At 35.4% G+C, this 144,179-nt stretch overlaps 2 protein-coding genes across 11 annotated transcripts; both read left to right on the top strand.

Moving 5' to 3' along the window:
* The first annotated feature begins 24,831 nt into the window (after positions 1 to 24,831).
* On the top strand, positions 24,832 to 60,049 carry Fmr1 (fragile X messenger ribonucleoprotein 1). Of its 10 annotated transcripts, none has more exons than XM_026379898.2 (17): positions 24,945 to 24,980; positions 34,655 to 34,707; positions 37,090 to 37,193; positions 37,680 to 37,773; positions 40,199 to 40,270; positions 40,531 to 40,679; positions 41,728 to 41,821; positions 41,907 to 42,023; positions 44,228 to 44,398; positions 44,488 to 44,566; positions 48,024 to 48,133; positions 48,997 to 49,131; positions 52,534 to 52,620; positions 55,189 to 55,384; positions 56,892 to 57,074; positions 57,545 to 57,627; positions 59,707 to 60,049. In XM_026379898.2, exons 5-17 carry the CDS (start codon positions 40,256 to 40,258, stop codon positions 59,866 to 59,868), a joined length of 1,581 nt encoding a protein of 526 aa, XP_026235683.1. In that variant the 5' UTR covers positions 24,945 to 24,980; positions 34,655 to 34,707; positions 37,090 to 37,193; positions 37,680 to 37,773; positions 40,199 to 40,255; the 3' UTR covers positions 59,869 to 60,049. The 10 variants fall into 10 exon arrangements, with proteins under 10 accessions (XP_026235681.1, XP_026235678.1, XP_026235680.1 ...); XM_026379897.2 differs by having other exon boundaries at positions 37,061 to 37,193; XM_026379896.2 differs by lacking the exon at positions 37,090 to 37,193 and having other exon boundaries at positions 24,832 to 24,980; positions 56,967 to 57,074; positions 59,758 to 60,049.
* Positions 60,050 to 88,578: 28,529 nt separating this feature from the next.
* Fmr1nb (FMR1 neighbor) lies at positions 88,579 to 142,320 on the top strand. The gene is made up of 6 exons (XM_077794012.1): positions 88,579 to 88,897; positions 103,012 to 103,131; positions 107,291 to 107,431; positions 109,422 to 109,518; positions 121,281 to 121,426; positions 142,091 to 142,320. The coding sequence occupies exons 1-6, from the start codon at positions 88,579 to 88,581 to the stop codon at positions 142,318 to 142,320; spliced, it is 1,053 nt and encodes a 350-aa protein (XP_077650138.1).
* Positions 142,321 to 144,179: the final 1,859 nt, after the last annotated feature.

Raw genomic sequence — 144,179 nt, 5'->3', positions numbered from 1 at the left:
ACAATAACAACAAAAGAGCATCTGGAAATTAAATTACATTATAGCAAAAAAACACATAGAATCAATAGAAGAATTAAAATATAAATTTGAGGAAAATCTCCTAGAAAAGGAGCAAAAAAGATGAAGAAACAATAGGAAGAAAAGATAAGAAAATCAGAGAAATAATCCAAAAAATACAACTCTCAAATAATGGCACTACAACTGAGAAAAGAGAGAAAGCAGTAGAAGTACATTAGGTCCATCGCTGTGTAACAAATTTTTCAAAAGCTTAGTGGCTTGAACAACAATAATCACTTATTATTTCTTCTGATCTATGTAGACAATGGAGAGGCTTTGTCTGTACTACACAGTGTCTAAGGCCTCAGCTGGAAGGTTCCACAATCATCTCAAGATGTATAGGGGTTGATGCTGTCTGTCCTCTGAAGATCTTGTGGGATCAATCAAGATACTCCCATGTGGCCCTATGTGGCCTGGATCTTCTCACAGTGTGGCAGCTGGATTCCAAGAATGAGGAGAGAGTGTGTGTTGGGAGGTGGGTGGGGGAGAGAGAGAGACAGAGAGAGAGAGAGAGAGAGAGATCCATGCAGAATGAATATTTTCTTTTATGACCTAACCTTGGAAAGGGCAAACTGTTAAAACTGTTACTTCTGTCCCATTGTATTGGTTGAGGCAATTGCAAAAGTCCATCCATGCTCAAGTGATGGACATAGAAACTACTTTTCCAAGGAGGGATGTCAAAACCACATTGTAAGAAGAGAGTAAGGGATGGGATTAATGGCATGGTCATCTTTAGAAAATACAATCTGCCACAGAAGAAAATTTTCAAAGAAATGTTAATACAAAAGAAAATTTTCCAGAGCTGAAGGTTGTAAGTTTCCAAGTTAAAAGGGGAATTAAGTGCTCAATCCAATAGATGAAAATATAACTACAAAAAGTCACCTCATTGAGAAATTTTAGAATATTGAGGCCAAGTGAAGATCTCACAAGCTTCTATTAGTTTCCTTGACTGTCCACATCTTTTCTTCTTGGAACTTTCTACTGCCCCACCAGGGAGATAATTCTTCATCATACAACTTTGCTTCTCCTACCTCAGAAGTATATGTTCCCTTTGATCTGATCAATGTACCCCATACTCCTAAGCACCCAGGTTAGTTCACAAAATTTCACAAATAAAAAAAAAGCCTGGCTCCTTTTCAGGGATCGATATAAACATCAGTTATAAAAGTCTTCTTTTGAGATTATAAGCACCAACAATAAGGTAAGCCTGGAGTTGTTAGAGGCTATCATGTCAGTCATGTGCAAGAGAATTGTTTGAGAATGGAGCCAACATTAAATAGATCCAAAAGATGACAAAGAAAGACAATTGGAATGATACTGTTTGAATGCTTAGAACTAGCTCCAACCTTGGCTACCCAAGTTTATATGCGCCAACAGATTCCCCTTTTCCTTAAGTTCATTTGAGGAATATTTCTGTCACCTAAAACCAAGCATCCTATTTCAATAATTCATTGTACACATACTTTAGAGAATAAGCATGAGAGAGAAATCTACCAGAATATGTTAACTTTTTCAAAGGCAGATTCCAATAGTAGCAAGCATTCCTAGATCCCTTAACTAATTCAAGTAAACAACTATAAAGTCTTCTGCCCCGAGTCTTCTGCCCCCTCGGAGTATATTTTCACGATTAAAAGAGAAAATAATTTTCAAACTTTTGTTAAAGGGTTTATGTGAAATTAGAATAGTGTGAGTTTCCACTTTTTTTCTCCTTAGAAATTGAATGCACAAGGTCCTGGGTTCAATCCCTAAGACCAAAAGAAAAGAAATTGAAATTGAATACAAATACCCAGTGTATGTAGATGCATCATTACATAAGGAAGGAAAGGAGGGAGGGAGGAAGAGAAAAAGGAAAGAATGGCTAGGACTTGAATGTTTTGTTAATTATAAACAATTCCAATTTTCAGATATGAAAATATAAGGCAGAAGATTTTTATGTAATTATGATTCTACCAAGTGTGACTCCCAAATAGATGATTTCTATGCTTGGTATAAACAAACAGTAACTCAGTGATGTGTATTCTCCCACTAAAGTACTTCATAACATGATTGCCAAAAATCAGTTCACTTTACCTTTGCAGTTTAATGTTATAGTGTTTCCAGAAAAAATAATCTAACAAACCGTACATTACTTGGCATGGCTTAAACCTGTTTAAATTGATTTAACACAATCCAAACACTTGATCTAATTTGGCTTTCTTTATCTATATTATTCACCATTGAGGATAGAGAGTCAACTAGGAGTTTTGGTCACTTTAAATACCAAACAATATTCCAATCACCAAACTATGCTTCTTTGGACTTGACTTTTGAAGACATTAAAATACATAAAACTATTGGTTCCTATCATCATTTGTTATATAAAAAGGAAAATCATTTTAAAGCATATTTTCCCTTTTATCTATAGGAACTAGGGAATTGTTTTGTTTTAGGTGCTGCTTAAATGCTTTTTGTATTTTACCACACTCAATTGTTACAAAATCTTCTGTGGTAACTACTCTTATTATTTGCATTTCAGAAAGGCAAAAAAGAGAGGAACAGAGTTAAGTAACTTGCCAGAGGCCTCACTACTAACAAGTAGGAGAACCAGAATATGACCCTCTGGCAGCATAAGTCTTAAAAATTTTCAGTTTATTGTATCTGAGAGCCACATTTATTTAACATAAAGGCTAGAAATACCAGCTACCTAATTAAATAAAAACTTCTAATTAGCAAACATCTATTTAGATAAAACCATTTTGAGAATATAAAAATACAAAGAGATTTCTCTGTTATAATATCCAATCCATGAGAATAAGAACACATCTGGCTCCAATTACAAGCTAATATCTATTAAAATCATTTGTATTTTTGTTTTCAAAAAGCAATCACATTAACTCTGTCCACAATCAGCTAAGAGTGAATTATGTTAATTCAGGCATATTGGCTTATCACAACATATAACAAAAACAACTTTTCCTGTTTATTTTTATTTTATCAAAGTAATGAATGTAAATGGTAATAAGCCAGAAGGCACAGAAAATCCTATATCAAAAGGCCACAGATTGTGGCTCACTTCACCCTTCCTCAACCCTGAATGCACTACCAAAAAACAATATTTTTTTCATGTTTGGTTCTCTTTTTGACCTCTCTGAAAGTATGGATAATATGTTTACACCCATATTTCTTGATTTGCATCTGTTGGTGCCCTAATAGCCCTGATGTGAAAGATAATTCACATGATCTTTCTTTCATCTGCCTGATTTTTTATCTTTGTTATTTTTAGTCCCCTCTAGTTACCTAGGCAACTTTAAATACTGTACTTAAACTTCTATTTCTAGTTCTATCAACTTCTGATAGTATCTCTTGGACACAATGTAAATACCAGCAATACTGACAACATAGAAGGGTAGGGGATGTGAACAAGGCCAGTTTCTTAGGTATGTGACCTGTGCAGTTACAGAGCCCTGCACTTGGAAGGGTTGTGCAGATTAATGCTGTGTTGCTGTCTTCACAGCCACATGGTTCATAACAGCAAAAACTAAAAATTGATAAAAAAGTCCAAGAAGAGGTCAATACAGAAAAATTTTCACAAGTAATAAGCGAATATAATCTACAAAGGAACTAATTTTAAAATTCAGTTTCAACTTTCTTTGGGGGCCAACTCAGAACTGATGTTTTAAATGTTCCATTACTTCCTCCCTTCTCACAAAATTGGGATAATTGCCAGTTCACATATAGCTATTAACTCAGGTTTATTGATTATGTTATTCAAGTCTTCTATTTATCAGGCAGGAATTGTATTCAGCTGCTTGAAAGAGAACAAACAAAACAGTTGCCTAAACAAGATAGAGGTTTATTTTTTTTCTCTCACACACAAAAAAAGCAATCATACTCCTGGGCATTTGCTCATGAGAAAAAAACAAAACAAAACAAAATCTTGTGTGTACCCATATATTCTTCACAAATGTTTATCCTATGTTTATTCATAATCTCCCCAAACAGAAAACAACACAGTGTTCCTCAAATAGTGAATGAAATATATAAACTGTGATACACACACATACATGTAATACACTACTACTCAGCAATACAAATTAACAAACTGCTGATACATGCAACCATTTGGACCAAGCTAAAATGTACTTTGCTAAGTGCAAAAAAAGCTACATATTGTATATTCCAGTAATATGACACTCTGGAAAAGGCAAAACTGTGGGGAAAGAAAACAGATTAGTGGTTGCCAGGGAATGGGTGTGAGAGAAAGGGATTGTGGTTGTGTGAGAAAGGGATTGTGGTTGTGCTACTGTGACCATTCAAAACTCAATAAAACATATATAAAAAAAACCGAAAAAATAAATTATGTAAACTATACCTCATTTTAAAAAAAAGATAAAGTAACCCAATTTTGCACTCTGTGCTTGCCTGCCTCATGAGCAACACAGTGATAAAGCACAAAGCCCATTACTTTTAAGTAACCTGGTGAATAGAGGCTATACATCGCCTCAAATGTGGATGGAATACAGTTTTGCCAGAATGATAAGAGGTCAATCAAAAGTTGACATTCCTACTCAGCCTTGGATGGGACCCAGGCCATTAATATATTCTTCAGGAATTTCACTGCTTCAGAAAAACCCTTTTCTTGAGGCTGGTAATACTAGCAGTTCACATCTTGCATGTCCAATCAGCACCTGTTTTTCAGTGGCAGTCTGACTTGGGGGCAGGGCTCAGTCAAGTCTGTCTCCCAGAGTTCATTTTCTGAAAAGGTTTTTATGTTGTTTTTCTTTTTCCTAATTATAAATCTCTGTGCTTGTGAGCTGGGCAGTACAGCTTTGCCTCCACCAGTTTTTATCTGACTTCTTTAGTCTTTCTGACTCATGACATCCTTCATTGCAGCTGGCTCTAGCTGTGCATGCAGGAGGAGCCTATTGTAACCTGGTAGGAGGAGGAAGGCAGGGGTTCTTGCATGCCTTGCTGAGTTTATTCCTCTCCTGTGTGCCCAGTGCCAGACTACTACTGCATTATCAATACAATAGATTTACCTCCTGTCCAATACTCTCCAGGTACCACTCTCCCATCTTTTACAATCTACATTTCCCCAAATTTTATCAAACTTTTATTAAAGAGGCAGTCCAAATTCTCCATATCCTGGCTCAGATACTACAGCCTAAAGCCAATATTTTAAATTATTCTAACAGGAAGAAAATAAAAGAAAAGTAAACTATTCCTTCCCCAAGACTATGATCTTGGAGAGGAACTACTCTGTAACAAATATCTGAACTTTTAGACAGCACTCCCATCCACAATCTCAGTTGCATCTCATTCCAGCAAGGTCATCTTCTCCCTTAAATAAAATTATGCCCGAATTAAAATAAATTAAGTATTTAATCTTCTCAAGTTATAAAATAAAGGAGCATTTTAATTCTTTAGTTAAATTGCCTCAAAGCCATTTCAGTTCATTATAATGGGGAAGCCTAGATCATTCTGGAAATGCTGAAACTTAGAGATTAATTTCTCAGGCCCATTAAAAGTCCAAACATTGTCTGATCTACCTGCCAGAACACTGCATACATTTATTTATCTTTTGATCAAAATTTCAGGCAAAAATTATATTTATATCATTAGCCAGTAGAAATTTCATATCTAATTTACATTTTTGGAGGGGTCCTAGTATATGAAGAAAATCATTTCTGAAATCGTTTTCTCTATCATAAATAAACAAAAATCACTTATATAAATTAAAGAGCTCAAAGATTTAAGCTACTTTTAAGGGGGAAATTTTAAGACATATTTAAAAATTTGCTCTTAACCAAAATCTTTAACTTGAAGCCAATTTCTTCCTTAGTCACGTTTTCAGGGAAAGTTTTTTTTTAAGGTTTTTAAATTTTATTAGTATTACTATTATACTTTCCTGCATTTAAAACTCTGGCTATCTATTTAAATCCCTAGGTTTTGTGATCTCGTGTTTCACACCACTTCTACAAGGAGAGTCAGCTCTGTAAAATTTAAAGCATTTTCATCTCTGCTGTCACCACTTCTCACTTCTTAAAGCCCTAGCCACTGTCAAATCTCTCTGAAAGGGAAACAAGGAAAACTACCCCATTTATAATAGCCTCAAAAAAATACGTGGGAATCAACTTAATGAAAGAGGTGAAAGACCTCTACAATGCACACTACAGAACACTAAAGAAAGAAATTAAAGAGGACCTTAGAAGATGAAAGGTCTCCCTTGTTCTTGGATAGGCAGAATTAATACTGTCAAAGTGACCATACTACCAAAGGGCTATCCAGATTTATGCAATTCCAATCAAAATCCCAATGACATTCCTCATAGAAATAGAAAAAGAAGTCATGAAATTCATCTGGAAAAATAAAAGACCCAGAATACTAAAGCAATCCTTAGCAAGAAGAGTGATGCAGGTGGCATCACTATACCAGACCTTAAACTACACTACAGAACAACAGTAATAAAACCAGCATGGTATTGGCACCAAAATAGACTTGTGGACCAATGTTACATAATAGAAGACACACAGACAAATCCACATATCTATGGTTATCTTATATTAGACAAACATGCCAAAATATACATTGAAGCAAAGACAGCCTCTTCAACAAATGGTGCTGGGAAAACTGGAAAAAATGAAATTAAACCCCTATCTCTCTCCATGCACAAAACTCAACTCAAAGTGGATCAAGGACCTAGGAATTAAACCAGAGACACTGCGCCTAATAGAAGAAAAAGTAGGCCCAAATCTCCATCATGTCAGATTAGGCCCTGACTTCCTTAATAAGTGCAAGAATTAAAATCAAGAATCAATAAATGGGATAGATTCAAACTAAAAAGCTTCTTCTCAGCAAAACAAACAATCAGTGAGGTTAAACAGAGCATCTACATTTTTGGAGCAAATTTTTACCACATGCACATCAGATAGAGCACTATTCTCTAGGATATATAAAGAACTCAAAAATTTTAACACCCCAAAAAAATAATAACCTAATCAATAAATGGACCAAGGAACTGAACAGACACTTCTCTTAGAAGAAGATATACAATAAATCAAGAAATATATGAAAAATGTTCAACATCTCTAGCAATTGGAGAAATGCAAATGAAAACTACTCTAAGATTCATCTCACTCCAGTCAGAATGGCAACTATTAAGAACACAAACAACAATAAGTGTTGGCGAGGATGTGGGTGGAGGGGAAGGCATACTCATACATTGCTGGTAGGACTGCAAATTGGTGCAGCCAATATGGAAAGCAGTATGGAGATTCCTTGGAAAAATGAGAATGGAACTACCATTTGACCCAGCTATCTCACTCCTTGTTATATACCAAAAGGACTTAAAAACTGCATACTACAGGGACACAGCCACATCAATGTTTATAGCAGCATAATTCACAATAGCTAAACTGTGGAACCAACCTAGATGCCCATCAGTTGATGAATGGATAATGAAAATGTGGTATATATACATAATGGAATACTATTCAGCATTAAAATAAAATAAAATCATGGCATTTGTAGGTAAATGGATGGAGTTGGTAAATATAATGCTAAGTGAAGTTAGCCAATCCCCAAAAACCAAATTCTCTGATATAAGGGGGCTGATTCATAATGGGGTTGTGGGGGGAGCATGTGAGAATTAGATGAATTCTAGATAGAGCAAAGTGGAGGGAAAGGAAGGGAGGGGGTATGGGAGTAGGAAAGATGGTAGAATGAGATGGACCTCATTACCCTAAATACATATATGAAGACACAAATGGTGTGACTCTATGTTGTGTAGGCCAGAGAAATGAAAATTGTGCTCTATAAGTGTAATATGAATTATAATGCATTCTGCTGTCATACATAACAAATTAGAATAAAAAATCACTTAAAAAGTTAGCAAATGCTCATTTGTTGGGGTCCTGAGGTAGTACTCACGACCTCCCTAATTTCCTTTCTACCATATTTGGTATCAGGCTATGAGGCATTTATTTGAGGTAGCTCTTTGGGGTTCTAAATCTTTTTTTTTTTTTTTTTTAGTTGTTGATGGATCTGTGTTTTATTTATTTATATGTGATGCTGAGAATTGAACCTAGTGCCTCACACATGCTAGGCAAGTGCTCTACCACTGAGCCACAAACCCAGCCCAGGCTTCCAACTCTTTTGCTTTTAAAAAATAGAAATAATAAAATATGAAATAGATTTTTAAAAGAGGACAAGGAAATAAGATACTACCATGTTTCTAGAACTGAGAAAACTAGAAATATTTGCTAAAGAGCACTAATGGTAATTACAGCATGGAAGCAGATGCTGGGGATGCAGATACCAGTAGTATTTTCCATGCAGAAAAAGAGTCTGAGTTGTTTCTACATACATCACTACCCTTCTAATTCTCAGACTTACATCATTGCCTGGACTATTTGGATAGTATAGGTATTTTTCTTTAAGGCAGTGTTCACAAATATAGCCAATTGTTGGTTCTTACATTAGCATCAATGATGGCCGAAGGCAGTCAGTGTCATAAGTAGTACCTTGTACCCCAACTTTTTGATGTTCTGGAAAGCCCATCTCTCCTCAATGACTCTTCTCACCAACCAACTAGGCACTTGGTAAGCTCCTTCAATCTACAGACTCAGGTATGTATTCCTCTGAGATTGATTTTCTTCTGTTATTTCTTTACTATTGACTCTCCTTCATCTCTTCCTTTCTCTCCTCCTGGATTTCCCATCAATTTGAACACTATGTTTCCTATATCTGTCTTTCAAACATCCTTTCTTTTCTCTCCTGACTGCCATCTCCATCTTTTGTGCTTTGTGTTATGTTACAAAGAGTAATAGTTCTGTTCATAAGTTTATTCATTATAGTTTGGAAGTTATATAGTTTCACATTTCTCATTTATGCTACTCTTAGATTTCTTCAAATGGTCTTGTTATTTTCTATTCAAGATGTCCTGTACTTCTAGAAGGTCAGTTTACCTGGATGTGTAGGATCTTCTTTTCTCTGGCTGTGGGGTCCCTGAGCTGGAATTAATTTTGTTACAACAGTTTATCCTTTGGGGTTCAGTTCTGGATTTTAGAAATCCCTAAATTAAGGCATATCTATAGGGTGAGTCAGGTGAAAAAGATTCCCTGCAGGTTAACAATATGGAAACAGTTGGTTCCTTGTGAGCAGTCACTAAACATTTATCCCTTTTGTTATAACCACCAAACTTTTCCAGGTGTATGAACACAGTGTTCTCTCACTCAATCAAGGGCTCCTGGATGTTGATTTACAGGTATTCCTGTAGCCCATGGAGGAGAAAATCCTATACAAGTCCAAGGTTTCCTATGTATCCAACAGTTGGAGGCCCCATCATCTGCTTCACTCAATAGAGAGAAAATGAAATTGGAATGCATACATCCAAAGTTCTTCTCTTTACTTCAAAACTTTGTAATGCACTAATATTAACAATTTTTAAAATTCTAATCCACAAGTTGACTTAATTTTAAAACTCTTCCTGATTTCCCTCCAGGTTTATTACAAGCATTTTCAGAAACTTATTTTGATGGAGAAATTGATGATGATTATGATGGTGATTATTTCCTACTGGGGAATGAAGCCAGAGGGACGTTACCACTGAGCCACATCCCTATTCATTTTTTTTTTATTTTGGGACAAGGTTTTTCTAAGTTTATTTAGGGCCTTGATGAATTGCAAAGGCTGGTCTCAAACTTTTGATCTTCCTGCCTCAGCCTCCCCAGTTACTGGAATTACAGGTGTGTACCACTGCACCTGGCTAAGAAGTTTCTGATTTTAAAAAGCTACAAGACTTGCATCATTTTTAGTGTTTATATAGTCTTTTTATTAGAAGACTTAACTGTCAGTGGTCATATTAACACTAGTTCCAAATCTTAATTTTGAAGATTTTTTCTGAATAATCAATTAAACTGTTTCTATGTATAATAATGGACTGATCCAAATGTACTTTGTTATTTTCTTATTCATAAGACAAGGTCACCATTTACTTGAAGAAATTAACATTATCAAACACATATATTTAAAGTCAAATTGACTTTCATTTCCTTTTTTACAATATTATACTTTGGTCAGCATTTATAAGTCATGTTTCAGTACTAAAAGAACCCAACAAGTAGATATAAGTTGTACATCAAGACTTTGCAAAATATATTTTTGTATAAACTGTAATTCTCAGGGTATACCAACCTAGATGTAAAAAGGGAGTCACAATATTAGTCCAATATTAGTATTTCTCTGACCATGTCCCTGTATACTTCCAAGGAAATATTAGTCTCTCTTTTCTTAAAAATAATCCTGATAGTCTCCTGAAAATTCTTCATTTGTTCTACTAGAACCAGTCTTCTAAGCTCCTGTGACATTTTCTACTTCCATTTTTCTCTACTGACTTCTCCTATTTCTAATACTTCAACCAGAAATACCACAGCAAATGTTTCTGCCCTGTAATTAGATCATTGGTACTACTAGTGTCCACCAATACCTGTGTAGATGCTCAGACCTGTTGCTGAAAGTATGCCATGAACAAATCAAAGATGCACACTCAACAGGTGGTGTTATCTCCATTGCTTGCAGAAGATCTTAGGCCAAGTACAAGGTGACTTATATCCTAAGTATTTTAGATTTATGATTTTTTTGTTTTCTTATATCTAGAACTTCAGCATAGGTGCTGAATCCAGAACAAAATCTAAATGATTAATATTACATTATAACTAGAATCAGTCCTCCTTTTCCATTCTGGCCTCTATACTTGAACCCATTTGTTTAATCTCTCTACTCTAAATACTATTTCCTAAAAGGCTCCTCCTTCCTTATGAAAAATAGATTTATGGTAGTTCTTTCTCCCATCAGACTCTTGGATATGCCTAACTTCCAGCTACAAAAATACATTAGGCTCATACCAGAACACTTGAATCTCTCATTCATTCTACTTTTAGTTGCCATGCTTTATTTGCAGTAGTGGAGACAGAACCCAGGACCTTTCACATGTTAGGCAAGCACTCTACCATTGAACTACATACATCCCTAGCCTCATCACTGTTATTTAAATATAAAAACTTATGTTGTCATATAATAAATTATTTCCTTAAACATTTCCTTAATTTTTAGTATATTTTATATTTTGGTATGGTTTTCAATGGACAAAAAAATGATACAAAAAGAACATAGAGTTCCTATATAACTCTCACCTACTTTCCCCTAATGTTAATATTTCTCATTTTAATTTTCACAATTTAAAACATACCTATTAACTAAACTAGAGGTTTTATTCAGACTTCACTACTTTCCAACTTACCTTCCTTTTTCTCTTACAAGATTCAATCCAGAATACCACATTGTATTTTTGTCATCATGTCTTTTTAGTTTCTTCTAATCTGCTATTATTTCTTGATATTTCCATGATGCCTTAATTTTTAAATGGTTGAAATATTTTTATACCAGTTATAAGAAAGGGTCTGAGGCCTACTCTGGCTAGGTACTATGAGTTATAGAAAACATTTCTCTGCATTAATATTGAAAAGTCTTATTTGTCAATATCAAGGAGAGCAAGAAAGCTTTACAATGTTGTGTCAACATATGATAGTCACAGATTATACTACTGAAATTAGACTTTCTTCCCTCAAAACTGGCAACATTTTCATAGAGACCAAGAGCAAATCACTCTAAGCTCAACCCACACCCTCTGCTCTATTGAGGAATTCACCATTGCGAGTCACTGGATATGTAGAATGTAGTACTCACAGCTAACTGCATATCCAACATTTTTCTTACCTTCTTCCCAAAGAAATTCAGTTCATTTAGGACAGCAACATGTCTGGCTATCATCTTCAGTCTTTCTTGCCATTATGTGTGGCCATGTAACATTATTCTAACTAATGAAATGTAAACAAAAGTCTACTAGATGGGCTTCTATTAGAGACAATTATTTTCTTCATTTACAAAACAGGAGCAGCTGGCATGTGCTTTTTGCACCCTGTTCTTCCCCAGTTTTCCTGCATAAAATGTAACCTCAAGGCCTGGAGAAGGAACAATCAACTTGGGAATATGAGAACAGCAAGGAGTATGAGTTAGAAGAAGAAGGAGTATCCATACCAGCTCCTCATTTCCTGTCTCCAGAGTTTTTGTTATGTGAGAATAATAAATAGTATGAACTCTTTATGTAAGTAAATATTTGTCAGGTTTAAGTGGAATGTAATCAAATGTAACAATATTGACAAACAGAGTCACACTTTCAGTGCATCGTGACCCAGCATAAGCAGTAAACAGCCTTAATAACCACTTTAAATAATCTCTGAGAGACCAAGAAGGATGAGAAAAATATACTTATTGTGTGCAGACACAACACTCCTAATGAGGAACACACTTTTATCCCCATTATGTGGATACGGAAACTGAAGCCCAGAAACATCAAGCTACTGGCAAATTTGAATTTACAATCAAAAACCCTTCCACATCTCATGTGCCATGTGGATAACAAATAGCAATAAGCAAACCTCTAGTCCTTGGGATTTCAACAACTGTTTAGACTAATCTCTGCTTTAGTTCTTTGATTAGATGGGCCTCAGAATGAGTCTTCCATTCTAGCCAAGCTTACTTCTGATTTTCCTAGTATTAGTCTGATTTCTTGGTTTTGTACCTCAGATTCCATATAGATTAGGTATTTCATCAGTCAGAAATGCATATGGGCTGCAGGTTACAGGAAAGGCAGCTTAGGAAGGCTTACTCAAACAAAAGTTTATTTTTTCACCCAAGAAGTCTGCTGGTAAGTGGCTGTTGGCAAAACTTCAGTGATGCTATGGTAATTCTCTTGGCCCCATCCTCAAAATTTCCCTACCTTTGGGCATCATTTCCATGATGAAAACAAGCATAAAAGGGGAAAAGGTACCATAAGCCAAGTTTGACTCATATATCAAAGAAAAAAAGCAAAAACTTTCCAGAAACTTTGCAGTCGATTTTTATTTACATCTTATTTGAAAAAAAAAAAGTTATTCGACCATTCTTACTGCAGAGTTGGTTTGAAACATGCACATTTACATTTTCTAGTCTCTTAGGTAAAAGAAAATGAGGCTGGGTGTCGGAGTTGACTCAGGCAACTCAGTGTCTGCTACTGACTACATGCTTACCTGTCCTCAATGAATAAAGGGAAAATAATAAATTATCTTATAATTAAATAGATACACACACACTTTTAAGATTAATACTTTTACTCTTTGGTAAAATGAAACTTGTTGGGGCTATGAACATGAGCCCTGGCACTCAACCCTAAGCTACAAAGAAAATTCCAACTCACATGTCAAATATCAAGCTCTGACACGTGGAGAGCTTTTAAGTTGTTTCTCCCATGATCATAACAAGAAAAACATTGAAAAAAAAATCAATGTATCTTTTTAGACCCAGAGATTTTAGTTCACAGGACAAACCACCAGCCCAAAATCTAGAGACAGCTGAAAACAGAAAATCAGAACACAAATCAGATTACCTGAAGCAAAAGCTGCTGGAGCCAATTAGTGGTAGAAAAACCTAAACATTAGTTTTGATGACTTGTGTGAGGTTGTGGACTAAGTTAAAAATTCTTGGTGGGGGGGCCTGGGTGATAGGGCTACATTTTCATGGGTTTTGTCTCCAGGAACCCCACCAGGTTTTCACAGTGAAGACTGGAGAAAATCTCTCATTCTGGTTCCCAGAGGAGGAGGGGAAGAAACCATGTAAGACAGAAACCCAAGGATAGCAAAGGCAACAAAAATAAGGACACTAAATGAAACTGAAGCATCTGGTGCCCACAGATGCTACAAACATTAAACACAGTCCAGCTCCTATCCAGATTAACATACAACCTCAAAGTAAAAGCTTAATCACCTCAGTTCCTATTACCCAATATATCATGCTTGACTTTCAAGAAAAAATTGCATGATAAAAAGCAAGAAAAAAATAAAGTCTGAAGAGACAAAGCAAGCATAGACTCCAGATTAATATGACACTGCTTTTGAAAGTATTGAACAGGGAATTTAAAATAACTATAATTAATATGTTAGGGATTCTAATGGAAAAAATAGACAACCTGCCAGAAAAAAATGGGTAATGTTAGCAGAGAGAGGGACTCTCCAAGAAAGAATCAAAAAGAAATGATATAAGGCTGGGGTTGTGACTCAATGGTAGGGTGCTTGCCTAGTATGTGTGGGGCAGTGGGTTCAATCCTCAGTACCACATAAGAATAAGTAAATAAGTAAGTAAATAATAAATAAATAAATACATAAATAAATAAATAATGGTATAAAAAGTAAGGATACAAAGAAACACACACTGTAAAAAATGAAGAATTTCTTTGATGGGCTCATTAGTAGAGTGTATATGGCTAACAATATAAACTTCCCAAACTGAAATTCAAAAATTAAACATAATGGGGGAAAAAAACAAAATATCCAATACCCATGGCACATTTAAAAAGGATATATACAATATGCACAATAAAAATGCCAGAAGGCAAAAAAGGAGCAGTAGAAATCCTTGAAGTAATTAAGTCTTAGAATTTTCCAAAATTAACGACAGACACCAAACCATAGACCGACCCATGAAGTTCAGAAGATAAATACCAAAAAAAAGTAAAAAGGTCCACACCTAGTGACATCATGTTTAAACTGAAGAAATATGAAGACAGCAACTTGAAAGAAGCCAGAAGAGAGGAGAAATTTATTAATAGAGGGACAAAGATAGCTCATCAGAAACTGAGTAAGCAAGAGGAGGCTGGAATGAAATACTTAAAGTGATACTTGAAGAAAGAAAAAAATCCCTAAAATTCTCTATCTTGTGAAATTGTCTTTCAAAAGTAAGAAAGTACTGTCTCAAAAAAAAGAAAGAAAGAAAGAAAAAGAAAGTACTGTCGCAGGTGAAAGTAAGAGAATTTATTATCAGTAGATCTGCCTCAAAAGAAGAGTTAAAAGAAATTCTTCAGAGAGAAGGGAAATGACAGATAAAAATCTCAAATCTACCTAAATAAAGGAATAATTTTCAATAAGGAATGAGTGAACATTAAAAACTCTTAATTTTCTTTACCTAATAGATATAGAGTAACTATACCAAACTAATGGCAACAGTGTATTTGGATGATTATATTATATGAGGAGGTGAAATGACTGACAGCAAAGTTACGAGAGACAGGAGGTATGAATTGGAAATACTCTGTAATATAGTATTTGTTCTAACAATGATATCATTTCAAGGTGGAATTAAATTAGATACAAATATATATTGCAAAATCTAGAGAAACCTCTATTATCTAGACACATACATAGAAAATAGAATAATTTAAAATATTCAATTAAAAGCAGAAAAGGCAATAAAGGAAACAAAGAAGTAAGATAAATAAAAAGTTACATACATGGTAGATATTGATCTAACTTTATTTATTATTACTATAAATGAGAATGGTCTAAATACATGAATTAAAAGATAGGGACTATAAGAATGGCTTAAAAAGGAAGAGCCACAAATTCATTCCTTTTTTTATATTTATTTTTTGGTATCCGGGATTAAACCCAGAGGCTCTTAACCACCCAGCCACAATCCCAGCCTTTTTTGTATTTTTTCACAGTTTGAGGCAGGCTCCCACTAAGTTGATTATTGCCTCACTATGTTGCTGAGACTGGCTTTGAATTTGTGACCTGTCTGCTTCAGCCTCAGGAGCCACTGGGATTACAGGTGTGTGCCACCACACCTGGCTCAAATTCATTCTTATGTTTGAAGAGTTCAATACCCCTCTGTTAGTAAATGATAGATCTAGCTACAGAAAATATATAACTAAAAAGGACCAATAAAATAAAAATAGAAAATGAATAAAGATATGATTGAACTGAACAGCCTCCATCAATTGACTCAATCTAACTGAATTAGTTCATCCAGCAATGACAGAATACACATTTTTCCCAAATTCATATAAAATATTCACTAACACAGACCATATTTTTTTTTCATAAAATACAACTTAAAAATTAGAAAAATAGCGTAGCAACTCAGGAGGCTGAGACAGGAAGATCGTGAGTTCAAAGCCAGCCTCAGCAAAAGCAAGGTGCTAAGCAACTCAGTGAGACACTGTCTCTAAATAAAATATAAAATAGGGCTGGGAATGTGGCTCAGTGGCTGTGTGCCTCTAAGTTCCATCCCTGGTACCCCCTTCCAACCAAATTAACAGAATGGTAATCAAACAGTATATTTTCAGAGACTACAAAGAAATTAAGTGAGAAATTTAAAAACATAGAAATATAACTGAAAACTCTCCCCAAACAGTTGGAGATTAAACAGAAAACTAAATAATAGATGGGCCAAAAGAGAAGTTTTGAGATATATTAAACATATTTTTGAACTAAACGGAAAAAATACAAAATTTGTGGAATGCAGCAAAAGCAGTGGTTAGAAGAAGATTTATGTATCAGTGATTGGAATTTAAGTTTAAAAACACTATACTGGACCCTCACCCGCTGCCAAAATGTCTGAAGCTGTGCCTGCAGGTTCCAGTGCTGCCACTGGCAGTAACTGGAGAATTCAGCAGACACAAACTCAAGTAGATGAGGTTGTTGACATAATGAGAGTCAACATGGACAACGTGTTAGAAAAAGACTGGAAGCTTTGAGACAAGTGCTGCCATGCCGCAGTCTGGCTGGGCACAAATAACCGAGCTGCCAAAAAGCCTTGTAGGTTCAAACAGCAACTCTTTATTCCCCAACTCTCACCGGCACTCTACACACACTTCCTAGGAACACACTGCCTCCACAGGGCTCCGGAGCCAATTCTCTCAGAACCCTGGGAGAACTCAACTGGAACTCCAAAGTAGCAGGCACCCTAGGCAGCAAGATCCGCCCTAATCCCAGCAGGATCTGCCCTAATCCTGGAGCCGCCCTAATCCCCCCCCCCCAGCAGGGTCACCTTTCAACCATTCCCTCTGGCAAAAATGCCAGGCGTCATTTTGACTAAACTGTGGCTCTCAACATCACTGTGGCTCTCAACACTGCCAAGTTTAAGAGAAAATATTGGTGGAAGAATTGCAAGATGTGGGCAATAGGAATCAGCATTTTGGTCATCATCATATTATTATCATCATCATCATCATCATCATCATCATCATCATATCATCATAATATGGAGCATCTCTTACTGAAGAACTAGCGAAACTGAAACCTGCTGTCCAGGAAACCTCTTCAAGACTTTTGACTTAGAACCTGCTATATTATCCAGCTTACCTACTGTTATTTTCAAAATGATTATTTTTGTTAGTTCATATAAAGTTTGGTTTCTAGGCTATGTGTTTTTTAATATGCACTCCAAACCAGAGGGCTAGCCCTCCCATGTTTTGCACAGTGCCTGTACAGATTTACCTATGAACAATAGAGGATAACTGGACAACAGAGTACTATAATCTAGACGTAATGTTGTCACTAATTCATTACCATTGATTCTAGTTAAGGGAATCCATTCCAAGTTCACTATCCTGGTCATTTGATATTATCTTCAGAGCCACATTTTAAACTTTTGGGTAATCAGATGTCCAACTTGTACCTTCCAGGAAGAACACTACTGCTTAATACTGACCTGTGACAATAACAGGCTGTGCCTTATTTTGATACTTTTCTGGTTCCCTGTAAGCCCTCTTCTTTTTGTAAGCACTACTGACTCATCATAATATGAAGCATTTAAAATAAGATGCCTGTTTAAAAAATGCCCTTTGTTAGGAAAAAGAACCAAAATACCACTTACATCAACATCAAACCCCAAAATATTTAGGCACAAATATCACTAAGCATTTTTTATGTCTATATGAGAAAAACTATAAAATTTTGATGGAAGAAATAAAATATCTAAACAAATTGAGAAATATACCATGCTCACAAATAAGACTCAGTATTGCTAAGGTATTGCTTCTTTGCAATTTGATCTATAGATTCAATGCAATCCCGATCAAAATTACAGGAAATTATTTAGTACATATTGACCAATTAGGTTGTGTTTTTTTAAAAAATATTTTTAGTTGTATAAGTACCGTGCACTAACCGATTGTGACTCTTCAACAAATGGTGCTGGGAAAACTGGAAATCCATATGCAACAAAATGAAATTAAACCCCTATCTCTTACCATGCACAAAACTCAACTCAAAGTGGATCAAGGACCTAGGAATTAAACCAGAGACTCTGCATCTAATAGAAGACAAAGTAGGCCCTAATCTTCATCATGAGGGATTAGGACCCAACTTCCTTAACAAGACTCCTATGGCACAAAAATTAAAACCAAGAATCAATAAATGGGATGGATTCCAACTAAAAAGTTTCTTCTCAGCAAAAGAAACAAACTGTGAGGCGAATAGAGAGCCTACATCTTGGGAGCAAATCTTTGCCCCTCACACATCAGATAGAGCACTAATCTCTAGGGTAAGAGAAAAAAAAAGCTAAACACCAAAAAATCAAATAACCCAATCAATAAATGGGCCAAGGACATGAATAGACACTTCTCAGAAGAGGATATTCAATGAATCAACAAATATATATAAAAAAATGTTCACCATCTCTAGCAATTAGAGAAATGCAAATCAAAACCATTCTAAGATTTCATCTCACTCCAGTCAGAATGGCAGCTATTATGAAGACAAACAACTATAAATGTTGGCAAGGATGTGAGGAAAAAGGTACATTCACACGATGCTAGTGGGACTGCAAACTGGTGCAGCCAATATGGAAAGCAGTATGGAGATTCCTGGGAAAGCTGGGAATGGAACCACCATTTGACCCAGCTATCCCTCTCCTCAGTCTATACCCAAAGGACTTAAAAACAGCATACTACATGGACTCAGCCGCATCAATGTTTATAGCAGCACAATTCACAATAGCTAAACTGTGGAACCAATCTAAACACCCTTCAGTAGATGAATGGATTTTAAAAATGTGGCATATATACACAATGGAATTTTACTCAGCAATAAAAGAGAATAAAATCATGTAATTTGCAGGTAAATGGATGCAGTTGGAGAAGACAATGCTAAGTGAAGTTAGCCAATCCCCCCCACAAAAAAAGGAACAAATGGTGAATTTTTTCTCTGATATAAGGAGACTGACTCATAGTGGGATAGGGAGAGGGAGCATGGGAGGAATAGACGAACTCTAGATAGGGCAGAGGGGTGTAAGGGGAAGGGAGGGGGCAGGGAATTAGCAATGATGGTGGAATGTGATGGATATCATTATCCAAACTACACATATGAAGACATGAATTCATGTGAACATACGTTATATACGGAGATATGAAAAATTGTGTACTATATGTGTAATAAGAATTGTGATGCACTCCGCTGACATGTATTTAAAAATAAAAGCAATTACAAAAATTAAATTGAATTTCTGAAATTTTAAAATAAAAACATTTTTAATTTTAGATGGACACAATGCCTTATTTTATTTGTTTATTTCTTTATGTGGTGCTGAGGATTGAACCCTGTGCCTCACATGTGCTAGGCAAATGCAGTATCACTGAGCCACAACCCCAGCCTTTCACTGTAGTTTATATAGAAAGTCATACATCTCAGAAGAGCCAACACATATTTTAAAGAACAAAGATAAAAGACAGACAATATCTGACTTCAAGATTTACTATAAAAGTTATAGTAATCAAGACAGTATGGTACTAATGAAAGAACAAATAGGTCAATGAAACAAAACAGGCTAACATTAGACATATATATATATATATATATATATATATATATATATATCCAACTGATAATTGTCAAAAAAGCAGACAATTCAATCAAGAAACTATGGCTTTCTAATAATTGGCGCTGGTAATCTTGGACATATATTTATAAACAAACAAACAAAAATCTAGACACAGACTTTATACATCTCACAAAAATTACTCAAAATAAATCATAGGCCTAAATGTAAAACACAAAACAATAAAACTTCTAGAAGTTAACAAAGAAATTCTAGGTGAAAATAGGTTTGATAATGACTTTTTGGGGACAATATCAAAAGTATTTAACTTTTTAATTAATTTTTTTAAAAAATCAATTTAATTTTTAATTTTTTACTCTGTAAAAGATACTGTTAATTAAGAGAAAAAAAACAATACAATGACTAAGAGAAAACACTTGCAAAACAAATATCTGGTAAAGATCTGGTATCTAAAACATAAAAATAATTATTAAAACTCATAAAGAAGACAACCTAATTTAAAAATGGGCAGAAGATCTGAGCACATACCTTATCAAAGAAGATATGCAGATGGAAATAAGCACATAAAATGATACCCAATGTCATATGCATTAGCAAATGATAAATTAAAGCAACAATCAGATTCTACTACATACCAGTTAGAATGGCCAAAATCCAAAACACTGAAATACCAAAATCTGGTAAGGATGTAGAGCAATAGGAAGTCTCATTCATTGCTGGTGGGAATGCAAAATGATGCAGCCACTTTGGAAGAGCATTTGACATTTAAAAAAAATCCAAATTTAGTTTTGCTATATGACCCAACAGTCACTTTGGTTGGTATTTACCTTAGTGATTTGAAAGCCAATGCTCCCCCCAACACACACACACACACACACACACACACACACACATGAAATGCACAAGAAAGACTACAGCAGGTTTACTTATAATCAAACTGGAAGCAGCCAAGATGTCCTTCAATAGGAGAGTGAAAAACCAAACTATTATATCCATACAGTAGAATATTATTTCACAATAAAAAGAAATAAACTATCAACCCATAAGAAGACATAGAGGAATATCAAATTAATATTGATAAATAAAAATAAAACACAATGAAAACTACATTCTACATAATTCCCACTATGGCACATTCTGAGAAAAGTAAAACTATGCTGACAACAAAAAAGTGATTGCCAATGGTTAGGAGGTAGTGTAGATTAACATGTGAAGCACAGGGAATTTTTTATGTAGTGGAATGGACACATTAGGCAAAATTCACAGACCAGAACAGAACAAATAGTTAACTTTAATGTAAACTATACACTTTAGTTAATCATGGTGTATCAGTTGTACTAAATGTATCACACTAATACAAGATTTTAGTAATAGGGGAAACTGCATGGGACAAGGTGTGAGAAGAGTAGGAACTGTGCTACCTGCTCACATTTCCTGTAAATCTAAAAGTTCTCATTGCATTTTGACTAATATCTCATTCAAAGGAGAAGTCAAGGTGAGGTGAAATTGTCAGAGAAAGTGTCATGGAAGAAGGAAGACAGCAGAGTCCTGAAGGGTACATAGGATTTCCCGAGTTGGAAAGGGCAGAAGGCATTTCAGCTGGGATTGAGGCATGAAAAAAGACTCAGAGGGCTCAAGTTGCAAAGGAGCAGGAAATAACACAGAATTAATCAATGCAAAGACAACAGGCAGCAATTTAATGGAAGGCAGTGGCCAAGGCAGGGATAGAAGCACTGAAGCATCTTTCTAATATTAGATAATACAGGCACAGGAGCAGACTTGACCTTGGCTAAGTCCTCAATACCTATTCATCAACTCACTCATTCACCCATTCAATAATATTTAGTAAACATCTAATATGTTCCAGACATCATGGTAGGCACTGGGGATCAGCTGTAAATGAAATAAATGAAAATCTCTGTTCTCACTGAGCTTACATTCTACTGAGGGGAGATAGATAGAAACTATCCAGTATTTTCAAGAAACAGCAAAGAAAACACTGTGGCTGGAATGGAGTGAAGGAGGAAAGTAGAAGGTGAGACAGAGGAGATAACAGAAGCCAGAGCTTCTGCATAGCACATTGAGGCTGGAATAAATAATTAATGACTGTGGCTTTTGCCTGAGAAATTGAGGGAGTCCTTGGGAGGTTTTGAGTGAGGAGTGACTTGCTTGATACCTGAAGAGGGTCATTCTCTTTTTTTATGTTGGGAGTTGACAGAGAAATGACAAGAGTGGCTACACTGAGACCAGTAAAAAGTTGTAGCCATTTTCCAGGTAAGAGAGAATAGCGACTCAGATCACAGGTTTAACAGTGCAGGCGATAAGAAATCAATTCTAGACTCTGAAAGGATTTGGCATTGGATTAGGTGTCTGAGATAAAGAGAGTCAAGATGACTTAATTTTAAACAGTCTGAGCAACTAATGCAAAGGCAGGTGTTGCCAGTAACAAAGTGGGAAGACTTTGGGCTATAAAGCAGGTTCATGAGCAAGGATGAACCCAATGTCTGAATTCAGATGGTCTATCTTGAAAAGGGGGAAGTAAAAAGTTAGTGATCAGAGCAAGACTGAGAAATGGAGTGAAGAAGGAAAGATTAAGTCAAAGTGTGTGAACGTAGTTGAGATTAGCTTTTATTCATTCATTGAACATATACTGAAATCAAATATTTTTTAGTATGCCTAGAGCCCAAAGACAAGACAATTTCCTTGCCTGAAGGGAATGGAGAGTCCAACGAAAGAAACAGAAATGTAGATAAATGAGTCTAGTACTTTATGCGTCATAATAGAGGCATTCAACATCTGAGTCCCTGCTATATAGGCAGTACAATGAGGAAACAGGAGGTATACACAGTGTTCTTTAAAAGCACAAATAAATGTTTGCAAAGGTCCATAAATTAATTCACAAGGATTTTCACTATAATATGATATCAGAGAGTTGGCAATAATCTAGATACTGTATCACTAGGAATACATATCAGTAAAATCTATGGCATGTACAAAAGCAATTATAAATAACAAACCAATTTGTACCCACAGCAATGTGGATATAGCTCAGAAACAGTGTTAGTGGAAACAGTTTCCATAAATGCAGAAGATGTATACAAAACACGATTTGTCCAAAATTATCAAAAAGCTATAGCAAACATGTTGCAGATTATGTCTAGAAGACAATGGGGATTGAGAATGATGAGGAAAAATAATGTCAATAAAAAAATATAAACAAAAGGAGCCAGGTAGGAACTGATGATGATAATATGCTGAGAATTGAAGAGCAAAGTTAACTCAACTCTGCACGGGAGGTAAAATAACTACCAAATAGGAATTCAGCTGATAACCTTAAGGGGAAGGGTATTTATGGGGCCTGCAAGCATGTCCAGGCACATGAAGGCATGAAATTGCATCTTAGGTTAAGGAACAGTTGTAAAGAGCCCACATGTTTCAAAGCCCTGGGCAAATTGCACAACATCTTACGGAAGGTATAATCTTTCCAATATGTCCCCTTTTACTACGTTGGAGTTAAAGATAACACTCTGCTAGCTTTCAGACTGTGGTGAGATTCTATTTCAGCCCTATTAGAGTTTTCATATATTGTGACTACCCAATGACCCTAGTACAATGGGGCATTTCTGTTTCCTGTAGCCTCAAGGATTGTGGCCCTTGATCTACTGCTTTAAAGCTGGAGTTCCACCAGCAAGGACATTGTTGTTCTTTCTGTGAGTCAGGTGGGAAAGGAACTGGAGGACCAACATGCCTCTCATTTTAGGACACCTGCCTGAGGCAGTTCACTCCACACACACCCCTACCCCCCCCCCCCCCAGTGCTGCCAGTTAACTCTTACCTCTCACATTCCCACAGGAATCATTCCCTTCTCTAGCAACACCCCTCCTGCTCCCCAGACTGGATCAGGTCCCACTATAATAGGTATACCTATTCTTCATAGCCCTTATCGCAGTTGTAAATCTATATTTATTTTGTGATAATTTGATTTATGTCTATCTACACCTCTAGATTCCAAGTTCAATGCTGGCAGTCATTTTGGTTACCAATGTCTCACTAGCCCTTACCACAGTGCTTGCCACATGGTTTGCACTTAATAAACTTCTTAGTTGAATGCAAGTCTTGTAGACAAAGGGAATATGGGTCAATGTGGATATGAGCTCAGTGAAGAGGCAGGAATGGGAAAGTTATGGTTGGCGCTACTGTAGAGGGTAAAGGCGGAGAACTGCAAGAAAAAGGTCCAACTGCCCCTGTAGTCTGGCCAGATGAGTGCTACATACATGCACACCCTTGGTGCAAGGTAGGCATTGAAAAGGGCAGAAACGCACTGTAAAGGAACTAGTAAGCACAAAACACATTCTTTTTGCATCAAGGTCAAGAAAAATATAAAAATGAATTGAGGAAAGAGGAGTATGTGGTCCGGTGCCACTCAGAAGGTACAGAATGTACCCACAAGATAGCCCAAGATCTCTTAGTGGGGAAGGATGTTATTCTCTGCCCTGTACCTCAAATCTAATTCATCACCTTTCTTGTCCCACCTCCAATTCAATCAGGCTCTGCGCTACTTTGGGAGAAAAAAAAAAAAGTGAACCAAATCAAAGCCCCGTCTAATCCTTGCCTGGCCCCAGGATGCAGTTGATCTCCATAGGAGGCCCTTTCCCATGGCCCCCTTGGAGCTCTACACAAATCGGCGCTCTGGCCCTCCCCAGTAGAGGGAGGCTAGGCCGCGAGACCTGTCACCGCCCTTCGCGCCTTCCCGCCCTCCACCGAGCCCGCGCACGTCCAACCCGCGCGCCCTACGCCGGACCCGGTCCCAGCTGGTTCCCAGCAGCGCGCACGCGCGCCCTCCCCAGCCCGTGAGGAAGAAGAGGGCGGGGCCGAGGGGGCCGAACCCGCGGGGGGAGGGGCGGCATAAATCACGTGACGCGGTTTCACTGTTTACACGAGGAGCGGGCCGAGCGTTCGGCCTCAGTCAGGCGCTCGTCTCCGTTTCGGTTTCACTTCCGGTGAAGGGCCGCCTTAGAGCGGGCGGCGAGCCGACGGCGAGCGCGGGCGGCGGCGGTGACGGCGGCGCCGCTGCCGGGGGGCGTGCGGCAGCGCGGCGGCGGCGGCGGCGGCGGCTGGGCCTTGAGCGCCCGCTGCCCACCTCTCGGGGGCGGGCTCCCGGCGCGAACAAGGCTGAAGAGAAGATGGAGGAGCTGGTGGTGGAGGTGCGGGGCTCCAATGGCGCTTTCTACAAGGTACTTGGCTCCAGGGCAGGCCCCGTCTTCGTCCTGCCTTCCCTCCCTTTTCTTCTCGGTGTCTCCAGGAAGGCAGGCCTGGGGCCCTCTTTCGGAGCGCTGCTCCCGGTGTCCAGGGCGCGCTCGGCGGGATGTTGTTTGCGAGGGAAGGACTAGACTTAGGGCCTGTAGGAAGCCCCTGGAGCTCCGCTCGGTCTCCGATTAGAGGCCCTGGAGCCTACCGGGATGAGAAAGAAGCCAGGAGAAGAGGGAGCCCTTCTGAGGCCAAGCCCCGCCAGGGAAAGAAATGGGCGAGGGCCGGCGGCAGGTACAAACGAGATCCCGGCGGGAAGGGCCAGAGCAGGTTCTAAGTGACAGGAAACGCTTATTCCTTCTTTCCCAAATGTACTCTGTCGGTGGTATCCGGGCCTGACGTGTGGGTAGTTGTGGAGGAGCTGGGGGCGCTCCATCGGGGCTGCCTCCTGCCTCGCCAAGAGGGTTTCAGGTCTCCTTTGGATCCAGTGTTCTGGCCCAGCATTGGGACTTGGGAGAGCGCCCCTGTTCTGGAAGAGGGGTGTGGAGAAAGAGTAGTAAGAAGCAGTAGTCAGCACCATATCACAATGGCAACTGTTTTTTGGTGGCCTGTTTTTGTGAATTTCAGAGAAAATTTTAGACCTAAAAGTTTCAGGAAGACCTTAAGATATCTGAGCGATGCATTAAAGAAGTTGGCCATCGGGAATATTCCTGGACCCCCTCCCTTTCTATAAATAGGGATAAATTCAGGAATCCAGATGCTTCAGCGCCTAAAAACATTAGCAACTTTGCTACTTAAAAGAATTCTTTGTATTTAAGTCCTCAAAGACCTGAATATATGCCACGAAACTTCAGGAAATTAACTAGGAGTGCATAACTACTAGGGAATTTTACTAGGGGATGTTTGGAAATATTTTTTTGTTCTTAAGAACTTGATTTTTATTCTCTTTGATTCTGTAGAGTTGCGGTGGCCTGTATTAGTTGTGGTTTTAAATAGGCATTTGTAAGTTTACTGCATTTTTTTAGTTTATTGAATATCAGCTAATATCTTTAATTTTAAAATATTTGGATGTAGCCATAGTGCGTGCATTTGTACCTTCTTCCTGTAGATCTAGTAATCTATAAATTCTCATCTCCTCTTGAATGTAACTTCTGTAAGTAATATCCAACCTTACTACACTTTGTTGGCAACAGAAGATGCACGTGGAAGGAATCATGAAAAATAGCTATTTCCATTGTGAAACACAATTTACAAACGTATAGAAAAATGTTTCCAGTAGAGCATGTTTGGCTATAGGACAATATGTGACTTCAGTATATATTTTGTGCTTGTCAATTTTATGGGGACGTTGGAGAAAAATATATTTCATGAAAAAGTAAAGTATGCAAACAGTTCCATACTTTCAGCAAAAAGGTAAGACCTTCTCGAAAAAAATAAAATAAAATAAAAGGCAAAAAAAAAACCCTCCACATTTATGCCCTTAAACTTACCAATACAGAATTGTTTCATTTGACTCTGCAGTCAAAATTTTCATTTCAATTTACTAGAGTGACTTTGTGTAGAACCATTCTGGGTCCTAGATTGGTAGTTTTGGTCACTAGAGATTTGGCATTAACTATAATTTATGAGCAGGGACTAAAAGTTAAGCGGTATTCTAATCTATGATAGTTTAGATGCCAATCTTACTAAAAGGTGAAGCTGGTTTGCCTTAGAAGACAAGTAACACACCTTACTGGCTGTGGTGATTTTGCTTGCAAAGTGACTGACTTGGAATATAAGAAATATCCTTTTTGCTTTTTATCTCCCACATTCTTAAAGCAAGTTACTTAATTTGAAGGTGGATGAAAAAGAATGGTTGACCTTTGATTCCATGACAGAAAATTTAATTCTCCAACAAATGTATGTAGAAAAAGTGCTGTTGTGTTTTATTTAATTAAGGTTGATTTTTAAGAAAACCCCCAAAGATCTGTATTGATGGAAGAATATTTTCTATAATGAAAAAGTTTTAAATAGTCATCTGACTTAGAAAATTGCTGTAGATTGAGTTGCCTTTCTGGTAATGTGGACAGGAAAGATGGGAAGTAAAGAACAATTTTTAAAAATGAACTACTATTGAGAAATATTACAGTTATGGAGTAAAATGGGAACTTTGTTCAACAAATTGATAGAATAGCCTTCAAAAACTAAATAAGTCAAACAGCTTCATAATAAATGAATTCAGACTCTGACAAAAGACAAAAGTACCATATTCCAAAGTAGAGTGCTGTCTCTCCTGAGCACATTGTTGAAGTTTGCAGTATAAACTAGATAAAATAAATGCTAGGAATGATTTCTTTCTGAAAAACTGGCTAAAGCTCAAAATTCAGAATTAACAAAAATCAAGAAGCCTAAACCCTAAGATTGACACAGCTCTGTTCACTTTTCATTTTTGCCTTTGGTATTTATTATGAAAAATTTAAAAGTTAGACTTAGTAACAACCAGCGTGACTACTTTAATGCTTACATATTTCTTTTAACTTAGAAAGTGTTGGTCACAAGTACTACTTATAGAGCCCTGTGGGTATTTTATTTAAGATATGAAGAAACATTGCCTTGTACCTCATAAAATCTTTACAAAGCATTTCCTAATCGAATAATAATGTTAAAATACAGTCTTTACTCTAGGGCCATCTGCTCCAAATATGGTTTTCTTTGGATTAAGAGTTTTGATGTGTTCAGAGTGAATCCATTTTAGATGTAGGATGCATGTCATTCCAGTATGAAGGCACTGCATGTATACTTAAGAAATATTTCTAAGTTTTATGCATTAGTATGAAAATTACTAAAGATGGATGAATTGAAAGTATAGTGGCTAGTGTCTATTCATTAAAGTAATATGGTGTCGTTATGCTAATTTGTAATTGTAATTACAGATTGTACTTTAATATATCTTATTTTTTAAGTTTGGTATCTAAAGACATACTTTAATTTCCTGAGAATTATTACTATATCTAGCAACTAAGAAATATAAAATGTACAGTCAAGAGGAAATGTTTAAAGACATTGGTGGCCTTACATGTTTTAGCTACATTGCCTGCTATAAATCAGTTTTATTACAAATGAACTTGTATAAAGTTTATAAATTTACACACTTCCATAAAATGCAGATAAATGTGCATTCATGTTTTCTCTGAGTTCTTCCCAGCTAACTTTGCATACATGTGTAATTCTGCACTTTGAGGAAGTGAATTATTAAGTCAACCACATTTTATCCTTAAAAATCCACATACTCTTTTTAGTGTTTGTATTCATGGATTCATCATCTTTCCCCCTTTGAATGGCACATTTTCCAATTTCATACTCTTTTTTTTTTTTTTTTTAAAGAGAGAGTGAGAGAGGAGAGAGAGAGAGAGAGAGAATTTTTAATATTTATTTTTTAGTTCTCGGCGGACACAACATCTTTGTTGGTATGTGGTGCTGAGGATCGAACCCGGGCCGCACGCATGCCAGGCGAGCGCGCTACCGCTGAGCCACATCTCCAGCCCCCAATTTCATACTCTTAATAACCTCAAAATTATTAATTAAATGCAAAATTCCATGGTCTAGGACTTGAAGTTCTCATTCCTGCTCAACATGGGAATCTGTTTCCTGAGATGATTAGCATCATAATTATGATAATAGGTAACAGGTGCTGAGTGTTTGCAAAGCACCAGACACTGTACTAGGTACTTTACCTCTTTCCATTTATTAATTCCTTCCCCAGAATCACTTTTATATAATGGTGTATATAGAAGTTAGATAAGTAATTTACTAATAAGTGTCAGAGTTCTTCAGGCTCAGACTTGGGATTTGAAATCGGTCATTTGACTTCTTGAAGAAATTTAGCTTAAAGAAATTAATTGGATTTGATATCCTGCCCAGTTTTCAATTTCATTGTAATTTTTGTATTTGTTACTGTAACAGTACCTTAGCATCCTATAACTACAATTGTATGGTTATGTTGCCATTTTCTACTGTGATACAAGATATTAGAAAATGTTCCATTTATATATCAGCTCTCTTTATTAACTCTGGCATATTTACATATTATATTGTAATTCTTCATTTGAATGCCTATTAAGGAAAGATAAAGTTAGAATTCTTTGGCCCTGCCAGGACATTTGCTTTTGTTACTTACACTGGGAGCTCATAAAACTGAAGTATGCAAAAATTAAAACACAGAGAAAATTACTAATTCATTTAATACTGTTTTATCTATATCTGTGTTATCTTTTGATCAGGACAAATAAGAAAGAATCATTTTTCTCAGAATTATGGGAATTGCCCATATGAAGTCTAATATTCTGGGTGTGTGCTATGGTTGGAAGGAATGTTGATGAGGATTATTGTATTTTTCCCTTTCTGTTAAGTTTCTTTACATTGTTACTGCCCATACACAAAGGGATACAAAGTGACAACTCACTTTATATTTGAAGCCTTGGGTTGGAGTCCTATTTTGTCCCATTTAATGCGTTCCTGTCGTCTCCAACTCTAGGAGGGATATTTTACAATCTTGTTTTCTCTAAAAACAATTTTTTAAGACTGCATGTGCTGTCATCAGTAGAAACCTACTGATATGTAGTACTTGTGTTTAGTGGTGGGATTTACCTGGAAACTTCTCTATACATTAATCTTTCTTGTGACCAGTGACTCCTATTTGTAAGATAGTTTACTAAGTTAAGGGGTATGAGGTATAATAGGAGAACAAAGAGTTTACCCAAATACAGATGGGTTTTCTCACTCTCATTCTTCAGTCCCAGTAATGTAATGTTTGAGTTGGATAGCTCTAGTCATTACGCACTTTTATAAGTATGGTTTTGTGATTACCTCTTTGGCTCAGTTGTCAGTAAATCAGGGATCCCAGGATCAGTGATTTAAATTTTCTACTTATTCCTCTGGTCAAAAACCTGTATCAGTTTTTAAATGTATTTTATCACCTTTTTCAAATCCCAAAGATTTTCATTAACTTTTTTTCCTCCAAAATCTAAATATAAACTTTTAGTGTTCAGTGTCTTTGTGGAAATATCCTTTTCCTTTTCTATCCAAATTTTAAAATCCTTCTTTTTCAGACTTACTTACTTTCCCATATCACCAATCATGGTTTATGCTATGATTGAGTGACTAAGTCATATCTTCTAAGGAAAACTGTTGAGTGACTATGACATCTGTGGTCATAGACCTCAGTCTTTGGTCATAGACAGGGACTCCTGGTTTTGCAGCCCCATTAAAGCCTTTTTTAAAATGTGTACTTTTGTTGAAAGGTTACTTTTGCAAATCCAAAACATTTATGGTTCTGCATCTTTGATGAAATATGCCTCTTTTCCTGTTATCATTTATTGTCACCTATGTGTATGATGTTATTACTCATAACAACTTTAGGCTGGTCCAGTTCTTAACTTGCAAATGAGGAATCTGCTCATTATTGGAGATCACTTATTGGAGATTACTACAGCTATAATGTGGTAGAGCTAATATTTTGAACCTAGGTTAGATTCAGAGCTAATATTTTGAACCTAGGTTAACTGTGTTCAGTAACCCCAGTTACAACCCTAGCTTTCATACAATATAGTCAAACTCCCTTTGTGCTTTCATTTAATACTATTTTATCTATATCTGTGTTATCTTTTGATCAGGACAAATAAGAAAGAATCATTTTTCTCATGAAATCTGCCACATTTTGGAAGCCTCACGGGAATCTTCCTTAGCTTGTCTTCTCTACAAACTTTGCCTGATAGGTAGTGACCACAGCGAAATGTAGTTTTCAAGTTGGTAGGTGGGATGATAGTACTCTGGAGGCAGCTAGAGAACAAGACTATGAGTGTGGATGCTGGAGCGGGTATGAGAGGGCAGGGACAAAAGGAGAGTTGTTGGAGAAAGTATGAGGAAATGTAGAAAGATATGGAACTCTTGGAGTGATGCTTTAGTGAAACATTTTACACTCACAGGATATACTTGTCCTTGGTGTGTGTGTGTGTGTGTGTGTGTGCGCGCGCGCTTGCACACACACACAGGCTAGAGACTACTGATCAGTTTCTTTTATTCTACTTATTAAAGCAGCAACCAGAAGGTATTATATGCCTTCTGTATTCATTTAATATGCAAACATTGACTAGAAATGACTGATTTTGAAACAATCATGCAAATATCTATATACAGATAAGCCTCATTAACTCAAAGGCAGCAGGCCTGTTGGCTGTGATGATTACTCAAACCATTTCTGACACTCTACATCCGGAATTGCATTCAGAGTCTATGAAAGCTTTTTTTCTTTCTTTCTTTTTTAATAGTCAATACTTGCGATCTTCCTCCTTTGAGGGAATATTTGATTTTAGGAAATTGGCAGTGTGGTGAATAAGTATGATTAAACTGGGCAATAAATTTTAGGCAAATAAGGAAAAATAAGCAAAGAGCAATGTACTAATAAATCTAAATCTGACTAAAGGACTTCTTTGATGGGTCTGAAAAATCAACAGCATTAAATGTTTTAAGTCATTGCTATCCACTATAGCACCCATTGAGCCTTATGTTGCTGTTGAGCACTTGAAATGTGGCAAGAGTGAATGGGAGAATGATTTAAATTTTAATTAATTTTAATGTAAATAACACATAACCTGTAACTATAATGATAGCACAGATTTAGACAAGGGCAGCAGTACTTGGAAGTCACTTGACTTACTGAGAATAGTGCTTCACCCAGCTATAACAAGATTCTGTTTTCTGACAACAGGATTTACCATTTTTAGCATATAATTTACAGTAAAGAACAAATGTTAATCACTGCCAGAACATGCAAACATTATAGAACTTTAGACAAGGATGGAGACAGAAGCAGTGGCCCTTTGTAGGAAATAAGGGATCACTCATCTAACAGGAATCTTAACTTTATTTATTTTATTGGTGCTTGGGACTGAACCCAGGACTCTTTACCACTGAGCTACATCCCCAGACCTTTTCATTTTATTTTGAGACAAGGGCTCTCTAAGTTCACAAGGCTGGCCTTGAACTCATGATCCTCCTGCCTCTTCTGAGAAGCTGGGATTATAAGCATGTGCCATGATGCCCAGCTGAGTCTTAACTTTAGTCAGTGGTCTAACACCATCTTCCAAATGTAGATTGTTAATTTAGTGTTAGCTGTCATGTAAAGACAAGGGAGAAATGGGGGATGGAGGATCTCCCCCTTTCTCCATAATTTTTATAACATACTTTATAAAATGTTAGAGCCTGAGTGACCAACTCCTGTATCTCTAACTCAGTATCAAGCCACGTTGTTGCTGAAGTAATAATAGGCAAACAACCTTTTAGAGCACTGGGTCATGTACCATTATGAAAAATCTGGTGTATTCCAAAATATCATGCCCATAGTTTTCAAAATAGATAATGTTGGTAGTTTAATTATAGTTGAGAAAAAATAAGCAAGATCAACCAGGCTCAATGCTGCATGCCTGTAATCCTAGAGGCCCAGAAGGCTGACGCAGGAGGATCTTGAGTTCAAAGCCAGCCTTGGCAACTTAGTGAGCCCTAAACAACTCAGGGAGACCCTGTTTCTAAATAAAATATTTTTTAAAAGATGTGACTCTGTAGTTAAGTGTCCCTGGGTTCAATCCCTGGTACCAGAAGAAAAAAAAAAGGCAAGATCAGAATGATGGCAAGAAAATGAGTGTGTCTTCCCCTTTAAACCAGTAACTAAAAGGATATATACCACACCTAACCTAAAAATAATTTAATAATTTACCCACCTTAGGTATTGTAGAACACAGAGATGCCATGGTAGTCCACCCTTATCTTTCTTACAAGGAAACTTTCTTTTAAACATAACTTTATTTTTATTCATCCTGTAATTATTGCCAAAGTTTAGTGTCTCTGTTTATAAATTGCTTCCATATCAGTATTTTCCATGGTCTTGACTCAGCTTCCATAGTTTTTTCTTAGTAACTGTTAGTTAATGTTTGACTCACATGCTTTAATTTGATATTAAGGGGAGTTTCATATTTTAAAGAATCCTTTTGCATCAGACTTTTGAAGACATGTTTGTTTATCAAGACATTTATAGGATGCCCAGTATATGCTAGAAATTGTGCCAGTTACTGAGAGTACAGACATTGAAGAATGGTGTTAATCCAAACTAATCTTCTTTCGAATAACCAATATGGATATCTAATATCTCAAATCACAAGGATTTACTGTTTTTCCCTAAGAATTTCAAAGCATTAGCCCTTACATTTAGGTATCTGATGTATTTTAGTTGATTTTTCTATGGTGTGAGGTAAAGTTCAAAGTTTATTGTTTTGCATGGATATCCAATTTCTCAACACCACTTATTGAAAACACTTATTCTTTCCCCATTGAGTTTTCTTGACTTCCTTGTTGATAAAGAATTTATTTCTATCACACTTAAAGCTGTTTCTCATAGTCTGAGCTTTTGTTCTTTCTGCCTCTTTGACCTGGTAGAATGCTTCTGCATCCTACATTCTCTTGGTTAGCTAATTCTTCCCTTATTCTTTGAGGTTTAGTAGAAACCTGACCTCTTTCAATAAGTTTCCCTTATCAGTCTACCACCACCAACACCACACACAATTTTTCCCAGGGCTGGCAGTGCAACTTCTTAGGCAGTTATCTGCCTAGTACCTAGTAAGTAATCATTGAGTTAATACTAGGCACTCTGGAAAATAACTAAATAAAATAAGACCTGGTGGCATGGTGGCATATGCCTGCAATCCCAGCAACTCTGCGAGGCTGAGGCAGGAGGATAGTAAGTTGGAGGCCAGCCTCAGCAACTTAGCAAGACCTTGTCAAAAAAAAAAAAAAAAAAAAAAAAAAAAACGGAAGAAGAAGAAAGGGGATGTATTCATTGGTAAAGCACCCTAGGTTCAATCCATAGTGTAAGTAAATAAGACCCCAAAACACCCAATATTACTGTTAGTGAGAAAATGAACAATAATATAGTGGAGTAAGCTTATAGTAGGGATAAGCACAGAATGCTGAGAAAGCAGAGGATAGGGATTTAACCTAGTCTTCTAGGTTTTCATAGAAAGGGGCATCTGTATTGAAACCTGAAAAATCAATAGAAGATAACTAGGTGAAAAGAGGCGAAGGTCAATAGGAAGGAAATAGCATTTGTTCATAAACTGCAACACATCTATGCTGGCTGACATATGGCTCTGGAACAAGTTTCTTTTTAAAAAAATATTTATTTTTTAGTTGTAGTTGGACTCAATATCTTTATTTCACTTATTTATTTTTATATGATGCTGAGGATCGAACCCAGGGTCTCACACGTGCGGGGCGAGCACTCTACTGCTGAGCCACAACCCCAGCCCCTGGAACAAGTTTCTTAATTTTGAATAATACTATTCCAAAGTGTACTTCCAACTTTATACTCACCACCACATTGTAATTTTCATTGTACTTAACTCTTATGAGATTCTGACCTCTGTGGAGCAATTTTTCTTGTTTAGTGTTTGAACTGTTTCTATTCCTAGAGTACACCGTATAGTAGGTGGCCATATAGACGTGATAAATGGATGAATAAACCTCAAAAACAAACTTGTTCCTCAATGCTCCATTTTATTCTTCAGCATAGAATGTTTGGTATCTCTAAAATTTAACTAAAAATGGTCTTGAGTTAATTGTGTTTTTTTTACAGGCATTTGTAAAGGATGTTCATGAGGATTCAATAACAGTTTCATTTGAAAACAAGTAAGTGTCTTAATATAATTTTAATGTTCAGATCATGTAATATTTTATGATGATTTCTCTGTTTGCTTTTTATCTTTAAAATTCAAGTCTAGTCTGAATGATTTTCATATTACTGACCAAGAAGTTCCTGAACAACTGTTAAATCAGTGGAATGACTGTTCTTGTTAATGACTTAGGAGCTCCCTATCGTATAATCTTGATGCTTGATTTAGTCCCTTTGACTGTGAAAAAGAAACCAGAATCTTCTGTATTAGTAAATAGGAATATTTGTAATTTTTGTGAAAGATGAAAATGAAGGGATTTATGGATATTGGCCACAAAATCATCTGGATTTTGTAACATTAAATCTAAAACTAATGTTTTTAGTTGTCTAGTATATTTTATCAGAAACAGTCATATTTACCATTACCTTCATATATTTATAATCAATAATAATAAGATCTTTTCTACATTCTTTAGTTAAATCAGAAAATAAAGATATTTATCTGGAAATATTAGTTGTATTAAAGTATAGATGTTAACATTTTATTGGGGGAGACAAGTCTTTTGACACATTTTTTGAATACTAACAAAGGCTATTTTCATAGTAATTGTTCAATATATTAAAGTACCTATAAACTAAAGTGTAAGTGGGGTCACAATTTTGGGATTTTGCTGAATACTGATAAATGACCAACAGTTAGTAGTTTGGGTTTTTATGTACTAAGAGAAGTAATGGTATATCAAAAGCAGGCTACAAATATGTAGAGACAGAAAATTGATTAGTGCCTGCTTAGTACTTCTCTGAAATGATGAAAATGTTCTAAAATTACTAGTAATGATTGTGCATATGTGTGAACATACTGTAAGCCACTAAATTGTACACTGAAATTGGTGGATTATATGGTTTATGACTCTTTTCTCAATAAATCTGCTAAAATGTAGTACATGACCCAGATGTACTGAGCAATAAATAAAAACATGCTCTAGAAAATTAAGTGTAAGTCTGCATTTAGTGTCTAGCAACTCTTATAATTAGATTGTAAGTTGGTTCTTTAGCTAGCAGCAGGACAAAGTAGTAGTATCCTTAGATGCCTGAGACACATTTAGAGAGATGGAGGTAAAAGGGTTGAGAATATCCAAACCTGTGCCCTGGTAATCTCAGTCCACAATACAAGTTTGAATAATAGAATGTCTTTTTCTTTGCATACCTAAACCCCAAAGTTTCAGCATTTGCCACTTTTCTTTTTTGAGTATCTGGTTGTATAGTAGGCGACAATATTATCATACCTCTAATGGAGGAATGTTTGATAACTTGGAGAGTAATTTTTCTTGCAGTTATACTCTTATCCCTTTACTAGGTTAACACTGTTTGCCATAATAGGAGAGTTAGTTTCTCTGTAGTTTACAGTATTAAGCAAATACTCATCACCTCCATTTATGTCAAAAATGTGTCTAGTTTATACATTAATTTATCAGATCAGTTCTCTTTGATTTTTCAACCAGATTTCTACTGTAAATATAAAATTATTCTGTTCCCCTCCTAATTATTTATCTCCTGTATCACATCTGCTTAAAAGTATCTCTTCAAGCTGTGTCTGTAGTCCTGAGAATTTGAAGTAGAGCATCCGTTTTTCCTTGTCTTCTTGGAGAATGTTTGAACAGTGTTTCAAAGAACTTTAATTGAGATTTATTCTTCCTTTCCTGTCAGTCATAAAGAAACACTGCTTTACTATTATACCAGATTGTTTTAGGTGCTTTGTTTTTACCTTCCATATTTCACATTTTTAAATAACGAATTTGAATTTTTATCTCTATACACTTAAGAATTTAAATAATTTTCCTTCACTGGAATCAAGAAAAATATATTTTGCATTATTACATGCATTACAAATTTACTAATGGTTTTGTAACATGTTAAAGCCTCTAATTTTCAGTTAGTATAAAAAGGCTTTTCTCAAGTAAAGACTGTTTTCTAGAAAGTTTCTATAGTTTTCAAGTGTGTGTAATAAGTCAGGGGGAGGGTTCTGCTAATTTCAGTGCTATTCAGATGTCTACAAATTCTGACTTAATCACTTGCCCTCTTATATCCTTTAAAAAAAAATCAGCACTTTCCTCAATAGGATTTTACTAAGAAAGCCCCTTAACATAACGTAGACTTTAGACATAGAACAAATTGTAATATTTGCTGATAAGACACCCCAGAAAGAACCCAGAAGTGACTGCTCCAGAAGTTGAATTCTCCAGTGTTTTACAAATTTTCTTTTAATAATTTATAATTTTTTGGGGTATGAAAGAATAAGTTGGTATCTTTCAAAGTTTTCCTTATCATTTTAAATTACAAAAAATAGACAACTTAATTGAACTCCTATAGGCTATCTCCATCGGGTTTCTGTGGTTTAGGAGACCCCCACCAACCCAGTGCATGCTGATACGTCATTCTGATCAGCAGCCAGCTACCCATGGAATTGACGGCCTCGTGGGATCTAAAATTTAAAGGGGGAAAAGTGAGTTGTGAATTGCTAATGTGCTGACTGCCCCATTTTGCTTGGGAATTAGAGGGCAGTTTCTTTGATTATTGGAATGTGGTTAAAATTCCTTTGCAAGTACAAGTATGTTGATGATATTACTAACAGTTATTGATACTAACATTTAATTTAAGCATCAAAGGAAATTTCTGTCCTTAATATTTAAAACTAGTAGAAGTTGAAATTATTGAAGAAAGACTTTTTTTGAAAATAAAAATTGTTGATTTATTGTGTTTAGAGAAATATTCCAAGTGGAAGTACAAGGCTGCTATGCTGCATGCAGACTTTGTTGAAATGTGTCTATATTGCCATTATACTCAGCAAAAACTGGCCATTTTAAAAGCATTTGCTTCTTTAAACTAGAAATCAAGGGTTACACTTAATCAAAAATTAATGGCAGTGAGGTCACTGTTAGATTTACACACCAAAAGCATGTTAAATAATTACATGTTTGTTTATTTTCAGCTGGCAGCCAGAGAGACAGATTCCATTCCATGATGTGAGATTCCCACCACCTGTAGGTTATAATAAAGATATAAATGAAAGTGATGAAGTTGAGGTGAGTTCCCCCTGCCATAACATTAAGTATGGAAGGAATTGTGTATTTAATTTGCCTTCGCTTTTTATATATCTATCTCTACCTTGCTTTATGCACTATTTAAGCTGCCTTGAGTTTCATAACTGAGGTAGATATGTGCTTTTGACTGGCCCTTCTTAATAATGATTTGAAATAATATAAAATTATACAATGCTTAAGGTTGTCTATTTCAGTAGAACTCAGGGAATGTCTTTTTTTTTTAAGTACTGGGGATTGAACTCAAGGCTTCATACATGCTAGGTCAGTGCTCTAGCACTGAGCCAACATCTCTAGCCCCTCTCAGGGAATGTCTTTAAAAGTCACTGCCCCAAGTTCTTTTGCCCATTAGTACTTTTCCCTTTCCTTCCATATGTGAATTTTTATTTAAATAATGTTTATTTAAAACTGTATCCCTGTTTTAAGCAAAATGTATTAGGAAAATTTATTTCTGTAGCAGTGAATTTTCCTGATGTATTTTTTAAAACCTACAGCTCTCAGTTGATACATATGGATAAAATCTTTTTCATAGAGTATACTGTGAACAACCTGGTCATCTGCCATTGAGCTGTTTGACTAAAAGTTGCTATGGAGATTTAGCACATGATCAGAATCATTGTGTTTATGATTCTCTGTTCATTAGAAATTGGTTTTGTATTTAAGGCACTTATAATCTCCTTTGTGTTAATTTGTGTAGTAGCATCCATTTCCTTCCTACCCTTTCATATTTCATTGTGAGCTACTTCTCTTTTTTTCTGCAAAACACTTAGCATAATGCCTTATTAGTAACTGTAACTTCATTTGTATTTAAAATATGAAGAAAGCAACTAAGTGCACATATGTAGAGGTAAGGCAAAATGGTACTAGGTCCTTGTACTTGAATTCTTATTTTCTACTCTAGGTACCAAAGGTGCAACAAAAACAGGACAGAGTCTCTGCCTTTGTTAAGGTCACATTCTAGTGAGGATAGCTATTATCATGGCAAGTGAAAGTCATGAAGGAAAAAAAAGCCGAGATGAAAGGTAATATAGGTGCAGGACTGCTACTTTAGAGAGTAATTAGGGAAGGTCTCAATGTCCAGGCCTGGTTCGTTTTCTATAATTTAAAAATATAAATAAAGTATTATTTATTTACCAAACATGTTCTGAATACTTGCTAGGTATAAGCAATGGGGCTTGATTTTGCAAGGGATCATAATAGGGAACAGAAATGTTATCTATATTTCAAGACTTTTCACTGTCTACTTACCCAAAAGATTACAAGCTCTCTGAAAACAAGGGCCAAGTCTTTTGGTCTGTCTGTATCAGTAGTACTCATAATAGTGTTTGCTGAAGGGGTAAAGTGGACCTTTTTGTTTTTCTCTGTAGTCACATGACATGTGGAAGTCATTGAGATGCTGTTGCTAGGATAACCTCACTGTATTACGTAACAGTTCAGGTTATTTCTTTGGCTAGAGCAGAGTCTAGAGAGCAGTGGAGGCCAGAAGGAAAGGTACGTTAAGTTATATAACCATTAACTCTAGTTGTAAAAGGGAGACAAGTTTGAGCCTTGACCTGCTTGTCAACCTTAGATTCGATACCTCTCTCTCCTCTTGGGGCCTTTCTTCTCTACCCCTCTTGTCCTCCCTGCTTCTACTTTCTGCTTCTGAGTATTTCTATCTCTCAACATATATATTGTATTGTTTCTTTTCCTATTAACCATGATTTGCTAGTGTCTTCACCAAAGGTTCCATGCTGCACATCGTAAGTGAACTTTGAAGTGGTCACCAGAGAGATCGGTTAGAAGAACTGGTCCACAGTGTGTGAGAGAGCAGGAATGTGATATCCAGAAGATTGCCAGCGTGGATTTGTCCTTTTTAGTGGAGAGGAGGCAGGAGTCCCAACAGTAACCAAGGATCTGTCCATTTAGTCCTCAGAAAACAAGGAGGACAGGGTGGTATCCCTAGTGGGCTGAGTGGTTGGTCAGTTAGTGATCTTACCCGTTAGTGACCAGGCAGTAGGCCATAGTCAGTAACGTCTGATTAGTTTAGTTGCTTATCTGAATAAAACAAAAGCAAGTTTGTACATTTTAGATACATTTTTGTAGTTCAATAGGTAGCTAAGGAAAGTGCCCACATTTATGAACAATAAGACTTTCTTAAGCATGCATGTTCAGAGTACTGAGTATTACTGAAGTAGAACAAAGAACTAGGTGAACTGCTTTTAACAGGGAGCTCCCAGGCAATCTCAGGTAGTTTCTGATTATGTATCTTTGTCTAGCTCAGGGTAGAGACAAGGATACAATTTGTTTGAAAGCATATGGCATATGATTTAATGACAGGCATTTTAAGAAAATTTCCTCAATGTCTGATAATGTATAGATTTTTATATTATGTTAATCATAAATATTCTGTGTTGCAATTTTTGTGTAGGTTTATTCCAGAGCAAATGAAAAAGAGCCTTGCTGTTGGTGGTTAGCTAAAGTGAGGATGATAAAGGGTGAGGTAGGAAAATGCTAATTTAATTTTTTTCTTATACTTCTCTAAGCCCAGACACTACATTTCAGTTTGAATTTGTATTTGAATTAATACCAAATTTGAGTCACTTTTCTATAATGTTTTCTCTATATGTTCAGTATATTTAAGTTTATTGATTTTTTTCTATAAAGAATTTATTTTGAAAATACTTCAATAGGTATAAGTTTTCGCTCTTGATTTAAAAAAAATTAAAACTATGAGCAGGAATGATTTTATGTATTTCTCAGTTTTATGTGATAGAATATGCAGCATGTGATGCTACATACAATGAAATTGTCACGATTGAGCGTCTACGATCGGTTAATCCAAACAAACCTGCTACAAAAGATACTTTCCATAAGATCAAACTTGACGTGCCAGAAGACTTAAGACAAATGTAAGTTTATACACAAGAAATGGTGAGAACATGCAGATGATATGCAGTGAATTTAAAATAATATAAATTTTAAAATAGTACAAGTCAATTTTTAATTTCAGTAAGCTTTGGCAAAAAATGGTTTGGTCTGAAAAGTAATTAGAAAATAACTTTTTTTGTTTTCTCTAGTTATATAATCACAGCCAGACTTGGTGCTTGTTTAAACTTAGTTGGCTAGAAAAATAACTAATGTACATAACATATATTTGTTTTGTAAAATAAACTAACATTTTTGTAAGTTTCAAGATTTCAGAACTGATAAAAACAAATATTACGATTTTGACAAATCAAATTCTAGACTATGAAAGTTTCTCCAGATTTTTCCCCTTTAGCTAAAATATTTTTAAATAAATATGCACTAAGCAGGGTTAAAAAATATTGAAGATATGTTTATAATATTTGATATGGAGTAATGGCTAAAGACTTCAGTTAAGAGATTACTTTTTAAAAATTTTATCAAGGGCATATAGTAAGTTTGATTTGGACATACTGCAACTCAGATAAATTGCAGATCAGAATACATAGAAACCCTTTTTTATTCTAGAGGTTGTATTTATACGTAAATTTTCTGCCTTCTCATTCATACTTCTTTTTTTATTTCCTTCAAATTTAAAGGAAAACCAAAACAAAATTGGATACCCAGTAGCTATCCCCATAAGTTTTTAAATATTGACTCAAGGAATCTACTGACTTATATGTAACCAAAATTGGAAAGCCTACAGAGAAGAGTGGTTCCCCTAAATATGTTTCCTTTGGTAATCTAAACCCACAAGTAATTCCTTTAGAACATAAATCTTTCTTTTTTTTTCTTTTTTTTTTTTTATAAAATCAAGTGCTTGATTTGACTGTTTCAAGATATACAACAAAGGAACTAATCTTTTAAATGGATATAATGTATTTTGCATAAATAAAATTTAATATGAATCCATGATTCTCCTAAGTATAAATCTGAATATATTTTTGTCAGTAGTTAGTAATCACTCAACAATGGGTTTCTTTTTATTTCTAGGTGTGCCAAAGAATCGGCACATAAGGACTTTAAAAAGGCAGTTGGTGCCTTCTCTGTAACTTATGATCCAGAAAATTATCAGCTTGTCATTTTGGTGAGTGTTTCCAAGTTGTCTATTTTTGGTTTATTTCACTTGGGGAATTTGCTTTGATAATAACGTTGTTAACTTAATCATTTAGTCCATCAATGAAGTCACTTCAAAGCGAGCACATATGTTGATTGACATGCACTTTCGAAGTCTGCGCACTAAGTTGTCTCTGATACTGAGAAATGAAGAAGCTAGTAAGCAGCTGGAGGTATGTCAGTTTTCCTCGCACTACTCGTAAGGCTACCTTGAGTAAAATGTATAATTCCAAAACTTGAATATGGGCAGCTTGTCATTCATTTAGTATTTCTTAATAATTTATTTTAGCTTAGAAAGCTAAATTGTATGAGTCATAATCATAGTAAAGTTTTCTTGCCTGATGTTTCAAAATTAAGCAGTTCATATATTTGATGGGACTTCTGGTCAATGCACTTTTACTGTAAGTTTGTCAAAGCTGCTAATAAAATGAGGTAATGCTTCTTCCATATAACATGTTATCATTAAAGTACTAGAAATTATTAAAATATCTAATCATATTCCTTTCATTATGTATGTTTATCTCTGTTTAAAAGGGTATAGAACTTCTTCATTCTAATTGGTTGTCATTCTTTAAAACTCCTGTCTTCAGATTCCTGCCAGAGGCTATTTCCCTTACTTACTATTTCGTCTCTTAAGGTGCATTTTATCTACTTTTATTAATTCTCCTATAATTTCCATCATCATACATTTATTTTCATTGATAACAGTCTAGTATTTCCATCCATTACCATAGAAACTAAATGGATTATGGTTCAATGTGCCAACTCAAGTAGATTACTGTCAAAATCCAGATTTCCTTATCATTATTCATTTCATCAGGGGGAAAGCATCAGTTGAAATATATATATATATATATATATATATATATATATATATATATATATATATATATATATATATATAAAAGAAGTTCCAAACTGAAGTTTTGGAGAGAAGGTAGTCAAGACTATATTCTTGTAAAACCCTACAAAATTTGATAGACATTCTAACTTGATGTGTGATTACTGAACTGTTAGCAAGAGAGGAAAATTTTACTTTGTTTTCCTTATGACCATGGAGGTCTGTTTGATTGGTTGTTTTTTGTTTTGTTTTGTTTTTCTCATTCTTTCTCGATATCCCTGTGTTCACAATTTTGTGGTTTCTTTAGTGATTGTCTTATAATTTATAGGCCAGAGCAGCCTTCTTACTTTTATTGTGAGTATTATAAAATATACGCATATGCCTCTTCTTAAATGCTCTATTACCATATCTTTGGCTTACCATTTATCAGTGAATCATCAGTGAAAAGAAGGAACCAGGTTAATGAACCCGTACTCAAAAAGCATGACTTCTTGGAAAGTCCTAGAAATATTTAATGAATTTTACTACTCTAATCTAAAAAAAAAAAAATGGAAATTGTACTTATAAAACTATTTACATTTAGATATATTCATTCAATTATCAGGTGTGTTGAATAATGAGAACTAGTGTGCATGCCTATCTTCCTTCACTACTAATATTAAAGAGATTCACATATTCCTATAAGAAATTCCCATTTTCAACATGAGCCACTAATACGTTTGGTTTGCATTACTGGCATGATAGAACTAAACATTAAAATTTTATATACTATTTAAAAGACAGTGATTATCCACAAGTTTGGGGTATCAGTGGAATTTAGTTTTGTCATTACTGAATATATTTGAAAGAGCTCATTATACTTGTGGATCCAGATCACAAGGTCTTACAGACTCTGCTGTAATTTTAGGTTTCAGATGCATATGTGAGATAAGTTTTAAATCTTTGGCATGCTGTAATCAATTTAACTTCTATGACAGTAAGTCTTAAAATTCCTTTTCTTAGGTTTGGAGAAAACGGAATATATTCTTTTGATGCCATCATTTAAAGAGAGGGATGTTTAGAACACAGTACCTAGTGATTCTAAGTCCTAAATATGTACTATTTCCAGGAAGAAAAATAATATCCTTAAATAAAAATAAAATGTTCTATAAAGATGAAATTTTCAGTGTTTTTGCCTAAATAATATTGAGTCTGTCAGATCCAGTGAGCTGGTGTTTATTTGGGAACATTTGATCTGCTTGTTAATTGCTGAATTGTTGATATTGGTTAACTAAGGCAGCCTTGCAAATAGGTTTTCAAAAGTTACCTTGGAAAATTGTCGACAAACTCTTTCCTTTAATATCAAATGGCATAGACCTTCAGTAATAACCTAAAAAGTACTTATGCTGTGGGAGATCTTTTCTAAAATTAGTTTTCAACTGAAACTAATTTATAGGCCCCTAATATACAGGGTCAAGATAATTTACATGGCTGACCTAAATACAGTTGTCTTAATAGTTGATAAACCATATTCATCAGATGTGTATTTCTCTTCAGAGTTCAAGGCAGCTTGCCTCAAGGTTTCATGAACAGTTTATTGTACGAGAAGATCTGATGGGTCTAGCTATTGGTACTCATGGTGCTAATATTCAGCAAGCTAGAAAAGTACCTGGGGTCACTGCTATTGATCTAGATGAAGATACCTGCACGTTTCATATTTATGGAGAGGTAAATATTTTACTAACTAGCCCCCTGCCCCAAATCAGTGTTGCTGCTGGTTTATCATTTTGTCTTGAAACTTTCTCCCTTTTTATTAGGATCAGGATGCAGTGAAAAAGGCTAGAAGCTTTCTTGAATTTGCTGAAGATGTCATACAAGTTCCAAGAAACTTAGTAGGTGAGTCAGAAATAACCATTAACATGCACCACAAAAATAAAATTCAGGTAAACAATTTTTATACCAATAGAATCCAATTTTTCCTCACCCAGGAGTATCACTTAATTGAATTGCAATCTTTGAAATATAGTCTAGTCTGTTGGTACCATATTGAGAAAGGGTTTACTGGGTATGATACTCAGATTATATTATCAGAATGTATGCAAAGGAGATTGCTTTGGTAGTTAAAACCCAGACTTCCCACTGTATAGTGTCTCTATCTTAAAATTGACTGTTTTTTTTTAAATGAATGATAGTTGGTATCTTTATAATTCATAGTAGATAGGTATTTGATTTCCCTAAGAGGGCTATAAAATATAGCATTAATTTTAATTATCTCAACTTGACAATCTGAATGCAAGTTACTTAAATCTAGTATGTTTTTAAGCCAGAAGTAAATAAATGTCTCTGGGACTTTCTGCAAAGTTCCTGGTAACTTCTTATTTTAACTTTTGAGTACTGTTCGATGACCATCACCATCATGAGTGTCAGCTAATATCTAAGAACATTTCACCAACCCTCCCAAATGCTGCAGGTATTTTTAGTATAACATATCAAAAACAGGTGTAATTTTATCAAGGAAATTAAATTTAATTTTAATTTGTAAGTAAGATTGAGACCTATTGCCTTGCCTGTACCTGTTTAATCTTTTAACCTTGAAATCATGATTGCTGTAGGAGGTAATGCAACTTCTTGGGAAAGTTTAAAAAATAAAACAAGGATGACTTATGCATTTTGTGGACATAGTTTCAGAACTATATAACTTGCTTTTTATCAGCATAGAGTTGTAAACATCTTTAATGTCATTAAAAAACATTAGTAATGGTATTTTTCTCCCACAGAAAATCAGCTTAAAAATAAAGTACAAATACTAGTGAAATAATGCAGAATTAATAGCTCAGTTGTATACTACAGACAAATTAAAGAACATGAATGTGTAATGTTATTGAGGTAATTCACATACCAGTTGTGTAGAAAATGTATGTATAGCACAGGGTGAAGTGAATATCTCAGGATGGTAAGATTATAAATGATATTTATTTTCTTCTTTATAGCTTTTCAAGCAAGCACTTACAATTTTAAATAAGAAATATTATTGTAAATTTGGCAAATCTTATGAAAATGTAGTATTAGTTTTTTAAAAAAAATATCAAATTGATGATGCTTATATGTCTCATAAAACATTGTTTTAGAGAAGGCATGATGGTAGGGGAAGGTGCTTGGGCATAGGGGTTGGCTCTGGATTTTAGTCTTTAGCTTCCTTGAGTCTTCTCTCCTCACCTATCTAATAAGTATAAAATATCCACCTTACAGAATTATGTATATGTGTACATATAAAGTACCTAGTGCAGTTCTGGGCATAATAGTGGACTCAATTCAATTTCCTTTACCTTATTCAAAACAACCTCATTTCAGTAAAGCAGAATTATAGTCAATTGTCTGTTGGGATTCAAAATAATTGTTTAATATTGAATTGCATAATTTCTTATTAAATAAATGTAGATTTCTACCTATAGTCTTAACTGGAAAGAAGAGGATCTCTGAAAGTATCTTTTACCAGAAAGCCTTGTGAAGTAAATCATCCTGTTTTTTGTTGTGTTGTGTTTCTATTTAGTAAAGTGAGAGTATTCTGTTTTTGAGAGGGCTTCTACAAAACTGGCAATTTTGGGGACTTTAAGAAATCATTTTTACATAAGATTAGGCAAGGCAATCTTTAGGGGAGATGTCATAATCAATATTACAAGAGTTTTGTTAGGTCTCACAATATGATTTATTATCTATTTTTCCCAAACTCTCTTTAGTGTGTATAATGATTTCCTTTTCTTAAAATTTTCTTGTTCTTCCCTGGCTTTGACAATGAATTTGTTTAATTATTCAGCTGTGTTAAACTTGTATAATACTTAGGATAGTCAAGATATTATCTTAATAGAAACATGCTAAAATCTCATTTTTCTTTTTTGCTAACTCATTTAGACTTTTATTAAAACCAGCATTGATTCATGAAAATATAGCTATTATAAATAAAAAGAAACTGTGGGCTGGGTAGAGTGGCACAACCTGTTATCCAAGTGATTCTGAAGGCTGGGGCAGGAGGATTGCAAATTCAAGGCCAGATTCAACAACTTAACAAGACCCTGTCTCAAAATTAAAAAAAAAAAAATGAGAAGAATTAAAAAGAAGTAGTGGTAGGTAGAGCATTCCTGGGTTCAATTCCCAGTACCCAAACAAACTATGGGAAACTCCATCCAGGTAGCTTCACTGTCCCTTCTCTTCTCCTTTTTATTTGAATAGGACCAGAAATAATTGTCAAAAGATCCTAGGTCATGTGTTCTAATTTAATGGCATCTGTTGTTTCCTGACCACTGAGTAGACCAAAGGCTCTGATGCAGCTACACACAGCAAAAATGTCAAAGTTGTGTTCTAATTACAAGAGCCACAGGATCCTTCTGTGAGGAGATCTTTACTGAGTTCTTATCTAGGATTGGCTCGAAGTAAATTTTGGCTTACATGTTTTTCCTCAGTTCTGCCTCAAAAAAGCTAGTGGGGCAAGCATATGATGGATACCTTGCTGAGCTCTTGAAATAAGATACAACTCACACACAGATTTCTAGAATTAGTAGTTATTATATTTGTAATGTCTTGCTTTATACTAATGTGTGATGATGGCTCTGAAAGCAGTTATGTCCCAGTGATGTATGTGGCTGGAATTTCTAAAACGAGGGAAAGAATCCAGTGCCTATTTATTACTAGTACTTGAACTCTGGTTTTTTAGTGAAGAGTACTTCACAGGTTTTAAGCTTTTGCTTTTTCATTATGATTTTCATTGTGCTACCTTGATCTTTTATTCTATGATTTTTGAGTACTACACAGGAATAATATTTTAACAGACTGGCGTGAGAGATTGTATTCCTTTTAGATCTATGTATACCTGCATAAGCCACTTTTAAACTTAGAGTATCTTTTATAAAATTCTAAAAATGAGAATGAATGGATAAAGAGGAAGATTTAAATCACATGTAGATAAGAATCAAAATTGTCAGTTGAGCATGGATATTTACAATTATTCTTTCCTTAATTTCTTTTGTAGAACTTTGCAGAATAATAAAGCACCACACTACCAGCAAGTTTAAATTGTACATAACCTCCTACGTATGCAAAGTAATAGACTATCTTTGGACTTCCTTAGAAGTTTGAATTACCCAATCAGTTCATAAGTATTAATCAACTGTAGCACCTGTCCAAAGGCATTTAAGTTATGATGACCTAATCAAGGAGAAAACTAATTTAACTGTCACAACAGGGGCCTCTATTTGAATCTTACAATTCTGTGTGTATGTGTATGTGTAAACACATACATACACAAATACGTGAGATAATTTACAGGAGAATGTGAGTGAATTATTCATTTCTTACTTAGGTAAAGTAATAGGAAAAAATGGAAAACTGATTCAGGAGATTGTGGACAAGTCAGGAGTTGTGAGGGTGAGAATTGAGGCCGAAAATGAGAAAAATGTCCCACAGGAAGAGGTATGTTATATTTCATGTTTCTGGTTTGTCTAATAAAAGTAAAAGTCTTCTATTTTTTACCTGACATACTAACTTAGACCTCTCTGTCACATATGTATATGTGACTGTAGATATTTTGATCATCCAACATGCCTGATATAACTAACGGTATAGTTGTACATGATGGCCTCTATCTGTTGTCTAATGCTTTGACTTCAGATTAGTCATCTTAACCTATGTAAATCTTATTTTCTAATCTTTAAAATGGTTAGTTACAAATTTTTTAATATGAAACATACATCACTGGGTTTGGCATTAATGACAACTTAATGAGATAATGTGTGAAAATGCTTTGTGAAGCATTTTCAAATGTTAATGTTGCTAACAAAAACGTGTTCCACCTTTGACATTTTTTTTTTAGTTTCAGGATTATGTGTGCTTATGGTTTTTTTATCTTTAAATTTTACATAACTTTTTTTTTTATAACTTTCACTTTTATTTTCCTGAATATATGCCTTTTGGTAGCAACATTTGAAGTGTTTGTATGGGGTGAGGGAAATGAGGTTATGCCCTTCTGTGCAGTAATACTCTTTAAGATACTGTCACCTCCAAATGTCAAATTTCACACATCTACCCACTTTTTGTGAAAGGTTCTTTTAGTTAAATCCTTTGCAGTTTTTTAGTGCATGATGTTAATATACCAAAGTACTCTATAAGTTACATTCTTAAAAAAATAATCATTTCTAATGTATGAAATATGATATGTCAAGAGCTTTGTAATGTTTTGAACAACCAATAAAAAAATAATCATTTATGCAGTCATGGAGTTAACAAGTCTTAAAAATGGTTCTTTTTATCTTTTGTGTTTTGTGCTTGTTTTTAAGGAAATTTTGCCACCAAATTCCCTACCTTCCAATAATTCAAGGGTTGGACCTAATCCCTCTGAAGAAAAAAAACATTTAGATATAAAGGAAAACAGCACCCATTTTACTCAACCAAACAGTACAAAAGTCCAGAGGGTAAGAATTATTTTGTCAATTTGGAAAACATTAAAAGTAATTTTTTTGATTCAGATGTCACTGTTGGTGTTTTGAATATTTTTTTTTCCTGGTTAGACTGGTGAACTACTCATGTTCTATTTTTTTAGATCTGCTAGTGAACTGATGAGATACTACAAACCGAAGTAATACATACTTTCTGTTTATTCAGAACGACAACTCTTAACACCATAAACATAACAGGATTGCATTTTTCTTGTGAGGCTGTACTTTATTTTTTCCATGCTCTATCTCCTTTAAGTTTGCAGGCCTTGTAGCTCAAAATGTGCCTTCGGTTAAGCTATTTTTAAAGATAAAAAAACCAGTTAGAAACTCATTTTCACTATTTGAACTAAGCTATCAGTTTAGAAATGGGTTTTAGAAGTCCTACAATTAAGTCCTACATCCAATCTTCTGTATATCATTTGTTAAAAGAGTTTTTATAATATCACTTGCAATCCTTACACTTCTTTAGGTATTTAGTGGTTTGATCAGTTGTAATAGGGAATTCCAGAAACCTGAACTCAAGTTTTGGCAAGTAGGAAGACACTCATTGAAAAATATATTTTAGGTTTATATTTTAATGTTTATTCCCCTTGTTAAAAAAAGACTATAAATGATCATTCTTAGTTGGGGGCTGGTGAAGGAGTATTTGTGGAAATGTGTATTAATTTTCCTGCAGACAAAGCTCAAGGCTTTCATGCCAATTACTTATCCAGTGTCATCTGTCACCACTCTTCTCCCTTGTACTCTAGAGAAGCTTGAGCCATACTGAAGTACTTGGAATTCTTTGAACATTATCATATTCTGTTGCTTCTAGATATGTGCAGTAGAAAACTTTGTGTTTATGCTTCCCAGAGCACTCATTCTCCTCCATTTCCAACCTCACTTTGACCTTACTCATTTCTTTGCTTACATACTTGCTTCAGGTTCCCCTTCCCTGAATGCATCAAGAACCTTTTCCTTTGTGCTTCATTGTGTTAAACCATAGCATAGAACTTTTATATGTTCACTTGTTGATCTCCTCAACCACACTGTATAGATCCTTAAGGGCAGCACCCCCTACCTGGCCTAGGAGAGCTGTTTTTGGAAAAGATGTTATAACTCAGAAGAGATTAAAATCAAGTGTCATTTTGCACAAAACTGTAATTTCAAGTGGGTTGGATATTCCTCTCTGCTGGGAAGCCTAGTTCTCATACTAGAATAGGTAATCACTTTTTCCTGGTATCTCTATTAAAGGCCACCATTCTACTTTATTTTTTCTTTTAATTTACTCAGGTCCTCTGGATAGGTACTTAAATTAGAGTAGCCTTTGGTTAGTAAAACAATTTGGACCTGGTGTAAGAGAAAATATTTTTAAATGATTTTCTTCAAGGTCAATCTAACCAAATCTGTAACACAGAATTTTAAAGCTGGTTTTGGTGATTGTTTGGGAAGGGTGTAGCATTCTCTTAAATGGGATTTTAGAAAACACAATTAATAGCTGTGTAACAAAGTTAGGTGGCAAAAAAAAAAAAAATACGAGTTAAAATGATGTATTTGAGAAAGGAATTCTGATTTATAGACCTGATGATTCCATACTTTACATGTTACATGTGCAAAAACAAATCAGTATGAAGTCTAGGAGTTTTTATTGGCTTCTTTTTAGGTGGCCAGTGCTACTCAGAAGGCAGTTCCTTGCCTATTAGATGAATGTCAGTCTGAAAGTGGTGTTTTTCTGATTCTTCAGTTTTGTTCTTCATCAACAGCCATGCTCATGTACAGGGGAAAAAACCCTGTGCCAGCCCATTCATACCTTTTAGATGCTGTATACTGAATGCAAGCAGGTAAAACCATCCCAACAGTAGCAACACTTATCAAATGAATGCTCTTATGAAAGACCAATGCTTTGCTCAAGGGAGAGCTTCTTGGCTTCTCATACCTTTTATCTTTGCCTAGAGAGTTATGTTATATCCACAGCAAAGCTACCATCATAGTTTTCCTTTAATCGTTTATAAATATCAGTAACCATATGTATTCAATAGCAAAATATTGAAATATTCTCAATTTTGAATGTATGTCATAATTGCCTGCTTTTTACAAATCTCCCCTAGGCTTCCCTATTGCTTGTGATGAGAAAGAGTTTATTTTCTCATTTATAGTGATGAGTCAGAAGTATAAATATTTAGATTATGCTTTTTAAAAATCTGTTTTCTTTTATTATAGAATATATAATATTACAATCTAACAGTCAATTATATAAAGTATGCAAAAATTATAACTTTCACTAGTAATTGAGGGAAGTCAATAGAAGGAATCATAATTTTTTACCCATCCAATCAACCAAGAAAGGAAAGCAAAAGGAGAATACAGTGAAACATTCTTTCTCACATTGTTGATGACAGTTTCAATACATGTAACAGTGCAAGAACATTTTATTAATATTTTTCATATATAAAAATGTTCATGTACTTTATTCTCATTGTATGACCCCTGGAAATAGTCTATAAATCTAATACAAAATGAGGAAAATGTACATTTAGAAGGTTGATTATATCAATCATTTTTATAATTTTAAACAATTGAAAGCAACAAAAATTTCCAGATACACAGGGGTATTAAATCCTTCATTATAACATCTATATTAGCAAGGAGTAATTTGCAGACCAAAACTGATTATTTTGAAAACAATCAAGCCACAGAAAATGTTTTATATAGTAATAAATGGAAAGATGGCATATAAATGACATGTAAACTGTAGTTTTAACTATGCCACAACTAAGGAACCGCTAATGATTTTATTTAATAAATATCAAAGTGGTATCCATAGAGAGAAAAGCAAATTTTCCCTGTAATTCATCCTTCTAAAATTTTCAGAATATGTTATTGAAATATATATGGTCTTGTTATTTGGGTCATGAATGTGCCTGTATCTTTTTTGTCTCTCAATTTGTCAGTGCATTTTTCAATATCCTAATTCTTTTTGTTCCTGTTTTGATTGTACTCTGTTTATTCAACAAAGTTTAGGTTTGTTTTTTTTTTTACTTTTGAAATCCTGGTATCTAGTTTTGAATTATTTTCTTAAAGAATTTGATTTAGTAAAACTTGTAGTAAATGAATTAGAGCATTTGTCTATACTTCTCATGTTAAAGCTTGCATAAATTTGAATTATATCAGTGTTTTTTGCCAACATTTAATAATTGCTATATTGATCTGTCCTTATTCAAAATAGATGTGTAAAATACATCAACTACTTTTGTTTTTATATATTGATTTGTCTTTTCAACAAACATTTATGTACCTATTGTTCACCAGACCCTGTGGTAGGAATTTAGTAATTACTTGTATTTTTTCAGAGCATTCATCACTAATTTTATACATTCATTGCTATAATTTATTTTTCAGGGTATGGTACCATTTGTTTTTGTGGGAACAAAGGATAGCATAGCTAATGCCACTGTTCTCTTGGATTATCACCTGAACTACTTAAAGGTGAGAATAGAAAAAATATTTTATTTTTCTGGAAAATACTTTTATTTGTATTAAACATCAACTCTATTATACATTGCTAATATGCTGTGAGAACAGGAAAAATTTAACTTTCAATCCTTTTGCACTAAAATTTAAAAACTATAGTAAATCTTTTAGCAGTTCAGAATCATTCTAGCCTGTGCATAATAATGTATGGCCTTGTAAAAGAAAATAGAGAAAATACTTAATTTGTTTAACTTGAATATATTCCTTCTAAAAACACAACTTACTTTTTTATTGTAAATTTCAGAACCTAATATTCCATTCTCAATAAATTCCTGTATTTCTGCTTATTCTCTTAAACCCTTACACTCAATTTTGGTATTCTTATACCTAGCCATTTAATCCAATTGATTCGTTCTAGCTTTTGTGGATTTTTTCCACACTAAATTTTGTGTCTAACACTCACCTTTGTTGTCCCTTTTATGTCATTTATCAAGGAAATTCCAGCATTTCATGAACTACTGTGTTTAAATGTTTGCCCTTCATATTTTCTCTTTATTCTGTTTTTCAAAATACAAACTATTTGTGTCTTCTTGTAATTGCTCATTTTAGTTAGTGTTTGTACAGTTCTACCTCTAGATTGCAAGCTGGGAGGTAGGAACCAAGCGGCTACAAGGTATAGTGAAAAGAGCACTGGATTGACAATATAGCTATTTGCTTCTAGTCTCTCTTTAACTAAGAACTAGCTATATGACTTTAGGCAAGTTATTTCCCTAAACTAAATGCTTTTTGAAATTCCTTTTGGCCTATAATATATCCTGTAATATAATGAAATGTACTCTTACCTCGTTTTTATAATTTCTTCTTTGTACTTCTATTTATCAAAATTATAACACAGCTGGTATTAAATAGTCTTTAAAAAGTAATCCAGCTTTCCATTTTTTATGGCACTATCCTAATAAGATTTATTTTGCTGACTTAAATAAAAAGAGAGCAATTATATGTAAATCAGAGTGAAAGGAAGAAATAGTGCAGTAGCTGGGCATTTTGTTCATTCTTAGTGATGATCAGTTAATAATTTAAAATGGGAAGGTTTCATCCAGCAAGGTTTGCATGGGTAGGATACCTTTTTGATTTGCTTTTTGTTGTTGCTGTTATTGTTGTTAACAGTGTGTTTTGTGTGTGATCTGTTGTATGTGTTTTTCTTCATTTCTTAGCTTAAATGATTGTGAAGACCTGGACAGTTAGGATTGCACTGTATCAAATCCTTTGTTCTTTTGACTAATGTTCTCTCTCAGATCTTTTGATTTATTCTTCACAATTGAATAACTTGTTGGTTATCAGCAGCTGTCCTGTTTCCATTCTTTCTATCACCAGATCTTCCTTTGATTGGGCCTGGCATCTCTCACCAAAAGGTGACTGTTTTGCCTCAGTGGTATTACCCTGGAATACCATTCTGTTATGAAAGATCCGTATATCCATTCCAGGAGCTATTATTGTACCTTTGGAGGCAGCCACTCACTCAGCTGCATTCTCTCCTTTATTCTTGTGTGGTTTAGAGCACAGGTGATCCTTAACTGACCTTTCTTTTCCAGATGCCACACCATATTTCAGGAACTTAAGCTTTTCAGGGTTTTTTCCAGTGACTTTTTATATAGACAGTCTCTACAATGACTTCTACTTGACTGAAACACCCAGTACTTACTGTAGTTATGGTTCTGATTCCCTGTAGCCAGTAAATGAGATATTTATGGGTAGATTGGAAGGACAAGGGTTTAAAATTAGGTTTTTGTCTGGATTTGACAGACTATAGCTTATTGGAAGTACTGTTTATAAGGGTCTGTCAGTAGACCCCAGCTGTATGTTTTAATCATCTGAATATATACTGTTTGTTGTATTTGTTGTAGTAGAGTTGTAGACTTTAAGGGGTTTTCAAGGAATAATGTAGGACTGAACTGTTATTGTTCAGCTATTAAAGTGTTTTCCCCTTTTATATAAGGAACATCAGCATTTTTAGTTCATGGAAAATAATTGTTCCTAACTATATAATCACATCCAAAAATAGTATATGTTCTTTTAAAGCAAAAGATGCCCCAAACTCAGTGATTTGTAAATTGAGATCTTAACTGGCAAATCTATTTTAATTAAGATAATTTACAGTGTGTGATTTTTTTTAGATTAGATGGCTATACTTTAAAATGTCATTTATCTGTATTTATATAGTTTAATATTGCTTTATTCAATATCCTATCATCAAGAAGTCCCAAAAAATAGCATATTTGTGCCTTAGCCATAGAATAATTGGATAATTGTGCCAAATCAAATAAACATAAATTTTATTCAGTATAGTTTTAATTCTGAGTTTTTATTATATTTCTAATTCTGGATATCAATAACCTGTTATCTATAGTAATTTTCTTTTTTAAGGAGACCAATTTCCTGATAATTTGTGTAACAGTGTTTACTATAAATTTAGAACTGAAATTTAAATATTTCCAGTATATTTTTTATCTGATAAAAAGGAGAAAGATATTATTAAGAAAAATGTCAAATTATTTTTACTGTTATCTTGTATATTTTAAATAGGAAGTAGACCAGTTGCGTTTGGAGAGATTACAAATTGATGAGCAGTTGCGACAGATTGGAGCTAGTTCTAGACCACCACCAAATCGTACAGATAAGGAAAAAGGCTATGTGACTGAGGATGGTCAAGGAATGGGTCGAGGTAGTAGACCTTACAGAAATAGGGGGCACGGCAGACGCGGTCCTGGATATACTTCAGGTACAAACTAAGCATTTTACTCAGTAACTTTATCTGTTCCTAGACCTAATAGCTGCTAATCTCTAATATCATTAGAACCCCATTATAACAACTTCTCACTACATGGTTTCCAATTCACAGTGGGTCAAATTGTGTTTCAAGAGACATAGAGTAAAACCTAATAATGACACACATAGTTCAACAGGGCAGTTCTGAGTTCTGTCCATGTTCTGATTGGGGATAAATCCACTCAAGCCCTTGTGTGTTGATGACTTAAGACCTCTCCTGATTTTATTACTGTATAGCCAAAACTTTTTTCATTTGTGTACTGTGGCTCATTTTTTGTCAGGCATGTGCTGGTCATACTTGCTGGATGGACTATGTAAATCAGGGGTCTGCATCCTGTGACTCATAAGGTGATTTTGAGTGGCATGGCCAATGTCAGCCCTAGGCACAGTCAAGAAGTAGGCGAAGTTTCTCTTTGCCTTCCCAGTTCTTCTGTCCGTGCTTCTATCTTCTTTCCCAGTACCTTTCAGTGAACCCGGTCCCCACCTACCAGTGCCTACTGTCTTTCTTGCTCAACTGTGTATCTACTATGTTACTTGCTAATGATGGTGTAAGGTATAATCCATCTCACAAATATTTGCATTTCAAAAAGGAACTCTTTAAGATGGAAAAGCCTTCAAGATCCACAGGAATGAAGCTATAATGGTGAAGCTATAATTGGTCATTAGCTCCAACGGAGGAAGGGGGGGGGGTAGTAGAGTTGATATTCTGGAGTCCGGGAGAGATACCTACTCCTAAGGCCAACCTTGAACCTAACCCCTAACCCCTCTCCCAACACTCCGTTCTTTTTACCAGTGAATTTCACTTCACCATGGAGCTCTTTTCCCACACTCCTGTTCCCTCCACTATTAACCCCTCAGGCATACTGAGGTTTTCAAAGTATTCCTTTATTAATGATCAGTTAATTCAGTGGGAGTGGGAGGGAGGGTTGTGGGCCAAGTATCAGACAAACACATCCCCCTAAGAGACCCTTCCCTGAGATAGATGTCATGGTGGCCTTCATTGCTGCCCTTTCAGAGGTGACCAAAATGTGTACATTCTCCTCTGTTCCCAGGCCAAATCTTATAACAAGCTCTCTTTATAGATTTTTTGTTTATTAAGGTATTGCACTGAACTGTTGTAGACAACTTTTTCTCCAGAGAGCAGATGTTTAAAGGAGAACAGCTGTTTACAGATATGGCATACTCAGGTTTGAATTTAGATAGCTAATAAAATATCTTTTTTAAAAAAATTAAAACCCAAACAGTAACTGTTTATAACCAAAATTACATCTCAAATATTTCAAAGCCCAACATTTCAGATTTTCAATTATTTGTTTTACAAAATGGAAGGTGTTGATACTCTGGTGGGCTTCTAAATTGGGAAGAGTATTGGATTACCCCTGAATCGTCTCTGGAAGCTTCTGTTAACCTTTTTTTTTTTTTAAGTCGGACAATGGTATATAACTTTTAACTCTCGATAGGAACTAATTCTGAAGCATCAAATGCTTCTGAAACAGAATCTGACCACAGAGACGAACTCAGTGATTGGTCATTAGCTCCAACAGAGGAAGAGAGGGAGAACTTTCTGCGCAGAGGAGACGGACGGCGGCGTGGAGGGGGAGGAAGAGGACAGGGAGGAAGAGGACGAGGCGGAGGCTTCAAAGGTACAGAGGTTTTCATTATTGAGAAATAATGGTGAACTGTAACAGCCGGCTGAACTTCCATGAAACAGCTTGGAGATGCAATGAAGTACTGTCAAAATCCTGTCTCCTTTTTTGTGCTGACCATCATAGGAGAGTATCAGCCTTTCCTTTGTATATTAACACAATATTAGTTTTGGTTTATGTAGAATATATGAAAAAACACAGATAAGTAGCTAATTAGTTATCTTCATTAAGTACTCTGAAGAAAAAGCATTTGATTCTTAACTGAGATTGACCTGTTTATGCTGTATATAATACCTTCTGTTTCTTGGTAACAGAATAGATTATTAACAATTATGTAACTGGAATCACTAGGCTATCAATTACATTTTAGTTTCTGTGGTTGGTCTACATAGAGGAGGTGGTATTAGAACTTCCAGTAAGCACTTGAGAATCAGTAACTGTTAAACCTTTTGAAAATCCTCCTGTAGGAAACGACGATCACTCCCGAACAGATAATCGCCCACGTAATCCAAGAGAGGCAAAAGGAAGAACAGCTGATGGATCCCTTCAGGTAAAACTTATGTGACTCTTTCCATAAATTATTTGAATACAGTAATTTCAGTTTTGAGTTTTACTTTCTTTTTAAACATGTTCAAAGATTTCAAATTTGGGAGCATGTGAAGTATTTTTCCTTCAATATTACAGTTGTAGGCAGTCTTAGTCCTCTGTGACAAGTATACAATTAAGAGGATTTCTCTAGAGAAGATGGAGTGAGCATTAGGAAGATTTGGTCAACCACTTTAGGATTTTAATACCATTGAGAACCCCCCTCAAATCCCTAAGAAAAGGAACATTCTGAAATGTATTAAGAGATAATAAGTGAGTACTGTAGGCCCCTTGTCCCCTGAATTTCAAGACTAGGGTATTCTCCTTGAGTAGGAAGTATGGGGAAGCTCTCTCTGCTTGCCACTAACAGTTATTATAGATAGAGCTTATGATGTTCAGGTAGTCTCCAGGCAAAATTAACCATTTGTTTTAAGATAGTCTATTCTGAGGATCTCTTCTCAAATGGTCATTATCAGTGGTAAACCCAGTTTTCAAATAATTTTAAAATTACCTCAAGCACATTGGGCATCTTTGCTAAATGCCTCCTGTGTGTGTTTTATCTCATTCAGTCTTACAGCTCACTGAGATAAGTAGTTTTATTATTTGGGAAACTGAAGTCATAGTCCTTTGCCCATATTCACATAGCTAGCATGTTGTGGAGTGATATTCCAACCCTGGTGGCAGATTTAAGAGTTCCCTCTATTGATTGGTTTAGAATCAGCACCCATTATTAGAGATAAATGTTAAGAACTTTATGGTAAAATATTTCTTATAGTTCATATTACCTCTAAGTAAATTTTAACTATTGGTATTTTCCTAAGGAATAGCATAGAAAAGGCCTTGGACCTAGATTAAAAACTTTGGCAAAATATTACCATAATGTCCTTTTCAAAGATACCAGGTATTTCTCTACTAGTTTTGTGCTTCTTAAACTGAGAAGTTTCATGAACTTGACGATATAAACATATTGGTTAAAAGTATGCATATTTATAATTATAATGGAATACTGAATAAAAATGTTTTCTGTGTGAAAATGCAAATGAATACAAAGCACTGAACCTTTGACAACCAAACATTTAAAACACAGGGCTAAAATTTTAACATACTTTGCAATTGCAGTCATCCATTTGGACACATTTTTAGCTTATACACTTGAAGCACATAAATATTTGTTTTAGGTACACTGGTCAATATCTTTCTTCTATACAGCATCAGGACTTCTGTTAGTAGTTTTCAGAATTAGCACAATATTTTGTAACTTTTAGAATGTTATTCTAAAATTACATTAGTCCTTATACTGTTCTAGGATGCTAGTCCTTCCACAATGTTAGATTTCCTTCTAACATTCAGTTCTTCACAGTTCATGTTGTAGGATCATCTGAATTGCCTTATTGAAGCACATGCTACTAGAAAGCAGTAGTCATATGCAATGGGAATTTCAGTGCAGAGAAATTTAATCATACCTATGATAGATATAAAGGTGTAAACTGAAGGCTGTCTAATAAGTGAATTAGCTGAGTTCTTATCCTGGTAAATCCTGAATAGGAAGACATTGTTTTGTGTGTCTCCTCCTGGGTTCCACAGTCTTTGGAGAATAGCCTGTTGTTCTTTTTTAACTCCAGCATTAACATAGTATGAGGTATGTTTTACACACACACATACATGTGCACACATACACACACAGTGCTGTATACTCTCTGTATAGCATTGTATCTCTCTTCTGGTGTTCAGTAATACTAATTCATTTTAATTAAATGTTTCTCACTGTTTATTCTGTTTAGAAGGAGACATGGTAGGATTGTGAGTTTTTCTCTAACTTTGGATGCAGTGAGATGACCAGTATGCTCCAGTTAAAGAAGAGTGTTTTCAAATCATAAACCAAATAAAGAACCTGCCTTATCTTATTTCTTGCAGTTCTTCTATGCTTATCTCCATTTCCCTTTTGAACATGTGGAATTTACACTTCAGACTTATTTTTCTTGTCAGGCCATTTAAAGATTACAATAGGATATGGTCTATATATAACAACTATAACTTGTTTTAGATCAGAGTTGACTGCAATAATGAAAGGAGTGTCCACACTAAAACATTACAGAATACCTCCAGCGAAGGTAATCGGCTGCGCACGGGTAAAGATCGAAACCAGAAGAAGGAAAAGCCAGACAGCGTGGATGGTCAACAACCACTTGTGAATGGAGTACCCTAAACTGCATAATTCTGAAGTTATATTTCCTATACCGTTTCCGTAATTCTTATTCCATATTAGAAAACTTTGTTAGGCCAAAGACAAATAGTAGGCAAGATGGCACAGGGCATGAAATGAACACAAATTCTGCTGAGAATTTTATTTTATTTTTTGTATTGGCCATAAGCAACAATTTTTCAGATTTGCACAAAAAGGATCTTAAAATTTGAAACATTGCTTTTAAGTATACTTAGCACTTCAGGGCAGGATTTTAGTTTTATTTTTTAAAGTACTAAGCAATGATAATATTTATTAATTTGGACCATTTTCCTGCATTGGGTGATAACTCACCAGTTCATTTCAGTCTTTCTGAATAAATAGCATTTATGGTAATCATACTGGACTTCTGTTTTCAATCTCATTTAGGAGTCTATGAAATGCTATGTCATTTCATGTCCTGTGTCAGTTTATGTTTTGGTCCACTTTTCCAGTATTTTTGTGGACCCTGAAATATGTGTGATGTGACATTTGTCATTTTCATTAGCAAAAAAAAAAAAGTTGTATGATCTGTGCCTTTTTTATATCTTGGCAGGTAGGAATATTATATTTGGATGCAGAGTTCAGGGAAGATAAGTTGGAAACACTAAATGTTAAAGATGTAGCAAACCCTGTCAAACATTAGTACTTTATAGAAGAATGCATGCTTTCCATATTTTTTTCCTTACATAAACATCAGGTTAGGCAGTATAAAGAATAGGACTTGTTTTTGTTTTTGTTTTGTTGCACTGAAGTTTGACAAATAGTGTTATTGAAAGGGATGTGTAATTTTTCTGTATAGACAGGAGAAGAAATAACTATCTTTTCATTTGAGAGAGGCTAAAATGTTTTCAGCTAGGAACAAATCTTCCTGGTCGAAAGTTAGTAGGATATGCCTGCTCTTTGGCCTGATGACCAATTTTAACTCAGAACTTTTTTTATTTTGTCCTCCCTAAGTTTTGTGAAGTTTTTCACATTTTAAGTTCAGGCTTATTTGGGGGAGATAGGAAGGTCATTTTCATGTACACACAATAATCCTGCAAAGTACAGGTACTTTGTCTAAGAAACATTGGAAGCAGGTTAAATGTTTTGTAAACTTTGAGATATAAGGTCTGATGTATAAGCAGAATTGAAAAGCAGACTAGGATTGGTTAGCAAATAATACATTTTTTTCCTTTTTTGGATGTGTTGGATTTTGTTTTTGTTTTTGAGTCTTTCTTTTTTAAATGAATGAAATTTACTGAGGAAAAATATGTGAAGGACCTTCACTCTAAGATGTTATATTTTTCTTAAAAAATAACTCCGAGTAGGGGTACCACTGAATCTGTACAGAGCCGTACAAACCGAAGTTCTGCCTCTGATGTATTTTGTGAGTTTGTTTCTTTGAGTTTTCATTTTTGTTACTTTTCCTTGCATACAAATAAGCATATAAAAATGGCGACAAACTGCACATGATTTCACAAATATTAAAGTCTTTTAAAAAGTATTGCCAAACATTAATGTTGATTTCTAGTTATTTATTCTGGGAATGTATAGTATTTGCAAACAGAAATTGGTACCTTGCACACATCATCTGTAAGCTGTTTGGTTTAAAATACTGTAGATAATTAACCAAGGTAGAATGACCTTGTAATGTAACTGCTCTTGGGCAATATTCTCTGTACATATTAGCGACAACAGATTGGATTTTATGTTGACATTTGTTTGGTTATAGTGCAATATATTTTGTATGCAAGCAGTTTCAATAAAGTTTGATCTTCCTCTGCTAAATTGATGTTGATGCAATCCTTACAAATGATTGCTTTTAAAATTTTAAGATAGGAAAAGAAATCTATAGAAAGTGTTCTGTTACAAAATGTAACTGTTGCCATTGGAAATTTCACATGTCATAGGAAGTTAGCCGTTATCTACCAACTTTCAAGAACTTACTATTGTTTAATAAAGTGAAAAAAATCAGCAAAATGGTACAAAACACAATGTACCATTACAATATGCACTAAGTCTCTTTTTTACAAAGGCTGAATTCAGCAAGGCGCTAACTTGCTTAAATGTGAATTACTAACTTCTAAAACTGTAATTTGATTCACATGTTTTCAAATGGAGTTGGAGTTGATTCATATTACAATATTTGTGTGCTAAATGTGTATGTTTTTCAGTTTGAAGTCATGATGTTTTTAAAATCTTATTAAAGTTTCAAAACTCTGAAGATTGTTTATCTAGATGTAAATTTTTATTAAAAAGTTGCACTTATGAAAAAGCAAAAATATAGTCTGACAGATGTTTGCTCTGGTTTTAAATTTCTATAAACCTAAAACAATATTTATGTCGGGGATATTTATCATGTAAAGCAAATGTGTGATTGCAATTCATCTTTTAGGCGTCCTTAAAAGGCAAAAATGAAGATACTTGAAAATTCTCCATGTTCTCAGTTATAAAATTTAAATACATCTTATAGGATGCTACTAAACAATATTAAATACATACTCCTACCTGTGCACCCATAATGATATCCTCCCTTTAGAAACGATTATTTCAGTATAGTTTAAAATATTTTGATATCAATGTCTTAGTAATAGAATTTAGGTAGGTTATATCTAGGAATTAGCTATTGTGGTCACTTCAAGAAACTCCAGCAAGGTTACAGCCTTAAAAGAGGTACAATTGAGAGTTGACAGTATCACCATTCCATCTGCTATTGGAATCCAGAGTGATGCTAGACAAATATCCTATATTGATGTTTTTGTTTATTTCTGGGGGAGGGGGTATGCCCCTTTGTTTTCTGCTTTTCAAATTTCCTCTGTGGTACTTTTCTGGTTTTCTGATGTTGATTTTGCCTCCCAGGGCACAGTCCGTCTCTAAAGGAGTAGGTAGAAATGCCTTAAGTAACTTGTTTCATAGTAGCTTTCAGCCCTACAAAGGAAAAGCTTATTGGCAGCCACTGGCTTGACACTCAACTTGGCTGACTTAGAAGCACTTCTGTCATCTGATCATGATCTTAGAGCTCCTGGTGGTTTTGACTGTAGTGGCTTTTAGAGTCCATACACTGATTCTAATTTCTATTGAACCAGTTTGTCACATGGCCATAAATGGTATTTCCCGTGTAAACCTCAGATTCTTCTGATAACCAGTTATTCTGAAATATTCATTACCAGATGCTAGTCTTGATTGCTCAGAAGGCACAACTGTTGCCAGGATTTAAATCTTGAGCATCTTTTTCTCAGTGTATTTTTCTCTAGCTTTTTTTCTCTCAGAATTTTTCACAAAGAAACCAAGAAAATCCTTTTTTAAAATATTTTTTTAGTTGTATATGAACACAATACTTCTTTTATTTAGGAGGTGCTGAGGATCAAGCCAAGTGCCCCACACATGAAAGACAAGCACTCTACGACTGAGCCACAACCCCAGACCCCACCATATCCCATCCCACCTGTCCGCTCTTATTTTAATGCTAAGGAGTTTTATGTTACTGGGAAGGCATGAAAAGACTTTGAAAATTGTACTTGCTAAATGATTAAAGACAGCTTCAAATTTGAGTCCTTAAACTTAAGTCTTCCAATTTCTGTGTACCGTACACTTGATTACAGGGATAGATTGAAATTGGAAGGAGGGAAGATGTAACTGTCAACAGAAGATGGTTACAAGGAATCCTGGGAATTGGGGTTTATTACCATTATTCTGTATCATGCAAAACATGGATGGTTTATGTTGAAAGAACTCATTTGTTCAAATACAAAGTTATTTTGATAAATATTAAGGCATCTTAGTCATATTTCCATGGAGATCAAGACCTGTAAGATATTGTATGAAAGAATAGTGTACTAATAGTGCTTAAGGAATCTGTCCTTAAAACTTGCCAGTGTAGCACAGATAGCTGCATGACAGGAATGAGAGAAATGAGGAGGTGAATTCCACATTTCTACATCAGGATAAGTCATTTCATCTCTACAGATTTTAGTTTCTTCTTGGATTAAGGAAAATTAGTGCTGGGGGTACTAACTCCAAAATTGTTCACACGTTAACAAAGTGTATGGCTAAAGCTACAAAGAGTAAGTGCTACAAAGCACCGCCTACCTGATTTCATTTGGTTCTCTTTAAGTATTTATTAAACTTGCACTATATGTGCAGGTACTACAGAAGCTTCTTAGAGATACAAGGATAATAGTACAAGAGCTTGGTGAGTCCATGAGCAGTTTCAGTACATAGTACCAAGATGTACATGGTGAGGTGACCCCACATAGGGACATGACCTAAATTGGGGCCTGGCATGGAGTCAGATGAAGTAAAACCTTACCTAAGATTTATACAAAAGGAGTGAGCCTGGGAGCATTGAACTAGGCATGGAAAAATCCAGTGTATCCAGGAAGCATCCAAAAGTTCAGTGTGACTAACAAACTTTGAATTTGAGGAAGAGTGAAGATAGATTGTCAAGGAGGACGTACGGTACCTAGTTAAAGATGTTGGGCTTTAGCGAGTCTTTGAAGAGCTTTACACAATCAGGTTTAATTAACAAGTGTGGAGAACCCAACAGGAGCCCCTACCTAACTGCCCAGTAACCAGCTAGCAGAAGGAGGGTGTACACAAATTGAACTCTGTCTTGGCTAGCTGGAGATTTCAGTGCCTTGGAGTGCAAATCCTGCTTCCCACAGGGTCACAGGTACTAGCAGCTAGGGTTCCCCAAAAAAACTCTGTTAACGTTTGGCATCTAAACTCAGACTACTGAGTATGTAAACTTTTATTTGAGTCTCCATGTGCAGTGCTGTTAGACTTGCTCTTTGGAAAGATAGATGCACAGGGAAGAAATAGTACAGCCCCAAGGTGCAATCAGCAGTGCCCAGGCATTGGCATGGGTGAATGGTATCCTTGTGCCTCTTTCCCTTCTCTAATGATATCCTCATTGAAATCTTTTATATGTTTCTCTTTGATGTGCCCTAATTCAGCATCTAAAATCACTGGTGAACATGCTATCACAGTGCTTATTTATAACCATAAGTTCCAAGGGCCTTGGAAAGTTCGTTGTATAAGGAAGGCACTTTGAGACAGTGTGATCCTTTGACACTCCACTCACCCTGTGAGCTCTAAGGAGAAAGAAGTTGGGAGAAAAGAGCCCTTGGCCCTCAAGTGCCATTGGAAAAATTGATGCAACCTAACCTTTAGATTGGAAATGTGTGTGTCATACAGTGTCACCTATGACCCTTTGGAGAAAATTGAGGCACAACCTGTGGGGCTTCTGTACACTAATGGAATTGGAGTCCCAGCAATGGTCATTAGAGTCCATTGAGGCTTGAATTACTTATATGATAAACAGGTTACCCCCAAGAAATAAGTGAAGCTGAATGGCAAGCATTTTGGGTTTCATGCAGGATTATCTTTTTTGCCAAATTAGCTCGGTTGACCACTGGAAAGGGAGCAAATATGGCAGCACTGTCTTGCATTAGATGTCCCAGGAAATCTCATTCACAGCCACTAAGAGGAGACTTGCTGGGATGCTGAATGCACAGAAGAACAATGCTACTGAAGTCAGAACTGCTTTGTGATACCTTGGCATTTTAATATGATTGTATGAAAATCCTGAGTATCTATAATAACTGCCATCAAGTGACTTTAAATCAGAGAATGCTGGAAAAGTCGATAGGATCTTATAAAGACATCCCTCACTTTTCTCCCTCTGCCATCCTTTGGAGCTGATTTATACTTTCCCCCAAAAGTAACAGTGAGATATGGGGCCCTGTGAATGTGGCTCTCACATCTCAGCAAAAATGAAAAGGCAGGGGAGGAGCACCATTTTAGTTTTCCTTCTGAGATTTTCTCAGTACATTATGGTTCTGGGTCTTTTAAAGGGATTATTAAATACAAAGGTAGTAAAAATAGAGAGGCTGATAAACAACCCAAGTAACTCAGGAGATTCTAGGGAGAGTACATGGGTTCAGCAGATAAAAATGGCTGATTTTTAGGGCAGGAATTAATGAATCCCTGAAAGATCAAGAGTAGATTTAAGGAGATCCTGGTGGGAGAGTTTCTTTTGGAGGGGGATGCCATTAACTCTCCCCACTGCTTCACCATACAATTTTTGGATTATTCTTCTGTGTGGAATGTCATTGTTATTTTGATAGGTATTGCATACTAGTCCAAAATAAGGCTGGGGTAGGGAGAGGGGATTCCATCAAAATAGAAGATAGATGGGTGGACTAGATGAAGGAGATTGAGGGAGAGGGGAAAATGATGGAATTAGTGAAGACTGTGGAATGAATCCGACCTAACTTTCCTACATACATATATGAATGTTCCACAGTGAATCTCACCTTTATTATATCTACAAGACAAAACCTATAAAAGAAAAAGGGCAAGATAGCAGAAAGATCAGTAGAATAGAGGGAAGGGAACAGGAGGGGTGAGGTTAGAGAAAGGGGAAGTACTAGGGACTGACTTAGAGCAAATTATTTTCCATCCGTTTATAATTTTGTCAAAATGAACCCTAATGTTGACTGAAAAGAACCAATAAAAGTGAGCAAAAGACATGAATCGATATTTCTCAAAAGAAGGTATACAAATGGCCAACACTCATGAAAAAAAATGCTTATCATCCCTAAATATCAGGGAAATGCAAATCAGAACTACCAGGAGATTTCACCTAACCTCAGTTAGAATGGCTGTTTTCAAAAAGATATCAAGTGTTTGCAAGGACTATTTGGAGAAAAGGGAGCCCTTAGAAACAATGAGACTAAATGAGTACAGTCATTATGGAGTTTCCTCAGAGATCTCAGCCCATAGATGGCTGACTCAATTCCTCAAGGCTTGAAGTAAGGAAGAACATCATGGCAGAAGAGTGTGTTTTAGGAAAGCAGCTCAGAAAATAATGACCAAGAACCAGAAAAACTAAGTTAAGCTCACAAAATATATACCCCAAAGGCACTCAAAGACCCACCTCCTCTAGCCACACCCTACCTGCCTTTGTTTACCACTTAGTTAATTACCATTTTGGATTAATTCACTGATTGGATTAAGACTTTCATAACCCAATCATTTCACCTATAAATGTACTTGCATTGTCTCACACATGAGCTTTTTGTGGGGGGTCGGGGCAACAGCTGGGGGAGGTGATTACTGGCAATACCAAATTTTGCCTGAAATACAGGCCTGACAAACCAACATTGCAGAACATAGAGTATGCCTAAGTGACTAGGAGAAAATCAAAGATGGAGAGGGATTTACACAGGGGAATACTGGTCGTGGAAACCCACTCAGCTCCCCCAAACCCAGTCTGGCCACTTGCAGGACCTGCTGGGAGAGATTCACCTGGCCAGCAATTTGAAATCCAGAGGCCAGAGAGATTGAGTTAAGAGACTGAACCTAAGAGACCAGGAAATGGGGAGAGGGAGTCCACAGGGGACATGAATTGGCTCCTCTGCCACAAAAGTATAACACAGGGGAGATCCCTAGGGTGCAGTTTTCTAGTATGGACTGGAAACTGCTGGGCCCTGAATGTGTGCTGATTTAAAATCTTCATACCAATCACCACTCAACAAACAACCTTTTAAAGCCTAAACCCCAAGTTTAAGAGCTCCACCTAAGGGATTTACTCTTACACTCCAGTAACCCCAACCTGAGGGTAGACCAGGCATCACACTCCAGCCCACTGCACCTAGCACTGCTGAGAAGGGAAGCCAAGAATATTTTGAACTCCACCAGAAACCACTCTTAACTTTTCATCAAGATCTTTTTGTTTTTAATTTTAGTTTTATTTGTTTTTAATTTTTCTTTCCTCTGATTAATTTTTCCCTAAATGTTTCATGCACATTTATACATTCATATTTATTTTTCTCTCATTTCTAGCATTTTTGAAGCCAGCTATTTTTCATGGATCATTATTTTGAAAACATAGATGTTTGGTTAGTATATTTCAGTTTTGTATTTTTTAAAAAATTTACTTTATATAGTTTTTCTCTCATTTATCTGTTTCCCTTGATTGTCTTTCTCTCTTCTACTAACAGCCCATCTCTATTCTCTCTTTCACCCTTCGTTTAATATTTTACTTCTACTTACTCTCCTCCTACCTCATACTTATCATATCCTATATCACTTCTGTTCTCTCCCTGTCCATCTTTTAAAATTGTAAGCCCTTTTATAAACTTACTGTTATTACTGTGGGCAATAACTGAACACATTATTTCTGTTTATTGGACAATTAACATTGTAGATGTCATAGTAGGAACTATTTGTTTTAATTCTATATATTGTTTGCATTGGTTGTTATTATTTGCCGGCCCCTAAATGGTAAGGTACAGGAAACTTTCAGGGACACTATCAGTCCACAAGGTAGAAACTCTACTGCCTCAGATCCATACTATTGGATGGGTAGACACACAAAAACATGAAAAATCAAGGGAGCAAAATGCCCCAAACAGATTAAGATAATTCAATAACAAATTTCATGTGGAAGAAATCTCAGAAGGAGTTTAGAATAGTCATAGTTAAACTGAGATAAGGAGTGAAATCAGAGAGAAAATACAGGAAGTGAAAGATCAATAAAGAGAGATTTTGAAAAAAAAAATCAAGTAGAAAGCCTCACAATGAAGGAATCAATAAACCAAATTAAAAATTCAATAGAAATCATCACCAGCAGAATAGACCATTTGGCAGAGAGTTTTAGGCAATGAAGACAAAATATATAATAAAATAAAGTTGACCATGGAGAAAAGATGTTAAGAGACCATGAACAGAACTTCCAAGAAATATGGGATAACATAAAGAGAACAAATATAAGATGTATCAGGATATATGAAGGCTTGGAGATAGAACCCAAAGGAATACATGACCTTTTCAATAAAATAATATCAAAAAATTTCCCAAACCTTAAGAATGAAATGGAGAATCAAATACAGGATCCTAACTATACAAAGTTATAACAAGGGGCTGGGGTTTTGGCTCAGCGGTAGAGCACTCCCCTAGCACGTGCAAGACCCTAGGTTCGATCCTTAGCACCACATAAAAATAAAGATAAAATTATTTTTTTAAAAAGTTATGACAAATCCACACCAAGCCACATTATTATGGAAATGCCTACTATACAGAAAAATGTTAGAATTTTAAAGGCTTCCAGAAAAAAAAAAATGACAGGTCATTTTTACAGGGAAACCAATCTGGATCTCAGCTGATTTCTCATTACAGACCCTAAAAGCTAGGAGGTTTTGGAATAATACATACCAAGATCCGAAAGAAAATGGAAGCCAGCCAAGAATAATATACTCAGAACAATCAAAGTTCAAAATTGGTGATGAAATAAAAATCTTCCATGGTAAACAAAAGTTAAAAAATTTGCAACTAGAAAGCCTGCACTAAAAAACAATAAAATATTTCAAGAAAAAGAAATGAAAATAAAATTGAAAAATTACACTAGAAGAATAGTTAATCAAAGGGAAAACTAATTCAAAATAAAAACTAGAAATAAGTAAAAATCACAGGGAATAAAAATAACATCTTAATAATAACATTGAATGTAAATGGCCTAAACTCATCATTCAAAAGACATAGAGTGGCAGATTGGATTAAAAAAACAAGTCTCAGCCAGTTGTGGTGGCACACACTTGTGATCCCAGCATCTGTTGTGGCTGATACAGTAGGATTGTGAGTGCAAAGGCAGCCTTAGCAAAAAGCAAGGTGCTAAGCAACTCAGTGAGACCCTGTCTCTAAGTAAAATACAAAATTGGTTTGGGGATGTGGCTCAGTGGTTGAGTGCCCCTGAGTTCAATCCCCGGTACCAAAAAACAAACAAACAAACAAAAAAAAAAAACAAAAACAAGACCCAACATATACTGTCTCAAAGAGACTCATCTCATCCACAGACTGAAGGTGAAAGGATTGAAAAAACATATCATTCACATGGATCTCAGGAAACAAGCAGAGGTTTCTATCTTCACATCAGATTAGGTGGACTTCAAGCCAAAGTTAATGCAAAGATACCAAGAAGATCATTTCATACTGCTTAAGGGAATTATACATCAACAAGACATAAAAAACATAAATATTTATGCCCCAAACAATGGAGCATCGATATACATTGAACAAACCCTTTTTGATGTCAAGAATCAAATAGACCATAACACAATAATACTGGGTAACTTTAACCCACCTCTCTAATCACTAGATAAAGTCCACCAAATTAAAAACTAAATAAAGAAGCTATAGAACTTACAAGTACAAAATTAATAATTTAGACTTAACAGGCATATATAGAATAGTTCATCCATCAATGATTGGATACACTTTCTTCTCAGCAGCACATGGATTCTATTCTAAAATTGACCATAGTTAGGCCACCAAAAAAACTCTTAGTAAATTCAAAAACAAAGAAACAATAACTTTCATTTTATGAGATCATAATGGAATGAAATTAGAAATCAAAAATGAAGTTAAAAATAGAAGCTACTGGGCTGGGGATGTGGCTCAAGCGGTAGTGCGCTCGCCTGGCATGCGTGCGGCCCGGGTTCAATCCTCAGCACCACATACAAAGATGTTGTGTCTGCCAAAAAACCTAAAAAATAAATATTAAAATTCTCTCTCTCTCTCTCTCTCTCTCTCTCTCTCTCTCTCTCTCTCTCTCTTTAAAAAAACAGAAGCTACTCTAACACCTTGAGACTAAATAATATGCTATTAAATGACCAATGGATATCAGAAGAAATCAGGGGTGATTTAAAAAAAATACTTAGAGGGCTGGGGTTGTGGCTCAGTGATAAAGTGCTTGCCTTGCATGCATGAGTCACTGGGTTCAATCCTCAGCACCACATAAAAATAAATAAATAAATAAACAAACAAATCTATTGTGTCCATCTAAAACTAAAAAAAAGTAAAATAAAAATTAAAAAAATACTAGGAAGTAAATGAGAATAGCAATAAAACATAACAAAATATCTGGGACACTATGAATAAAACATACTAAATCTATGGGACACTTTCTTAGGAAAATTCATTGCATTGAGCTCATTCATTAAAAGAATAGAAAGTCACCAAATAAATAATCTAATATTACATCTCAAAGTCCTAGAAAAAGAATAACAAGACAACATCAAAAGCAATGGAAGACAGGAAATAATTAAAATCAGAGCTGAAATCAATGAAATTGAAACAAAAAAAATCAATGAAACAAAAACTTTATTCTTTGAAAAATAAATAAAATGGGTAAACCCTTAGATAAGCCAACAGAGAAAGAGAGAGAAAACTCAAAATTAATAAAACTCAAAATTAATAAAGGAAAATATGATGGTTGTTACTAAAATACAAACAATATTCAGAGAATATTTCAAAAATTTACAGTTCAATAAAATAGAAAATTCTGAAGACATTAACAAATTTCTAGAGACATATTACCTACCAAAATTTAATCAGGAGGACTTAGAAAATTTAAACAGATCAATTTCAAACAATGAAATTGAAGACACCAACAAAGAAAAGCTCAGGACCAGACAGATTCTCAGCCAAGTTCAAACAGACCTTCAAAGAAGAACTAACACCAAACCTTCTCAAATTATTACATGAAATAGAAAAGAAGAGAACCCTTCCATACTCATTCTATGAAGCTAGTATCACCCTGATACTAAAATGAGACAAAGACCCATAATGGAAAGAAAACCTCAGACCAATATCCTTAATGAACATACCTGCAAAAATTCTTAGTAAAACAAATAAATCACATACAAAAACATATTTAAAAGACAGTGCACCATGACCAAGTGGAGTTTATCCCAAGGATGCAAGATTGTTTCACCTTATGGAAGTCAATAAATGTAATTCATCATATCAATAGACTTAAAGATAAGAATCCCTTGATTATCTCAATAGATGCAGAAAAAGTATTTGACAAAATACAGCATCCATTCATGTTCAAAACACTAGAAAAACCTAGGGATTGTAGGAATATATCTCAATATTGTACAAGACACGGATGTCCTCTTTCACCACTTCTATTCAACATAGCCCTTGAAATTCAAGCCAGAGCAATTAGGCAAAAGAAAGCAAGTAAAGGGATATGAATAGGAAACAAGAGCTCACACTATCCATATTTGCCAATGATTCTATATTTAGAAGATCCAAAAAACTCCACCAGAAAACTTCTAGAACTCATAAATGAATTCAGCACAGTAGCAGGATAAAACTTTAACACCCAGGAAAAGCTGATGGCCTCTCTCTTTGGTCAGGTCATTAGGCCATCCAGGATGAGACTATTGAAGTCATATGCATATGGTGCTCCCTAAGTAAGCAGACAAAACTCATCCATAAACTCAATTAATAAGACACATGTATATTTATCTTCTAGAAAGGACTACATCCTGAGAAAACCAAAGAATCTGGAATGAGTAAGTCAGTTGAGCCTGCAAGCTATCCTATCCATAGTGTCCTAGTGAATTCATGTTCAGACCCACCACAATAACAAAAGCACCATTAAGAGCTGTCATTTAAAATACAAACAAACTACTGACACCCCCAGATCCTTCACTCTTGGGTAATTTCACAAGCATTTAATTCAAGGTGAACACAAATCAGGAATGATTCATGCTTGCAGATTCATTTATAGGTCCACTTCTTCTACATAGGAGCATGTAGTGGTTTCTGACTGCTTTGAATACACTATTAGGTTATTGTTCACTTCCCTTATCAAATAGTACACATGGATATAAAACTTTATCTTTTTCAGGTATGGTGACTCATGCTTGTAATCCCAGAGACTTGGGAGGCTGAAGCAAGAGGATGACAAGTTCAAAGCCAGCCTCAGCAATTTAGTGAGGACCTAAGCAACTTAGCAAGAACCTATGCAAAAATTCTTAATAAAACAAATTTTAATTTTAATTTTAATCTCAAAATTTAAAAAAAAAATATAAAGAGATGGGGTTGAGGCTCAGTGATTAAGTGCACCTGGGTTCAAACCTCACTACCAAAAAAGCAAAAAAAACTTTATCTTTGTCATGTGTTGCAATTTCCTTACATGATACAATATGAAAACTGAAGCTATTTATGGCCACTATCAAACAGCAATTAGTAATGGGTGTATCAGAATGGAATTCATTGGCAGTCCCAAGCTCCTTTCGATTTTCATTCAGCAAGTGCAACTTAGTACTAGAATGACCAGCTCAAGGAACAACCATGTTGGCCACTTCCACAACAGGCACTATAAGTGTTACTATCACAACTCTCCTTAGCTTTGTACACAACCATCTTCTATTCTGAGACAAAATCACCTATTAAAGGAGTTCCGCTCATAATAATAGCTGTGCTCAAATATTGGCTGGGAGCAGCCTGCAGGAAGCAGGACCTTGGTGCAAATACTGTGATGGATCCAGAAGAGTAGCAGCTGGGGCTATCAGTAAGCATGCTCTCTTCAACAGGAGATCAGAGTGGCACACTTTTATGGCCACCACAATATATAATAATAACTTCCCTCATTTTTTGAATGCACACTGACAATAGTGAGTAGTTTTCTGCATGGATCACAGAAATGTGGATGACCATAAATTTGGGAGGCTTTCTTGTTTTTGGTCATGGGATAGCAAGTGGTCTTCCCTCCAGGCAGACAATTCTGATGCTGGGTTTGCCACACACCTCTGGAGATGCTTCTGTTGTGTCTGTGCTCCTTTAATAAGTCATCATTGCACTGCAGCTATATTCCTTTATTTCAAGAAGTAGCATTTGGTAAAGAGATTGTTACAATTTGAGAGGAGCTAACAAACTTAAACTGGATGGTCATGAACAGATCCAACCCAGGGAATCAAGAAGAGGGTCATAGAACAAATAACTTCTCTGTCTTCCTGTTCCAGATTGAACAAACTGTACCTGTCTGAGGCAGTGACCCATAAGTGTCAACTATCACAAAAGTAGATAGGTCAACCTCAACTTGATTTGGCAATGGGGAATGTCTTAGTCCATTCTGCTATAACAGAATGTCTGATGTATTATACAGCCTCAGGATAACAGGTTAATTTTGTTCACAGTTCTGTTGAGGCTCTTCTGTCTTTCACAATGTGGCAGATGACATCACATAGTACAGATTTATGTGGAGTGTTAGCATCCATGCAGAAAAGAGCAAACACATGGGGTGGCCTTGCTTTATAACAATCCACTCTCAAAGTAACTAATCTCAGTCTCAAGAGGCCTAATCTCTTCTGCAAGATAGGCATTAATCCCTTCCAAGGCTAATTATCTCCCACTAGGCCCCACCTCTTAAGGTTTTCACCACTTTCCAACACCATTATATTGGCAACCAGACTTCCAGTACATGGCTCTTTGGGTACAAACTATATCTAAATCATAGCAAATGATCTCATCAGAATGCTGTTATCTTAAACAACGTCTCAAATGCTCCTACAGGCAGAGGCCTAATGTCTGTTGGCCTGGGCCTTGGCCTTTTCTGTTCACATATCTATTTCTTGAAATATCCGTGTCAAGTGGATGCAAAAGACTCAAAGCAAGTAGCGTTTATTCTTCCCCCAACCATTTCAAAAACTAGTTTTTCTGTGCAGTTAAAACACTCCCTTGTGTCCCCTCCCTCCCCCTTCATAGAGTTACCCACCTGCCAAGAATAACCATAAAACTAAATCTTTGATAATCAAAGAACCACTGGGCACAGATTGTATTGTCATCCACTGGCACCATCAGTCAGACCTCATGGAGTGTTAGGACACAATTTATTTTTATTTTACATGGATTATTCTTCATCAAGAGGTGTCCCTGAGGCTTATCTGAGGAGATTAACAATGAGATAGTTAGGGGTCTTAGTACCAAAGATATGGTTGGTGCCCTACCTCAGATTGTGTTGGATATCTGCATAACTGTGGATCACAGTAGTCCCCCTCTTCACCCATGGGGGATATATTCCAAGACCTTCCTCTAGGATGCCTAAGGCAAAAGATACCACCAAACTCTATATATACTATAAATGCATTTTTTGAGAAAATTTAACTTATAAATTATGTATAGTACAAGATTAACAACAATAACTACTAAAAAGAGAAAAAATATATAATATGCTATATATAAGATGCTATAATAAAAGTTCTATGTCTCTCTGTCTCTGACTCTCTCTCTGAAAATATCTTAATTCCTTATTGCACTATAATATTTTCAGGCTGTAGTTGGTCATGGGTGACTGGAACCATGGAAAGTGAAAAAGTGGGTACATGGGAGGGGTAAGTCTATTTTCTGACAGATAACGTGTACTATGGCCAATGTACTTCTGGATGAATACCTCACCACAAGCAGAGCTATCCATCAGCAACCGTTGGAGCTAACCATAGAGCTCTAAACCACCCACAACCTAAACTTTGGAGTCTATTTTCTCATAACTTAGCCTAGGCTCCATGACTAGAAATTTCAGTGAACTCTATAGGTTTTTATGATGAATTCTATTCCATTATTTAGGGCATTACTTATTTTACAACATCTTCTTTGGCATAGTCATGAACTCCGGAAACACCACAGAAAAATCCAATTAATTTCTACCTTCAATGATTAGATTCATCTCTCTGCAAGATAATGAAAGAACAGGGAAGCATATGCCTCATCTTACTAACACTTTGACTTGGAAATAGCCCTAATTAAATACAGTCTTACCCTCATTCTACATGTGATACTGATGTTTTCTTTCATTCACCTTCCAAAGATAGATTGAAGAGAGGAAGACTAGAGGCAGAGAGACCAAGCTTTTTGAATTAGAAACCAGTACAAAGGTAGTGATAATGGAGAAGGGTGAGATTCTTTGATATTTAGGAGATAAGATTAGTGGAACTTTGTGATTATTACATGAAAGGAAGAGGGAAGAAACTAGGATTCTGATTTACAGATTTTTGGTGTAATTGTTTTGTTTTGGAAGAATGGAGATGTATTCATTCAACTAATGTTCACTGAACCTATAGCAGCAGCCAGGCAGTATTTGATGGTGTGGATAAAGAAGAAAAAACATTAGTAGACAAAAATCAATATAAAATTATAGATCATTACAAAGACAAATAGATATCATGTGTCTCTTCATGATATCTCATGTACTGGTGTACTGAGAAGGGCACAATATCACTTCTGTGGTTTTCCTTCTTAAAGGTGAATCAGCTGAACCTAATCATGTACAAACATCAGACAAGCCAAAATTGATGACCGTTTTACAAACTAAATTTGTTGAATTCTTCACAATTGTCAGGGTCATAAAATACAAAGAAATACTGAGGAATTGTTTTAGATAGAAGGATATTAAAAAGACATGACAATTAAATGCAACATGATTCTGGATCAGATCTTGAACCAGAAAATGCTGTTGCATTTTGTTACAATGGAAATTGTTGGAACAATTGGCTAAATATTAGGACTATAGATTATATGGCACAACAATGCTAATTTCTTGATTTTGATAATTGCACTGTGGTTATTTAAGAAAATGTTTTTAGGAACTACACATTAAAGTACAAATGTTTCCTTATTTATTATGGTTTCATTTATGATTTTTCCACATTTCCATGATGTAAAAGTAATATACATTCAGTAGGAACTATACTTTGAGGGCTGTGGTTGTGGCTTAGTGGTAGAACACATGCCTAGCATGTCTGAGGCACTGGGTTCAATTCTCAGCAGTGCATATAGATAAATAAATAAAAATAAAGGTTAGTTAATGTGCTCAATAAAAAATCTATTAGTAGTAATGCTGGTGATAGACATTTCTAGAGCTTGTTGCTTGTCCTGGTTCTCCTTTCTTTCCAGGCACATGTTTCCCTTGAGAGAATAACAGTCCTATACTTTACTTTGGCTAACAAAGTGGAAGCAGAAATGATAACATTTCCTTTCTGACTGCAGCATTGAAGAGTTACTATGATTTGGTTCTCCACTCTCTTCCCCAGAAGTAACAATTTGAAATCTCATGATAGCAGTGTCATAAGATGGTGATAAGCCTCTGTCAGTCCAAGACTCAGTGACAACAATGAACAGAGGTTTCCTCCCAACTGCTGTTCACATGTGGCATGAGAAAGCAAGAAAACTTTGATGTTTAAGGCAAATCTTTGGCATTTTACCAAGAATTTTTAAAATCATCTTTAGCCACACTTATAACTCTTCATAAATCATGAAGAATTTGGGACTTTTCTAGACACCTTGGCATCTTGTACTAGACTCCAAATAGGAGAAAATAGGCATTATTCAACTCTCTCACCTTGTTCATGGGGTGACAACAATTGGATGCAAGGTTTGGAAATATAATCATTTAACAGAAGAATCTCAATTCAATGAAAAAAAAAAGCCACCAAGCAGATGTGTGATTACTTCAAGACATCCTGTATTAAGGCTCCCAAACAGTGAGTAGATGTTGGTAAACATTGAATATATCTTTCTCTTTCTCTAAATTAACCCCAAATTCTATTATTCATATATGAAGTACAATAGGATTAATGATATTAAAACCAAATCTTGTGGGAAAGTATAAGAGGTGAGGTCAGGGATGATTTCCTGAAGAAGTGATACTTGAGTCTTGAATGAAGAAGAAGAATTAGCTGGGGACAAAGAAATAGGAAGCGTGTGCAAAGGCAGAAGATAGGATCACATATCTGGGGAAGTTTGGCATGATCCTAACATCTGTGTGATGTGGACACCAAAAGCTGAAGTGCAGAACACGTGAGCTTTCAAAAATCGGGGAAAGGAATGTGGTTTGTCAGGGAACTTAGCAGCTGTGGAAGGTCATTAAGCAAGAGAGTGACATGATCATGTTTACATATTTTTGAGTATATAATAGTTACAGTGTGGTGAATGGGTTGGAGTGGGCAAGTTCACAGGTAAAGATGAATTAAGAGACTATATAAGGGGGCTAGAGATAATAAAGCAGGAGGCATCCATCATAGTGGTAGAGAGATTGGAGATATCATATATAAGTCAGGGTTCTCCAGAGGAACAATTTAGTCATTAATACATAACAGATATAGATTTATTTTAAGGAATTTTCCTATTTGATCAAAGGGGCTGGGAAGTTCAAATTTCATAGGGCAGGCTGGAAACTCAGGTAGAAGTTGAAGTTGTACTCTTGAGGTAGACATTGTCCTTACTTAATGCTCTAAGCTATTTCAGCAAATTAGATAAGGCTGACCCAGAGTTTGGAGGAAATATCCTTTTACTTAAAGTCAACTGATTGTAGCTGTTAGCCCCATCTACCAAATAGCTTCAAGCAACACCTGGAATAGTGTTTTATTGAATAGCTTGGCTGAGTGCCTCACCAAATTGATACATAAAACTAATCAGTACAGGTAATTTCAGAGATAGAATAGAGAGATTTTTTGATGGAATGATGGGAATTTTAGAATATAGAGGAATCAAGGAAGATTCAGATTTCTACTTGAGAAGCTGAATAAAAGTGCCAATGATTGGGATAGAAAAGTGGAGAATGTGCAAGTTTCTGATGGATAATCAGTCAACTTTGGATAGAAGAAATTTTAAGAGCTTGCAAATTATCTAAGTGGAGATGCTTAAGTGGAAGTCAGTAGAGAGATTTAAACTGTCAATAAATCATCAAGATATAATGGTGAGTCAGCCATTTGGGGAGACAGTGTAGAGTAAGGAAGGAAAGAGAGGAAGGCCTAGAAGAGGGTCCTCAACAACTACAACACTTAGTAGAAGAGGAGGAATCAACACAGTCAATGAAAAGCAACAAGCAGAAAAGCTAGAAGGCAGAGATCTCAAAACATCAGACAGAGATGCTGATTGATGAAGGAGGAGGCAGATTTTGAATCATTATTTATCCTGCAGACTTCAAGGAGCCAGCAGTTATTTAAGTAGGAACAATCATTGGTTAGGAGAGCATTTAGAAACAACTTTTAGCCAAGGAAAGTAATGAAGGTCTGATATAGGGCTGTTAATGTAGGAATAGAAGAATGGGCCTGAGGAGAATTTTGAGGCAAAATCAATATGCTTCTAATAGGATATGAGTGTTAAGAATCCAAGATGACTCAGAAGTCTTGAATTGAAGGCATCAGAGGAAGGAAGAGGATATCCATAGGGAAAAAGAAATCAGGAAAACAATGATTTAGAAAGAGAAGATTAAAGTTCAAGTTTCAACATAGTTTTAGGTGTGGCAGAATATCTATTCCTTTTTTCCAAACATACCATAGCTGTCATACCCTTTCATTATTCTTGGTATCTCTTTAGCCTCCTCCATGAAAATACCCTTTCCTACCTTGGTTGTCTGGTCATTTTCTACTCAATCTTCAAGTCTCAAATTAAATCACACTTCTCAGTAGGTTTTACTAATAACCCCAGGCTAAATTATTCCCTCTAATCCATGTTCCTACAGCACTGTATTCATACCTGTTTTTAAGAGCGTTCCTCGCATTACATTATAATTTTATTTTAGTGTCTGTCACTCCCACTAGGCAGATGTTCACAGATTGCAAGGTCTGTAGCTTATTTCATCAGATTCTTCTAGAAGCAAGAACATTGAACTTGCTCAGTTGGTTGGTTGCAGCTTGGAGCTCAGGAATAGAGCAAGGCTATATAAATGGGGAGTAAATTTTCATTGACAATAGGTGATCTCTTGAGAAATGGAAATAAATACATAACCCAGTGGTGGAAGTTTTTTTTTTTTTGGTTGACATAGAGACCACAAAGAATAGGAGGCAATAGGTTAAATCTTAGGGAATATATTTAATTAGAAAATTGATCAAGTATTAGGAGGACAAGATAATTGTATGTTGTGCATTTAGTTTCTAATAAATGTATTTATTGGGTGAATGCCATAGGCCAGTCATATTTACACACTTAAAATACAACTATACATGAGACAGATGAGATCTCTTATCTCACAAATCTTTCAGGATTCACTCAGTTGAAGAGGGAAGTTATGGGTTGAGGATATAGCTCAGTGACAGAACACTTGCCTAACGTGCACAAGGCCTCAGTTCAATCCCCAGAACAAAAAAAGAATAAAAATTTAAACAATTAGAGAAGTTAAATATTTCAAATGCAGTAAACAGTTTGAGAAAGACAAATATTTTAGTAGCTTTGATATTTGAAAATTGGAAGGCAGTTGAAAGGCATGTAGCCAGTTTGATTCCAAGAATAATGGCCAATATTTGTGATGGAAAAAATGTTAAATTCAGGTGCTAATGTATGGAAGTAGGTAATAGAGATTTTGGAATTAAGTAGGTGATTGGGATTAAAAAAGGGGGGCAGAAGCAGGAGGAGGTAGAATAATCAGATAATATAAGCTCCAAAAGAGGGGAGAATGACCACTGCACTGACACTCTGGTCTGAGAAGCAGAAGGTGGAACAATATCCATCCAAGGGGCTTCTAGTACAGTGATTAACCCAAGAGTGTTTATCAGTATGAAGTTAAATTTCAACTAATTCAAGGGGAAGGGAAGAGGAGACAGGGAAAAGTGTGAGGATTTAGGTTAGTTTCTTCATATTAGGATGAATATTTTAAAGAGGCAAGGTGGAAGGAGCTAATGAATGACTGTCAGAAGTGGAATGTGCTTGAGTGACAGTTGCCCTGAACTAAGTAGGTGTGACCTTATTGAAGGTGATAGTGGCTGTTATGGTTTGGACAATGAAAGAAAGTTCAGAGGAGAAATTATTGGGTTATGAGAGTCTTAACCCAATCAGTGAATTTATCCCCTGATATAAATCAACTGAGTGGTAACTGGAGGCAGGTGGGAATTGGGGATGTGGCTACGGGGTATATACTTTGTATCTGACAAGTTGAGTCTCTGTCTGCTTTCTGATCATCATGTGAGCAGCTTCCCTCTGCCACACAGTTCCACCATGATGTTCTGCCTTACCTTGAGCCCTGAGGAATGGAGCCTGCTGTCTATGGACTGAGACCTCTGAAACCCTGGGCCCTTAAATAAACTTTTCTTACTCTACATTTGTTCGGTCAGATCTTTTAGTTACAGTGGAAAAAAAGCTGACCCAAACAGTGACTTTCCAAACATCTTCCCTAATTTATTCAGGTATGCCTTCATATATTGTACAAGGTAGAAGGCTAAAAGCTACATTTTATAGATTCTCCTGCAGACATGGTTAGGGGTGTGATTTACATACAACCAGTCAGATGAAATTTCAATATATTTGAAGGGAAGGCAATTCTACATAGGAAAGTGAAGCAGCATGCAAAGTATCAATTTTGCTGGTGAGGGTCTGGAGCCAACAGTTCTGGCAGCAGGTCCTAATCCCCTGATCTCAGCTCAAGTACTCTTTTCCTAGGACCAATAGTTTTGGAATTGACTTTTTGATTCCCTAACTTCTTAACAATAGCAAATGTAACAGTTTCTTTCACTGGATCCCAAACATACCCCATAACAGATAGGTTAGTGTGGATCACTTTTGAAATTCCTCTTTCCTCTAAATTACAAAATTATTTTCAGTAATATTAATTAAATCTTATCAATAAAAATAATGGGCCAGGAAAGAAATGCCTCAAATGTAAAAATTCTCTCTATTGAACTATATATGTAAAATCATACCAGAAAAATAAATGACACAATAAATGATAGAGTATAAAGGCAGCAGGGAGCAAGAGGTTAATACATTAATAAATTTCATAAAAAAGGGACAGACATCTATATGGTGGTCTCTTTCAGGAATGGATAATCACATTTATTGAATAAAAGGTAAATAAGAAGAATAGCAGTATAATAAGAAAATCTTATTTTGATTTTAAAGGTTTTCAAATTCAGTGAAACATTTCATGTATGAAATATTAGTTCATATATGAACTAACATTTACACTTACTAAACAACCACCTTATACCTCACAGTTGACACTCTGCTTCACTATTGAAAAAATTTTATTACATTTTTAAAAAAATTAGAGTGTTATAGTTTTACATAGTAGTTGGATTCATTTTGACTGTCATACATGCATGGAATTTTATTTACTTCGTTTTTGTCCTTGCCTCCCAACCCTGCCCCACTTTTCCTGCCCTCCACTCTTCCCTTATTCTCCTTCCTCTACTCTACTGTTCTTCCTTTTGCTTTTTTTTAAAGGGGGGGGGGAGAGAGAGAGAGAGAGAGAGAGAGAGAGAGAGAGAGAGAGAGAGAGAGAATTTTTTAATATTTATTTTTTAGTTTTCAGCGGACACAACATCTTTGTATGTGATGTTGAGGATCGAACCCAGGCCGCACGCATGCCAGGCGAGCGCGTTACTGCTTAAGCCACATCCCCAGCCCCTTTTTTGCTTTTTTATCCTTTGTTTATATTTGACTGTGCATATACATAAAAGTGGAATTCCCTGTGGTATATTTATATATGTGCATAGTATGATTTTGTTTAATTTATTCTGCAATTCCTCCTTTTTCCTATCCCTTCTCATTCCCTCTAAATCTGCTTCTTCTGCTCTACTCACCTTCCTTATATCTGTATTATATCCAATCCCCCTCTCCTTTTTTCCCTTGACTCAGACAATCAAGGGTCAAATATTTTTCTCACCATTGTAAATTTTGAACACAAATAAACTCTAAGTGGTATCTTAGGATATCAGAACTGGAAGAAACTCAAGGTCTGTGTCTTCATCTTTTTTTTTTAAAAAAAAACATGTTTTTAGTTGTAGATGAACACAATATCTTTATTTTACTTATTTTTATATGATGCTGAGAGCTGAACCCGGTGCTTCACATGTGCTAGGCAAGTGCTCTACCATTGAGCCACAACCCCAGCCCCCGTATCTTCATATTTATAATCATTGTGCTATCACTGTTTAAACACACAAATATGCAGCATCACAAATGTTGGAAGTCATGAACTATACCTGAAGTGAGCTGAAATGATTTTGAATAGTGATGAACTTATTCTCAAAACAGAAATGTGTAGTTGGATCCATAGATGCTCAGGATTGCCTGTGTAATTGGACAGTCTCCAAAGTAATTTTATGTAAGTACAATGTTTATGAAAGTATATGTAATTAAAATGTTCCAATATTTAGTTATCTATTATTGCAACTCAACAGGAGCCACAACAATTTGTTTAAACATAGTGCATCAAACATATTTTATTAGAAAAGAGTATGTTACAAGTGCTAATATTAAAATTGTTAGCAAATAGTGATAATAGCAAAACAGACCTGCTTATAATTAATTAATTTTATTGTTTTTACTTCTCTAGAGAATGTTTACACCCTCATTGCCTATACCTATGGTGGACTGCTTTCACTGACCTGGCCTTGGTATGCCAGTAGTTTCTTCAGAAAGTCAGTTTTACAGTTTTGTTCAAAAACTTTCCTAGAAGCCCAGTAGCATCTGCTTCTCTAGCCTTGCCCACAATTTTGTAATAATTGAATTTTCTTTATTAATTTTATTTTTTTTCCAGTGGAATGACATTTTTAATATGCTTAAAGAAATAATTGATAAACTGAAAATGTCTTTTAAGAATGAGAAACACTTAAAGACATTTTCAGATATCCACTTCTCCCCCCAGATAACAGAGTTTAGCTCTAGGAACCCACAATAAAAGATGCTCTATTGGATATATTTCAGGCAGAATAAAAGTGATTTTAGATGGAAGAATTGGGATGGGAGAAAAAAGAAATAGCAAAGATAATGAGATATGTAAGGTCAATTCTAAATAAATATTAAATAAAATAATAATAATATTTTGCAGTTTTATAAATGCAAACATACAAATAATTACCAGAGTCAGGGGAAGATTAAAGAAGTTAAAGGTCTTAAGGACCTTATATGAGTATGGAAGGTGAAGACAATGAGTAATTTTTAACTTTGACAAGGTAAAGATACATGTCAGAACTTCCAAAATAAGCATTGAGAGAAGTATAACCTAAAACTAGTGGAGTACAAAAGACTCTAAATTATCCAAAAATAAGGTAAGGGTGGAAAAAAATTTAGAACAGGTACAACATAACACAGATAAACTGTGGATTTAAGTCAAAAATATTAGTAATGAATAACATTAAATATAAGAAAGCTAAAGATTTCAGTTAAAGGAAAAAATATAGGGATTAATCAAGAAGAAATGTGAGCTATGGTCATACATAAAATTCTCCAACCAAAATTGGAGGAAACATATTCTCTTAGTATGTATAAAATATTGACAAATATTGGACTTAAAATGGGTCTTTAAGAAAATTTCAAATGATTGAAATTAAAAAGTGTATAATCTTTAACCACAGTTCAGTTAAATCATAAATAAATAATAAAACAACCTTACATTACTTTATATTTGTAAATTAATAGACATGTTTCTAAATAAGTCATAGATCAAAGAAGAAATCAATGTGAATTAGAATACATTTTGTTATGATAATAATTAAATTAGTACATATCCAAACATGTAAGATATAGCTATAGGAACATTAACAATAAAATTATAGCATTCAAGTCACATATTGGACAAGAAAGCCTAACTATTAATAAGGTAATAATATACTCAAGATGTTAGAAACCAAGGAGTAAAAAGAAAGAAGAAATAATGAAGACATAAGAATGGAGCACATTTAGTAAAGATAACCAATAAATAAATAAATAAATAAAAGCAAAAAATGGCAAAGACTGCTTCTTTCAAAAGCTAATAAAATTTTCCAAACTTTTGGCAAGACTCATGGAGAAAAAGAACCCACAAATAACCAATATAAGAATTGAAATTAGAATATACTAAGAAACTATAGAGATTAAACATTAATATGATGTCATGTATGCTGATATATGTCTGTAATCCCATAAACTCTGGAGGCTGAGGTAGGAGGATCACAGGTTTGATGTCAGGTTGTACATCTTAGCAAAACTGATTTCACAGATTCAGTCCATGTTTGGCCATCTCCATTGCTCTGGGCTGGTGGTGAGATAGAACATCATGGCAGAAAGGCATGGAGGAGTAAGCTTCTCAGCTCCTGGCAGCCAGGAAGCAGAAAGCTCTATTAAATTTCTTTTTGTTTAAACTAATTACCTTTGTATTTTAACCAACCAACTAACTAGTATAGTTATCTGCAACTAAACCCTGACTTATACAAACAATAAAGGAGAGATATATGTACTTAGAGCAAGAGCTGTTGAAAACATTTATTATTATTATGTTTATTCATTAGTTCAACAAATACTTAAGGATCTCTCTCCATATATAGCTTTTACCTATGTGGTTTTCAAATCTGGAGTGTTTTCTATTGATGTTGTTGAATTTGGGCTATGTGAAGAAAAGGTACATGCCATGATATCCTTCCTCATAAGATAGATTGGACAACTGTATTGAGAATCATTTGGCTGTAAGAAACAAAAACAAACTTAAAGTGTTTCAAACTATCAGGAAATGAATTGTCACACAACTGGAAATTCCAAGATAGGTCAAATTTTGGTGTGATTAAATGATATCCTTAGGGATCCAGTTTTTTTTGTCCATCTTTTCTGCTACTGTGCATGTTAACTTCGTCCTTATACTGGTAGTAAGAAGGCTGAAATTTATCTAGAGACAAATGGTCAGAGGAAGTAGGGAGAACAGTTCTTTCTTAGGAGTATGTTGATTGCTGTGATATTTCAGCTATACTTACAGGTGATCAATAGGAGAGTGGAGAAGGGAATACTTCCTGGTATGCAGAAGTTTGAGCAGTATAGCTGGTTATCCCTTTTGCCTGGAAGTTATCTCATTTGCTTGGAAGAAGAAGTTTGGCTTCAGAAGTTTTAATCCATGTTACTTGGCCCTGTTGTGGCATAGTACTTCATGGTGGGAGTGTGTAGCAGAGGAGGCCTATTTACTTCAAGGTAACTAAGGAAAAAAAAGGAAGGGGACAGGAATGCAATATTCCCTTAAGACCAAGACCTCAATTACCTAACTTCCTTCCACTGGGCCCCACCTCTTAAAGGTCCCACTGCGTCCAATAGTACTATAATCTGACAAACAAGCTTTTGAAACATGGACTTTTGGAGGACAATTTTGAACTATACCGTTATTTAAGAGAGGATTTTTTTTTTCAGGGAACACAACCATGATTACATTGAATTAGAATTTGAGACTGCCAGCATGGTAGGAAGTAAGCAAAAAAGAGAATTACTTTGTTAGTTAGTGTGATTGCTCTTGTTCATATTTGGAGTTACACACTGACCCACTGAGACATCTTTGGCATTATTTTCATTATAAAAATGAACATCTTTGTACATCTCTCTTTGTATACATAGTGAAAGAGTAAATACCTAAAATGGAATTTGAGTCACAGAGTAGGTGAATATTTAACTTTACAAGGTTTTGTCAAAGGAAAAAAAAAACCCAAACCACCCTGTCATTGTACCCATTTGCACCCCCATGAGCAATGATTAAATTCCTATTTCTGTAAATTCTTGTTGTTATTGATTTTTTCTAAATCTGATAAAGAGTGAAGTGATATGTTATTGATTCAATTTGTATTCCCCTGATCACCTGAGGTTGAACATTTTTTCATTTTTGTCTATGGTGATATATTTATTTATTGTGGTATAATTATTCAATAACACAGGAAAATAAAAAGAAGATACCAAGCAAGTTAGTTACAAGTTGTATATAGAGGATAACTTCACTTTTGTTAAAAAAATTAAGCGAATCAACAAGCGTACGGAAAACTGGAAGATTATATACCAAATTATCAACAGTATTACCTCAGTACAGTGATTAAATATTTTTCCTTTGCTTTTGTGTTTTTGAAACACAATTATTTCTGAAACAAACAATAGGTGCTAAAGAGAGATACAATTATTAAAAAACAGGAGTTAGGAATGCAAGAAGCCAAGCCAGGTGCCTAGTTGTCAAGGTCTGAAACCCAAAGCAAATCCATCCAGGTGACAACATTCAAGGCTAGAGGTAGAACACTTTTCTTTTCTTATTGAAATGCTATTTATCCAATTGTTTCCTTTAATTGTGATGATCTCTGTGTAATTACATTTAAAGGGACTTTATGAATATTAAGTGGCACCATAGCAAAATGATGCTAGCAACATTGGTTTTGAGTTGCTATAAAAGGCAATTATTTTAGAGTAGTTTCTGTGGTAGTATTTTAAAAAATAGTGTCAATTCTCTGTTTTCCACAAGAACAGTAGTTATATTCTGGGCAATGATATGTACCATATCACAATTCAATTTTTTTTCATTTTTTGTTTTGTTTTCATGAAAGAAGAAAGCCAGTGCAGGATTTTAAATTTATATTTGATAATCTATAAAAGATGCTATGCTCTGAATGTGTTACCCAAATTTCACATGTTAAAAACATAATTCCCATATTCCTTTCTTAATGGCATTTGGTTGTGTAACCTTGGAATAACCAGGATAAGAAGAAATCATGGAGGTGGGGCCCCACGGTAGCATTATTAGCTTTTTAAGGAGAAAAGAGATCTGAGTCAGCAGCTTGCTGTGTCTCAAGTTGTGATGCTCTCTGCTATGTTATGATGCAGGAATAAACCTTAGGTGTAATAGTAAGAATTTTGATCTCTGAGTTACTGTTAGTAAGTTGGGTGTCCAATAGTATAATGTGGATTGCTTAGGAGTGTTGGCTGTTTAGAGCAACTCCAAATACTGCAGTTAAGTATGGGTCACAGCATGCCAGAGCTAGGAGGCATCCTCACAATCAGGCTATCCACAGCTCATTACTGGTGTCTGAAGGTGTTACGTGCAGAACAGTCTGAACTATGTTATCTGCAGGGCAGGCTGAACAAATGTTAGCTGCAGGATAGCCCACACACTCAAATCCCCCTCTGTCTGGTCCTTTATCACCTGTTTGTGTCAAAGCTGAACATTCAACCCCCCACCTCTTGTGCCAACAAGGCAGCTTGCAGACCCAGGTTAGATTTGGGCTATAAAAACTCCCTCCTGCTGGGCCCCTCTCTCTCTTGCTCTCTTGCTGTCTTGTTCTCTTGCTCTGTCTTTCTCTCTTGATCTCTCTGTCTCCCTTGCTTGCATGCTCTCCACCCCCCCCCTCTCTTTTCTCCTCTGTTTAATTGCTGCAAAAAGATCTCTTGGTCGCTCCGAGTGTTGTGGTCACTTTCCTTTCAGAAGGCAAACTGCAATTTGTCTCACTTATAAGTTCTTCTTGTAATGTAACAATAGGTTGAATATCTACTATCTTCACTGTAGTCATGTTAACATCCAATACAGCCCAATAAAACTTTTTGCCATGATGGAAAAGGTCCATACCAGTACTATCTCAGATAGTAGTTAAAAGCCAGGTGGCAAGTGAGCCCTTGATATTGTGGCTATGATGATTGAGGAATTGATTTCTTAACTTCATTTAATTTTGAATAATTAATATTTGCATTTAAATAGTAATATTTAACTAGTGTTGGCTATAGAGTACTGTGGTGACTAATTGCAGTGACTGTAGCAACTAGCGAGCATATCATAGGAATGCACGTGAGGAGGAATAAGCATCCAAGACAGGAATATAAACAAGTTATTTATTTGTGTTGATGTATGATAAACAGTCAGGCTACTGACATGGCCTCAGCCTCATACATGCATTTATTGAATAAGCAGTTAACAAGAACCTATACGGGTTTTAAATGGGGCAAGGGTGCGCAAGGCACCATTCAAGGAGTTTAAAAGAGCAAGACATTGGAAAGAGACGATATTTCACTGGGAAGGATCCTGACTCAGGCCTCGCGAGGGCTTCACGTGCCACGAGAGCTCCACTGCCCAGGGGCTTCTGGGTCATGGGCTGGCCCCAGGGGCTTCTGGGTTGTAGAGCAGTTAGTCAGTGAGGCCACAATTCGTTGGGGTGGCATACTAGAGTCATGCCATCCGAGCTTCGGTCAACAAGGCGGAGGACTAGGTCCAAGAGCCGGGCAGTGCGGGGGGCACGAGCAAGGCTGGTATCTTGTGAGGCAGGGTGTAAGGTGGAGAATCCGGCTACCGCCACGCATCCAAGGAACATCATTTCTGGTCGCGAGGCCATCATGGCAGCCATGCCTCAGACTAGCTGGCTGACATCTCTGAGAGGCTTCAGGGCCAAGACACGCCAATCTTTGATAAAAATGTGGGCCCGCAAGAGATTGGGATTTGTCATGCTGTCCATCATGGCCCTACTGTTGCTGGGCTGCTACTTCAGCTGTGGTGAGTGCTGACTCCGGACTACACCAAGCGTCACTAGCGATCGATGGGTGGGGGGCACGCCAACCGTGTTCCTTTCATCCTCTCGGTGGTCTTCTCCCTGCCCAAGCCAACTTTGGCCTGGGCACGTCTTGGCGTCCTTCCTGTGTTTTGTCCCTCAGCTTCCTCAGTCACCCTCACAAATTCCTTCCCTCCCTCCTTCCCTCGCTGTCCTCACTGCCTGTCTTCTTTCACCTCCAGCCTCCCTAATCTTCCCACCTTTTTTATTGAGCAGAAGTTCAAACAGTATAAAGGTATCTTATAGTGAGTGGTTCCGGTGATTTAGTGTATTGAAATGTTCAATTATTACGTTTATTTGGTTCTAAAATATTTTAATTCCCCCAAATTAAAACCTCTACCACTGACTTGTAATTCCCCGTCCTATTTTACAGCATTGTTTTCAGGACTCAGTAGTATTCCATTGCATGGATATGCTACACTTTGTCCATCTGTCTATCAAATTTACCAGATTTGGGTTTCCCTTTTAGGGCACAATTGTGCTTTGGATTTTTGTGTACAAGTTTTGTTGTCATTTCTGGTACTACAGAGTGAACCCACAGGTGCAATACCACTGATCTACATGCTCAGACTTTTTTTTTTGGCACCGGGAATTGAACTCAGGCACTCCACTAGTGAGCCACTTCCCCAGACCTATTTTATATTCTTTATTTAGCTACACTTAATTCCTTAGCCCTCCCCATTGCTGAGGTTGGCTTTGAACTTGGAATCCTCCTGCCTCAGCCTCCCAAACCAATAGGATTATAGGAGTCTGTAATACCTATAATCTGGCACTATTTTCTCTTTTTTTGGTACCAGGCATTGAACTCAGGAGCACTTGACCACTGAACCACATCCCAGCCCTATTTTGTATTTTATTTAGAGATAGGGTCTCTCTGAGTTGCTTAGTGCCTCCCTGTTGCCAAGACTGGTTTTGAACTAATCCTCTTGCCTCAGCCTCCCAAGCTGCTATGTTAATAGGCATTGGCCACTGTGCCCAGAGTTTATTTATTTAAAGAAACGATCTGGCCAAGTTGTGAAGGCATCTGAAACTTGTGATCCTTCTGCTTCGATCTCCTGAGTGGCTGGTATTGCAGGTGTGTGCAGCATGCTAGGCCTTTTACAAGTTCTTCTGTAGACATACTTTAAGTTCTGATAAATTTGTGGATTTATTTCTGGGCCACCAGTGTGGAATTATGGAGTCACATGGGAACTCCATATTGAACTTTTGGAGAAAATCTCAAGACTGTTTTATAAAGTGACTAAATAATTTTATATCTCCACCAAAAATATTTGAGGGTTCCAATTTCAACATTTGTTATCCCTACTTTTTGATTATAGTCATCCTCATAGATATGAAGTGGTATCTTCTTATGGCTTTGATTTGTGTTTCTCTAATACCTAATGAGATTAAGCATCTTTTCAGGGACTTTTGTTATGCTATTTGTATATCTTTGCAGAAATATATTTTCAAATCATTGGACCATTTTTTAAAATGCATTGTTTGTGGTTTCATTGACAAATTGCAAGAATTCTTTATGTATTTTGTATATTGGATCCTTATCAGATAATGTGATTTGCAAATATTTCTTCCCATTCTATAGATTCTCTTTTTACTTTCTTGATAATGTTCTTTGATGTGCTAAAGTCCTTTTTATCTATTTTTCCCCTTTGGCTGCTTGGGTGTTTTTAGTAGTTGTGTGTGTGTGTGTGTGTGTGTGTGTGTGTGTGTGTGTGTGAAAGAGAGAGAGAGAGAGAGAGAGAGAGAGAGAGAGAGAGAGAGAGAGAGAGAGATCTTAGAATCCATTGCCAAATCTAAGGTCATGAAGATTACTCCTATGTTTTATTCTGAAAGTTTTATTATTTTAGCTATTATATTTGAATTGTTGATCTACCTTGTGTTAATTTTTTTTATATAAGGTATGTTAGCGGTGTTTTAACATTGTTCTTTTGTATGTGGATATCTATTTGTCCCAGCATTCTTGGTGGAAGAGATAATTCATTCCCTAGTAAACAGTTTTGGCACCCCTGTTGAAAATTAGTTGACCATAAATTTGTGGATTTATTTCTGGGCACCTAGTTTGATTCTTTAGATATTCATGTCTATCTCTTTGCCAGTACTATATACTCTTTTGATTATTGCAGCTTTATAGCATGTTTGGAAGTTGAGATATATGAGTCCTCTGATTTTGTTCACCCATATTGTTTTGAGTATTTAATATATCTTGCAAATCTATGTAAATATTGGAGGAAGCTTTCCTATTTCTACAACAAGGCCATTGAAATTTTTATAGGGTTTTCATTGAATCCATAGCTCACTTTGAGCCATATTGCCATTTTGACAACCTTATATTCTGATCCATGAATATGAGATGTTTTTCCTTTATTTGTATCAGTTTCCAATTTATTTGAGTAAGGCTTTGTAGTTTTCACTGTATAATTCTTTATTTTTTAGATGTTATTGCAAACGAAATGGTTTTCTTTTCCAATTGTTTATTGCTGTTATATAAAAGCAGAACTGATTTTTATGTATTGGTTTTGTATCCTGCAAATTTGCTACATTTGCTCATTAGCTCTAGTACATTTGTTTTCTTTTTTGAATTCTCTTGTCCTAATGCACTTATAGGCTGGTTCTCCCATTCAGTGTTGAATGACAGAGCATGTCATTTTTTTTTACCAGACATTAAAGGGAATTATCCTATAATTATATCATTATGTATAATGTTTCTGAAGGTGTTTTTTGGTAGATCACCAAATAGCAAATATTGGTGTGAAACATATTACCATAATACCTATTCACAGTAAATTATTTTTACATTTTCTCACATCTTTATCAAGATTCAATATCAACAGTATTATGGATTCATAAAACATGAGATTTATACAGCTGTCCCTTTATCATGCTATAACAATTTATATGTGCAACTATTTATGAAAAGTGTGATATCTAATAAAATTTCCTAGAACTCATGCTTAAATTTGTCTGGATCTGATATTTTCATTTGTTTATTTGCTAGTAGGTATTTTTGTGGCCTTTTCCAATATTCTAGATATAAATATTATTTGTAAATGGAGATAATTTTACTTCTTACTTTCGACTTTGGATGCCTTTTATTTCCTTTTGTTGCATAATTTCTCTTGCTAAAGCAGTTAGTATAATATTGAATAGCAATGGTGATTGTGGGCCTGTTTGTCTTAATGGGAAAGCTTTCAGACTTTCACCATTGATTATGATAATAGCCATTGGTTTTTCATAAATGTTCTTTATCCATGCTGAGGAAAATTTCTTGTTTCTAGTTTGCTGAGGAAATTTATCAGGATAGGGTGTTGTATTTTGTCAATTTTTTCTGCATCAATTGTAATGATTTTTCCCTTCATCCTACTAATGTGGTGTATATTACATTGGTTGCTGTGCTTGTGATTTCTGTTGAAACATCTTTGTATTCCTGGGATAAACTACAAGTGGTCACCATGGATATCCTTTTAATTATGCTGTTCCATTCGGTTTTCTAGAATTATGTTGAGGAATTTTGAATCCATATGTATAAATAATAATTGTGTGTAGTTTTCTTGCTGTGTCTTGGTCTGGCTTTGGTATCACATTAATACTGGCTTCATAGAATTGGTTATGAAGTGTTCCCCCTCATTTTCCCTAAAACCTTCTTTATATTATCTCTGCCACATCTAATAAATTCCCTTACCTCACCACTTAAAGTACTAACTTCTGTCTATTCTCTAAAAGCCTTTTCACCTCTAACCTCACCTTACTAATCTCCCTTACTTCACTGCACAAATTATTTCTTCTTCTTCCCTTTATAAATATCTTTCTTTACATATTTCCCCTCACAAATCCCTTCCCATCCTCACCTCTTATTGCAAAGCTCTAATCTTTCTTATGTTTACTCACATAAAATGCCTTCTTTTCTCTCTAAAGCCTTCCCATCTCAAAGTATTTCCTTTTCTTACTTTGTGCTTAAAGGCCCTTACTTCCTCAATGATATGCTCAAATTTCTTTTCTCCCAGATCTCCACTTACAAACACATTTTACTCCCATCCCCCTCCCAGAGTAAATAACCATCTTAACTTCCCCTAACATGGGCCTTCCTTCTCTCACTAATGCATTCACTTCTTCACCTTCCCTTATATAGACATTTTCTCCCTTGCCTCTTCTCAGAGAGTTCTTACTTCGCTTGTCTCTCCTAACATTTATTATCCTCCTTCCTTTATCAAAAATTTTTTACCATGCTCTCCACTTACAAAATTATAAACTCCCCCACCTTCTCTAGCAAATACCTTCACTGCCTCCACTATCCTCACAGTTTTATTTTCCTTCCTTTCTTCCACTTCAAAGGCTTTCTTCCCTCAATTTCCCTTACAAAGAAAAAATTCCATTTGCTCACAGAGTACTAAATTCCTTTACCCCCTTTCCCTATAAAATTTACTCCTTCAACCATGTTCACAGAGGTCTTCTTTCTGTGGTTTTTGCCTAGGTCCTCCCTTTCTTATCCTCACAAATACTTTCCTTCCCTCATCACCTTAAAAGTCACTTAAAAGTCCTTATTGAACTTCTATTTAGTTTCCTTCATTTCTCAAAAGATCTTCAGTCCCCCACATCCTCCTTTGAATAGTCTTCATTATTGTTCTTTCCTCTGTTTTCCTCCTTAAGACTTTCCCTCCCTCAAATTCCTTCCTTTACCTCTTTGTTTATGTTCCTCCAATCTTTCACTTACTGCCTTCTCAGTATCCTTCTTTTAGCCTTTCAAAAGTTCTCCTCTCCAGATTTTCTCTCTCTCAAGTATCTAAAGGTAGTTGACCTCTTCCTTCAAAGCCTTCTTTTCCTGCTCTACTGAATGATCTTGCTGCCTCACTTGCCTCACTTAAACTTTTCCTCCCCACCTCCTCCAAATTTCTCCCCCACTCACTCAACTAATTTTTTTCTTTCCCCTACTCTTCTATCCTTCCATCCCTAAGTCTAACATGGCCTTCTGAAAAGAGCCTGCTCTGTCTTATGGCCATGATGGCCTGTTCTTTCTCCCAGTTCCCTCACAATGGTATTATACCTCCCCATCTGAACAAAGGCCTTAGATTTCCCAGTGTCCCTTACTATTTCCAGCTAATGTCCCAAGTCCAATGACTTTTCATTCTTCTTACCTCTAATTTCAGTGGCTTCTTTCTCTTTGCCATCTTCAGATGCCTTTTACCTCCCAATCCTCTGCAAAGTTTTCGTATAAGAGATAGACAAATAAATATGGGGCAAGGACATTGCAAATAAAAGAACAATATACACTATGTTCCAACTATTTGGATTTATACATTTTTTCAGGGATTAAATTCAAAGTTAAAAAAATGTATGCTGTGCTTTATCAACTATTTAAAGAAAAGTTACAAAATAAGATTGCTTTTGAAAAATAATAAAGATACTTTAAAATTATTTATCATATTACCAAAATTATTTGTATTTATTTTTCTTCCAATTTGTATACAATACCAAAGTATTTCTGAATTATTTGTATTTTATTTGAAAGTTAGTACAACACTGAAAGCCTCCTCATCCTCTTAAAAGGCAAAAAATAAAAATAAAACCTAAAATTTAAATTGTATTTCTAATTTTGAGTAGAGCTCCCAGAAGAGAACTGTCTATTCAGTGGGATTTATTTATTTTAATGAAGACTTTTTCCATTATAGGTTAATTTTCTCCTAATATAATTCACAATTCATTCTTTATATTATCAGATTTCCCATATTCCCAGGAAGTAATATGTAACTGTATGGGTTAAATATAATTTTGCATTGAAAATGTTTTCACTTAATTAATGTAACTAAAATGCCCTATGTTATGGGTTGAGCCATAGCTCCCCTCAAAATGTTCAGCATTTTAATCACTAGTACCTGATAATGTGACTTTATTGGGAGATAAGGTCTTTATAAAGGTGATCAAGTTAAAATGATGGGATCTACAGTGTACTCTAATAGAATATGACTGGTGCCCTTATTAAGTAAAGGGAAAATTTGTTTCTAGACCCAAATGTTGAGTTCTAGGAAGAGGTAAGAAAGACTTTTTGAATAGATTATATAGAGAAGGCAGACTTCTTTAAGTCAAAGAAAGAAGCCTTTTCTCATAACCCTCAGCTAAACCCCTTAATTTTGAACTTCTAATCACCAAAATTGTGAGACAATAAATTTTGGTTTTAAGATACTCAATTTATGGTATGTTATTTTAATAGCAAAGTAATGCATATCCAGAGGTAAAATAATTTGTCCTTGGCCTTGGAGAATTATAGTGAAAGCAGAATATGTGGTCCTGGTATTAACATTCCCTTTGTCTTTCTTAGACCCTTCTGAGTTCTCTTGGATTTAATACCACCAAGAGGAATTGAGGTTGAGTGACTGAAGGTAACTCTGGGATATCTCTAGTTTATATTGTATTTTGGATTCCTGGACAAGTTACTTTTTGGGTTATACTTATACAACAGTCATATGGACCAGTGGCATGAAAGATGAGGAGCAGACTGGAGACTGGCATTTTGATCCCAACTCTCCCACCAGTTCTTTAGAAACAGGGAGCACTTCCAAATTCATTCTATGAGGCCAGTATCACTCTGATTCCAAAACCAGGCAAAGACACACCAAAAAAAGAAAACTTCTGACCAATATCTCTAATGAACATAGATGTAAAAATTCTTAATAAAATTCTGGCAAATCGAATACAAAAAACATATCAAAAAGATTGTGCACCATGATCAAGTGGGATTCATCCCAGGGATGCAAGGTTGGTTCAACATACAGAAATCAATAAATGTAATTCATCACATCAGTAGACTTGAAGAAAGAATCATATGATCATCTCAATAGATGCAGAAAAAGCATTTGACATAATACAGCACCCCTTTATGTTCAAAACACTAGAAAATATAGGAATAACAGGAACATATCTCAACATTATAGAGCTATCTATGCTAAGCCCCAGGCCAACATTATTCTAAATGGAAAAAATTGAAGGCATTCCCTCTAAAAACTGGAACAGGACAGAGATGCCCTCTTTCACCACTTCTATTTAACATGGTTCTTGAAACACTGTCCAGAGCAATTAGACAGACGAAAGAAATTAAATTGATGCATATAGGAAAAGAAGAACTCAAATTGGTACTATCTGCTGATGATATGATTCTATACTTAGAAGACCCTAAAACTATGGAATCAATTCTTATTGTGTATCCTTTCCAGAGTAGATAAAAAAATGAGAAATAAAGATGAACTCAGGTAATATCGTCAAATTGCTTTAGCTCCTGGATAAAATATAGTAACTAGATTCTGTTTCATTATATTATAATTCTTTATCTGTTATTCTTGGGGAGTGAATGAGGCATTGCACATAGAAAGTGTCTGCATGCCATATATATAATTGAGCAACACCTTATTCTTGCTTTAACCATGTGTGCATGTGATGTAGTTGGTGGATCCCTAAACTAGGAGTTAGGAGACCTTGATTGTTGTTATTCTGCCACTGATGTGCTTTGTGACCTTCAGTGGGTCATTTTACCTTTTAAGACTTCAATTTCTTTGCCTTAAAAATAAAAAAAAACTAAATGCATATTATGCCTGATTAGTAATTTGTATTATATCTTCTTAACTCTTGGTTATCTTAAAGCTACCAGTTAGTTATTTTTAAAATTTAAACTACCTCAATTTGCAATGTATATTTATTTAAAAAGGGAACTGTGGCAGTTATAAATGGAAAACTGGTTGTATTTGCTGTGATGAGATGACAGTATCAAAATACATACCCTGAAAACATAGTAGTGCTAATTTAAAATTTTAAATAATAGAAATAAATGATGAAAGACACAGAAAATATTTACTCATTTTACATTGTACTGAACACTTCATGTAAGACTTCATTTAATCATTATAATCTTTCAAAGTAAATATTATCCCCATTTTGTACATAAGTAACCTGAGGCAAAGAGAAGATTATTAACTTGCCCAAGTTCACCAGCTAGTATGTGACAGAGCCAGAATGCAAATTCAGGTCTGTTTTTTTTTTTTTTTATTGGTTCTTTTTGGTTGTACATGACAATAGGATTCATTTTGATATAATTATAAAGGCATGGGATTTTTGAGACCATGGTCCAGAAAAACAACTGCATAGGTAGACCCTCAAAGTCCAAACAGAATCTTTTGAAACACCATTAGCTGCTGTTCTCATTCTGTCTCCTCACCTTCTTTCATTCAGTTCCCCATCTGACAGACCTTCCCCAGTGCAGACCTGGCAACATAATTTGTAAAATGAAAATACAGGCTCCCTTGTAGGAAATTTATTATGGATTTCAGGTTGTCAACAGCCAGTAGCAGAATATTACATCAAGCATGGGGCCCCTCTAAGAGAAGGGATCCGGCACAATTGTAAACACCACATATCTAGGAAGTTCTCTAAACTGAGTCTGATTTTTCTTTTCCTTTGAAATGCAGTTTAGATTTTCAATCTTTTTTTTTCATAACAGGGAAATTAAAAGATAAAAACTCTTTGTGACAGGGAAACATAATTGGTTGTTTACCATTTCCTGCTGCCATTTAAGGAAGCTGACTCCCAATAATCTTTTATTTGCTGAGCATGCTAATGAGTCTAAGGATGCAAATTAAAGGCCAAGAGGATGAAATTATTCTGCATATGAAAAACGTTGCAAAAGGGAAAGGAAGCTGGAGGCAGCATGGCTGGAGAGGAAGATCCAGGAAAAAAAGATTTGTGTGCTGGCTAGCTGTTAGGAAATTTGGAAGAGAGGGAAGGAAAGATGACAGTGAGCCTGGGGAAGAAAGAACAAGGATGTTTAAAGGGATTTTATAAAATTTTACCATTTGATGTCACTTTTGTAGGCTTGAAATGCTACTAATATTTTTCTTTTACACTTTTAAATAAATACATAAATAACAAAGAATTATACATCCATAAGTATTCCATCTGTATTCCACCTAATTGTACTCATACCACATTTTGAGTAATAACTGTTCAAGTTAATTTTTAAGTAATTGTCTTTAATAGTAGAGAAGAAACCATAGGTGAGCAAGGTTAAATGTGTTTGAAATTTGTTCAGGCAACCACCAGTGGTGTTATTTGAGTAAATATGTTTAATTCCCTCCCCAATTTCAAATACCTGTTGAAATTACCAAAAGATTATTATCGTGGACAACTGGAAAACCTAGAAGAGTGCCATCTACTATTTGTATGCCAAGAATATGGTCTTCTGAAAGAATGAAGGCCAGACAAAACTGAGAGAAATCAAAGCAACCTGTGTTTCTCCTCAGATTCAGCACAAGCATATCTGGAGGCTAAGGCATTTTGATCTAGGGATTCTACAAAGAGGAATAAATCTCTGTCTTTGAGGGACTCAAGAGAAAACACCACTTTTGGGATATAACCTAAAGTGGAGACTCAGTGTGTGGTATGCTATCACTAGCCAATGCTGCAGATGACATGCTGAGTCAAGTGGTAACAAGTATGGTCAGTTGGATAGGGGGGCCACTAAGAGAAGGGCAGTACAAAGATCCTGGTAAAGCCTCTTTTAACTATAATTGCCTCCCTGTGTCATGTAGGACAGTGAACCCCCTGTAATTATGCAACATTAATTTAATTTTGTGTCCCCTGATCTGTAAGTGCTCTTCCAGGCCCTTTGTGTAGCCAGCTACTTCAAATCTTAATTTGTTTTAGCTTAAATATCACCTCAGAGAGGCTAACCCATATTTAAAGCAGGCTTTCTATCTTATTCTGTATCAGTATTTACTTTGTTCATAGCACTTATTACAATTTGGAATTATTTAATTCATTAGTTTACTTGTTTTTTGTCTGTCTTTTCTACTGTATTATAATAAGCTCCATGAGAGAGGGAATCTTTTTTTTTTAAAGAGAGAGAGAATTTTTTAATATTTGTTTTTTAGTTTTTGGTGGACACAACATCTTTATTTTATTTTTATGTGGTGCTGAGGATCGAACCCAGCACCCCGTGCATGCCAGGCGAGCGCTCTACCACTTGAGCCACATCCCCAGCCCGAGAGTGGGAATCTTGTCTGACTTGTTCACTGATGTATCCTACCCAAATGTAAAATATAATAGGTATTCAATAATAAGTATAACTTTAAAAAAATATTGACAAGATATGTCATGCACAGCAAAGATAAAATTTTCATACACTTATGCATAGTGTTAAATACAAAAACAGTTAAAATTCAAGTAGAAATGGACAAAAACTACAATAATGGTAGGAAACTAATGTATATCTTTTAGTATTTGACATAGAAAATATAATTCATTCAGATAATAGAATTTAGCTTGATTTAATATTTATAATAGAATTCATTGTGAGAATACATTTTCAAATGTCTTTGGAAGTTTTTATTAAAATGAGAAAGAAAATTTATCATTGATATCAAGGAAATTTAAAAGTGTAAGTCAATATTCCTATGATTCTGTTCTTATATTACTTTTGTAAGAGGATAATTTCCTAAGGAAATGAAAATAATGAAATTGACTCATGGATAAGAAGAAGTAAAAAGTTAAAGAACTATACCCCTCCAAAAAGTAGACTCAGAATTGAATTGATGAATTTTCTTGAAACTTAATGGATAAAATAATTATTATACTGTTTAAACCATCTCACTATAGAAAAGATAGGAATCTTCCTAGATTATTCTACGAAGCAAGTATAACTCCCATGCCAAAATCTATAGGTACAGCAAATAAAACTACAGATACACTTAAGAATGTTGATCCACCCTGGCATGGTGGTGTATGCCTGTAATCCCAGCAGCTTGGGAGGCTAAGGCAGGAGAATCGTGAGTTCAAAGCCAGCCTCAGCAAAAGCGAGGCACTAAGCAACTCAGTGAGACCCTGTCTCTAAATAAAATGCATAATAGGGCTGGGGATGTGTCTCAGTGGTTGAGTGCCCCTGAGTTCAATCCCCAGTACTCCCTCAAAAAATGTTGATCCACAAAGCCTACAATAGCATTAGAACTTGTGGGCTTTATTTCAGGTATGCAACATTATTTTAATATTGGAAAATATTAATATTTAACAGTTGATATACAAGAAGAAATATGGTCATGGAAATAAATAATGAAATCATTTGATAAAATCTTGCTTCTATTTTAGATTAAAACTGAAACAACAGAAAATTTGTAATAAATTATGATTAGATAAATACATCCTTTATTTAATAAAAGATATCTGTCTTAGGGCTGGGAATGTAGCTCAGTGGCGAGGGCACTTGCCTAGCATGTATGAAGCCTGAGTTTAATTCTCATTTCATATCTATCTATCTATCTATCTAAAGCTAGCATCCAACATTATACTTGATGAAAAACTAACATTCCTATTAAAGTCAAGAAAAACTAAGAATGCCTATCATTATAGTGGTTATTCACCATAGATTTAGAAGTAAGTTCTAAGTAGTGGAATGAAAGAATTAAAAGAACCATGTAAAACCACAAGAATGGGAAATTATATTCCATGTATGTATAATATGTCAATATACACTCTACTGTCATGTATATCTAAAAAGAACAAATAAAAATTTTTAAAAAGAACTATTAATATTGGAAAGAAAGGAGACAAAACTGTCTATACTTATGATAATATGATTGGCTATATGGAATAAAACTGAAGAACAATAAAACTAATGAAAATAAATTTATGGGAGTAAGTAGGTAAGAAAATATAAGAACAAAATCAAATAACTCTCTTATGTACCAGAAATCAGCTATAAAATGTGGTGAATGGATAATATTTGTTAACAACAAAATATTTATGATACCTGAAAATAAATATAAGAAAGGCACAGGATATACATAAATGCAACTATAAACTTTTACCCAGTGATATAAAAAGAGACTTGAATAAAAGGAGAAACAAAACAATAATTAGGTGAGAAAACTTAGCAAACTACCACTTCTTTCCAAATGAATCTGCATTTAACTGAATTTATGCCTAGCATGGGACACACAGTAAATAGTTTTTTTTGAAAAAATGCTTAAACAAATGAATACAATCACAGTAAAAACCTAATTAGGATTTTTTTTTGACTTGACAAAATGGTTCTAATGTTCATCTAAAAATTCTTCAGAGTTCAGAATAAAATTTTGATAAAAAAGATTAATGAAATAATTGATAGTTAAGCTTATTAAAACAGAACAATAGAAGATCAATTTTCACTGGTATTGATGCATGAACACATAAATTAGTGGAATCATAAAATGTCAAGAAACGGGTCTATATAAAAACTTAGAATGTGATGATCTTATAAATAGAAATGATGGATTTAATTTTCTTCACTTTTTTTGGTTTTATTCAAGAATTCTAGACAGAAAAGTAGGTTTTTGTTCTATTTCTTTAGCAATTTTAGCTATTATGGCTACACAGTAGCACCAACATTTTTCTTCATAGTCTCTTAGATAACTTATTTCTATTTTTCTCTAGTCATAATAACCTATTATATATTTTATGAAGATCTGAAAGAGAGGCGTTTGAAGGCTCCAAACCTAAAGATATGGTGAAAGGGAAATACTCATTACCATGACCTGATTGTTGTGTGCTATATAAATTATTGAAATATCACACTATAGAAAATATTTACAATTAATACATGCTAATCAAAAATATAAAGGATGAATTTAATAAATAGTATTAGGAAAGCTTAAAATGTATCCCTAATTAATAACATATCCCAAAATGTATAACAAATGGATTAAATATTTTAATTTTAAAAGTGAAATGTTGAAGGAACCATTAGAGTGCAGAATGTCTTCCTAAACATGACCTGAAAAGCAGAAATAACAAAAAGATTGATAGATTTTAAGAAATAATAATGAGATTGATAGATTTGATTACAAACAAAACTTGAAATTTCAGAACCTCCCATACATCATAAATCATGTAACTGACTTCCTTGAAAAAATATTTGTAACTTGTGGCAGATTAAGACTTAAGTTCCCTATTACACAATTGAATGTATGAAAGATGTAAACTTTTAACTGATGACTAAAGGTGCAAATCAAAACAAAAGGCATTTTATTTTAATTTGGCCACCAAATTAGGAAATTACAAAAGACAGGATGGAAGAATATTGGTACTTTCTTGTACTACTTGTAGAATTATACTTTGGGGTAGCTTAGTTGGAGAGTAATTTGCATATGGTCAAGAGCCAATCAATAAGAATTTATGTTAAGAACTTTTTCATAAATATCTTCATATATATATAGCTCCAGTGATAATCTGCAAACCAGTGATAATCATTGCAGTGTTCCTTATAACAGCAATAAATTGCTAACAATCTAAATGTTTTTTCATAGGGAAATAGTTAACAGTTATAATTGAGCTTTATATTGAAATACTGGGGTATTATTTTTTTAATATTTATTTTTTTAGTTATAGGTGGACACAATACCTTCATTTTTATTTTTATGTGGTGCTGAGGATCGAACCCAGTGCCTCATGCATGGTAGGTAAGCGCTCTACCTCTGAGCCACAACCCCAGCCCCATGGGGTATTATTAAAGAGAATGATAGGTAATACTGAAATGGACAAACCTTTGCTAACCTTCTATTTTATAGGAGAGAATTGTGTAAATATGGCAAAAATGTTCTTTGAAATACTGAGAAAGGAGGATGAGGAAGATTTTATTGTACCTAAGACCTTAATTTTTATCATTATATAAGGAAGCCAACATATTTGCCAAGAATTTCTGTGATTTGTTCTGATTTAGTTGGAATATATACTTTTTCAATTTATAGGCCTTTAAATGTCAGTGTTGTTTGTCAGAGGGAAGTTCACTATTATAAATCATTTCACAGGGCAATAATAGAATTTGTCAGCCTAAAGTTTAAGCATTTGTAAATTGAATACTTTCTTAGTTTCATAGGAAAGGAGAACTATATTTTGATTATTAATACCTATGATACTGTGAGATTAAAATACAATATCTGTTAGCTATTTGACTTTCCATAATTAATTTCAGCAAAGATAATTGCTGTTAAAGGGTCATTGATAGTAATGAATGCTGTATATGCTGTGATTAATAATTTTAATTTTTCTAAAGGGTTCTCAGATTCTGTGACTGCAAATGAATTAATCCTATGGAAGAATAAAGATGCTGATGGCCAATCTTTGGAAGAAACATCCACTTGGAAAGCTCTGTTGATTTTTTTCTTTCCAACAAGTAAGTTCTTATTTGACCTTTTTGTCAATGTCCTTGTTTTGAAAACAGAAAATGGATCCTGCTCTGCCCTTTGCCTTAGGCAAGATAATCTCTCTGAATCTCAATATCCTCATCTTTAAAATGAAAATATTTACCACAAAGTCTTGTGAGGGTGAATCAAGACAATTATTTGTAAGGCATTACATAAAGGTTTGCTATTCTTCACAAAATATATTTCCTTCACGAATACCTAAAGCTTTCACAATTTACCTGAATAGCATTGCCAGAAATTTAGTCATTGACTCAGTATTGTGAAGTTGATGTTGTCTGTGGCATTAAACAGAATATTGTGTGGCTTTGATGTTTTGAAGTATAACAGATGTTTTCCCATCTGTTTTAATGATAAAAAGTACAGGTTTCAAGTCACATCTTCTTTTTGTGATTCTGTATGTAATGTGTTTATCAAGCACATGATAACCCTTGAGAATTATTAACTACAAATAAACATGTTTCTTTTTGTATAACATGTGGTGCACTTTCAAGCAGAAGCTTCACATAAATTGACCTGTGTGAATTGCAAACATCAAGCTTTTATTAAGAATAGTGCAGAATTTATTCTAACAAAATTTGATGTATGTTTATGAGCACAAATTGATATCCACTGTTTAATTTCAGACCCTACCACCGAATTCTATGACCTTGCATAAATCTTTTCCTGTTTCCATATACTGCTTCCATTAAGTTCAAAATAGTCATTAAAATACCTACTATCAATGAGAATAGCAGAATAATTGAGTTCTTTAAAATAAATTAAAATACTGGAATGGTCAAATTGAGTGAAAAAATGAAAAACTGGGAAGGTGTTAATGTTATGTAGGCTAAAAGAATGTTTTACTGAGTGCCAAAGTTGGTCATAAATAACAAAAGACAATTTACACTTTAGAGCTTATGTAAACTGTCACATATTCATAATAGCTATAATATACAAACACTGAAACTATATTTTAAAAGTTATTTGCACTTCCCCCAAATTTCTCTTAACCTGATAAAATTAATTGAGATAAAATCATTTTTTATGGAATAATTTTTTCAACAAAATCAAATTGTTTCCTTTTTTAGAAGCATCTGATCTACACTGATTCAAATCTTGAGTGATTAAATATTTATAAAATGTACATATTATCTTGTTTGAAAAGAATAACTAAAAATAGCTAATGGAGAGCATTTTGAATGTTTCAACACAAAGAATTGATAAATGTTTAAAGTGATGGATATATCAGTTACCCTCATCTCATCAACACACACTGTATACATGTATCAAATATCACACCAGTACTCTATAAATATGTATAATTAATATGTGTCAGTTAAAAATAAAAAATAATAACTACATGTTCATAAAATGTGAACTATTTTAATCAATTTGTTTCCTCCTCTATGTAACTGGAGATAAACACTCTTACTGTTCAAGCATTAAAAATAGCCTTGTTTGCCATTGGGCTGTTGTTTGCAAAATATTCATCTTTTAAAGATTAAAATGATAACCTTGAGACAGACTGGTAAGGAAGCTTTAGAGGTCATCTGATCCTTCTTCCTCTTAGACAAAATTACATATTTAAAAGTGATAAAATAGCTTTACTCTTTCTTTAAAAGTTTGACACTGTTTGTCTTTGATATGCATTTTCAGTGTTACTTAGGATGTGAGGAAGCCATAAAAATTAAATATGTCTTAATAAGTGAGCAATACATTAGAGCAAAATTGCTCTGTTCTTTAAAATTACAAGTGTCTCTTATTTAGTCTGAAAGTTAATTTTAATATCTAGCAAAGTCCATCAGATGCAATTTAATTATAAAATAATAGAAGTTCAGCATTAGAAGGGACTTAGAGATTATCTAGTCCAGTATCTACTATGATTTAAACCCTCTTTTTAGCATTCCTGGAAAGTAGTATTTATACAATGCTAATAATGGTGAGAAACTCAGGATGAAGGCATTCTATCCCATCTCTAACTAGATCCTGACTGTTGTCACCCTTTCCTGGGTTTCTGACATTAGAACTCAGTGGGGTATTCCAGATGAAGTCCAACTTGGGGAGAGGAGAGTTATTGTGGGCCTAGCAGAACTGAAGATTGCTTAGAGTATATAACAGTAGGATAAACTTATATATCTAAAATGTCTAGAAAATGAATATCCAGGTCAATTGGTAATACATTAAGTTATTAACCTTGTAGAATTTACTGTGGTCCTTTATTTCCTTATTTTTAAAATGGAGATTATAAAACTTAGTTTGGGAATTTGTTGTGAAGTTTAGTAGTAAAGCAAGGTGTCTGTCCAAAGATGTGCTTAATGAATGGTATCCATTATTATTTTTATCTTAACTTCAGGAATTGCCAGTCTTTAAAGAAAAAGAATATAATAAAATGTATTGAGAGGTTAAAATATACTTAAAACAATTTAATTGTTCTTTACTGATGTTTTAGAATGATTATAAAATATTTGTTTTTTCTTTAAAGCCTGTAATAGTTGAACAAAAGATTGAACTGAATCTATTTTTGCCTTAAAACATACCTTAATGTATATATTAATGTATAATTTTGTTTGGTATATGTCTATTTATTTAATATATGTATAACATATTTAATATATGTTTAATTTATGTATTAATGTAAATCTTTGATGTATGTTTTTCTTTTTTTTGTTTTGTTTGGTATTAGGGATTGAACCCAGGGGTGCTTAACCACTAAGCCATATATCCAGCCCTTTTCACTTTTATTTTTTGCTTTTCTTTTTGAATAAAAATATGATGTTGGCTCTTTTAAGTTATTTCTTTTTTAATGTAGTATGTTGTTTTAAAAATTAGCTGTTTGAGCTTGAAAACTTTTAATTTTAGATATACATTATTTTTTTAAAAAATATTTATTCTTAAGTTTTAGGTGGACACAAAATCTTTATTTTACATTTTTTGTGGTGCTGAGGATCAAACCCAGTGCCTCGAGCATGCTAGGTGAGCGCTCTACCACTGAGCTACAACCCCAGCCCAGTACATGAATTTTTTTACAGTTGCATGGAACCTTGGTGTTTATGACCAAAACTGCTGCTTTTTTTAAAGTTATAGAATCATAACTTAAGGGTAAATGGAAGAATATTAAAATATATTATAGTGCCTGTATGATAAGTGTACACAAATGTTGGTCAATACCAGTGAAATCACTTACCTTACTCTTTCACAATAAAACATATGAATTTTACTTATTGATGCATTCAGTGAGTTACTGTAGCTTAGTAAAATTAAGTAAGAAGTTGTCTGTGACATTGTCTTAATGGAGTATTAACTTTAAGGGCATTTGGCTTGTGATTTAGATCATTATGTGTTATATTTTTATTACTACCACTCAGTTCATAATTTATATTTCCTTTTTTTTTTTCTCTTTGTTACTGGGGATTGAACCCAGGGGCACTTAACCACTGAGCCACCACCCTGGCTCTTTTAAAAATATTTTATTTAGAGAAAGGATCTCTCTGAATTGCTTAGGGACTTGCTAAGTTGCTGAGGCTGACCCTGAACTTACAATCCTCTTGCCTCAGCCTCCTTAGCCACTTGGATTACAGTTATACACCACCATGACTGGTTTCCTATATTTTTTTTAAAAAACTGCCTTACCAATGATTTGTTGACAATTTGTATTTTTCTTCATTACATCTACAATTAGAAATGTGATGTTAGCTAGGAATGGTGGTACATGCCGGTGATCCCAGTGACTCAGGAGACTGAGGTAGGAGGATCTTAAGTTCAAGGCCAGCCTCAAAAACTGAAAGAGGCCCTGAGCAACTTAGTGAGACCCTGTCTCAAAATAAAAAAAAAAAAATTAAAGAGGACTGGGAATGTATTCAGTGGTAAAGTGCAGTGTTCCATCCCCAGTAGTAGTATAATAGTAGTAGTAGTAATGTGATGTTAAGTAACTCTGATAATTTTTCTTATTTTCTCGTTTAACTCTTATTTTTCAGCATTCATTTGTATTTGTATATGTCATCCAATTTTTCAAAATATACCAGCTTATGTTTTTCTTTTTCCTTTATTTAATTGTTTAAATGGGGAAAGTGCTTACTAACTATGTTGAATTCTCTTTTTTGTATTTCTGTATTTTTTCCAATCTTATTTCTGTATTTCTGTTTTGAAAAGCATGCATTGTAAAGGAGAATCAAGAAGTAAAGCCTTGTAAAGAACTGGAGAATCTTAATGAGACTGAATGTTTGAGATACAAGTGCTGTTTTTCATCATCAGGGATCAAGGACTTGAGTTGTTTTACCCCATTAACAGATAGTAAGTTCATCCCAATTCATTTATTTTATTTATGTTTTTAAATTGAATAAACATTTCACAATGGTGTAAGTTCACATTTGGATCTCCAAGCTTAACACTTGAAGAGACCTCCCAGCCCTAGAGCAATGCTGTCATTAAAAAGTCCTGAGGTAGTCAGGAGTATTCATGCACAGTTTCTGCTTAGCTCCTGGATGGTGACTATCACCATTCAAAATCAGTCTCATTTTTGCTTTTGCTTTAATCATTCTCTGCCTTTTGACTCAAGTGTTCTAGGCTCTATTATGCATAACACTCAATGCCTGGGAGATAGTACTGTAGGGGTAGAAAGGGGATGATACCTTTCATGCTCATCTTAAAGGGTCATGGATGATACCCCTGTAGCAAAAGACAGATTAATAAAAGAAAATCATAAAGAAGTTTATTTGATAAATAGTTTTATGAGACACCGGAACCATCAGGTTAAAGATCCAAAGGTGCAGGGTGAGTGATACAATTTTATATTTACATTCCATGATGCATGGACAACCATGTAGAAATAAGTTGGACAAAAATAGTATGATCTAATTCTAACAAACTAGGTGGAGAAATCCAGTGAGTCCTGTTCATATTGTTCTTGATCTCTGTGCAGCATTTCTTCATCACCAGTATGGGGCAGGGCCCTTTCTGAAATTAGACAAATTAGGTCATAGAATTTCTTTATGGTTAACTCCAAGGAAGAAAGGTGGGGAAGATAAGAGTATTATTTTAGGCATATATCTTATTTTGGATAAAAGGAATTCTAGTTTCTATGACCTGTTTTAGGGAAGAGAAAGTGTAGTTTTTATGCCTTTTCTTTGAGAGAGGTTAAGTGGAGCAGGATATAGGAGCACAGGAAGAGGTCAGAAAGAAACTCTGCTTCTGAGTCCTTTATTTTGGTTTATCATTTTCTGAGTCCCAACAATATCAATTGGCATGCCTTAACTTTCCTTTTCCTAGCTTTTTTTTCCTGAGTAGAATTTTTCCCATTTATGTTGTTTTCAATATCTCAGCATGAAGCAGTAGACTCAAATGTTTCTTGTTAAGGTATGTTTATTAGCTTTTCTTTGTTCTATTGTTTTTGAGTTATGTTCTTAATTTTTTTTCTAAAGTTTTGAGAGCTAGACCATCTGTTTTTATTACCTTTACTTGGATAGTGGGGACATATTATCAGTTGGTCCCATGATGAATGGATTTGATGTGATGGAATACTAACAAGCACTATGAAAAGGATGCATGCAAAACAATAACTTACGTTAATATAATCTCTATTCAATTTACAGCTCTTTGTTGGATATCTAGTATTAATAATGAAAACTAAAGCCTGATCATGAATATAGTGTTATAACTTTCACAATGTCACATGGTATTTATAATTCATTCATTAATTTGGTCTTTATGTTTGTGTGAAGAGACATTTGGTTCTTTTAGAGGAAAAAATTGAACCGTGTCTTACAATTCCCCAATCACATTAGAAGGAACTTCCCAATGAATATGAGACTAAATTATGCTTATTCACCTGCAAATTCTTGATTCCTTATTTAATTTAATATTTTGTAATTTTGAAGTAAACATTTAAGAAGCCATTTCTTTACCAAGTTAACCGTTCATAGATTAATTTTCTCCTCAAGTGCTCTGGGATGTATAACATATGGCCACAGGAAAAAAAGCTCACTTAGGGACAAAAGAGATATATACTATGCATTATTATAATCTGTTAACAAAAACAGTAGGATCATTTTGCTAAGGTATTCATCAGGGGCAGCATATTGAAAATGCTGCCTTGAATTGCATTTCAAGAACATTTCTTAAACTCTTGCAGCTTCTAGATTCATAAGGATATTTACCTGTTATATAAGAATACCTCCTTATTTTACTTTATTAAATAATAATTTTATAAAGACTTTATGAAAGAACCCAAATTTGCTTCTCTTGCTTAAGTCCTAAAAGTAACAGGATATAATTAAACCAACAGAGCCTACACAGATGGTCCGGATGTTTGGGCTTGGTGTGATCAGCATGATCACCCTGGGATGTCTGCCCATTTATTGCTGCTCTCTTTGCCAGAGGAGGTAGGCAAACATAAACTTTTATTCGTGAATTGCTAAGTAAATGTGAATTTTTGTGTATAGGCATATTTATTTAGATGCTTCAGAAATACAGCAATTATGTTTGAGTTCCTTTTGTTTAAAGGAAATATGTTGGGGAAAAACTTAAAAAAGTAGAGTTAACATGATATTTTTTAAAAAAACATGTTATTTTTCCACAAATTCAAGACATTTTCTTGCATAGGGTCTATTCATTCCCTTGTCCAACAACATAAAGGAAATAATACATTGGCAAGCTGGAGGTGTGTGGAATGGGAGTATTAGTTCCCAAAGCACAGTGATTTCTGGAATGGTTTGTAAATTAAGTCATCTGCAATTGGTCTTTAATGGTCATCTACCATTGGATTTCAAAGCCTTGTTCTGTCTTCAATCAAGCAAAACTGTACTAGATTTCCTCTTAGTGTATCATAAGAAATTCCAGTGGGCTACTAGCACAGTGTTTCCAAATTTGTTTATTTTTAATAGCTCCCCACCTACTGGGACAGAGTGGGTATGGAGTATCAGAGCAGAGCCCGGGCTAGGGTAAGAATTATGCAGTATTTAGAGCACAGACATTAATAGGAAACAACTCCTTCTCACGTATGTGCAACTCTTCTCACGTAGAGGCAGTATTGTCATGACCCTGAGAGTAAGTACTTCCTTAAATTCTCAGGAAAATTACATATTGAAGATTAAGCATATTTGATGTTTTTATTCAAGTTAATGAGACAATAGTATCTGCATTCTCAAAAAATTTGGTTAAGATTTCACTGGAAGATTTAGACTACACACCTGTTCCCTTACTTTCCATAAAGATCATCAAGTTTTGGTTACATTACCATAACAGACTATTTTGAATCTACTGTTGGGTCACAGTATTTCAAATTCTCTAGCTTGCATGTGACAATCAATTCTTTGCGCAGATTTTGCTTAGCTTCCTACTCTGAGCTGGTAATGGCTATTCCTTGGCCTTTCTCATTTTTTTTCCAAGATAATTGGGTGTAAGAATGGAGTTTTTTTTTTAACCCCTACTTCTCTTCAAAGCTTAGTTTCATATAAAATAGCCCATGATGAAAATGAAATATTTGCTAGAATTTGGTGGTTAGGATTATGCCATATAGTGTATTGGGGAAAATAAGCATGACATACTATTTCATTCCAGTTCCTCTCTTAGTCCTCCACCAATGAATTTTATGAGATATACAAGTCTGCAGGATTTTTTTTCTTTGAAATGAAATCCAAAGGATTATCCCCTGATATGAATATATTGTACTTTTTCTATGTAATATATATATTTGAGAAACATGAATAGTGAATATGTAAGTGGATTGAACACCATGTGTTTTGCTCTATGTTTTATTTACTTTACTCTTTTGTGTGAGACCAATATGCTATCATCCTAAGCTAGCCCCAGGGCCAGTGGTCACTTTTGGCTTGATATTTAGCTGAGTTTCCAGGAACAATGGTAGAGGGTGGATGGGACACTGTCAGCTTTTCCTGGTAAGCTGATTTTAGAAGCAAGGACAATAATTGTGTGAGAATGGAAATCCCATTCCTGATACCAGGTAAGGAGCTAAATAGATACCAAAGGCTGCTAACTCCCCTTTTGGGGGACAAAATATCACCTTAGAAAGCTCTGATTAACTCACTTTCTGTTCTCCATTTCAAAGAATAAGGAGGTAAACAAACTATTAGAGAAGAAAAAAATAAATGATTCTATAAAAGGGAAATAGATACAGCAGTAAAATCAATATGTAGCAATCTAAGAAGGAAAAGAAAGAAGCCAAATACAGTTGTTTATCTAAATCACTGGAACTAAAAGCCAAATACAGATCTGCAGTAACATGATACTGGCCTTTTCTCTAAGAATCTTTTGCTTTTTCTGCATTGGAAGTTATCCTTATGTTCTTCCTTCTGGGTTCTGTCTTAATACATTAAATACTTGAGAATTCCTTGAGGAATTCTCTCTTAGCCTTCAGTTGCAAGCAAAAACATAGAAGGTTTGACATTCCCCCACTTCTGCAATTTTGATAGTGACTTTTTTTATAGACTACCTAAGGAACTAACATCTGGCAAAGTTGGGGATGTGAACAATTAGAAGTAATCTATTCAAGTAGAAGAAGTGAAAGCAGTTCAGGTGAAAAGGATGATCACTCCCCAGAGCCAAATGTACTTCATTCTTTTGGTGCCTCATTCATGCTTTCCTCAGTTGACTATGATCCATTCAGTATTTACTTGTGCTAGATAGATGGAGGATACAGGAACATCTTATAGGCCCTACTTTTAAGGATCTTAAAATCATCCTAAAACAAATCTCAAATATGACACATTTAATTAACAACATAAAGTAGAATATAATTAAGGAATGAAAAGAGTGCTAGAAATAACTTATAAAAGGTTTGAAGCAGTGGGGAGCAGGGTCAGTGGGAGAGGGCAGGGCAGGTTCCATGGTAGAGGTGCCATTTGAGGTGTTTTTTTTTTTAAATTTGCTCTTTTTATATACACAAGACAGTAGAGTATATTTTGACATATTATACATACATAGAGTATAACTTATTATAATTAGGATTCCATTCTTATGGTTGTACATGATGAGTTTTTAAAGGGAGGACAAAGACTCTTTCCATAGAATTCATTACCTACAGATAGATTTGATCTCGTTTCCTTAACTGCTTGTCATTTCTTCCATTTTTCTTTTCTTTTTTTTTTTTTTTTGTACTCAGAATTGAATACAGGGATGCTTTACCACTGAGCTGTGTCCCCAGTCTCCCTCCCCCTTTTGAGACAGGGTACATCTAAGTTGCTGAGGCTGGCCTCAAACTTGTGATTCACCTACCTCAGCCTCTCCATTCTCTCAGATTACAGGCATCCACCACTGTTCCCTGCACTGTTTATCATTTCTAAGAAGAGGTGGTTTAACATTTTCCCTGGAATAATCTATAGCTGAATCTCTAATTTACTTTTGCTAGACTTGAACTTAGATGTTGTATGAACCAGGTGCACAAAAAAATTCAAGCTAGCTTGAAATGGTTGCACATGAACAACAAGGGAGGGGAGAGCATAAGTGAAAAACCAGTATTTGCTACAGGTAGTCTTACTAAACTTGCATATTAGATGTGTTTTGAAGTTCATTGCATCCTCAAGGTTATGGAAGATCTATTTTTATCCTCATTAATAGGGATCAGAAGCATCATTAGGTTTAAGTATCATTGATGTGCTTAAGACTTATTTAGAGGAGAAGGAGGGAAAAGATCAAGTTGATGGGGACAAAAGGAAGCATAGGAGGGGGGTTCTAGGGAGAGAGAGGAGGAGGGTAGCTGAATTGTTTGCATTACAGTAATAGAATGCCAGTGATGGTGGCTTCAAGGGCTAAATTTACTTTATAATCTTTTTCTGTTCTTAAAGTTTAAGTCTGTGTTCAACTGCCAGTTAAACAACTGCATATTAAATAGTGATAGGATACTTGAACATTTACATAACTTAGGTAAGATGAGAAAAATATTTATTAAATTCAGATGAAATGCATTTTCATGTTGTTCTTTCTGTGAGATTGAATTTGTAACTCTGAATTATGAAATTTCAGAACTAAATCTAAAAATTGAAAACTATATTTTGCCAACTAAGAAAAAGCCATTTTTATAAGATTGTTGATTATCTGATACACAGGTGATGTAAAAAACATATTCTCTATTATACTTTCAATGTTGCTACTTTCCAGATGGTTATTATTGAAAATTTTTATGTTTAGACAAATCCTGTTGCATGATTCTCTGTATTATAATATGGTCTTCATTTTGCACATAGTCTTACTGCCACTTATTTTCTTAGAATGGGAGTTAAAGAATTGGGAATAAATGTGTTAAAAATTGCCTAAAATCATCACCCATTGAATTTAACAAAATAGACATTTACATTTTTGAAAGCCCATATTTGTATGTTTTATTATATTGTATAACATAATTAGTAATGTTTTTCTTAATTATTTTAGTTGTAGTTGAACACAATACCTTTCATTTTATTTATTTATTTATTGTGGTGCTGAAGATCAAACCCAGCACCTCGAATATACTAGAGCACTCTGCTGCTGAGCCATAACCCCAGCCCCAGTAAAGCTCTTTTGAAAAGCTTATCCAGTAATTAGCCAACTGCTGGAAAGTTTGAAGTTCCTAGGATTATACATATATTAATTTAGAGAAAGGAAATAAAATCTATAAATTTTAAAAATATGACTATGCTCTAAGTACTTTGATAAAATTATGTCAGATGAGAATGTGAGTGAACTCAAATGCTCTTCTAACGTCACTATAGATTTGAAATATGTATAAAGCCAGTTCTTCTTGGACTCTGTTCAAGCTAATTTAGTTATTAAAATAATAAGAGAACTTTATTATATGTGGATTATATGACTTAGGTATTCCTATGCAAGGTCTCCCAGGGCAGCATTTTAGAGAATTCTGAAACAGAAGGTATTATTGAAAAGAACAGTGTCTTGCCAAGTAACTAAAAACTTTATTGCAGAATGCAGTGGCCTTTTTGCTGAATTCCTGTTCAACTTGACCTTTTTTGTCAAATAATACATCATTGACTGTTCCCTTCTTGAGCTATCCTCCCTTGGAATTCATTATGCCTTACTATTCTGATCCATTTCAGTGTGGTCTTCTTCCCCTTGCAACTGTGGTTGTTTTCCAAATCTTTGCTCTCATTTATAAGAAGATGTAATAGAAAGAACATTTTAAGATCTGTGTTCTAATTCTGCTTTCGCTCCAATTTCATAGATAAGCTGAAACTATTTACATATCGATTTTCTAATAAAACTGGAGAATTGAATTACAGAATTTCCAAGGTCCTTTCCAAATAATCATATTCTGAGATTCTTTGGGTGAATGTCTCTTAAAATCTGAATCCTGAAGTCTTCACTTTTACTTATTCCATATTTCCAGCTGCTCTTGGGAATTACAAATTTTTTCAGCACCCTAAATGCAACACATGCAAAAGTGAACTCATCTTCCTTTTCTCCCAGATTATTTCCTCTTGAAATCTCACTGATTTCTTTAGTTTCACAGGTTATAACTTTGGAGTCATCTGTTCCTATTTCTTTTCCTTTGGCCTCAATATATATTCTGTTTGCCTAGCCTTCCTGTCATTTTTTTTTCCTTTTGAATAGGTCTGGTATTTGCCTCTTCTCCCATTTTATTTTTTAAAATATTTATTTTCTAATTGTAGTTGTAAATACCTTTATTTTATTTATTTATTTTTATGTGGTGCTGAAGATCAAACCCAGTAGGCAAGCACTCTACTGCTGAACCACAACCCCAGCCCCTCTTCTTCCATTTTATTGTCACATTTAGTACAGTCCAGGCCTTATATGCTCTCTCTGTCCTGGTAAAGTGGTTTCAGGAGAAGAGCAAAGGGGAAACCAAAGCTAGCATCTACAGTGCAAAGAGTTTGATAACTGAGGAGGGTATGTATATCCAATCCAGTGAGTAACTTTTGTCTAGGATGGGTTAGGAACTTGAATGGCTAGGAGGCAGGCCTGGAGATGTTTCCTGGTACTTAACCAAGAATGTATGGTCTTGCTTTAGGTAAAGGGGGGATGAGTAAGCCTGTTTGCCAAGCCAGTTTGGACATATATATTACTAATCTGGACCCGGATCACTAATCTGTATTACTGGTCCATCCTGCAATGTCCTCTCAGATTCATCTTTATAAAGTAGTAGTATTTAATTTCATGATGTTGTTCAATAACTTCCAATGCATTTTCATTCAAGAATGCCTGCATTCTAGGCCTCATATTAGGTATTGTGGGGGACAAAGTGGTGAATTAGATCATGGTCTGATCTCAAAGGACATATTGTCTAATAAGGGATATATTCTAATATACAAGATAGTAAGTCACAGTACACAGGAGAAGTGCAGATTAAAAACAATTAGCATATGTTTGGCCTTTTCAAGTTTGTGTAGGGTTTTCATACACATTGTCTTATTTGACCTTCAAAACTGAGAGGTGCAGGGGAGTTTAGCCTCTTGTTCAAGAATGCATAATGAGAGACTGTGGAGGTAGCTCAGTGATAGAGTGTGTGCTTAACTTGCAAGAGGCTCTGTGTTCTATCTCCCAACACCAAAAACAATTAGATACTCCAGTGTGAATAAATATTTTAAAGGATTACCTAGTGATACAGCAAGCAGTTCCAACCCAACTTTTTATTAAGTTCTTTACTTTTTCTACTATAGGAGAAAAAGTATAGATTAAAACATAACAACCTCTTCTTGCTTCATGTCAAAGAACTGTGGCTTTCAAAGCCATCTATATTAGACAATTCTATAATGCCAATAATATATTCTAACATTCTATACACAAATAATATATATATTCTAACATTCTATGCATGAACAACCCCTGGTGTATTCCAAGAAAAGTAAAGACACCATCATGGATGGGGAAAATCTTTACTTTTCTTGGAATAAACCATGGTTTATACTTGCCTCTATTCTTTTGCCCATGTTGCTCCTATTTCTTAGGATTATTCTTCTTTATCCTCTTCACTTCCTTGAATTCTTTCTGTTCTTAAAATTGCAGCTGCCACAACTCCTCTGTGAAGTGTTTTTCTACTGCTCCAGTGTTTTCTCTCTCCTTGAATCTCTTTCTGCATTTGTGTTCTAATCCACAGAACTTAGCACATAATTATCCTTTACTTCCTGTGAGTTGTTTTCTTTCTCTGGCTAATTTATGACTTCCTTGAGGACCAGGCCTCATACTCTGAGTCTAGAGTTGTGATTCTCAAATTGGAGTCTCTGAATCAGCATCATCAGCATCCCCTGGGAATTTTTTTTAAAATTATGTTCTTAGAACCCATTTCATATCTACTGAATCAGAAATTTGGGGGTGGGACCCAGCAGTCTGTTTTTTTAACAAGTGCTTCTTGTTTACATTAAACATTGACAACCCCTGGCTTCTAGACCATGTAGTAGGCAAATCAATAAATATTGATTGTAATAATATAATTAGTTGTTTCTGTGGATTTTCTGCTTATCTTTGTGAATTTGCAAATAGCAAATTAAATTGTTTCCTATTCATAAAATTGACAGTATGCTTTTAATCATCTTAAAGGATTTATATTTATATTGATGAATTAAAATTTAAGAATCATGTAAAATTATCAACCCACTAGCCAGGCACAGTGGTGTGTGTCAGTGATCCCAGCTACTTGGAAGGCTGAGGCAAGAGGATTGCTTGAGCCCAGGAATTGATGGAAGTCTGGGCAACTTGGTGAGACTCCCTTTGCAAAAAGTAAATAAACAAAAATAAAAATCAACCCAGTAGACTGGTGTTTCTCAAAATCTGGTAAATAGCTTCTATGGAAGTGACCTTGGGAATATTTAACAAAACAGACTCCTAGGCTGTACCCTAGACATTCTGATTTAGTCAGTCTGAGGTGTTCTCCTGAAATTTGTGCATTTTAAGGCTCCTAAATGAATCTGATAGGCAGCCTATTTGGAACTGCATTAGACTTTCTCTAGTTAAACTCTTCATTCATCCATTTATTCCATAAATGTTTATGGGCTCCTAATTGATCCAGACACTTTCTAGGCATTGTGTTCTTTTCTGTCTGATCATATATTTCTGTATCCTCGCTGTCCATGTTATAAGCTGTCTGAGGCTCTAGTCTCAGAGTTCCCTAATGTATTCAATTTTGTTGAATGTATTCTGAGCTCATCATTGGCTCCCCATTTTCATGTCCATATATTGAACATTGCCATTCACCAAAAATTGAACCTCTGAAATCTTAAACTTCAAAATCTTACTCTTTGACAATAGGTACTTTTGTCTTGTTGCTTTACTCTTGCTGCACCTGTTCTTTAATTCACTAGGAACTCTAGTCTCTTTAACTGTTTTTCCCTTATCTGACATCTAACATCATCTGCTTTCTTGTATCCAGCCAACTGTTACTTCAAACCATTCTTTCTAGCGCCTCCCACCACCATTTCACTGAAACCAAATCTATACCATTTCTCTGCTATTAGATCTGGGTTCCTGGGAACTCCTAGAGAGGAAAATAAGTCCTACAGATTTGTAGATCTGTATCACTAGATATTCCCAGTGGGCTCACTTAGTTTTCACAGTGACAGCCCTCTACCTGAGGTTCACAGACAACATGCTTCCTTACCATGTTGAGTGTTTCATACAATGAACCCACTCTTTGAAATGCCCTTATGCATCTCCCTACCTCTACTCTTCCTTATTTGGTTTACTCCACTCAGAGTTCAGGCCCTAGCTTATATGTCACCTTTTCTAGGAAGCTCATCCCAGACCTTCCCACACTGGGTTAGGTATCTTTCTGTTTGTCTCCTACCATTCTCTACTTACCTCTAGTTGGACTTATCTCAATGCAATATAATTATCAGCCCATACATCTGCCTTCCATTCTAAATTTTATACTTCATGAGGACAGCTCCTATGTGTTATTTAATTTTATGCATCTAATATTTAGGAGTGTGCAGTAAGTTAACCTATACTATTCAAGTGTGAGTATAGTAACTATCCTATAGGACATTTTTTATGAGAACACCTGTAGAACACAGGCCAAATCTTTTCACCGTACCTTATCCCTTTGGCATTCTCATTAGATTTTAGGATCTCAGTAATGGATGTTAGTTTTATGACTAGGTTCTACGGAAGTGACCTTGGGAATATTCTGAACCTAAAACCAAGTCTGCTGAAACCAAGACAAGTCAGTACAAAGGTTTTTTGTTTATTTTTTAAATATTTTTTTAATATTTATTTTTTAATTTTTGGTGGACACAACATCTTTATTTATTTTTATGTGGTGCTGAGGATTGAACCCAGCACCCCGTACATGTCAGGACATGTCAGGTGAGCGTGCTACCACTTGAGCTACATCCCCAGCCCTGTTTGTTTGTTTTTGTACTGAGAATTGAACCCAGGGGCTCTCAACCATTGAGCCACATCCCCAGCCCTTTTAGTTTTTTTTTTTTTTTTAATTTAGACATAGGTTCTTGCTAAGTTGCTTATGGCCTTGCTAAATTGCTGAGACTGGCTTTGAACTTGCGATCTTCCTACCTTAGCCTCCCAAGTCACTGGAATTACAAGCATGCATTATCGTGCCCAGCAGCACAAAGGGTTTTGAAGTAATAAGACTCTGTTGTGTTTTTCTTTGTTAATCAAAGTGAGATGTACACATAAAATTTAAAATAAAACCTATGTATAGGGCTGGGGTTGTGGCTCAGTGGCAGGAGTGCTTGCCTAGCATGTGTGAGGCACTGGGTTCAATTCTCAGCACCACATACAAATAAATAAAACAAAGGTCCATTGACAACTAAAAATAAATTTAAAAAAATAACCTATATATAAAGAAAATCTGGTCATTTTAATTATGGGAAGATACATTAAAGTCAGTAGTAGACTGAATTTCTTATCTAAATCATAATTTCTTATCTAAAATTCTGAATTTCAAAAAGTTCTATAAAACTAAATATTTTCCCTAATAATTTAGCAGCAAAACCTGATCTGATTTGACCTGTGATTCTTTGTAGTCATTACTTAATTCTTAAGAGTGAATATACATATATTTCATTGTAGAAACATTATTATTATTGATTATGAGTTACTTCCCAGACCCCATGGAGTGACATGTAATATTTAGTGTATCATGCCACATTACCTTTCTAAAACTTCAAAAATTGTGTGTTCTGAAATATATGTGGCCTCAAAGGACCGAGAACTGTGACATTGCTGTGGTTATTATTTTTCAAGACTATAGTCAACAAAATGGCAACATAAAGAAGCCACAAATAAATCATATAAATATATTTTTGGCTTTCATTCACTATTTCATTTATGTTTGGAGACATTTTTATGATTAATTGAGAAAAAGGTGTTTCTTCTCTCCATATCTTTCTTATCAAATGCAGCTCAGTGACAACCTAGTAATGCAGTTTTAGGGGAGAAAAGTGAGTAATACCTTGAGAGTCATCATTTCAAAGGCAGGCTTATCTACCTGCAGGCTCCATGTGATCAGAACCTGGTTGTTTTTTATAGCTAAGTAGTACTGTTAGAGTCTGGATATTCTTTTCTGTATGCTACTTAACACTGAGCTGAAGATAGGATTATTATTTATCTCTTATTACCTCTTCATAATATTATAGGCAAATCATTTTTTGGGGGGGTTCCCACCTTACCTCTGTCATGAACATTTCCATTTTTTTTCTCCTTTGCTTATGTTTAGTTCCTTAGAAAGTGAAAACTCTGTAAACAATGATCAACTAAGTTTTACTGGCAGAAGTCTAATGTTTACATTTCCTCTGTAAAGCATAAAAACACGTAAGGTAAGATTTCAGCCTAAAGATTAACAAGCTCCAAGAGGAGAAAGAGAAAGTTTAGCATGGGGTTGGGGGGAGAAATTGTATTTTAGATTTAGGCAGATCTAGATTTGATTTTATTTTTTGGTACTTGGGATTGAACCCAGGGGTGCTTAACCACTGAGAAACATCCTCAGCCCTTTTTTTGTATTTTATTTAGAGATAGGGTCTCTCTAAGTTTCTTAGGGCCTCCCTAAGTTGCTGAGGCTGACCTTGAACTTGCAATTCTTCTGCCTCAGCCTCCAGAGCTGCTGGAATTACAGGTTTGAACCACTGCATTTGGTTACATTTGATTCTTAGCTCCATAGTAGTTTGGCTAACTTGGGCAAATTGCTTTACTTACTGGTACCTTAATTTTCCCATCTGAAAAATGGGGATGATAAATAGTACCTGCCATAAAGTCATTATGAGGATTAAATGAGATCATGCACATGGAAGTTTTAGCACATAGGTAAGCTACCCTACCTGTTTTTAACTATTGTCAGATGACACTGTGGTATGATTCTATGGAAAGAGCCTGTAGACGAACATAATTATGTCCTAGTATCTCCATGTACTAGCTATGTGTGACCTTGGGTGAGTTATCTTACCTCTCTAAGACCCAGTTTAATCATTTGCAAAATAGGAAATTTGCTACATAGTTTCTAGAGTTATTGTGAGATTAAATGAGATCAAATATATAAGGTACCTAGGCAAAGTCTTGGCATATAGTAGAGTCTCAAGTGGCCTTTCACTCTCTGGCCACACAAACGCAAGGGAGTATGATTAAGGGAGTATGGTTCTGAATACCAAATGACATCAATAGTAAGAGAAAGTGCTTTGAAAAAAACAAATATTAATATAATAGGAGCCATTACTATTTAGTTTTGAAGGTCATGGGAAGGAAGAATTTCTTTAGACTAGGAGTGAAAGGGAAAGCTTCTTAGGCAAGAAAATATCTAAGCTGGGTATTTAAGGGTGGGTAACATTGATGTCAGTAGAAGGAAGCAGAATAATATTCCTCTTGTGGAGGATCAAATAATCAAAATTATGGTATATAGAGTAATAATGATAGTTACAACAATAAATATGAATGAGCCAAGTATATTACTCCTATCAGATTTATTAAATGTAATGAGTTAAAAAATCAGGTGGGAACGGGTAAAGAATTATTTTGGCAAATATCCTTTTCCTTATAACCATCTATGATTCTTCTACCACTGTTGAGAAATGTTTTTTTTTAACTTTTTAGTTGACCTTTATTTTGTTTATTTATATGTGGTGCAGAGACATAAACCACGTGCTTCACAAATGCTAGGCAAGCCCTCTGCCACTGAGCCACAACCCAGCCCCTGAGAAATATGATTTTAATTGAGCTTTTCATATTACAGCAAATGGGCCAATCCTTTACGAAAGAAGGTCAACAGAATGTTGAAGGGTCTTAAGAAACAAAGAAACAAACTGAAGTCTGATGCTGAAATGTTAGGGACAGCAATGGAAGATGAGGAAGGTGATGAGAAGGAACAGGAGACCAAAGGTAATCAATTCATAGTAGGACATAAAGTTGAAGCACTCAATCTCTGATTCTTGTGAATTTTCTATTTCTACCATCATTTTGGTTTGCCCAACATTTTTATCCCACAAATGTTTGGGCTGCAAGAGGGTCAGCTTCTGCAGTGACATTATCACTAGTGATATTTAGATGGTAAGAAAGTGGATACAAGATATGCCAAATTATTGGGAATTATTTGGTATGCATATTTCAGTCCTTCAGAGAGAGCAAAGAAATGGAATCTGCCTGCTCTGACTCTAAGGCCCATGATACATACCCTTGCTAAACAATCATGGCCATAGTCCTTAAAGTATGTTGACCATATCACCACGTATCCAGAAGAAGGAGTATGACCACAGGATTATGACAGACCTGGGTTCATATCTTAAAACTTAGCTATTAGTCTCAGGTATCTTCTCTCAAAACATGTAAAATGCAGTATAGGTTGAGAGAGGGATCACAGAATCATATGCAGATTACTTGGGCCTCCCTTTTATAGGCTTACAGATTCCCTAACATTAGCCTGGGTCTCCTTCTCCCCAGATAACTGTGAAGGGCCAAGTAAGAATAAAGTGAGAAAAGAGGGACTAAAGTACTGGACTGTGAGTCAGGAGTTGGTTGTTAACAAATGGTATTTCCATGAGCAATTAAGTTGAATTTTTCAACTCTCTCTTTTTTTTTTTTTTGGTACTGGGGTGCTTAACCACTGAGTCACATCCCAGCCCTATTTTTTATTTTATTTAGACACAGGGTCTCACTGAATTGCTTAGTGCCTCGCTGTTGCTGAGGCTGGTTTTGAACTCCTGCTCCCCCTGCTTCAGCCTCCTGAGCCGATGAGATTACAGGCATGCACCACCTTGCTAGGCAATCTTTCAATTCTTTAAAACTGTCAGCTGAGATTTTTATGTAACTTAAACAATATAATGTATGAGAAAATGCTTTGAAAATTGCAGCATGCAACTCAAATTTAGGATATTAGTTCCTAGTCTCAGTTACAAAGTACAGAGTTTTGATTAACAAGGAGACTCAGGCTTTAGTCTCATTTCTGCCATTATTTATAATGTAAACTGGGGTAAGTCCCTTAATTATCCTGGGCCCCAGATTACAAATCTATAAAATGAAAAGTTTGGATAAGATGAATAGAAAAATGACAAAAGAAATTCTTATAGAAGGTATGATATATGTGTATGTGGATATATATTATTTACTTAAGGCAATATGTAAATATATAATAATAATATATGTATATTATTATTAATACCAGCATTTTGCCAGTATGTACAAGATCACAGCATGCACCTATATGGCACTATAACTTCACTAATAAAACTTGATTTTCTGTATGCCATTCAATGAAGCATGGAAGTTAACTTTGTTTTTCAGAAATCATCTCTGTAATGGTTTTTGCTGTGCTCTCTTTTGTCTCTATGTCTCACAGTAACATAAGATGATGTACTGAAAAACTTTAAATATAGCAGTTAATTATAACATTTAATATATAGAGTTTAAGAATTTTGGTAGACATTTTCCTTAAGAATGGAGTGGGATGTATGTGTACTAGTTAATTCAAGTTCTTTAACACTGCTTTACTTTTCTTCCATAGCATTATTTTCCCGTTGAAATGAATGCAAATCTTCCAGAGCAAAAGGTGACTCTCCCAGTCATCCAAACCTGATGGTGCATTTATACAAAAAAAATTGTTCTTGTTTTGCCATGTTTACTTTTAAATGTTAAATAAAATTGATAATTTTGTTTTTATGCATCAAACCAGATCCAAGTTGCTTTTATTAAAAATAGTTTCTACGGAATTTAAAAAAATATGTAAAGCACTGGTGGCATTTCAGGTCCTTGATATTGATTTTTGCAACTTGGGTTATCAACATATACTTGTTTTAATGCTAAGTAAGGGTAAAGACTTCATATTATTTACTTCCATCAAAGTGAGGGGAAAATGATGGTGATTATATTTACTATATGTGATATTCTGTATATTTTAAGGAAAAGAAAATATTTTGGAGTAGATTGGTTCTTTTTATTTTATAATTTATAACATTGTTTTCCCACTGTTAAAATAATACAGATTCATTATGGAAAAGTTGATAAATAAGGATATGTAGGAGAAAGAAAAAAATCATCTGTATTCCTACTATCCAGTACTAAATACTATTGTTATCTTACTGTTTTCCTTTTCAAAGAAAATAGTTGAGTTGTGATATACACCATTGATCACTTTTTTAAAAAATAACTTTTTAAATAATTCATTTTCTATTTTTGAAATGTATAGGACTCAAGTTTACCTGGGATTGTTACTTATTCATTCAACAAACATTCATTGAACTCCTGCTATGTTCCAAGCCCCTTCTCTATGCTGGAGATAGTTATACACAAGACAGACTTTACACTGCCCTCTAGCTGAAGAAAAAGTTAGGTAAAGAAGTAATGACAATTCTCAACTATGAGGAGTATCAGGTTCTTTAGGACCACATTAATAGGGACATCTAGCCCACTCTAGTAGTTGCTTGGAGAATGACAGGGACTAAAAAGGGGAGGATATTCAAGGTTCCCTTTATTGAGTTATGATCTGAATAGATTGCATTTCTGAGGGAAGACCTCTCCGATTTTGCTAACCAGAAGAGAAAAAGTTCCACTGGTGTGGTTGCTCATATCCATAATCCATCACTTGGGAGGCTGAGGCGCGGGGATTGCAAGTTTGAGGCTAGTGTGGGTAACTTAATGTGATCATGTCAAAAAATAGGTAAAAAAATTAAAAAAAATTGTTACAGAAAGTACAGGTAAATTCAGGTTAATTTAGCATACAGATGAAATGAATGTAAAACAATTCTTACAAAACACAGATTCATAAAGAAATCCCATTTGGGAAATGCACACTTACTTTGAATATGTGCTCTGCTGGTTGAAGCACCATTTGATCCAGCAAAGTCCAAAGCCCCACTATATGAAATACTTGGTGAGATAAGATCCATAACATTTACACTCCAAGATTTACCAAGGTAGAAGAGTCATCACTTTCTGAAGAAGTTGCTAAGGTTATTGATAGGAATAATACAGAAAGAGAGACCTATTGCTGATACCCTTTTGATTCAGAAGTCCAATTTTTTTCATGGTCTTCCTTGAATATAAATGAAAATAGTGTATTTATTCATTTAGTCACAATACTTACTAGATACTATAATACTGTGGTGACAGAAGTAAACAAAGCATTTTTTAAAAACATTCTGCCCTTTTAGAATTTATTTTCATATGAGATAGGCAGAAAATAAACAAATAAGTAAATACATGTAATATGTTAGATAATATATGCTAAGGAGAAAAAATATAAAAGGACCAGGTTATGTGAGGGAGGTTTGAGGTTTTAGATAAGTTGACCAGAGAAGGCCTCAATGAGAATATGATAACTGAGTAAAGACCTCAGGAAATAAGGAAGCAGGCTGTGCAGATATCTCAGGGAAAAGGATTCCAGACAGAAGATACAAGTACAGAGGCCTTAATGTGGGGTTTGCCTTGCATGTTCCAAGAGGATTGTTGAGAAGGAATATCAAGAGACCAGTATGACCAAAGAATAGTGAGCAAGGAGGATAGAAGTGGCAGCTAAGGTCAAAGGTATAATGATGTAAAAGCTGGGAGGCAGATTGGTTTTTACTTTGAGTTATGAAGTCATTGGGAGAGTTTTAAAAGAGATGTGACATAATGTATTGTTTTAACATGAACACTCTGGACACTATTGATAAAAGACTTGAGGGAGCCTGTGCATAAACATTGAGACCGGCTGGGAAACTAGATGGTGGTTCAGACCAGGGTAGTAACGGTAGAGGTGGTGAAGTGATTTTATTATTGATATATTCTGAAAAATGACTGACAGGATTTGTTAAAGATTCACATATGGAATAAAAGAAAGACAGGAATCAAGTTTTGGCTTGGGAAACTAGAACTAGAAGATAAATCTTGTTGTGAACAAATGCACTAATAAGAGAAAACTAGAAAGGATAAAACTACATGAAGCCAGTAACATAAATCAGTCACTGATGATTCTAAGAAAACTCATGGAAGTTCTATGAAGTATCAAATGTTTGAAACAAGAAAAATGGGTCGTATTTTGATTTAAAGGAAAACTACCTTCAAGAACTATTTTTCTAGGAAAGAAAAAGTTTTATGATTGGGCACACATAAGTCCGTATAGTCAAAGTCATCAGCAAAGTTTGTAATTAATGGTTAAAAAGTAAAATAAAGGTAAGAATTCAGTTGTTTAGAGAATAATTTATGAAAGTCCTGAAGTATTTTTAGAAACTGCAACTTGCCTTCCTGATTCTCATATTACATTGTTTTGATTTTTAAAAAGTGTTTATTACCTGTGAAACTACTATATAATTTATTCATTTTGTTTATCATTTACCACTTGACTTCTGACAGGTTTTAAACTCTGCTAGGGCAGGGATTTTCATGTGTGTGGTTCATTAATATATACCTGTATTAGTGTTCTCCAGATAAAGAATGTTCTCTGTGTGTGTAATTGTAAAAAGATTTATTATAAGGATTATAAATGTGATTCTAATCATGCAATTATGGAAACATACAAGTCCTAAGATCTTCATGGTAAGTCAGAAACCTGGAGATATAGGAAAGCTGATAGTTTAGTTTCAGTACAAATACAAAGCCCTGAGCACCAGGAGAGCATATGGTGCAGTTCCCATCTGCAGGCTGAAAGGGTGGCTTAAGACCCAGGAAGAGCCAGTAAGCCAGTATTTCAGTTCAAAGGCATTCAGGCAGGAAGAATTTTTTTCTTTCTCAGGTGAGGGGTTTTGTTCTAATCAGGCCTTTAGCTGATTGGATAATGCCTACTTTATGGTTTGAATATGAGGTATCCCCCAAAAGCTCCTGTGCTAATATGGGAAGTGAAATGATTAGCTTATGAGAGCCATAACCCAATCTGTGGCTTAAACCATTTGAATGGATTACTGGGTAGTAGCTATAGGCAGGTGAGGCATGACTCAAGGAAATAAGTCACTGGGGGTGTACCTTGGGGTTTATATTTTGACCCTGGTGCCTACATTGATTACTATGCTTCCTGGCTCCTGTGAGGTAAGCAGCTTTCCTCCACCATGCCTTTCTGCTGTGATGCTCCATCTCATCTTGGGCACAGAGCATTGGAATCTGCTGACCATGGACTGAACCTCTGAATGTATGAACTCAAAATAAACTTTTCCTCCTAAGTTGTTATGGGTAGTTATTTTGGTCACGGCAATGGAAACCTAACTAAAATACCCACTGAACATGGGGGAGAGCAAACTGCTTTAATCAGTTTGCAAACAAATAGTAATTTCACTCAAGAAAATACTCTCTCAGACACAGCCAGAAAAATGTTTGACCAAATATTTGGATACCCTGTGACCCAGTCAAGGTGATGCATAAAATTAACTATCACAATCCCAAATGCCTAGGAAATTGTCTGGAACATAGTAGATATTCAAACAAAATACCTATTGGATGGTTAAATCAGAAACAAAGATGATATATGAAGTTCTTATCTTCTGTTATGATGAACAGGCATATCCAAGGCAAACTGAAATCTTACAAAATAAATATCTATATCTATCTATCTATCTATATAAAAAATGATCACTAGAGTTTCATAAACAAGTGATTGATTTGGGAAAGAAAATGAAAAAGAACAATGAAAAAGTTCTTTGGATAAAAATAAATAATAACTACATAAGGAAAAATATAAGATCAAAATATTAATGATAACAGCTGTAATATATGAATAACCTAAGCATAGTCTGAAGCAGTACTTTAAAAGAAAGAAGACCATTTAATAGATTAAGAAGTTAGGTTGCAGGTTGTGCTAACAAAGATTACCACTAAGTGGACAAAGAATATGAGCTTAGTGTGGCACTTGAACAAACTAATGCAGAATAAATATTGGACCAGAGATGAAAAGTTGAGCAATTGAGTATTGTTATTATTGAAGATTCAAAGCCAAAGCACTTCTCAAAAGAAGAGTGGGAAGGAAACAAGGTTGTTCAGGGTGCTGTCTTCAACTTCAGTGCCTAATGCACTACAAAATCATGTCTGACATGGATGATCAAGCCCTGCCAGAAATAGATGGGTAAATCATAAGTACAAACATCAACAGTCAGTCATATCCCTCAAACCACTAATGTATCTGTTCCAAATGAAAAGACACTAGTAAATGAGAAGTACCTCTGTTGCATAGCCTGAACATATATCTGATTAGTGACTGCTTTAAAATAAGAGGTAATGCATGCTGTCCCTAACTCCATGGGTATTGAGGCTTTGAATCAACAGTTACCAAATGGTTATAAACAGAATCTATTTCATCCCTTGGGCAGTCAGACTGGTATAGAGTTTCGATAGTTGTAAAGTTCAGTCTAGTCCCACCATGATGATGAAATGAATAAAATGTAAATATCATGAGTAGCTACAGATAGTGCAAGAAAAGAATATTAAAGTTCTGTTTAACTTACAGATTTAAAAAATCCTACAAGTTGTATATGTCTGTGTGTATATAATTTTATATATATATAAATTATATATATTAATATATATAAAATTATATATAAATATATAAATTATATATAATGTGTATATGTGTATATATTATATAATATATATATATACACATACATAATCTGACTATAATTCAACAATTTATATTCAACAATTTATTTTATTCTGGGAGTGCAAAATTGTTTCAGTTGTGGAAAGTATATGGATATAATCACATTAATGGACTGGATTGATAGGAAAACTATTACATGATTTTCTGAACAGGTACCCAAAAAAGCAAAAGCAATTGATAAATATCAGCAACCATTTATGATTTAAATAAATCTTACTTAACTAGAAATAGTTGGGAATTCCCGTAACCTTATAAAAATAAGTACACTTAATGAAGAAAATTAGAAGCATTCCCTTTAAGGTCAAGTGCAAGGCAATGGTTCCTGATATCACAGTTACTATATAACAGAAAATTAGAGGAAATAACCAAATAAACTATATAATAAAACATTAATGACTTCTAAAGACTAAAAGAGACAACTTATTTTATTTGCATACAGTATTATTTACATAGAAAATTCATAATTAACACACAAATAATTGAGACTAATAGAATAATTAAGAGTGCTAGATCCAGTCTTAAAAGCCCACGAGTGCCTATAATTCCAGCATCTTGGGACACTGAGGCAGGAGGGTTGCAAGTTTAAAGTCAGCCTCAGCAAAAGTGAGATAGTAAGCAACTCAGTGAGACCCTTTCTCTAAACAAAATACAAAATAGGACTGGGGATGTGGCTCTGTGATCCAGTGCCCCTGAATTAAATCCCTGATCCCGCTCCCCCCCCAAAGAGAGCCCATAAGTGTCCTGAGGCACCTAAAGTTAACTGTTGTGAATAAGGATGGTCAGTCATATTGGTTGTCCAGTATGGAGGAGTTTCCTGAGAAGCAGAACATTTCATAGTAAACTTGAGACACTCACCCTAGTTATGGCTATGATTTGTTTCTTCCCTTAGAGTCCCTGGATATTTATTTTTCTTCCATCCTAGGCTATATATTAAATTTTAGTATTATGTTTTATCCAGCATTCCTAGATGTTTTTAGCATAAAGTATGGGCTCATGTAAGTTCAGTTTGCTCTTGCCAGACTTCTCCTTAGTCAGCCCTTAAGAATAATTAAGTCTTTAATAGCATAGAAAATTGTTATGTGTAGAGTAAAAAAAAAACCAGAATACAGAGCTCTATGTATACCTGGATACTGATTATGTTGTAGAAAATGAATTATATATTCATATACTTGCAAATTGTGTAACAGCTAGCCAAACTTGTACAAGTAAAATTGACTTTAATTTTTTTGGGGGAGGATTATTATAGAAAGACATGGAGAAGAAATCCTGTTATAGGAAGAGCAGTTGCAATAGGGAAGGGAATAGTATGGTAGGATACATAAAACAATGAAGTTGGGGAGAGATAAAACAGAGGGAAGGTTTCCATTGTATGAGAAGGTTTGGATTTTAAACAGTTAGGACCCATAGCTCTTTTGCACATTGGAGAGAGACAGTGATCCAATATTATTCCTCAGAGCCCTGGATCCAGATTGCATTGTCTTACTGAGCATGTAACTAGGTCATTGGAACAGCCATTTTAAACACTTGCTTACTAAGGAGATTTTTTTTAATCCATGCTTTAACCAAGACAAGAACCAAGTTAAATTAACTAAAATGTATTTGAATGTTAAAACCACTATAAAGGCTCTGATATGTGTTAGTTTTTTTTTTTTTTATGGCACTAAAGAAAAGTGATAGATGTTATCCCAGGCTTAAAACAGAGGTCTGACAAGTTTTCAGTGATTCCTTGCCTGGAAAATGATACAGGGCTCTTCTTGAAGCTTTTAGGTATACATGTGGCACAATAGGAAAATCCCATCTGAGGCAGCACATTTCTTAAATAGTTAAAAATGGGCTATGTAGAGAAGAGTAAGAAGGGTGTAAGTGCAGAGTAGTAGCACTAGGAAAATCTTTGAGGTAGGAATGTACATATGTGATCAAATGCTATAGGACTAGAAACTCTATACCAGCACTAATTTCCCAGTTTTGATATTTCACTGTAGTTATAGAAGATATAATTATTGGGGAAAACAGTGAAGGATGACTAGATCCCTCTGTTTATCTTTGCCGTGTCTTATCAATCCAAAATTACTTCAAATTAGTTTTAGAAATTAGAAAAAAATAATAAAAATAGGCCATGAAGCCTGGCACCTCCTAGCAAAAGTCATCATGACCCCTTGAATACTCTGCCTACTCGGACTTAGTTTAGCACCAAAACTAAGAGAAGAGGCTGGGTGACTGATGCCAAATAATGTGTTAGGTAAGGGAAATCTAAATATAGCCCAGAGAATCTTGTTCATTTTCACTTTTATATAGGCTGGTGGGTCTTGCTGCAGCCAGAGAAATGCCTTTCCCAAACACTCTTCTACAACTGGTTTATTTAGATTGTTCAGTCAAATGACAAAATGATTCACTGGAGGGGAGAGAGATCACCTAATGAATAATCAATCAGAAATATCCTTTACTTAATATATGCATGTTTGTGACATGATAGTGCCAAGAACAGCTTTTAGGTCATTTGGTCTACAATTTGACTTAAGACCTTTTGAGTAGAGAATCAGAACTGGAATAAACATTAAAATAATTAGTACATTGACAAATGAGCCTTAATTATTAAAACTAAGTTGAAATGTTATAATGACATTTTGAACTAGAAAAGATCAGAACTTATGTAATACAATCAGCTTGGATTTATTTTGTATTATTTTTTGATGCTGGGGATCAAATCTAGGGTCTCACACATGCTAGGCAACCATTCTACCACTAAGTTATATCCCCAGTGCTCAAACACCTTATTTTATATATAGAAGAAATGTATATATAAACAAAAACTAAGATTCAGAAATATCCATGCATTCATTTCCATAGTTTCATTACATCTGGCATGGGGCTGGAAGGAATTGGGTTACTTTATGACCCCTGGCAGGAAGAATCTTAGTGATGGATGGGTGAGCAAAACGCCTGTTCCTTTGATTGGCTTCAGAGGCTAGGCCTAAGTCCTATGAAGAGATGAGAATTGTCATTTCTCCTTAAAAAGTAGCATGTGTTAACTGCAGTGAGGACTGAATGAAAACTACAGGTTGGGAGCGTTGGAAGGCAACATTTCAAGGAGAAAAGTGATGGCAGTGACTTTTCTGGAAGAACAAAAGCACTTTTTTTCATTCATTCAATGATTATTTGTTGAGTAAGTACTGTATTCACATTTTTTTGAGTCCTTGGGATATAATATGGGACAAAATAAAGAGGCCTACCCTCAAGAACTTTACATTTTAGTGGAGGGTTAGACAGAGAAGAAACAATTGTCATGATAAATATAGGTAAATTAAATGGTATGTTAGAATGTTGTAAATACTATGGTCAAAACTAAATTAAGCAGAAGGAGAGGGGTTCAGAGTGGCATTGAGATGGGGCAGAGATTGTAGTAATAAATAAGGTGGACTTCATGAAGCAGGGAAGCTTTGAAGGATGTAAAATGGCAAAGCTGGTAGCTTAGCTGAAGAAAGGAGGTCCGGATTAGCCCAGGGGTTAGCTAGACTAAGGCCTGAAGATGGGAATGTGCCTGGCAGGTTTGTGGGGAGACAAGAGGCTTGTGTACGTGACAGAGAAAAAGCAAGAAGTGTGTTAGATGAGGTGGTTAGAGAGGTGATGGGGTCAGATGATATATAGAACCTTGCAAAGTGTGGTGAAGACTTTCCTTTTAACTCTGTTTCAGATGGAAGACAGTGGGAGACAGGATTTTGAACAGAAGGAGTGTTTAGCTTTCATTTCTATGGCTCACTTGAATTATTGTGTTGAGAATAAACTGTTGAATGGCAAGAGGAGAAACAGGATACCAGCTATGAACCTGTTGCAGCAATGTGGCTGTCTCAAACCAGAGTGGTAGCAGGTAGGAGGTGGTGTTAAGAGGTTGAATTTGGGGGAGTGTTTTGAAGGAAGTGTCCATAGAATTTGCTGACAGATTTAATGTGAGGCATAAGAGAAAGAGAGTCCAGGAGGAACTACAAGAATGGGATTTCTATCAATACTGAGCTGTAAGGCTACAGTAGGAGTGGGTTTGAGGGGGCTCTCCAGATTTGGGCATGTTAGATTTAAGATGATTATTAGACATTCACATAAAGATGAAGAGTAAGTAGTTAGACATATAACTTCAGTATTTAGGGCTGGAGATATACATTTGACAACTTTCAGAATATAGATAACATTTCAAGCCATGTAGTTGGTTGAATACAAAGTTATAGAAGATGACTAGAAGCAATCTCAACATCGTTGAGGGGCAAAAGAGGTGAGCCAGTAAAGGAGACTGAGAGTTTTACATGAAAGAGAAGGAGACCCTAAAGTGCATAGTATCCTGCAGATCAAGAGAAGGATGCAGAAGTTCATGATCCATAGTCAGATGTTGATGGTAAGTCAATTAGATGAGAACTTAGACTTGAAGGTAGCTTGAACAGTAGTGATGTCATATAGACGTTGATGAGGGCAGTTATGATGGGTGACAGGAGTGAAAGCCTGACTGTAGTGTGTTTATTAACACAGAGGAATTGGAGACTTCCCAGAGGCGCTCTTGAGAAATTTTGTTTCAAAGATGAACAAATAAATCAAGCAATAGTTGGTGGGAAGTATGAGATCAAAATGACTGTGTGTGTTTTAAAGTAATGCATTTCATAATTTAAAAAGGAAATCATTTGCACCTTTAAATTTTATTGGCAAATACACAACTAATACAAATTGAGTTGCATTAAGACAATATGTGTTAACTGTAAAAAGAAGCTTTTTAAAGCAGTGGTTTTCAAAGTGAGGTCCCTGAAAGAGCAAGATCAATATCACATGGGGATATATTGGAAATGCAAATTAAAGGGTGCCAGCCCCAAACCACTAAATCAGAAACTGTGCTTAAAAAGTCCTTCAAGTGATTCTAATCACACTAAAATTGTGAGTCACTGATGCAGAGCACCATCATCAGGTGAGTAACATACAGTTCTGTTTCTTTAAGAGCAGAAGGTATGTTTTTTTCCTCTCCTTGCCTAACCTCATTTTATTCCCGTATCTGTCTTTTGATGGGAGAAATCATGGCATATATGTATGCCGATGAGAATGATCAAGTACAGGGGAAAGTATTAATGATGTAGGAGGGGGGTATAAAAATGTTGGAGTCATGTACATGATTTGTGAAAGAGGAGGGATCCAATGCATAGAGAGGAACACGTGACTAAAGGTTCATCTAAGGTAATAAGCCTGACTACAGAGAATATGGTTACAAAAGTGTCAGCAATAGAATTCTCTGGAGGTTATTATCACTTTGGTTTTCGAATTTAAGTAGGAAGGAAAATCATTAATTGAGAATGAAAATGGAGAGGGTTGGCAAGCTTGACAACATGTTCTGTGGGCAAAACTCTATAAAAACAGTCACTTTCCAACAATAGTAGTCAGAGTGTGAAATTATAATGACTCCTATGGAGAGAGATTTAGCAATACTTTTATCCTTTGACACAGCAATCTCACTTCTAGTAATTTAGCCAGAAGATAACTCTCCACAAATATGAAACAACATGTGTGCTGAAGTTATTTATTGTAGCATTGTTTTTAATAGAAGAATATTGGGAATAATTTAAATGACAGCTTTTAGGGAACTATATGATGTAGTACTATATAGCTGTAGAAAGAATAAGGATGATCTTTAAATGCTGACATAGAGTCAGCTCTGGGCTACACTAATAAGTGAAAAATTCAAGATACAAGAGAGTTTATATAATATTCTAGTGTGTTAGACACCTTTTCATCACTGTGACAAGTACTTGGAAAAATCAATGTAAAGTAGGAAAGATTTATTTTGGCTCACAGTTTCTCAGGTTTCAGCTAGCTCCACTGCCAGAAATATGGTGGCAGAAGGGTGTGGCAGAACAAAGGTACTCAATTCATGGCAGCCAGGAAGGAGAGAGGAGAGGGAAGGACAGGGGAGGGGAGAGGAGGGAAAGGAAAGGATGGTAAGGGAAGGAAGAGGCACAGGCCACAGACAAGATATACCTTTCAGGGCATACTCCTAGATCCCACCTCCTACAGTTTCTACCACCTCCTAATAGTCCATTTAGTTGTGAATCGCTCAGTGAATTAATCCATTGATGATGTCAGAGCCCTCATGATCTAATCAGTTTCCAAAAGACCCACCTCTTAACATAGTTGTACTGGGTACCGAGCCTTCGACACATGGGCCTTTGATGGACATTCCCATTCCAAGCCACAACAACTATCTTTTGTGTAGGAAAGGGAATGAGAGTATATACTTTTTTTGTTTAAAAAAAAAACAGAAAAGATAAACTAAAAACTAAGAAAAAGGATTGGATATGGATAGGGTAGATGGAACAGGGATGGGGGTAAAAATTCTTTGAGTATCTTTCTTGATAAAACTACAAGTAGACTTATTAAGATATAATTTAATACATAAACTTAACCATTCTTTTTGTGGTGCTGGGGATAGAACCCAAGGCCTTGTGCATGTGAGACAAGTACTCGACCAACTGAGCTATATCCCCAGCACCCCAAACTTAACCATTTTAAAGTATACAATTCAGTGGGGGTTTTTAGAATTCTCACAAAAGTTTTTCATTGATGGCCACCATCTAATTCCAGAATATTTTCTGCACAAAGAAACCCCATCACTCCTTAGCATTCACTATCCCATTGCCAGCTCCCCCTCCCACCCACCATTCTACTCCCATACCCTCAGCCTTTGACAACCATTTATCTGCTTTTGGCTCTGAATTAGCTAATTTGTATATGTCATATAAATGGCATTGAAAAGCATATGTGTTTTTGGTCTGGTTTCTTTCACTTATAATGAATTCAAAGTTTATACAAAGTTTTAGTACACATGGCTTCCTCATTTCTTTTAACAACTGCATAATATTCCATCATATGAATATTTTGTTTATCCAATAATTGAACATCTGGGTTGCTTCCAATTTGAAGCTATTGTGAATAATGCTGCTATAAATATTCATGTACATGGTTTAATTTTTAAAAATTTTTATTTTTTTTTCAGTACCGGGGTTTTCAAACTCGGGAGCACTTTTACCACTGAGCTACATCTCCAGAACTTTTCATTTTGAGACAATATTTCACTAAGTTGCTGAGGCTGGCCTTGAACTGCCTCAGCCTCTCAAGTTTCTGGAATTACAGGTGTGCACCATTGTGTCTGGCTATGTATAATATTCTATGTGGAAATATATAATTATTGGTCATACATATCTAGGAGTGAATTTGCTTAACTACCATGCTTAATATTTTGAAGAAATGCTAGATTAGCAGTGTATGAGGTTTCTAATTTTTCCAAATTCTCACTAAAGCTTGTTGTTTTTCTTTTTGATTGCAGCCATTTTAGTGTTGTGAAGTGTATGTGTTTTTTTAGTTTAATATTTTTTTAGTTGTAGGTGAGCACAATACCTTTATTTTATTTATTTTTTAATGTGGTGCTGATGATCAAACCCAGTGCCTCACTCATGCCAGGTAAGTGGTTTACCACTGAGCCACAACCCCAGCCCTCACATTCTTTAAAAAATTTTCTTAATGGTTGTTGATGCTAAGAATATTCTTTTGTGCTTTAAGGTCAATTCTATATTTTCTTTGGAAAAAGGCTACTCAGACCCTTTGCTCAATTTTTAATTGGGTTATTTCTCTTTTCGTTGTTGGATTATATGATTTTTATATATTCTCAATTAAAGTCCTAGGATAAATGATTTGCCAATATTTTATCCTGTTCCATGGGTTGTTTTTTCACTATCATGATAGTGCCCTTTAAGTGAAAGAAATTTTCATTTTGTGGAAGTTCAATTTATCTTTTCTTGGTTGCTTGTGCTGTTGGTATCATATGGTGTCCATATGGGTTTTCATTTGGGCAAGCATCACTTATTGAAAAGGCAATTCTTTCCCCCACTGCACCTCAGTCACTGAGGCCATTGCCAAAAAATCAGTTGATCATATAATTATGGTCTGTTCATATAATTTCTGTTTTGCTCCATCGTCTTATGTGTCTACCCTTTACCTAATAACACACTGTCTTTACTATTTTAAATATTATAGCTCTGTAGTGGGTCTTTTTTTATTGATTGTTCAAAACATTACAAAGCTCATGACATATCATCTTTCATACATTTGATTCAAGTGGGTTATGAACTTCCATTTTTACCCCAAATACACATTGCAGAATCACGTTGGTTACACATCCACATTTTTACATAATACCATATTAGTGTCTGTTGTATTCTACTACCTTTCCTATCCTCTACTATCCCCCCTCCCCTTCCGTCTCATCTTCCCTCTCTACCTCATCTGCTGTTATTCAATTCTCTCCCTTGTTTTTCCCCCCTTTCCCCTCACAAACACTTTTATGTAATTTTGTGTAACAATGAGGGTCTCTTTCCATTTCCATACAGTTTCCCTTCTCTCTCCCTTTCTCTCCCCCCACTCGTCTCTGTTTAATGTTAATCTTTTCCTCATGCTCTTCCTCCCTGTTCTGTTCTTAGTTGCTCTCTTTATATCAAAGAAGACATTTGGCATTTGTTGTTTAAGGATTGGCTAGCTTCACTTAGCATAATCTGCTCTAATGCCATCCATTTCCCTGCAAAATCCATGATTTTCTCGTTTTTTAGTGCTGCGTAATACTCCATTGTGTATAAATGCCACATTTTTTCAATCCATTCATCTATTGAAGGACATTTAGGTTGATTCCATAGTCTAGCTATTGTGAATTGTGATGCTATGATCATTGATGTGGCAGTATCCCTATAGTATGCTCTTTTAAGGTCCTCAGGGAATAGACCGAGAAGGGTGATAGCTGGGTCAAATGGTGGTTCCATTCCCAGCTTTCCCAGGAATCTCCATACTGCTTTCCAAACTGGCCGCACCAATTTGCAGTCCCACAAGCAATGAACAAGAGTGCCCTTTTCCCCGCATCCTCTCCAGCACTTATTGTTGTCTGACTTCCTAATGGCTGCCAATCTTACTGGAGTGAGATGGTATCTTAGGGTGGTTTTGATTTGCATTTCTCTGACTGCTAGAGATGGTGAGCATTTTTTCATGTACTTATTGATTGATTGTATGTCCTCCTCTGAGAAGTGTCTGTTCAGGTCCTTGGCCCATTTGTTGATTGGGTTATTTGTTATCTTATTGTCTAATTCTTTGAGTTCTTTGTATACTCTGGATATTAGGGCTCTATCTGAAGTGTGTGGAGTAAAGATTTGTTCCCAGGATGTAGGCTCCCTGTTTACCTCTCTTATTTTTTCTCTTGCTGAAAAAAAAACTTCTTAGTTTAAGTAAGTCCCATTTGTTGATTCTTGTTATTAACTCTTGTGCTATGGGTGTCCTATTGAGGAATTTGGAGCCCGACCCCACAATATGTAGATCGGAGCCAACCTTTTCTTCTATCAGATGCAGTGTCTCTGATTTGATATCAAGCTCCTTGATCCATTTTGAGTTAACTTTTGTGCATGGCAAGAGAAGGGGATTCAGTTTCATTTTGATGCAAATGGATTTCCAGTTTTCCCAGCACCATTTGTTGAAGATGCTATCCTTCCTCCATTGCATGCTTTTAGCCCCTTTATCAAATATAAGAAAGTTGTAGTTTTGTGGATTGGTTACTGTGTCCTCTATTCTGTACCATTGGTCCATCTGCCTGTTTTGGTACCAGTACCATGCTGTTTTTGTTACTATTGCTCTGTAGTATAGTTTGAAGTCTGGAATCGCTATACCGCCTGATTCACACTTCCTGCTTAGCATTGTTTTTGCTATTCTGGGTCTTTTATTATTCCATATGAATTTCATGATTCTTTTATCTATTTCTACAAGATATGCTGTTGGGATTTTGATTGGCATTGCATTGAACTTATAGAGAACTTTTGGTAATATCGCCATTTTGATGATGTTAGTTCTGCCTATCCATGAGCAGGGTATATTTTTCCATCTTCTAAGGTCTTCTTCTATATCTTTCTTTAAGGTTCTGTAATTTTCATTGTATAAATCTTTCACCTCTTTTGTTAGGTTGATTCCCAAGTATCTTATTTTCTTTGAGAATATTGTGAATGGAGTGGTTTTCCTCATTTCCATTTCAGAAGTTTTGTTGCTGATATACAGGAATGCCTTTGATTTATGCGTGTTGATTTTATATCCTGCCACTTTGCTGAATTCATTTATTAGTTCTAGTAGTTTCTTTGTAGACCCTTTTGGGTCTTCTAGGTATAGGATCATGTCATCTGCAAATAGTGATATTTTAAGTTCTTCTTTTCCTAGTTTTATGCCTTTAATTTCTTTTGTCTGTCTAATTGCTCTGGCTAGTATTTCAAGGACTAAATTATATAGAAGTGGTGAGAGAGGGCATCCCTGTCTTGTTCCAGATTTTAGCGGGAATGCCTTCAGTTTTTCTCCATTTAGAATGATGCTAGCCTGAGGCTTAGCATATATAGCTTTTACAATGTTGAGGTAAGTTCCTGTTATCCCTAGTTTTTCTAGTGTTTTGAACATAAAGGGATGCTGTACTTTGTCGAATGCTTTTTCTGCATCTATTGAGACGATCATATGGTTCTTATCTTTAAGTCTATTGATGTGGTGAATAACATTTATTGATTTCCGTATATTGAACCAACCTTGCATCCCAGGGATGAATCCTACTTGATCATGGTGCACTATTTTTTGATATGCTTTTGTATTCGATTCGCCAGGATTTTATTGAGAATTTTTGCATCTATGTTCATTAGAGATATTGGTCTGTAGTTTTCTTTCTTTGAAGTGCCTTTGTCTGGTTTTGGGATCAGGGTGATATTGGCTTCATAGAATGAATTTGGAAGAGCTCCTTCTTTTTCTATTTCTTGAAATAGCTTGAAAAGTATTGGTATTAATTCTTCTTCAAAGGTTTTGTAAAACTCTGCTATATACCCATCCGGTCCAGGGCTTTTCTTGGTTGGTAGTCTTTTGATGGCTTCTTCTATTTCTTTCTTTGTTATTGGTCTGTTTAAATTGTGTGTGTCTTCCTGACTCAATCTGGGCAGATCATATGACTTAAGAAATTTATCGATATCTTCACTGTCGTCTATTTTATTAGAATATAGAGTTTCAAAATACTTTCTAATTATCTTCTGTATTTCTGTAGTGTCTGTTGTGATATTGCCTTTTTCATCCCATATGTTAGTAATTTGAGTTTTCTCTCTTCTTCTCTTCATCAGCATGGCTAAGGGTCTGTCGATCTTATTTATTTTTTCAAAGAACCAACTTTTAGTTTTATCAGTTTTTTCAATTTTTTTGTTGTTTCAATTTCGTTGATTTCCGCTCTGATTTTAATTATTTCTTTTCTTCTGCTATATTTGCTGTTGTTTTGCTCTTCCTTTTCTAGGGTTTTGAGATGTAGTGTGAGTTCATTTATTTGTTGGTTTTTTTCTTTTTTTGAGGAATGAACTCCAGGAAATGAATTTCCCTCTTAAAACTGCTTTCATTGTGTCCCATAGATTCCGGTATGTTGTGTCTGAATTGTCGTTTATCTCTAAGAATTTTTTGATTTCCTCCTTTATGTCTTCTGTAACCCATTGATCATTCAGTAACATATTGTTTATTTTCCATGTGATGCAGGATTTTTCCTTCCTTCTTTTATCATTGATTTCCAGTTTCATTCCACTATGATCAGATATGGTGCATGGTATTATCTCCACACCTTTATATTACTAAGAGTTGCCCTATGGCATAATATATGATCTATCTTTGAGTAAGATCCATGTGCTGCTGAGAAGAACGTGTATCCACTTGATGATGGTTGATATATTCTATATATGTCGGTTAAGTCTAGGTTATTGATTGTGTCATTGAGTTCTATAGTTTCTTTATTCAGCTTTTGTCTGGAGGATCTGTCTAATCGCGAGAGCGGTGTGTTGAAGTCACCCATAATTATTGTGTAGTGGTCTATTTGACTCTTGAACTTGAGGAGAGTTTGTTTTATGAACGCTGTAGCTCCATTGTTTGGTGCTTACAAATTGATAATTGTTATGTCTTGTTGGTGGATGGTTCCTTTTAACAGGATAAAGTGTCCTTCTTTATTCCTTTTGATTAACTTAGGTTTGAAGTTGATTTTATTCGATATGAGTATGGCCACTCCTGCTTGCCTCTGAGGGCCAAGTGAGTGGTATGATTTTTCCCAACCTTTCACCTTCAGCCTGTGTATGTCTTTTCCTATCATATGAGTCTCCTGAAGGCAGCATATTGTTGGATTTGTTTTTTTGATCCAGGTTACTAGCTTGTGTCTCTTGATTGGTGAGTTTATCCATTAACATTTAAGGTTACAATTGAAATATGATTTGTACTTCCAGTCATGTTTATTTATTTATTTATTTTAGTTTGGCTAGTTTTTACTTTTTGGTTATTTTCCTCCCCCTTTACTGAGATACCTCCCGCTGCTAGTTTTGGGCACTATTTTTCTATTCCTCTTCTTGTAGAATTTTGCCCAAAATGCTTTGCAGTGCTGGTTTTCTGGCTGCGAATTCTTTTAGCTTTTGTTTATCGTGAAAGATTTTAATTTCATTGTCAAATCTGAAGCTTAATTTTGCTGGATACAGTATTCTTGGTTGGAATCCATTATTTTTCAGCATTTGAAATACATTGTTCCAGGATCTTCTCGCTTTCAAAGTCTGTGATGAAAAGTAAGTCGTTAACCTAATTGATTTACCCCTGAATGTAATCTGCCTCCTTTCTCTCGTAGCTTTTAATATTCTCTCCTTGTTCTGTATGTTGGCTATCTTCATAACTATATGTCTTGGAGTTGGTCTATTACTGTTTTGGATGTTTGGGGTCCTGTAGGCTTCCAGGATTTTGCAATCCATTCCATCTTTCTTCTCTGGGAAGTTTTCTAGGAGTATTTCATTTAATAAGTGTCCATTCCTTTGGTTTGTGCCTTCTTCTATCCCAATGACTCTCAAATTTGGTTTTTTGATGAGATCCCATATCTCTTGGATAGATTGCTCATGAGATTTAAGCATCTTTTCTGTGTTGACTATATTCTTTTCAAGTTGATAAACTTTGTCTTCATTATCTGATGTACTGACTTCTACTTGATCTAGTCTATTTGTAATATTCTCGTTAGCGTTTTTAATCTGGTTCATGGTTTCTTGCATTTCTAAGATTACTGTTTGTTTTTTTTTAAGATCTCTATCTCCTGGTAAAGCTCGTTCTTTGCAGTTTGAATTTGTTTGTTTAGTTCGTTTTCAAAATATACTTTCAATGCTTGGACTTGCTGTCTCATGTCTTCTCTAATATTCCATTCCATCTGAGTTAGGTATGCCTTGATTTCTTTCCCTGTCCATGTTTCTGATGCTTCTAGGTCCTCCTGTAGATTTAAGTTGTCTGTAATCCTTTTTCCCTTGTTTTTTCATGTTGTTCACGTTACTTTCCAGCTCTGTTTGACTGCTTTTTAACTGCTTTCTCCTATACATTTGTTTTGGCTTTGTATATCTCTGTTGTCTCTCCTTTGTGGTGGGAGATTATGCCTAGAGATGTTGGGCTTTATTGTACTTTAGAGCTGATTCATTCAATTTATAAAGGGCTTCTGGATTCTGTATGCATATAGTGATTTGTTGTTTGTTCTTAGGACTTTAGGTTAGGTGCTATGAAGGTATAAGGGTTAGTATGTCTTGGCTACTTTAAAAGTTTGCTCTACTGAAGGGGGATACTAACCGTCGATTGGATCAGGGTGTTGGTAGTAGCTAGGTATTTAGGAGCACTATAGACAGCCTCGAAACATTCACCTATTTGCATTTAGACAGTTACACGTAATGGAGGACGTAATGCTTGGGATGAAAGTTGGGGGGAAGGGGAAGGAAGGTGCTCTTGAAAAGAAAGAAGGAGAGGGAGATAGATAGCATAGAGGAGAATGGAAAGAACAATAAAACTTGGAAGGGGAAAGAAAGAGGGAAAAGGGGAGAGAAAAAATAAAATAAAATAAGAAGTAAAATTAGGTTTTAGAGATCCATTTTCTTCTCTTCCCGTAGGCAAAGCTGTGCCCTCCGAGCTGAGTTTTGCATTCAATGTGTCGACAGCAATCCCTGTAAGGCGGCTCCTGGGAGTCTCTCAATCCTGTTGGTCCAGAGCTGTTTCACTTCTACAGCTCCTCCTCCCCTTCCTCCTGCCAGGCAGCCAGGTCCTGCTCACTGGAGGCGGTTCCCCAAGGATCTGGTTACACTTTCAGCCCCACCGCGTGCCCTATTTCCCTAACGACTGAGCACTCTCTCTGTCATTCATCTAAGCCCCAGTGCTGTGGAGCTGTGGTCTGGGAGTCAATAGTTTAGTTTTTCCAGACCCCTTTGGTGGGCACGCCCTCAGAAGCTGGCGGCTAAGACCTTTGGTGTCGCCACTGGTGGTAATGAGAGTTGGGGGTCGAGGATCCCCTCTGCTTCCCTCAGCCCCTACAATCACGACCACTCCACTGGCGGTAGGAGGAGTTGGGGGTCTGGAGTGTCCTCTGTTTCCCTCCGCCCCTACCATCACGCCCTCTCAGTTGGTGGTTGGGGGAGTTGGGGGTGGGGAGTCTTCTCTGCTTCCCTCTGCCCCTACAGTCACGCCCACGTCACTGGCATTAGGGGGAGTTGGGGGTCGGGAGTCCCTTGGCCCTTACGGTCACGTCCATGGAGAGATTTTGAAGTTTCCCCGTTGTTTATGTCTGGTGTGGGTGGGAGTCACACACCTGCTAAAGTAGATTCCGCTGGGAAGAAATCTCTTTGGCCGAACTTTGGTGAGGTGACTTCCCCTCTCTGCTATGGTGGGCCCCTGGCTCCTTGCCGGAGTGTCCGAAGGGAGGGGTGGAACTGGCTTGTCTCTGGTCTGACACAATCTCTGGTTTTAGTTCCCAGTTCGCTATTTCATAAAGGCTTCGTTAGATTCCCTTCACATCGCCTCCTGAGCCGGGCGGGCTGGGGGGGGGGGCGTTTGCCATGCGGGCAGGGCGGTTAGCAGAGCCGGGAGGGCGGAGCCATTTGCTGGGCCGGGCGGGGACCCTTCTCGCTGCGCCGGGCCGGGCTGCCGGGGGCCGTTTGCAGAGCTGGGCAGGCAGTGGCCGGCGGCCGTTCGGTGGCGGCCGGTGGGACTGGACCTCTGCGCCGGGTGGCCAAGATTCACTCATCTGGGACAAACTGTCACCTCTAATAAACTTACTAATTCCCAGCAGGTCTCCTTTCAGCGGAATTTTGCTAGAAGTTCCTCAGTAGGTAGAATCTAGGTGTATTAATGGGTCTTTCTGATCTTGTTAATGTGGAGATACTGAAAGTGCTGCTTCCTCTCCAGCCGCCATGTTGGGTCCTCTATAACTGTAGCTGCCTGCTGGATCTCCTGGGATCATCTCCAAAAGACAGGTGCACTGATCTCAGGATAGTCCACCTCACTCTCTGGCTTCCACCTCAGTCTGCTGGGCCAGAGGAAAGTGCCAACCCAGCTGCGTCGCAGGACATGGTCGCCTCCCAGCAGCCCCCAACGGTTCTAGAGCGGTGCAGCATGCCCCATTCTGGGCTGAGCCCGAATGCCAGAGGCGCAAGTGCTTCGGGCGCGTCCCCCTCAGAGAGTTGTTCTGTAGTGGGTCTTGATATATAGCTGTATAAATCTTCCAGCTTTGTTCTTTGTTTTGGCTGTTCTTAGATTTTTGCATTTCTGTATATTTCCCTCATCAGCTTATCAGTTTTCATAACAAACCTGTTGTGATTTTTATTGGAATTTTATTGACTCTATAAATCAAGTTGGGGGATATTGGCATATTAACAATATTGAGACTCCAATGTATGAACATGTAAATTCATATATTTACATAGGTTTTAATTTCTCTTAACAGTATTTTGTATATTTCAGTGTAAACAGCATACTCATCTTTTGTTAGGTTTGTTCCTAGGTATGTGGTGACTTCTGGATGATATATTGTTTTTAAATATTTTGTATTTGTTCTGATCTATAAAAGTGAAAACAATTTTTATATTTTTACCTCTTACCAAGCTTGTTAAGTACATCTATTATAGATCTTTTGGGATTTCTTATGTATACATTCATATCATTTGCAAATGATAGTTTCTATTTCTTTATTTCTAATCCTTTTGCCTT

Source organism: Urocitellus parryii, chromosome X, assembly GCF_045843805.1.
Source record: "Urocitellus parryii isolate mUroPar1 chromosome X, mUroPar1.hap1, whole genome shotgun sequence".
In the NCBI taxonomy this organism is placed as follows: domain Eukaryota; kingdom Metazoa; phylum Chordata; class Mammalia; order Rodentia; family Sciuridae; genus Urocitellus; species Urocitellus parryii.
This window is presented reverse-complemented; position numbering and strand designations above follow the sequence as displayed.

Coding starts and splice junctions, on each gene's coding strand:
- Fmr1 (XM_026379890.2), top strand. CDS start 24,930: ATGGAGGAGCTGGTGGTGGAGGTGCGGGGCTCCAATGGCGCTTTCTAC. Junction 40,680..41,727: donor CCAGAAGACTTAAGACAAAT/GTAAGTTTATAC, acceptor TTTTATTTCTAG/GTGTGCCAAAGAATCGGCAC. Junction 42,024..44,227: donor AAGCTAGTAAGCAGCTGGAG/GTATGTCAGTTT, acceptor ATTTCTCTTCAG/AGTTCAAGGCAGCTTGCCTC.
- Fmr1nb (XM_077794012.1), top strand. CDS start 88,579: ATGCCATCCGAGCTTCGGTCAACAAGGCGGAGGACTAGGTCCAAGAGC. Junction 109,519..121,280: donor TGCTCTCTTTGCCAGAGGAG/GTAGGCAAACAT, acceptor TTCATATTACAG/CAAATGGGCCAATCCTTTAC. Junction 121,427..142,090: donor GAAGGAACAGGAGACCAAAG/GTAATCAATTCA, acceptor CTCTTCCCGTAG/GCAAAGCTGTGCCCTCCGAG.